Source organism: Hyposmocoma kahamanoa, unplaced genomic scaffold, assembly GCF_003589595.1.
Source record: "Hyposmocoma kahamanoa isolate Upper Pololo Valley unplaced genomic scaffold, ASM358959v1 66, whole genome shotgun sequence".
Taxonomy (NCBI): Eukaryota; Metazoa; Arthropoda; class Insecta; order Lepidoptera; family Cosmopterigidae; genus Hyposmocoma; species Hyposmocoma kahamanoa.
Window position 1 is genome coordinate 15,049,904 of NW_020653854.1, and position 128,332 is coordinate 15,178,235.

At 34.9% G+C, this 128,332-nt stretch overlaps 1 protein-coding gene across 1 annotated transcript; it reads left to right on the top strand.

The window, feature by feature from the left end:
* Positions 1-21,930: 21,930 nt before the first annotated feature.
* Positions 21,931-109,100, top strand: LOC113231841 (acid sphingomyelinase-like phosphodiesterase 3a). Its single transcript, XM_026466376.1, has 9 exons — positions 21,931-22,039; positions 74,528-74,596; positions 84,167-84,326; positions 85,186-85,388; positions 86,452-86,609; positions 100,768-100,942; positions 103,724-103,836; positions 107,459-107,643; positions 108,045-109,100. The coding sequence occupies exons 1-9, from the start codon at positions 21,970-21,972 to the stop codon at positions 108,277-108,279; spliced, it is 1,368 nt and encodes a 455-aa protein (XP_026322161.1). The 5' UTR covers positions 21,931-21,969; the 3' UTR covers positions 108,280-109,100.
* Positions 109,101-128,332: the final 19,232 nt, after the last annotated feature.

Below are 128,332 nucleotides of genomic sequence, written 5' to 3' on the forward strand. Positions count from 1 at the left end.
CAGATCGTCTGTCACGTCGAATGGACCATCATATACATTATCTAATTTTTCTCCTATCTGTTTTCTTATCAAAATTAAATCTCCTTTTTTATAAGTAATGGGATGACTGTTCTTATCATACACTAATTTTCTATTATTTTTATCATGTAACAAATTATTTCTTGCCTCTTCTTGAGCTTTTTGTAATCTACACTTCATTTCCTTAGGATAATCATTATAATTATATAGAGGGTCGACGCCTGTCTGTAAACCACTAGGTAACAAACATTGTTTTCCGAAAACTAACTCATAGGGCGTATATTTTGTCTCGTTGTGGACAGTAGTGTTGAAACAAAAGCACCAATAAGGTAACCAACTACTCTAGTTACTTTTATTTTGATGACATTGAATTTACAGGTAAGCACCTAAGTTCTTATGGGTATTTTCTAAAGCTCCTATGGTTTCGTGATGATACGAAATTGAGTGTAATTTATTTACATGTAATAATCTACATATTTCTACCGTAATAAATGACATGAACTCTGTACCTTTATTGCATCGCGTTGTTTCGACCTGGAACGTACTCCACTTCAAAGTCGTACCTTTTAAGTATAGTCTAAACTTAGTTAATCGACTGGATGGATCTTTTATGTCAAATAAATAAACTAATGGGCGATGATCTGTAAAAATTTTAATCTTTCTACCATATAAATACGGTCTAAAATGCTTAATTGCAAATACTATAGCTAATAATTCTAAGTCAATAACTGGATATCTAGTTTCAGCTGGTGTCAAACTACGGCTTGCGTATGCTACGATTTGTCCATTGCTATTCGATAATATAGCGCCTAATCCTAATTTTGACGCGTCTTTTTGTAATCTAAAAGTGTTATTTTCAGAAAAATCAGGATATTTTAAAACTGGTGTTTGCATTAAAATATTTCGCAACTTATCAAATGCATTTTGACACTCTAAATTCCATTTAAATTTTACATTCTTTTTGCTTAATTTGTTTAACGGAAGTGCAATTTTCGCAAATAGTGAAATAAAGCGTCTATAATAATTGGCAAATGTAACGAAACGTTTGACGTCGTCTGCATTTTTAGGTAGCGTGATCTTGAATTGATTTTCCTATGACAACCAAATCTTCTAAATAAACAAAAGCTTGATTATAATTTATTCCACTCATGGCTCATTAAGCTTGAAAACACACATGGTGAAGTTTTCAAACTCATCGGGCATCGTTGATAAAAATTGATACATTTTATCAGTAGTAAAAGCTGTGTATTTACTAGACTTTTCGTTCAAAGTTAACTAATAGTAACCTCGTGAGAGGTCTAATTTAAAAAAATAAATACTCCCCGATGAAGCATCTAATATGTCTGTAATGTTAGGTAACGGAAACTTGTTGTCTGATATTTTTTTATTAAACTGACGATAATCAACCACAAGCCTCCATTTCTTTTTATTAGATTTATCTACTTTCTTTAGAACAAACAGAACTGGACTTGACCATTCTGAACTACATTCCTCTATGATATCATTGTGTAACATATTTTTTATCTGGATATTAATTTCTGACTTAAGTGAATGCCGAATCCTATAAGGTTCCACATATACAGGACTAGCATTTTCTTTCAACGTAATAGAATATTCCATTATGTTCGTAGTTGTTAATTTATCACCTGGAAGTTGGAAAATATCTGAGTATTTAGCAAAACTTTGTTCAATATTGAGCTTGTCTCCATCTTGTAAATAGTTCAAATCTAGTAAATTTAATAAGGACTTAACACGCTCTACACTCATGTTTTCTCTATCAAAATTACAAACTCCAAAATTCTTGTGCAAATCTAAAATATCTAATTCAGAAAAATCTATCTCTAAATCTTGGTCAGTAGTGTTCAAAATTCTAACCGGGAGTTTTCCGTTTTGTGGTTTAGTAATTAAATCTGCAATAAACACTTCTTCTGGAATTTCTTTAGCCAATGTTACACAGTCGCTACTGTGTCTGGTAGGAAGAAATTTTATACACTCGCAAGGGGCTGCAATTTTATGCTTGAATAGACTTCAATTACGATTTATAGGTATACATACATCCATATTCTCACGGTTCAATTTCAGAGTGTTATTATGATTCAATACAATTCAATTCTTTATTGCATTTACCATAATGATACAAAGATGACAATGGCTTAAAGCTAAGGTAACAGCGCATAAATAACTGCTTTGTGTTTTGTTAAAAAGTTTTCTCCTAAAATTCCGACTACTGAACATGACATATTCTTAAAAACATAAAATTTCTGTTCATAAAATTTTCTTAAACATTGAATACACATTCACGGGTGGCTTTCTCGCTACACGGTCGGCCAGCGGTGCACCGTGCTTCGGATCCTGCTAGCCTCCTGAACCGAGTGCTCAGTGTGGCAGTACAAGCGGTTACAACTCTTCGTCAGACGCAATGCAACTGTTCAGACCCGACCTCCTAATGGCAACTCCAGAACACGAGTTGGAACACGGTAAAAACCATTTGGCGACTCGACTGCGTCGGGAGGGTGGTGACTAGACACGACTGAAGCCTACCACCAGTAGTTATTGCTCTTTAGCACACCCAGGGGTCACTTGTAGGGTCTCGAGGGTAAACCTACGGAAGCGAGCAACATCAACTCCCAAAGTATGGTGGCAGTACTTCCCTGGATAAACTATTTCATAGGGAGCTCTATTGCTACTAAAAATTAAATGCGTATTTAAAAAAGCAATAATTATTACAGTGTACACTATAATTAACTTGGAAGACATTGATACAAAGATCGTACAACATAAAGAAAAATTCCTCCGATCTTCCTAGACTCGAACCAGCGTCTGTTGCCACACCGGGGCTACCGCTCTTACCAACTGAGCTACAAATCGACTCAGCACATCTTACGAATTTCACCACGTGAAAGACATCTGAAGATATTATTAAAAAATCAAGTTTTTGGAGCAATTCGAAAAAATAAATTGTTGTCAAATCCCTGAAAGTGATTAACGTGGATCCGGTTCTTGTCAGAAAGGTGTTTGTAATCTGTGAATTATTTTTATTTCTAAAATAATAAAAAAGGCTTCGAGTAAGCGGCCTCACTTTTGACGGCCTACGTGGTCGAGTGCACACTGGTTTTCAGGGTGTCGCCATGTCTAAGGTCCCGGGTTCAGTCCCCGGCCGGGTCAATGTAAATGTAAATGAAACTAACTTTTCAATAATGTCTCGAGTCATGGTATTTGTGGTACCATCGTTGTTTCCGGTTTCCATAACACAAGTGCTTTAGTTACTTACTTTTTATCAAAGTAATGTGATGTATTCTAATATTTACTTCCATTGTTAGATATTTTTTTCACCTCATGCTGCTCGTATCGCAAGGTATTTGATACAATAATCTATTATAAGCTTGAACTTAGTAGTTTAAGGTGAAGTGAGATCCAAAATAGACATTTTGACGTATTTCGATCACACGGATTTTTAATTGATAATGAAAATAGAAAATACTGGCAGTGAACTATGGCACCCCAAATACGATTGTATAAACTTTGCTCGATAAAAAAAAATCACGAATATTTCAAAATTTTTAATTTTTTACTACGTTCATACATAATACGTATTGTCACGCCTGTCTTTGACTCTAAAGAATCGCCGTAACTTTATTAAAGAGGTATACCCTCTGGACAGGGAAACTAACCAGGCCCGAATAGTCTCTGGAAAGAGAGGTACCCCACGGCATCACTCATCCGGCTGTCGTAGCACCTACCTTGTGGGCATGATCTACCATGGCCAACATGGAAGTCTCTAAATAGGCTGCGGACCCAAGTCCGCCGAAGCAAGAAGAGTATGCACGGATGGGGTTATAGCTCGAAGAGTGCATTTTAGATAATGGCACATCTTTTGTCCTGCCGTGCGTATCCTTGCACTTGCATACGCGAGGACCTGTACAAAGCCACTGATAATGCTATCTCAGTCGCTAAGTACTGGTCCTCACAAATATAAACGTTAGAGTCGACACACCAAGAAGAAGAAGACGCTTGTATTCCATCGGGGTAGGCAGACTATTGACCTCCACCTACTATGCTCCCAACATATCTCCTTCGCTACTTCCACTCCCGTCAGTCTATGCATACATGCCTGTTTGTTCGTGGCACTTACAACCTGGCTTTTTTAAGAACATCCTCAATTTCATACGTTCATATACGGAAAACTCATTTCATTCGATTGTTACTAGAGGTAAGAATTAATATAATAGTTCCTATATATAGTTCCACTGCTGGACACAGGCCTCCTCGAACAATGAGAGGGCTTGGGTTGTAGTTCCACGCGGGCCTAATACGGATTGGTAAAAGCTAATGGTAAATTTCAAATTAAATTTCGCACATAAATTCCGAAAACCTCAGAGGTTCAAGCCTGGTTTCGAAACCACGATCCTCTGCATGAGAGGCGGTGTGTCAAACCATTATGCTACCACAGCTGCCGTTACAGATATGTCAATAAAACATTTTCTTCTGTGTTCCGTAATAAATACTTCAGGGGAACTATAAGCTATAAACTATAAGCTTTGTTTACAGTAAGTTTGCTTTATTTCTAAAAGGCAAATGTTTAAATACCGTGATATGAATTTCTCCGCGTCTACCTCACACGCTTCAATGCCTACGCAACCCCGACACCATTTCGCCTTAGAAGCTATTAGAAATTCGTGTGAACAATATTAAGAATTGTGTATTACATTAGCTGTTGGTATTCAACAAAAGTTAAACAGTATAATTTGGACATTTTGTCGAAGTCATTTGTGATTAACATTTTAACTGATTTCGAATTATTAAGAACAAGACAAATAACATTAAAATCTAAACAAAACGAAAAGGGTAAAGGAAAAGTTGTTTTAATTAAAATTGCACGAAGCAAGAATAACCATTTTATCTCCGAGATAAATTCTCTCTTTAATTATCATTCGATACTACGTTTTCCTCAATTTAATTTCAACACCCGTGAGATCCGAGGTTTGTTTTGAAAATTATATTGTTCGATAATTTAAATAAACTATATTCGCAAAAAGGACAATGCTAGCAAATTTAATAGATTCTTCTCTTTCGTGTTGCAATTTATCGCTTAAACACAGCCATTTTTTTGGTTTTATTTTATTAAGAAGATAATATAATTTAATGTTCTTATTTCACTTTATTAATCGTTTTTGTGTTTATTATGATACTGGATTTTGCTAGGAAATTGGTAAAACCGTTTCACCCACAGCACGCGTCAAATAAACTTACTTGTTATATTATGATTGGATGACAAACAAACTTAGAAAGTTTTATTTATTATGACAAGATTTTTTTTTAAACTAATATAGGTAAATATAGTATGTCAAGTTAAAGAAAAACTAAGATTATACAGTATAATAAATGCAATAATAATGAAGAGATTGTTGATGTAAATTGAACACCATGTACACTATTAAAGAGACCACACGTAGAGATCCAAAAACTGTAATGAAATAGATAATAAAAAGCATATTATTTGTTCCTCCACAAAACACAGAAATCACAATAATGACAGATAATAAAACAGTGCCCCTCAGATCTTTGCGATTTACAGGTCTGAGTGACACTGCAACGGTCAATGATAGGCGTGTCGCTTACCATCAGGCGCACGTCTTGTCCATCCCGTCACGTGATATCGTAAAAAGGTGATATTCAAAATAATCATTTTGTTAGTGTAAATAATAATAGATTCTGACTAAAGTCAGTCTGCACAAAAGCCCCTTCTGCCTATTCTGGAATATGCAGATGCATAATATCCTTTCTTGTCTGACGGACTATTCAACAAGCTGGAGTGGTTGCAGAATCTTTGCATTTGACCGTGTCTGACTTCCGGTCCAAACTTAAATGGTTAGCCATTCGTCGTCGTAGGGACTTCTGCGTTTTATTCCTGCTGTACTCTGTCCTCTTTAATCCCATCTCCCCTCTCTACGTAAAAGATTGTTTCGTGTATCACAGCACTACTCTCAATGGCACCTTGCGGTCTTCTTTTTCTTTAAACTGCCTTTAATTCGTTTTAATTCCTTCAGGGTGCTTCTAGCATCAAACTGTAGAATTGCCAGCCTGAGTTGATCAGACGCGATGAATCTGTTAAGTTTTAAACTTAATCAAGTCCATTACCTTATATACGAATTATTCTTTTCTCCTATTAGTGCTACGTTTTTAATATTATTTGTTTTTTCATATTCCTACCCCTCTTCTCTTTTTTCCGTGGTTATAATTTTTATAAGTATTGTATCTGATTATTTAATTTTTATTTATTTTTATTTTGAATTTTTTTTTATTGTTTTACTTATTTTCGTTAGTGTAAGTGAAATATGTGTATTAAATTAGTATTTATTTGCATTTGTTGTCTTTCAATTAATTATAATCTTTAAGTTTATCCTGTAACCCGGGGGGTCGCCTGGAAGTTGCCTTTTGTTTCTTGGTTATGTATTTGTTCTTGTGTGCAATAAAGATACGAATATGTATAGAAATAATATTAATATTAACTGGTAATATCTTAAGTTAGATCATGAGATTTCTAATACCATATATCGAAAGTATTATTGTAATTTGCCGTAGTAAAACATCTCTCACCTGACAATTAGTTACTAATATATTATCGAATATTAGAAAAATGTTATCACATACCAAGAAAAGTTTTCGGCAATCTAAAATACGGTGCATGATACGCTGAACCGTCCTGACTTAACAGTGGCTTCGTAGAACATTCCATATTTGCGATCGACACAGTTACGATATAACAAAGTTAGTAATACCCCGTTACGTTAGGGACAAAAGTTGGTATAGAAGTTTATTTTTTCTTCGTATTGATTTGTGTATTGCATATAATAGTAAGTTATTGATTGTTGTTCTTGCTGCAGGCCTACCGCTTAATTGAGTCGGTTCCTGAAGTAGCTGCGCGGTGCGGGTGGAGTGACAGCTTACGTAACAGTTCTGTCGCTCTGCACATGGAATAATTTTAACAAGATTTTTCTTACGATATTGAATAACAAGTTGATTGAAATAGTGCCAAATGTCTTGTCTATTTTATTTTAAATTTATTTATTTATTACACTTATCAATGAAATATTTTTTTTTTTATTATTGATTCACATAACAACAATTGGCTAATTTGGTAGGCACTTTCTTCAATCAATTTGCTATTGAATATCGTCAGAGAATCTTGTTGTAAATTATCTCGTATTTCACTGCGTTCAGGTTTGGAAGAGTAAGGGTGTTGGTAAAATTACAGACATATGGGACTTATCATCTTATGTCTCAGGGTGATGGGCGCAGTGGTAGTGCCCCTAAGATCTTTGCGATTTAAGCTTTGAGTGGCACTGCAACAGTTATGGATACCACTCCTCCTCACTCGTCCTGTCACTTGTATTATATAAAAAAGAAAATGCTTTTTGATCGTTGTTTACTTTTTTAAATACATTTGTGCTATCTGATTTTGTTGTTAAATCTCAACCTTTACATTCGGACATACACAAAACTATTTTTTTAGATAAATATGAGTTGAAGTAATTTTTTTTAAAAGAAATAAAGTAAAATTTGGGCAATTTCGGTTTTTGTTTTTGAGAACTGTGCCCAGCAGTATAAATGGATTAATTGCATGTGATGACAATTTCTAAAGACATTACAATAGCCACATCGCTCATCGTTACAATGTTATGTGTAGACAATCACTACATATTAAGGTAGTTGTGAAGGCCGGCAGAAAATTCTAGTAGTACTTTATTTATGCAAGGGTTTTTAGAAAATTGAAAATATTTTTGTGAAGTAATAAAAAATATCACCAAAATGTCGAATTTACGAAACACAAAAATGGCTCACTACTTACTAATTACATAGCGACACTACTTTCATATCAAATTCCATTTGATTTAGAGCAATCGTTTTCATACTAGATGTAAGTTTGTTTAAATGTGTAGCTACAAGATCCTGAATCTAAAAAGGGTTTTAGGCACTGCGAATATGTCACCCTGTATATAATGCAACACAAGTTAAATAATTATGGGTAAGTTCTTGAAATTATTACTCAAATTACTTATAAGTCGTAGTCAAGTTCTGATATCCATTTACGAAACTTTTAATCGAATTTCAGTAACAATGAGCTTGTGAGATATATGGGATTAAGGAACGAGGGAGGTAATAATAGGATGTAGAGAGTATGAGCTAAACAAAGGTGCTGCTATTAATCCGTATATTCACTAAGTAAAAATTTACACGCAATATCGTGATGAGCCACATGTTGGGTAACGTTGTACGATGTCGTGGAACGTTACCACTTGACACGCAACGAAAATGTGCAAAACAAATTCTTGAGCCAAAGCCGCGCGTTGTTAAGCAACATGTTGTACATTAGCAAACAGAACTAAGTAAAGCTGTTGTATGATAAAAGTGAGAAATATATGATAATCGCAAAACTTCATGTTTTTGAGTTTAAAAGGTTGATGGAGTCAGTATTATTATGATGAAGAAACAGCAGTGCTCAGGTTAGAACTTTTAATCAGAGTGAGAACATCATAAAACAAAAATATAAGACAAACATACAAAGCCTACAGCCAGTATTGGGCCGCAAATTCCGAACGGAGTTGGCGCATACAGAAGAACGTCGTTTGGAGCGTATATGCTCCGACACTGAACATACTGATAATGAGGTATGTGGGTAACAGCTTTAAGAGCCTTTGCACATGACGTATTTTATACGCACCGTAATCGCGCGTCATCTCGCGCATATACGCGCGACTGCTGCGCCTATACGCGCCTCAGCCGCTCTGTAGTGAATCGATTCAAACATCACGTTGCAAGCAAGAACTTAATATAGAATTTCATGGAGTTGCTACATTTCAAAAATTAACTGAAATTAACAAACAAAACAAAAATTAAAACTATGTCTTACCAAAATGTGCGGATACATACGCGCGTTTACAGCGCGTCTATGGCGTGTATACGAGCAGATGACGCGCGTTTATGACGCGTATACGCGCGTCGTCGGCGTGTATAAAATACGCCGTGTGCATAGGCTCTTACACTGTACATTTGAGCATCCTGTTCAGTGGAAGGGCGAAGCATTGTAGTAAGCGTGCACGCTGGTTCACTTATCGTATTTAAATCCGCTAAGGCGTTTTCGATAAAGCGTTTGAACATTGGAGCTTTTCCGCATTTCGACGAGTATATACAAGTGGTGTATTATTCAGTGTGTCAAGATTTGCCAGTGAAAGAGGTTGCGTGTTGTTAGAAATATGGAATGGGAAGATATCGAGGTACATTTAGAAGAAAACGCTTTTATAGATTTGACTTGTTTAATGAGAGACTTATTTAATGCATGATGATTTGAAACACAATACTATTTCAGAAGAATCACATTCACAAATTAGGCATTCAAGCAAATGTTTATTTAATTCATAATTTATTTGCACATAAAGTATAGCCAAAAATATTGAACCACATTAACTAATTATTTAATCCGTAAAAAGTATTTGATCTCAATATTTCACAACTATAGTACTGTCGTTACAAATTGACATTAAAAACAACTGGTGTTATCACCAATTGTCGGAAAAGGGATTTCCCACATTTGTAGATACATGTATAGATATAACTACAAGGAGCGACATAGAATTGTTAAAGCTCCCAAATATTACTTAATTTCTTTTGCGAACATGGATGGAATGGCAACAAGGTTGTCAGTTATCTAATGCATTTTTTAGATGACACAATTAAAATTACTTGAAAATCCAACTTCGACGTCTTATGTCAGTAGTTTGTCCTACGATGCAGTAAAACGATTTCTGGAAATCCGGAATTCGAAAAAATAATAAATTAATATTTGGTACTTTTAACAACTCTATGTCGCTCCTTGTAGCTATGTCTATATACGTATCTATATATGTGGAACACCTGTTTCCGACCATTGGTTATCAGAAATCTGAAGGATATAGTAGAAGTTGTTATTCTGTTTTCAAACAAAATAAAACAATTCGTGTATCGCCCTTGCGAAGATGCTTGTCCTTGAACGGCCATCTCTGAATGGTCAATACTCTAAACGCCCCGCTCTAGCGAAAACTAGTTGCGTGCATGCTGCACGTGACAGCCTACGCTCAATGCGAATCTGGAACGTCCCGTTGAAAGCCCCGCAGGTGAGAACTTGCGGTCTTACATACTTTAATAGGTATAATAAATAAAGTATCACATGGAACAATAAGTCCACATGTCATCATACGTCAAAAGCCTTTTATCGCATGATCGTCATGAAAATAATAGAAACTACAAACACAACAGGAACAAATTATGAAAGATAATATAGATCAAACATCTTGAACAAAGATAATATATTGAAATTAATGAATGCTTATTTCTGTAGTTGAAATGGAAAATAAAGTTGTCATATATTGAAGTAAGTTGAAAAATTGAAAGTACTTCCTTTTTAGGTACTTTATTTTAGCGATATGTTGAGGTCTAGTCTAGAATTTAACAAAGGTTTAGAGTTTTTTAGAAGAGTTTTTTACCCATACTTTGACAACTACAATTTTGAATAAATACCTCTAAAAAGTGTCATGGCAAGCAATCTATTTACGCAACCTTCTTTGGTTGAAATCTCATTTCATTTAGAATCGATCTTGAGAAAAATTCAACAATATGCGCACAAACGTTTGCTTCGCTTCAAAGAATTTGCTTTTGAAGAAGAGTCTAATTTCCTGCATAGAATGAGCGACTCGAATTGATCGAACAGGATGTATTGACCCCACGTTTTACATGAACAAGCTTATTAGAATTTGGTCGGCAAAGGACCGACGGTTTTCGAGAAATATGGTTTTCTATCCTGTCTTTCTAACGTTTCATCTTTTGGTTGGGCCGAATCGCTAAATTGTTTCTAGTGTATTGTCTATATGAATAAAGTCAGTTTCCATAAAAATATGTAACAATTGCGTGTCTGATGTACTTTTTAATAACATGTCATTTATATAACATGATTTTTACTAGTAATAGGTGTCTTATCACGTATACGAAAATCATTAACAACTAAAAAGTCTTAATCCACAATCAAAGGCTATTCCATTCGGTCGTTAAATCAAACTGGTAATTATAACATGAAAATCAAACAATTTATGCTACCAATATCCAAACGAATCGAGCATGAAGAACCAACCGAAAACTAATCGACACTATTAAATTTAATGGTGAACATTTTCATCAGCTGAAGTGTCGGTGTGGTAATAAAGTGTGTAACGTTTTGGCGAGATTTGCGGGCGACAAAGGCAGTGAAGGCAACGGAGCGGGGGAATTGGTATCGGTTGAAAAAAGTGAACGCATTACGGGGCAACATGAAATTTTTACGATTTGCTCCTGATCCGCTCCTGCTGCACATAGTTACACTGGGTATTTCAAAAAGGTTAAACTTTACTCACACTACTAATGCGGGCTTCACACAATCACAGATTTAGACTGTTCCGGCCAAATCCATTCGGCTAGATGCAGACGTGTGTACCACACAATCCCGCACTGGTTATCAATGAATGATGATTGATTTATTGTTTGACGGGCAGTGCCCTCACTCGTATGGTGAGCGCATAATAAACATGGTATCGCACCCTTGTTGTAATAAGGCCACATCTGCAAAATGACAACTTTTCAAGAGACAGGTTTAAAGACTCTACGAAATAACTTTTTAAGCTTAAATAGGAGTTAGGAAGAGTTATAAAAAAATAATAAAGCCACATGTGACGTATGATCACATGTAGCTTTATTGTTCCATGCGATACTTTATTTATTATACTTATTGAAGTATGTAAGATCACAAATTCACACCTGCTGTGCGTTCGCCGGGACGTGTTCGCATTGAGCGTGGGCCGTCACGTGCAGCGTGCACGCAACTAGTTTTCGCTAGAGTGTGGCGTTTAGTGTATTGACCAATTAGAGTCGGCCGCTCAAGGACAAGCATCTTCGCAGGATTACATATTGTTTTATTTTGTTTGAAAACAGAGTAACAACTTTTACTATATCCTTCAGACTTTTATTAAAACAACTGTTTTTTTTTTTAATGCCAGTTTGTAATGACAGTTATAATTAGTGAGATTTATACCACAGTAGGTTGCGTAAATAGATTTGTTGGTAGGTCAATGACTTGCCATGACACGTTTTAAAGGTATTTGAGATTGTAGTCGTCAAAATATGGTATGGTTAAAATGACTTTCTTAAAAACTTTCTACATATAACTAAAATACCTACAAAAGAAGTACTTTAACTTTGTCAACTTTCTTCAATATATGACCACTTTATTTTCCATTGCAATTACAGAAATAAGTATTCATACATTTCAATACATTATCTTTTTTTCAAGATAATGTAATTTTTCTAGTAAGCGAGAACCAAAACGAACATCAAGTAACATTTTACGTCGAAGTCTGAAAGAAACTCGTGTACTAAAGCTCCTGAAGTCACTAATTAAATGTTACGTTGGAACATTCAGAAGTGGCGCGGTGCCACTGAAATTTAATTGGCCAGGTCGCTTTGCTAACACGTAAATGAATGAGCATTAAATTGAAACTCTCAAGTTTTTGGTTTAAAACATATATTTTGATAATGAGTTACTAATTACAGTTTTCTGTGTACTCGTAATGCGTCTTTATATATATAATTTGTTATTAAAACTTCGTGGTCAAGAGTTTCCTTTTCCATTAATTAATGTAATAATTATAAATTTCTTTATGTAAAACCGACCCCAAATGTTTGCGGAATTACATCTATTTGGCAAGTTTTATTGAAATCGGTTAACGAAAAGTGGGTGAACTCCTACAAACCGGTTTCATCCCTTAATTTGCTGCCGTTAGAGATAGAAAATTTTCTTTAAATTTGAATGGTACTACTATTTAGGTATCTCCTTTCCCACAAAAAAAAAGAATCATCGAAATCGGTTCACAGGTCTCGGAGTGATCGGAGTGATCGCGTAACTTACACTCAAAAAAATATACATTCGAATAAGAACTGGAAGTCTGTTAAAAATATGCATTATATTCATTGACCTACCAAAATCATGTTAAAATAAGTTCAGTGATATATGTAAAGATTTATTGTAAATATGCCAAAAATTAATCAATACCATTATTACAATCTCTTGTTACGACGTGAACTAAACTGCAGTGTTTGTGATATAAGCAGCGGATACAGCTGAGATTGCAATACTATTGTCCAGGGTTTTCGCTGTGAGTCACGGAAATTTAATTTGCTAACGGAAACGGGTTTCGGATCTGACGCAGGAGCTTATAACAAACACTCGTGAAACTGGGACACGTGATGCATTTGTATAATAATTCCATCCAAGATCCAAGTCGCATGTATGTTGACTGATAGTATTAAAAAAAACAACATTTTGGGCTTTTACAGGCCCTATTCTAGCGAGATCATGGGACCTGCAAAGAACCTGAGCCATTCGTTTGTGTCGATTAGCTTTCGGCCATGCCGAAACTAAAAAAAACTTTAGGTTGGGGCCGTTCAGCTTTGACCATTGGTTTCTGTTGAAAAATATCCGCGAAATGAATAAGGCAAAATATTTTCATTTGAACTGCCTCCGTAGCCGAACTGTTACCATGCCGGACTGCCATGCAGAGGTCCCAGGTTCGATTCCCGGGCCGGGAGAAATATTTGTATGGCCAACATTTATTTCTCTCGTGAGTTTGGGTGTAATTTGTCTATGTGTGTGTCTATGGCATCCGCGACACAGGGTTTTCCTCGTGCGGGGCTATGTTGAGTGCGTGCGTTATTATTATTATTATTTCCATGTAGCAATCACAAAAACCCTAAAACTCGGTTTTTATAATAAATTATGTAGTATATTTTACGTATATACTCGTATGTAAGATATTTATCAAACAGCGGGCACTGAATATGTATAAAGTTTAGAGTTTTGTAAAATTAGTAGTCGTTAAACATGTATGTTGACGTACCCACATCCGTGTGAGATCGATCAAGGTTGCCAACTGATTATCAGCGCGGGGTATACTGTGCCTTGCATATGCTGAGGTGGTGACCTATTCCACGGGGTACGTGCAGAGTAGCATTCAACGATGAATGGTTGTTTGTGTCAAGCCTAATTTTTACTCCGTTTTTCTCTTTTTTCTTCATGCTATTACCTTTTCATTTATGTATTTTTGCCTTCGTCGAATAAATGATTTTCTTTTCTATTCTATTCTTATTTTATTGTAAGCATGTTGTACGAACTCGATAATAACCGAATAACTAAGAACTCGATATGTTGTACGAACTTTGATTGTAGTCACAGCAAACTAAAATACACACTGCAAATAGCACCGTGTTAGGGATATTTTGTGGAGCCCGCAGACATAGCGATTACGACCATTGTAAAGCCGTTTATCCTGACAATGGCCGTAGTTCACGGCTTCCGGTCAGCGATGGAAGATAAAGTACAAACGAATTAAACTAAATCTTTTTTCGTTCGTACTTAAACATTTTCTTCGGAAATATAAATGATGGCATCAAAATAATTAATACATTTTGTCGAAGGATGTTGATAATAATGGCATGTGACATAATCAATCGCTCGAAGTGTACCCCTGACTAGAACGCCTTGAGTGACAGCGGTTATATACAAGCTAGTAGACACCATAGACATACCATATATAATGACTCCCTGCCTTGCCGCTGCATTAATATACATACTAGTATACAGGTATGCGTACATGTACGTTTAACAGATCGTTCAATCTCATGTATTTTCACAGTTTTAAATAAAATAAATGACATTCTCTATCGGATTAACTAGAGCAAATCTCTATAATGACATTAATCCAAGACGCAATTCTATTTTCAAGCATCTACCGCGTCAAACCAAAACACTGTAATATCAGAAACAACAAATTGAGAAAAAGCTTCAAAAAGCATTTTTCGTTTTTATTTTTATTTTTGTGGTTAATAACATAAACTTACTTTGTACAATAGATATTAAAGAATTTTATCAAGCAGTTATAATTTTACGTTTTATTAGTTATAGTTTTCCCTTATTAACAGGCGAAATATTCTTGCTGTATAATGAAGTTACAAAACACAACAACACTTACCTTACAGTGTTTTGATTTGACACTTGACACAATACCGCCTGTGTTGTTAATTTGATTTACTCAAAATATAGAAAAGTAAAACCACAGGCATCGAGTAGTTCAACAAAACGCTCAGCAATTTGAATCTACTTCTCTCGTGTTTAAACTCCCTAGTCGAGAATTCTCGACACCGTTACACGGAGACACTTCTTGCCCTCTAATAATAAATGTTTTTGTATGCGGTAAAGAAACACCCGGGAACGGTAAATTTTTTTTTCTTGAAGGTTTTGCCAGCTGATTCCAACTGTTTTTGCTCTATGAGATAAATTTAACATTTTTTGTAATAACACGCACGTTAGTTGATCTTTATTTATTTATTTTTTAAATAAAGGACTGGTTTTTTAATAAAGGGAAAATAAGAGTCAATGAAATGAGAAAATACTCGAGTTTTATTGCTTCTTACTTCTGTTATAACTAAGAACTCGATATGTTGTACGAACTTTGAACTTTATGCACTGACGTCGTTATAAATACAGGTGAAAAGAAAATCGATTCGCAAGTCGTTAGTAACATTAAAATATAGACTGAGTTAATAAAAGCTGAGCTTTATGTGAATAAAAGAATATCAGTAACCGTCCATCAGTAGTATTAAAACAACTCGTTTGTTGCCGCCGGAAAATTGCTAAATCGGTGCCAAGCCCCGCAAACAAAAGCCACGGTGTGACATACGTAAAAAAAGGATAAAACGAGGGCAGTAGGGTGAGAAAGGCGCGCTCGAATGTTTCACCACACGGTTTGACGGATTTTATTTGACATGTGTTTTATTGTAATGAATTTTTAAATAAATTTCAATAAATTTGAAAATTTATTGAAATTGAATATTACAATCTTTTACTTCCATGATATTCAATAATTTTTTTGAAATTACTCTACTAATATTTTATAATGATAAATACTTGTATTGAACACTAAGAAAAACAGCAGCGCCTACGTTATACCTCGCCTGATGCTCTCCCAAGTGAGCTACGGAACGAACCAGCAGATCTTACAAATTTCTGTGCTTGTTGATTTTTGTATTTGGTTTTTAACGAATTTTTGCCGTGTTCCTATTTTGAAAGGTACGAGTTGCTGTTGAAATAACAGGCACATGGGACATGTCAACTTATGTCTCAGGGTAATGGGCGCAGTGGCAGTGTCCCTCGTGTTAGCGCATCGTGACATTATATTATTTTATTTTGTTAGAAAACTTACTTTGCGTCATTAAGAATTAGTTTCATCGAAATAAGAAATAAATCGATATCATCATCATCTATATTAACGGAACGGTGACAGGCGGCCGCCATTACGAAAAACATCTTTGACTGGAGCAGACGTGTTTTGTTTTGTTTGGATTTATAGTGAAAGATCTTATAATATAATTTATAACAGTCACTGGAGTCTTATTTCTATGTCTACTTGGAAAGTCTCCTACAGATCAGAAGTGGAAAAGTATAAATTGAGGATTAGGGAAGCAGTGATACAATGGCGTAAGTAATGACGAAGTGAATTAATGATACTGGTATGTAAGTACATTCGTTTTACATCGCACATGTATACGTACATGTATACTACATTATGAATTATATTAATTCATAATGTAATTTAAATCCTTTTACAGAGTAATACCAAAGTTTTTAATTATAATATTGTTGTAATACTCGTCAGCAGTCATCAAATAGCATTGTATTTATTTTACGTGTTAATGTATTGAGTGACAGTTAAGTCTATAAACATAAAAAATACTGCTGATCTTGATGGTTTTTCAGTCAGAGTAATTAGTGCTATAGTTGATTGTATTGCGCCTTATTTAGCCTGTGTCTTTATTAAACGTGTTGATGATGGTGTCTTTCCTGACCTCATGAAGCAAAGTAAAGTTATTCCACTTTTCAAATCTGGTAGTATTTCTGACCCCACCAATTTCAGGCCTATATCAATACTACCAACTCTCAGTAAAATATTTGAAAAAAATATTCTAAATCAGATGTGTGCACATTTTTATAGTAATAACTTAATGTCTCATAAACAATTTGGTTTCACTCGGGGTCGCTCTACAACCGATGCTGGTGTCGAGTTGATTAATCATATATTTGATGCATGGGAAGTCTCACATGATGCTATTGGTGTATTCTGTGACCTTTCCAAAGCTTTTGATTGTGTGCACCATGATACACTGGTCAGGAAACTTCGCCATTATGGTGTGGCGGGACGTGATCTCGACCTTCTTAAATCGTATTTGCGTGGTAGGGTACAGAGGGTCGATGTTAACGGCACGAGATCGTCAGGATCTGCAATTAGCATGGGTGTCCCTCAAGGTTCAATTCTAGGTCCATTTTTATTTTTAGTTTATATTAATGACTTACCTAGCCTTATGGAGGGTATAAAACATGAGATAGTATTGTTTGCTGATGATACTTCCTTATTATTTAAAGTTAAAAGGCACCAATGTTCCTACGACGATGTGAACAATGCTATATCTAAAGTAGTTGATTGGTTTGCTGTTAATAACCTACTTCTTAATGAGAAAAAAACAAATTGTGTGAAATTTACATTACCCAATGTTAGAGAGACGGTTACAAACATTGTAGTTAGAAACGAAAAATCTTGTGGATACAGTTGTATTTCTAGGTATAACGTTAGATGCTAAATTGCAATGGGGTCCCCATATAAGTAAGTTGTCAAAACGGCTTGGCTCTGCAGTGTACGCGATTAAAAAAATAAGGAAACTTTCAGACGTCGAAACCGCTAGATTGGTTTACTTCAGGTACTTTCACAGTCTAATGACATACGGCATTTTGCTTTGGGGTAATGCCGCCGATATCAATAGAATCTTTGTCCTGCAGAAACGTGCAGTTAGGGCAATTTACAATCTGGGCCCCAAAGTATCTTTGAAAGATAAGTTTAAGGAAATTAACATTCTTACACTAGCCTCACAGTACATTTATGAAAATGTAATTTATGTTAAAAGGAATAGTAATTTATTTATGAAAAATAGTGACAGACATAACATTAATACGAGGAATAGAAATAAACTAGCTTTTCTTGATAGTCGTCTTCACAAAGTCAAAAAATCATTTAAGGGGCAATGTATACGCTTTTATAACAAGATTCCGGTTGATATACAAAATTTGCCTTTCACGAGGTTTAAAACTATAGTGAAACAAAAACTTTATACTAAAGGTTATTATACAACTTCTGCGTACTTGGATGACAAAAATCCGTGGTAGTAACCCGTTTAGCTCATGGAGGTAGTCTCGATTTCTGATGTTTCAAATAAAAAAAAATTATTGTAAATGTTATTTACAAAGAGCAACCCCTAGAGTTTCTTGCTCATTTTTCTCAGGGGAATCTGCCTTACGAATGAGCGGTAGAGTTTAACCATTGTGACGATTTCAAGTGTAATAATGCTTACCTATGAAATAAAGATTATTTTGAATTTGAATTTGAATTTGAATTTGACAATACTCTGATGTTACTGGGTAGCGAGATAAAAATCTTTAGGACCATAAATAATGGGTTATTTTCTACACTTGTTAATTAGCTATGCGAACATAGCACGTAATATGTTATCAAACAGCTATTTGTACTCAATACAAATAGTATCGAGTACAAATAGATTATTTACAACGTATTATTTGTTTGTTAATTATTACTTCGACGAGATCGTATTACTTTTATTAAGTTCTGTTTGAGTTGTTCTTAATGCTTTGTACTTACAGACTTACAGATTCTAAAATAAACATTCAAATTGACGACTTCGGTGGCCCAACGACTCGCGCTGTGGGCGCTGGATGAAGAGGTCCCGAATTCGACTCCTGGTAGCACCATTGTGGGAGCACTGCCGTGCCGACTAGTAAATCAAGAAGCGACTGCTCCTGTGTTACGAGCAATTCTAGAAGAAGCATGAGGACATTCTCTCCACTTGTCGAATGACCGAGCTTATTCCGGAATGAGGACATTCCTAGAGCAGAATGGCCGTCTGTTAGCGTATCGTGAAATTATATTGTTTTATTTTGTTAGAAAAATTACTTTGCGTCATTAAGAATTAGTTTCATCGAAATAAGAAATAAATCGATATGATCATCATCGATATTAACGGAACGGTGACAGGCGGCCGCCATTACGAAAAGCATCTTTGACTAGAATAGACGTGTTTTGTTTTGTTTGGATTTATAGTGAAAGATCTTATAACATAATTTATAACAGTCACTGGAGTCTCATTTCTATGTCTATTTGAAAAGTCTCCTACACTCGGATCTTTGCGATTTAGAACTGTCAATGGCACTGCAACTGTTATGGACAGGCGTGTAGCTTACCATCAGCCGCAGGATATGCTCGTCCCGTCACTTGATATTTTTGAAAAGGCTCCATCGGTGAGAAATCTATGAAAGTTTTTTCTGTTATAGCTTAGGTTTTTACTAAAAAAAACCTTATATTATAACGATATTGTAATAACAACATATCTATAATTTCTAACTACCCACATTTTTATTAAATATCGGTCGCTTGTGTTGCTAAATATAATATTACTGGACTTTTGACCTTTCAAACTTTTCCCGATGAATTTTGTTCTTCGTCTACAATCAATTTGTTTTGACTGTACTTCGAGACACTGCAAAATAGGCGATCATATTAAATTTTTCTCTGACATCCTAATTATTAGAGATTTTAACAAATAGTTTCTGTCATTATAATAATAAAGTTTTATTCTAAAACTTATGGAAATTCACATATTTTGTTATTAATAATTTTCATACGAATTTCATAGAAAATGTGTATGCTAATCATGTTTATTACTATTTCCTATATTTATGGCCATGTAATTATTTATATAATATTATAACTATATAATACATATACATCGAATATATATCCGTTTGTGAAAGGTTGTGGAAGTCAAGTTCTCTCTCTCTCTCTCTGTTTTCATGAGAGAAACGCTATGTGCAGAGGTTTTGGATTAATCAAAACCTGGTTAAACGTCTCTGTGCCTTGCTATCGTAGAGATTGAATTGTGTTCCTTTAATAGTACTTGCCTTTGTATAAGACCGCACATCCATAACAGTATCACGCTACGTCGGTTAAATTGTATCAAAATGTAAGGGAGATCACCCACAGGACACAATTGCTCTTTATGTCAATGAATGCGCTAACGTCAATAATAAACATATCATGCCTTTTTACTGTGTTTTATTTGTAAACTGTGATTTTCTTGGTTTTATTTGGGAATGACATTTTATTTTTCTGGTAGTACTTAAATTAAATTCTGAAATCAAATTAAAACAGATTAAAAAATCGTAAGGCCTGCTGGTTCGTTCCGTTGCACAGTTGGCAGAGCGTCAACCACGGTATGCTAGCGGCACTGGTTCGAATCCAGCCGGATCGAAAGAATTTTTCTTAGTTAAACTAGTGGAGTAATTTTACAAAAAAAAAAGTTTAATATCATGATAGTAAAACCTTGTGATATTCAAATAAACTTAATATTCAAATTAAAACAGTTCGGCTGTTTGTTCATCTCGTAACAAAATCAAGTAATGGTGGAAGAGTTATAAATATTCTTCTTAGTATGTAATTAAATCTGTTGTAAACTACTTTCTCTACAGGCAACACGAAGTTAGCTTTACCAGATTAAGTTATGTTTGTAGGGAACCATCCACCTAAGTAAATTTTAACTCAAGTTGGAGAATTCGATTTGCCCAGGAATCTACATCTACTTCAGTAGACGTTACCTGTTAAGAAGTTCCTTAAATACTTACTTATTACTTGCTTCGTAAAACTTTTGGTAATTTCACGCGTTTATGTTGTGTTGTTTATGTTCTTCATATTTACACTTACTAATCTCATTAGAATTACAAAATCTGCTAACATTCGTCAAATAATAACATTTTTGTCAAAAAAAAGGACGAAATTCGTGGAATCTATTTGCCAAATTTTATTGAAATCGCTTAACGGAGAGCGTCTGAAATTCCAATAAACCAGTTTCATCACCTAATGGGCCACTCTTAGAGCTGGAATATTTTCTTCAAATTTGAATAGAACTAATTAGTAGCAGAATAGCTCTTAGTGTAAGAGTTCGTCCAGGGTAGTACTGCCACCTTACCTATTTCTGCCGCCAAGCAGTAATGTCAGCATTACTGTGTTCCGATTTTGTAGGGTAAGGGTGCTGGTGAAATTACACTACTTATGTCTCATGGTGAAGGGCGCGCGGCCTCAGATCTTTGCGATTTGAAACTCTGAGCGACACTGCAACTGTCATGGACAGGCGTTGTAGCTTACCATCAGGCGCAAGACTTGTTCATCCCGTCACTTTATTCTACAAGAAAAAAAAACAGAATTGCTACTGAGGTACCCCCTTTCCAACAGAAAGAATCATCTAAATAGGTTCATACATGCTGGAGTCGAATTGAGAACCGCCTCTTTTTTTGAAGTTGGTTAATAACAAACAAACTCAGATGACATGACTATGAATATGGATGATCCTCACCAAGATACATGAAAGGTCACTGAACCCGTATTTGTTTTTTTTTTATTTTAGGGTCGTATTCTAGAACCCTACTCAATGCTCAAGGCAGGACTTGAGTATGAATCAAAGCACTAGAAATCACACTCAAGTCCTTGCCATTAGGGTCGTATTTCCAGTGCTTGAAATCATACTCAAGTCTGCTCAAATCCTGACTTGAGCATTGAGTAGAGTTCTAGAATACGACCCTGAATATCCTTTCTAGCTAAACAACAAAAATAAATTAAAAAGATTTTGTTCTATTTATCGTCGATGTATAATAATAGCATTTTTCATTTCAGATACAAAGAGCTACGAGCAATGAAGATGCGAGTTACCTAGTACGACGGGAGGATGGGGACTACACACCTGACACTGACACTGCTCTGTGTCATCCTCTTCACTTGCACGCACGCCAAGATAGGTACGTTAACGCATCCTGCTATTCATTCGTTACGGTTTTATATTTTATATAATGTATACGGTGCTAACAAATTAGTATCTGTGGATAATAATTTTGGCGTAGTCTATTTACATTAGAAAGATCAATTTAAAATGCAAATAAAAACCTACATATCGATCGAAGGAATTTTTTCTAAGCGTTCGATCTTTGTATTAATAATTATAACAAACTAGTGGAGTAAATTCACAAAAAATAATTGAATCTCATGGTGGTGAAATATCCTGACATTCAACAAAACACTTAAAAACTACATAGTTTTTGATTTTCACATTGTACTTTCCTTTAAATAAAACGAATTTATAATTCTGTCTGACTTAATAATATCGACTTACAAGGACCATAGACTAATATTGTAATAATACTCACTAGTATTGCAGGAAATTAAAATCTTTTACAATAACGGTCACGAACACAGTATTAAATTAAAAGTAAAAAACACAATAGATACGACTTCGTTGGAGCAACGATTTTCACTGTGGATTAAATGTGGTTCAAATCCCGATAAGACTAATTTGAGAAATCAACTTTTCTAAATTGATTTTAGTCGGGGTGTTCCGGGAGGTCCGCGGAGTGAGTGAGTTCCCTTGCTCTGATATTCACAGTCCAATATTATTATTACAGTCAACAATAAGATTTGCAAACTGAAACACATACAAATTAATATGTAAACGAACTAACTAGCCTTTAGTAGCGGTAAAGCGAGTTCGTACAGGGAAGTACAGCCACTTTACCTTTTCTTATTTCTGCCTTCAAGCAATAATGTGAGCATTACTACGTTTCGGTAGAGGGTAGTAGACCATTGTAGCGTAAACATTAGCTCCGCACTATTTTAATCTAATAAATTGAAAGTCACAGAGTTTTGATCTAGTTATTCGGTGGTTATTGTGGATAAGTGGTAAATAACGTGTGATAGTGTCTGTGACAGGTTTTTCACGGTATAAACGGGAGTTTTGGACAGTGGGAAAAACATTGTGTGATAAAAGTGTAAACATTGACTAATCTGTGAAAATTGAGCTACAAACAGAAACTATTGACAGTGATTAATAACACAAAACTTATAAAAATAAACATTACTACCTAGGAGATCAGTGCATAATTTCAAATTATAACAAATAACAAACCGTTCTTGTTGTGAGGGCAAGAGTGACTCACTGTTCAACCTATTGTTCACTAATGACCGATACGTCAAGATTCACAAAACGCGCCCGTTTATTTTGAAGTGCCCAGAAATACCTCATAATACATATGAAGAGATAGATGGGTTGAAATGTATTATTTCAAAGCTACAAACTAAATTAGAGGCCGCAGATAACGATATACTTAACCTGTTATCGGAGAATTACAAATATAAAGAAAAATTAAGTAAGTATGAGGAAAAACTATGTGTTTTAAAACAGATTTGTAAACGCACACCTGCAAACGAATCTAATTCAGCATCTGGAAAAGGAAGGAAAGATATTAAAACAACAAGATTGGATTTTTCACTGCTAGAAGAATAAAAAAATCAAACAATTATTCTAATCACGAGAGAAAAGCGAAGAAAGGAAGCAAACAATTATCAGTCTAATGAGTCAAATAAACAATGCAGCAGCCATAAGAACAATATTCTGATCCTGTCATCTAATACCAGAAATAAACTATTACCAATTATAGATAATGAATTTGAAAACGATTACAATTATTGCCACCACGTCGCGCCTAATGTAGATGTATTTCATATGCTAGAAGGAATCGAAACCATAGCACATGACTTGACGGAAAAAGACTATTGCGTTGTTTTGATAGGGGAAGCAGATTTTATGGCGTACAATAACTATAAAGAATTGATTTTGTTTCTGAGAAGTAAACTACAAAAAATACAACATATTAATATAGTGATATGTTACCCTACTTATAGGTATGGGTGGCATACCTACCTCTTTAACAGCAGAGTAGAATGTTTTATTACACTGTTGGAAAAAGACGTTCGGACATAGTTCGGAATAGACACTTGAGATATGAGATTTTTATGGTTGGGGGATACATAAATAGAACAGGAATGAAAATTGTAATAAATAATCTAAGAAAACTCATTCGTGAAATAAATAACTACAAATCCAAAGACACAACAGAATTAATAAACATTGATGAAAAATACGAGACAATATCAGAACGTTACTATAGATAATATTAATAATACATATGGACGTTAAAACACGTTGAAACTAACTATACAGGAATTAAATGACAATGATAAAAAAATAAATGTTATTTGTTTTAGTGAAACTTTTATCAAATCAGGTCATGAGCAAAATTTAAAAATAAGAAATTTCAGATTGGGAGCTTTATATGGTAAACCAGAAGAGAGAAGAGGTAGGACATGCATTTTAATCAGGGACAACATTGCACATTCTAATCTGAAATTGGATGAAACATATGGTATATACAGAGACTTCGAATGTTGTGGTGTAGATCTAACTGACAACAATCTATACATATCGAGTTCTTAGGTTTTCGCGATTGTTACACATAGGAAATGAAACTATTTTTCCGGATTTAAATCGCGTATATTTGTTTTTTCAAACAAACCGACGTTTCGGGCCCTTTACAGGTCCCATGGTCACGGTTGACTGAGGTGGTACAGTCTTCAACCAGTTATGTCTAATATTAATGCAAACCACCCTATTTTTTCGCTATAGTTACAATAGTTATTAATTAAATACCTTATTTTTAATTTTACAACGAAAACATTCCAATTTACGCTACATTAAGTTTTACAAATAATTTTATTGAATAAATTTTTATTAAGTTTAATTTATTATTAATTATTAATAGAAATTAGAATAAACTAAAACATATTAATTAGTACTGCAGTCTTATGTCTGTTTGGGATTTTTCATTAGAGGAAATACTGGATCCCAAACTGGTGGTATGGAGAAACCATCTTCCCTGTTGAAATTTGGATATTTTTTAATTTCAATGGCCTCTCGCTGCATCCTGGGCAGATAACGGACTTCTTTTGCATGACGTTTCGTCAATATTGCGTTCATATAAACAGCGCAGACCGAATCTTACTCGAGATGAATATAATGCGCTGAAGACCTTCCGCGAAGATCCTGAAGTAGTCATCCTCCGTGCAGATAAAGGTAACGCGACTGTGGTCATGAATACGTCAGATTATAACAGCAAAATAACTGATTAATATCGGATGAAAGCACGTATAAAAAGGTGAAGAAAGACCCTACCACCAAGATATTAAAAACAACAACTAACTTAATATCTAAGCACTCCGATACGCTGAAACTTGATGTAAGTGCGTTTGTGCCCTGCGCCGTGAAACCACCAAAACTGTATGGGTTACCAAAAATACATAAGGCTGACACTCCACTCCGTCCCATAGTTAGCCAGATTGACACACCAACCTACAAACTGGCTCAACAAATGGCAAAGATACTGTCACCATTGAGAGGGAACACTTCCACACATGTGAAGGATTCATACCATTTCATCAGTGGAATCAAAGATCTACGGTTAACTGATGATGACACCATGGTCAGTTTTGATGTTCAGTCGCTGTTTACCAACCTACAAGTAAAAGACTGCATTGAAATTGTACGTAGGAAGCTAAGGGAACATAATATGTCCATTGAATATGCAGAATTATTAGAACACTGCCTAACATCAGGCTATCTATTGTGGAATAATGAATTCTACCTACAAATTGACGGTATAGCGATGGGCTCCCCGGTATCTCCCGTTGTTGCCGATATTTTCATGGAAGACTTCGAGGAGTGAGTTTTACCCATGGCCCCAGCTAGGCCGAAGATTTTCAAACGGTACGTTGATGATACTTTCATAATATTACCTAAAGATAGCATACCTTCTTTCTTGGACCATCTTAATTCTTTTAGTGCTAAGATCCAATTTACTATGGAACAAGAGAATTGTGGTACTTTAGCTTTCTTAGATGTTTTAATTAAAAGAAATCCTAATAACACCTTAGGCCATACTGTATTTCGAAAGAAAACCCATATAGATAGGTACCTCAATGGTAATTCCCATCACCATCCTAGCCAGTTAGCTACCGTGGGCAAATCTTTGTTTCAGAGAGCATATGGTGTCTGCGACAGTAATCATCTGGCGGGGGAACTTCAGCATATAAAGCAAGTCCTACATGCGAATAAGTTGAGGATTCCACGCCAATGCCGCAAACCCCGTGTGAAACCACCAACAGTCGAGCGAAGACCTGCCATCTTACCTTACGTGAGAGGTGTTACAGACAAGATCGGAAGAGTCCTCAGGCGCGCATCTATCAAGACCTATTTCAAGCCCCTGAGGAAGATTTCTCAGTTCCTGAGACCCGTGAAATGTAACATCCTCTTATAGGATGCAGGAGTTTACAAGCTTGACTGTGAGTGCGGTCTCTCTTATATTGGACAAACAAAGCGAAGTATTTGTACCCGCGTCAAAGAACATATGTATAGCTGATGTCAAAGACCGTCGCGTAAACAAGTCTGCAGTCTGCGAGCATGTCATGGATAAACCTACACATTCAATGAAGTTTGACAAAACCCAGGTCCTTGCAAAAGAAGTCCGTTATCTGCCCAGGATGCTGCGAGAGGCCATTGAAATTAAAAAACATCCTAATTTCAACAGGGAAGATGGTTTCTCCATACCACTAGTATGGGATCCAGTATTTCCTCTAATGAAAAATCCCAAACAGACATAAGACTGCAGTACTAATTAATATGTTTTAGTTTATTCTAATTTCTATTAATAATTAATAATAAATTAAACTTAATATAAATTCATTCAATAAAATAATTTGTAAAACTTAATGTAGCGTAAATTGGAATGTTTTCTTTGTGAAATTAAAAATAAGGTATTTAATTAATAACTATTGTAACTATAGTGAAAAAATAGGGTGGTTTGCATTAATATTAGACATAACTGGTTGAAGACTGTACCACCTCAGTCAACCGTGACCATGGGACCTGTAAAGGGCCCGAAACGTCGGTTTGTTTGAAAAAACAAATATACGCGATTTAAATCCGGAAAAATAGTTTCATTTCCAATCTATACATAATTTGTATTTATCGTACCAGCAGTCGGCAATCGAACATTGAAGTATTTTTTCCCAACTAGAGATGTTGTTAGCGGATTTGACCCGAAAAACTAAGAAGCGAATTGTAATGGCAGGTGATCTGAATATCGATACTATGACAGTTAATAAAAATTCTAAACGTCTCAAGGAACTTTGCCTAAATTTTAACATGTCGTTACACATAGTAATCCCAACACGAAAAAATAAAACTTGTATCGATCATATTATGAGCAACATTCCCAAAGCCTCAGCATGGGTTGAACACTTCGATATCTCAGATCATGATACTGGGCAATTTATTAAGTTCCCACTGCTTACAAAAACTATAAAAAAAAACCAGTGGTTTGAAGAAAAAAGAGACTTTAGTCAATGTAATTTAAATAAACTCTTAAACTGTATTTCAGCCCTATCACTCTCAAATGTATTAGAAAAGAAAACTCTAATGATGCCTTTGCTGAATTACATGAATACCTCGTATTATTTTATAAATTGTGTTTCCCAAAAATTATCGCTAAATTAACCTAAAAATCGAATAAGACAAGATGGATTACGAAAGGACTAAAGAAGGCATGTGTTGTAAAAAGAGTACTAGATTTTTGGTTCCATAAATCATCAAGACACCGAAAACAACATAGAAACACCTATAAATAATACAAAAAAATATTAAAACGTTGCATACTTGAGTCACAAAGAATTGGTAATAAAAAAACTTCTAAAACAATCGAAGAACAAATGTAGATCTTCTTGTAATATTATAAAGACCCAAACATCATATGACACTCCTGAACTTGGCATTGATGAAATAGATCAAAATGGACAAACGTTCTCACATCCCAAAGATATAGCAGAAGCTTTTAACGATTTCTTTATAAACTTACAAACGATACACCTCAATTTATAAATGAAACTGTGACTGATAACACTAGCTCTGCAAACATGTTTTTATACCCCACAGATTCTCTGGAAGTATATAATGTCATTAACTCATTGAAGAATACTTGCTCGGTGGGTTATGATGAATTACCAACAAACTTATTAAAGCAAACTGCTAAATATATCTCCACAGCACTGAGTCACATAATTACCTTGTCATTTAGCCAAAGTATATTTCCAGCAAGATTAAAATATTCTACAGTAAAACCATTATTTAAAAAAGGTAACAGAAGGAATATGACCAACTATAGACCAGTTACACTTGTCCCAATACTATCTAAAGTCGTGGAGAAGGTAATGCTTGAAAGGCTCAATAGTTTTCTCACTAAATATAATGTAATAACAGAGACACAAAATGGATTCTTAAAAAATAAATCTATAACTCTAGCCAATTTTAAATTACAAAAATCTGTGATGAAAAGTATCGACAAAAATATCCATGTAGCAGCCCTATTCTTTGTTATGAGTAAGGCTTTTGACTGTGTTCATCATAAACGACTACTAAATAAATTACATAGCTAAGGCGAACGATTTAGAAAACAGATTTCAATGTACAGAAATTACTAAACTCCAGAATAATCGAAAGATTAAATGCTGGTCAGAGTTTAAGAGAATTAACTCTGGAGTTCCTCAAGGGAGTATACTTGGCCCCATTCTATCTTTATTATTTATAAATGATTTACCAATTATAACATAGCATGAAATGATACTTTTCGCTGATGACATAACAATTTTAGTTAAAAATGATAAAATGTTAGATTTTGAAGAAGAAATAAATAGAGTAATAGAAAGGACGGCAATATGAGTGATGAGTGATAACAATCTAAAAATCAACGTAGAAAAAACCAAAGTTATGCAATTTATGTCGCAAAGAAGAAATCCACTGCAATTAAAAATAGAACATAGAGGTACAAGAATAGAAGAAGTTGAGTGTATGAAATTCTTAGGCCTTACACTGGATAGACTCTATCACTGGAAAGCTCACGTGGAGTCTATAAGCGCCAGATTAAATAGATTTGTATATGCACTACGGCGACTAACAGAGGTGGCAACAGTTGAAGTGGCATTGAGTGCTTACCATGGATATGTAGCTTCAATCCTACAATATAGTTAGCTGTTGTGGGGAAACTGTACCACTATAGACAATGTATTAGGGGTTAAAGTATGAAATTGCCGTTTTATTGCAATAGGTTCTTTGAATTTTCATAGAATCTTCATGGTTTGAGGTTTTCGAATGAAACTTTTTTCAAATGGTTTCTGTGATTTTTTTTTTAATTTGAAACATTTGAATATCGACTTTCAATTGTTTTTGTTATTCAATTTAGACAAGAAAGATGGATACTGCGAAAACTCGAGTGATTTTTGAATACGAGTTCCGACGCGGAACTAACGCGGCAGAAACAGCCCGCAATATCAATGCTGCGTTTGGAGAGGGGTCTACTAATGAACGCACCGTGCGATTTTGGTTTAAACGCTTTCGTGTTGGAAATTTCGACTTAAAGAACGAGCCACGAGGAAGACCGCCCACACAGGTGAATAACGATGAATTAAGAGAGATAGTGGAAGCCGATCCTAGTCAAACTACCCAGGAATTAGCGGCATGGTTTAACGTTACCTTACCCACAATATTGACTCACTTGCGTCAAATCAATAAAATAAAAAAATACGAAAAATGGGTGCCTCATGATTTGACTGATCTGCAGAAAGAAACGCGTGTTGAAACTTGTGTTGCCTTGTTGAACCGGTACAGAAATGAAGGAATATTGGATCGAATTGTAACATGTGATGAAAAGTGGATTCTTTATGATAACCGGAAAAGAAAAATGCAATGGCTGACCCCAGGTCAAATGCCACAACAGTGTCCTAAAGCAAAACTTACCAATAAAAAGGTAATGGTAACTGTTTGGTGGTCTCAGCATGGTGTTATTCACTATAGTTTTCTCCGATCTGGTCAAGCAATAACGGCAGATGTCTATTGTGCCGAACTCCGAACCATGTTGACAAATCTAGCAGTAAAACAGCCCCGACTCATGAATCGATCTTCACCATTATTGCTCCACGACAACGCGAGACCTCACACAGCACGAGAAACCATTTTGACCCTTCAGGAACTGCAGTTAGAAACCATTCGTCATCCTCCGTATTCACCAGACCTTGCTCCAACGGACTACCATTTTTTTCGTGATTTGGACAATTATCTACGTGACAAGAAGTTTTCTTCCCAGGAGGCAGTACAAAATGCTTTCACACAGTTTGCGCAGTCTAGATCGTCGGAGTTCTATCGCAAAGGCATTAATAACCTTCCCATTAGATGGCAGCAATGTATAGATAATAATGGCAACTATTTTGATTAAATAAATTTGTTAAAAATTTAAAAAATAAACAATTTAGATTTTCAGTACAAATCGGCAATTTCATACTTTAACCCCTATTATTTAAAATTCAAAAAAATGTATAAGGTCAATATGTAAAGCTAACTATAGAGAATCATGCAGACCTCTATTCAAAAAGTTGAATATCCTCCCACTCCCACGCATTTACATAAAGCAGATAGCTGACATTTGTAAAACAGTACCCTGACTTTTTTAAAACGTAGAAACAGTTAAACATAAGGAAACATCAACTTCGACATCAATTTGATAATACGTTGCGGGCACCATATTGCCGATTATCAAGCATTTAAAATAGCCCATACTTTATGGCCATAGAAATGTTTAACTCGCTACCTAGTGACCCAAGAGAATTGCCACTAAATGCATTTAGACGTGAAATAAATATAATGCTAGTTAAAGGTTGCTACTACTCCGTAATTGAGCTTCTGGAATGCAAAAATAACTCGCAAATCAAATAAACCGATTGACATCTGTACAACTGACATATATATCATCTATTCTGTACTATGCAATGTTGAATGTAATATAATAATAATAGTAAAATCTAATGATAATTTAATATTGACATCTTATTATATGATAATTATAACTTCAATATGATAATATAATAATAGATTTCAATGTAATACTCTGAACTAATTGACTTCAACAATTTGTAATAGTTTACTTAAGAATATTTGTCCGCCATTGTTGGTAGATTTTTTGTGATACTTAGTACTATTATTTCAACATTAAATTGTTACACCAAAAAATCACACAAATAAACAAATTTCGTCTCTTCTCGTCTCGTTCAAGAAATGCTATCATTCAATAAATTTTTAGTAAATTACTTCCCTTGACCAATACTTGCATCCACTTCATTTATAGCCTTTGAAAATTTGATCACGTTTCCGCATATCACAAAGAGTGAAAATGGCTCACGATTCGCCAGTAATACGATTTGAGAACGCTCTCCGCACTTTACTCTATCACTAATGATCCATTGACTTTCCTAAACCATTTTCAGTCTTAGTTTTACTTTCAAATTCCTATGTACCTATGCTTTTTTCGATTAGGTTTACATACTGATCTAATACAAAGTGTCAAATATTCGAGTCGTTAATCCAATTTTAGTGTACATTTTTGTGGTTACCTTTGACATTGTAATCTAGTGCTCGTTTTACGTAAATCTTCGGAATTACAGTCACGTCTAAATCTTCATGAATTTCGAATGTGGTCATGTGCGCAGAAAGCTTCGCACTGGCTGAATACCTTTCTTGTTTTGTATTATCAGCTGGCATAATATATTCAGGAATGATTCTTTTTTTATAAATCGCAAAAGAAATCAAAGAAACAACACTCTCTGAAAAATATAATACATTTTGGAAAAGCTTTCGGCTGTATTGGTAACGCCAAAGCTCCATCAACCATAGTGATTGCTGTTCTTTTCAATATTTCTGTCTAGGAAAAGGTAAAGGTTGAAAACCATACAACCAAGATTACATTTTTGAACTTAAAAACTTGCGTTGGTAGATTTTTCACTGATACTGGCGATGATCGTCATAAACTTAGAGCTTTAGGGATGCGTCGGCAGCCTTGGGGATGCGTCGGCAGCCTTGGGGATGCGACGGCAACCTCGGAGATGTGTCTCGGTGCCTCGGAAGTTCGAGTGCGACTATGCGGGTATGCAGGGTGAGGGAAGACATGCACGGCAAGACTTATTTGAAGAGAGACCATACACGAACACGATGTGTCGACGGAATGTTTCGGCGCACGCGTAGGCATGCTTAAGGATGTCGCTTCGCACTTAGATACCGTGGCATAATTGCCATCAGTGTGCTCTTGCGTGTATAGACATGCCGAAGAACCCCCTTCCGAGCCATCCCGTCAGTGGATGCCGGGCCTAACCATAATGTAGCAGACCACTACACGAGTTACCTGGTCTCATACTAGGGAATTCTTTGTACAATAAGTACCAGAGTAACGAAATTTAGATCAGGGCACTGACTAGAACTCATTTTTTTTATTCATACACATGATTCATAGTCTTAAATAATTTATTTGTGATAACACGGGTTGTAAAGATTTTAATATCGAAATAAATATATAGTTTCACTGTGTCCGGTCAAATATTAGGCTTACTGAAGACATACATATTGAAGGTATATTATACATTTACTCACATGGATTTCAAGACTAAACTAGGTGTAATGTGTTTTTTTAATAATATAGCAACATCTAGATCCTAATCAATTAAAATAAATAATAATATGTTGCAACACAATCCCTCATCTAGCGCCCACTGTGTTAATAGCTGGGCCATGTAAAATATTGTGCTAGAGTTACGTCAAACCAAATACCTACCGGTTGATCGATTTGGAACTGCGCTATCTTACAAATACTGAGTTAGTGACCCTTTTGTCACTTCAGCTGGCACCTCACAAAGTATACTTGTGTTTCAATTTTTTTGTTTGCGATTCTGTTTTATAAATGTTTTTCCTCCTACATTTTAATTTTTGTGATCGATAAATTTTTTTTGTGATAGTCAAATAAGTGTATTTTTGTTTCTTGTTTTTCTTTATAATACACACGAGCTTATAAAATAATACAATAGTTATGTACGTACATACTTATACTATGAACATAACCTGAAATCGCAAAACTAAATCACAATTTGTCGAAAAGAGGCGCAATAGACTGAATGTAGAAGGAGTCACGATTGACATAATTTTATGTGTTCGATCACGAACTGAGGATTATGACTATTAGATACTAATGCGCTAATATTTAGGTATTTCTTCGGAAACTGACTATGCCAAGGTTGTTTTGTTACTGTTTCTTTAATAATCTCGATTCCTTTCTATCCTGACATACTAAAAAATAACGAACATTAATATTAAATCTTCTGGAAAACATAAAGTTGCGCGTTTCCAAATCGCTGTCAGAAGAGCATAATGATTAAAAACTCATCAAGTCGATCATTTCTTTTTTTTATATTATCCGATGAAGCGTAAAAGATTGATCGAGGCCGTGACCTCAGAGGTTAAAGGCACACCCGCCCAATTATTTGTATAACCGGGACGGAAAATAAATGCAATTCCCCAGAACAAATTTTGTTATTGTATTTGTTTATTTACATATAATTTTGTTGTTCACACATTCACAATAAACCCCTTCAAAAGAAAATTCATTTACTGTGTACTTGTGAGAAACAAATGTAACTTAAAAATCTACAGTGTTTCTCAACTCGTATTGCATTCAACTTTGTAAGTACTTAGTAGGTAATTTCTCTGGCTATGTTAAGAAATTAGTAATTCGTATGTTGAACACGTATACTTATTCGAAAGTATATAAAGTGCAATTGAATTAAGAATATAAAATTATACACGAAATTGCATAACGGTAATTAGAAACTATTCTAGTTCTAAATTATTATTCGCCTTTCACAAACGAATCTGTTTCGTTGCTATGTTAGCGAGGGTTTTATTGTAATTAACACTGTATATAGTAAGTATAGTATAGAACAAACTCGTTTTTGTTATTTATTCTTCTATCGCTACAAGAGACAGTGAAAAATTTTGCTGCAGTGTTCTTATTGTTTTTTTTTTTGTTTTTAATGAAAGGATCTGTGAAACAATGGGCGAGATTGGCTTAGAGCCGGCCGTGCTGGATCGTGTGGCGCGGGTAAGGACAAACTTAATAAATTTCATAAACGAATGCTTAGTTCTATGTGCCGAGGTCCTTTTGATCTTTGGCGCGTTAAGGGTTATTCTACGTTAGAGAAACTGGAGCAATCGAAATGCTTTTACCAATAGATGGGTATATGTTATAAAAACATCCTGCTTTTACAGGGTAGTCATTTGCTTTCTTCTATGTATTGCTTTTGTGGTAATAAATTCAAATGATATATATAAATTTCGATTATGAAGAGAAGAAATATAATAAAATTTCGAATTCAAAAGAAGAATGTCGATTTTCAACCTTTTGCCTTTTACCACTTAACTAAGCGACATGGATATTTTATTTCATTTTAACCAGAACTGATATTATCATCAACTGGTTTCTCATCCGGTGCCCACTTGACGTTGAGTTTTGGAACAGCGTGTATTTATTTATTCAAATTAATCCTTCAGGTAATATGAGGGTCATGTTAGATTATATAGAAACAAAATCATCTTGTTTGATCTTTTATTTAGTGTTTCATTATTTTAATATTAATACTTTAACAAAAAATGACATAACATATCGATTGACACGCTTACTAGCAAACTTTAATATGAAAAAGGAAATACAAGAAATCACAAGACCGTGTAGTGGTACCTGCAACAATATAGCACACAACATGCGGATGTAAAAGCAAAGTAATTGAAGTTAGTGTTTCAAATCACTCTGGACAATCAGTGGAATGCCCAGTAAAAACAACGTGTACTCTGAAACATTGGTATTTAAAAAAATAGATTACAACAAGGAATATATGGATAAGTTTAAAGAGTGTGTACAACAAATAAATTGGTTACAGCTAGAAGGAATATCAAATCCAAAAACGGCATTCTCGGTATTCTTCAAACTGTTTATGTTGTTGTATTTTATGTTTTCCGATAGTTAAAATCACTTTATTATCACTTACAAAGAAACCTAACTGGATGTCACGCTGAATAAGAAGATGTAGCAGAAAGAAACGACAAATATTTTGGATACATAGATTATCACGTTACACAGAACATAAAGAGGAACTGAAAGGATACACAAAAAGGTTGAAACGTATTGTTCAGTTGACTAAAAAAGCTCAAAATATTTTTTTTATCGAAAGCTCAATAAACAAATCTAAGGCAACATGGCAAGTAATAAACGTCCTAACGCTGAAATACCTAAAATAAATGGTAACAGAATATTTTACAAAAATAAATATCTAACATATCCAATACAAATTGCCAATGCATTTAATAACTACTATATAGACCAAGCACAAGAAACAAATCTGAGGAATAATTCAGCTGCAAATATACACACCGAAATACCATACACAAGTAATTCCATGTTTATAAGGCCTACCATAGATAAGTGCATTTAACGAATAATAAACAATTTGAAAAACACACAGAGTACAGGATATGAAGAGATAAATACAATGGTACTTAAGTATGTATCTGAATTTATATCTCCAATAGTGACACATTTAATAAATTTGTCATTAGAACATGGAATATCGAAGAATTAAAAATATCATTCCTTTCAATGAAAAACCTTTATATGAAAAAGATGACAAAGAAGATATTAACAACTTCAGGCTGTTTCTCTCATTCTAGTTCTAGCTAAGATTTATGAGAAAGTTATATATGAAAACATGCTATCATACTTAGAACAAATATAATTTTAATCAATAATCAGAAGGGCTTTCGGAAGGGTCAATCAATTAATTTGGCTATTTACGAGTTACGGTCTACAGTTCTAAAAGCAATAGATAAAAGTAAACCTATCATAAGACAATACATGGATTTGACAAAGGCTTTTGATTTCGTTAATCATAAAATCTTATTAGAAAAACTGTATAGATATGGAATCAGAGGGAATGTACCCAAACTAGTAGAATCCTACTAGACTAATCGTAAACAAATGACGTGCATCTATAAAATATCGACTAAAATTAAAACTGACATATTATATTTTTCGATTAATAGAACAGTGTTGCATGGAGTACCCCAAGAAAGTGTATTAGGCCCTCCAGTGTTCCTGATGTATATCAATGACTTTCCTACAGCTACAAAATATCACATGCTAATGTTTGCGGAAGATAGTAATGTATTTTTGACATTGAGAAGCACAATAAACTTGACCAAAAAATAAACAATGTAATAATATCTATAATAAAATAGTTACAAGATAATAGACTACAAATTAATCCGAGTAAAACAGTGTATATGAATTTTAAACACAAAATTAATAAAATATATACTCAACATAACATAAGCTATATGAATACGAAACTGAAGGAAGAGGAAGTTACAAAATTTTTAGGAATATACATAGACAATAATATAACATTGGAATACATATGGAAATCTTGTGTATGAGAATAAATAGATTTGCATACGCTTTGTGGAGACTATCTAAAGTTACTAATGGGTTACCACGGATATGTAGCCTCAATCATAAGATACGGTATTATGTTCAGGGGCCAAACGAAGTACGGACGTGTTGATTGCACAAAAAAGGTGTATTCGGGCAATTTGTGGGTTGAGCCGTATGGACAGCTGTATACCGCACTTTCACAAACTAAGATTATTAACAGTTCCTTCAATATACATATTTGAAACAGTTATTTTTATTCAGAGAAATCCCACACTCTTCAGCAAGGTGGAAAGTACACGAAGACACAATAAATTGAAACTGGTTGCCTGTAGGACTACCCTCTTTCATAATAGTATTTGTGCGATGGCGCCTAAACTATATAATAAGCTGCCTAATTATGTACTTGAGCCTAACGACAATGGCAATTTTAAATACGATTATTTAATTTATTCACTAGGAGAGCATATTGTAAAGTCAGCGATTACTTAAATGACAAGAACATAGAATAGTAGTTAACTACCACAAAATAATCACCTTCATTCAATTAAGAATTTCAATTAAAATTAAGATTTGACATTTTGTAATTAAAATTTAGTACTATACTGTTAAATTAATTGAATTATGTAAATTGTATGCAATAAAATTGGTAATACGTACTGACACAACAATGTTAAATAAGACATTATAGACGTGCGTACACAATAAATGATTTGGATAATGTATGTACTCGCTTAAACAACACACAGTAGAAATGTTTGATGAATCAAGGAAATATGTCTAAAATCGAATATAATAATAATATCTTATATATTATTATTCACTCTCGCCTTTAAAAGGTTCAAGTTAAAGCGTTCGGGGAACAAGACTGCAGGCAGGATTCCACTCCCTAGCCGCTCGCCATACAAATGTGGAATAGGCATTATTTAGGTGTGCATGCTATATCTTCGACTTCATCGTCACTTTCCATCAGGTGAGATGGAGGTCAAATGCGCCTCACCCGATAGAAAGTGCACACCTGAATAATTCCCTCTCGCCTTGAAAAGGTCCAAGTCATAGCGTTCGGGGAACAAGTCTGTAATTTGTAAGTCATGAATATATATATATATATCATGGTAGATGCACTGCAAAAGCGGGGCAGCGCCATCAGCATTCTAAACCCTTTGTTACTTTTTTAAACAATAAAAAGTTCGTGGAATTTAGATCTATTTGTCAAACTTTATTCAAATCGGTTACCGGAAAGTGCGAGAAACTTGATTCATCCCCTAGGTTGCCACACTTAGAAGTGGAATATTTTCTTCAAATTTAAATGGTGGTCCCATTTAAATTTGAAGAAAATATCCTCCTGAGGCACCGTCTTTCCTATAAAAAAGAATTATGAAAATCAGTGTATAAATGTCGGACTGATAAGTGATAAACCAAAAAACATGCAGGCGAATTGAGAACCACCTCCTTTTTTTTGAAGTCGGTTAAAAAGAACCTAAGATTAGTACCAAACGCATATAGAAATTAGTAGAGAGTAATTAGGTAGAGCGGTTACCCTAGATTGGCACACAGATGTATGTTGGAGTCCTGTTAGATCGAGGCAATTTTCCTTTGTGTTCAATCTTTGTATTAATAATTATAAGAAATTATAAAGCCAAGTCCAGCTCACTGGTAAAAAAAACACAAACATAATTAGGTATTTATTAGTAATTTTAATTATAGACTGCTAAACCTTCAACGTAAAATACACGATTTATGGATAATTTAATTACAACAGCCAGGCAGCTCAACGGAATTATTGATTCCCGATCCGGCGGCACTCGTGATAATAGTCTGACTATTTAGTTGTGGATCCTATTTTAGCACCGCAAAAGCTGGAATTTAATTCCAGACTTCAGTATGTGTTGGATAAAATTGGATTCTTGTGATTCTTTGGTTTTTGATGTGATAGACGACTACATCAATTGCCTGAACTCAAACTAGGGAATGCTCGGCACTATGAGTACAGAGCAACGGAATTAACTCTGGGACACTTCCCATAAACATAAGACTGCAGTACTAATTAATATGTTTTAGTTTATTCTAATTTCTATTATTAATCAATAATAAATTGAACTTAATAAAAATTCATTCAATAAAATTATTTGTAAAACTTACTGTAGCGTAAACTGGAATGTTTTCTTTGTAAAATTAAAAACAAGGTATTTAATTAATAACTATTGTAACTATAGTGAAAAAATAGGGTGATTTGCATTAATATTACCCATAACTGGTTGAAGACTGTACCACCTCAGTCAACCGTGACTGTGGGGCCTGTAAAGGGCCCGAAACGTCGGTTTGTTTGAAAAAACAAATATACGCGATTTAAATCTGGAAAAATAGTTTCATTTCCTAAGATAACATTAGTTTTAGATGCCGAAGTTGTTTAATGATAAAATAATGATCGTAGTAATGAGATGTTAATGTAAACAATTCGTCGCTACGTTAAAAAGAAACTAGTATAAAAGTGATTCTTTCGATACAATTACGGTACGGTCTTTCCTGTCATCACCGGAATGGTGATAGGCAGTCACAAGTGTATTCTGCTGTCGTTCGTCGTGTTAGAAACCGTCAAGGTTACAAGATAGAAGCATTTTTAAATAGAATAGAAAATATTGTAAATAATAGCTTTACAATGCAATAAAATAAAATGAAAATGTCACTATTAATTTTCACAAAAGAAACATACTTATATATGCCTATGGTCCTCACATGTTCTTGAATTTAGTTTCGTTTGTGAAAATCTGATGTCTATACTAGGAATAACCTGTATTATAGAGCAGTCTCGCACCCTTACACCTATAAGCATACATAAGAAAGATAGGCATAAGACAGGAAGATACGTGTACTTGAACAATTACAAAATGCGTTATACCAAGGGATGTGTACGTAAGTCGATAATGTATAAAATATTATGTGTTTATATTGTCATAAGTGTATTCACAAATATAGTGTATAAAGTGCAATTTTATTCTAGAATCGTAATATTATTATAGGCTTAGACAACACATAGCGAATTTATTATATGATCATGACAATAAAAATGCTGTGTACCTGTTTTTTAAAAGCAGTTTTTATTGTTTGCAATTTTTACTGTTTTACTATTCCGTACACTCCATAAGACTGAATTTACATTTACGGAGAATGGAATGGAAGCGAATCTTTACAACGAATTTGTACATAGAATAAGGAACCTTATATCAATTGTGTGACGTACAAACTAGATACGATACGGTAGTTGCGGGAATTCTCGAGACTGCGCTGGAATTTTCCGGAATACGTGCGACCCTGTTATTTGGTTCATATCTAGTTTGTACGTTACATAATTGACATAAAGTTCATTATGCTGTCTACAAAACTTCGCTTCCATTCCGTTCCGCAGCAAGGTAAATTGAGCCTAAATCAGTAGTGGACATATTGCAAACGATGATGATGAACTCGTTGATGAATTGTGATTTTTCCAGATTTTTTACAAATTGAAGGCCCTAAAAACAAATTAAAAGCTCTATTAATACATGATGCGAGTAAATTATGTAAATGCATTGAAGTCCAGTTTTATTGATGCATTTCATCTGTGACCACAATAATAAAACCCAATTATCTGGCAGTTAACCTATGGCAATATTGCTACACTCGCGCAGAATTTATGTATTTAATGTACTTTGTATTATTGGTATAAAAGCGATTTCACGCTATGTTTTGTAGCAATAGGACTAGTTTACGAAACAGTACACTTGAGCAGTTTTAATGTTAGTCAATGAAATAAGTACAATACTACTTAGTAAAGTCCAATTCGGATACATTTGAGCGTTATGAAAATGCTAATATAATGATTGTTGAGGATCTTTTCATCTTGTATCCAACCTGTTAAGGTAAACTTTTAAATCTTTAAAAGAAATAAAAAATCAATAATTCACATAGAATGCCACTTCGAGTTCTTAGGTTTTCGCGATTGCTAAACATAGGAAATAAAACATTTTTTTTCAAACAAACTAAAACGTTTATAGTCCATAGTAAAAAAAATATGTAGTTTCATTTCCTAAAATGTCATCGTGTAACCATAACCGTAATTAACCTTAGGTAGATCCAAACAGATAAAATATTTTTTTGTTTATAGCAGAAGTGAGCGAAGTAATCATATCCAACTAATATTATAAATGCGAAAGTAGCTCTGTCTGCCTGTTTGTTACATTTTCACGCCTAAACCACTGAACTAATTTTGATGAATTTTGGTATAGAGATAGATGCGACCAAGGAAAAGGACATAGGCTACTTTTTGTCACAAGCATAAGTCTTAACGGGGATGAAATAGGGGATGAAACTTTGTGTGGAGAACCTATCATTTCTCAAATATGGGATCTGAAAATATTTAATTACGCCTTTTGTGGAAAATAAACAATGTGTCAGCGTTTTTGAGCAATTACTCATCAACGTAAAATAGGGGATGATTTGAATATTTGTTCTTAGTAGGCTACTCGAATAACTTATTGTACGCAGACGAAGTCGCGAGAATCAGCTAGTAATACATAAAACAGTTTAACAATGCAGTGGGCATCGTCCTTAAAACACGAATAAGTACTTACTCGGAATATGAACAATCGACCGCTATCCGTGAATTCGCCATGATATTTAAAACCCGTTTAATCTGATCCATCTTTCGTATTTTCGAACTTATTGCTGTGAAAAGTATATAAAAGAATTAATTGCAATAAAACTGATTTATTATTTCATCGCTGACTGAACGAATTGATAATGAAGTGTGAATAGGCCAATTATCAATCCACGAATGTTTGTTATTTAATTCCTGACTGAACCACTTACTTATTTAGAACACTTTATGTTACCAAGTTTTGTGTTTTTCGAAGAAAGTTTTTTCATATTTATAATAATTATCTTTGTAGTTTTTTAAATGTTACGTTATAATTTTATTTAAAAAATACATATACATTTGTTATACTTGAGTTTGTTATTTTATATAGGTATGTTTATTAATATGTATATATTGTATAAAATAAAATAAATACCTACACGTAGTATATAAGTGTGTTAAATTTGATAAAGAAAATAAAAGTAACTATGAAACAAGTTCATTGTATACTTTTAAATTTATATTTAAGTCTTATTTAAATTTAAATATGTTATTTACATTACTATGGTCATACGCGCGCTGGCAAAGGTTCTATTGTGCACCTCACTCGAACTTGTACTAAAAGCCATGATAGTCCATTAATTATCTCGTTCGCACCATTTCACCTCGCGTCTGTGAACTGAAAGAACTAAACATACTGGTAAACTAATATGATCGCATCGCGTCTGTGGCTCCGCAAACACGTCACATTCCGACTGTACTAAAAAGACAGGTGAACTAACAAGAACTAGTTCCTTTCGGTCAGTGTCAGGAATTCATTTCTAATAGTTCTTAGTTCATGAACTACTCAAGCCTATTTAATAGCAAATATCTAAATTGTTTGATGTAGCAAAATTGGTTTCATGTGCGATATGTAGCGCGCGAGGGACACGCTAACTGATTGTACTACGTTAATGCACATAATATTCGCGAGCCTTTCTGCATACAGGCGTATCCGCGGCATATTCGCTCGATCTGTACACACCCTTATATTGTGAACAAAATAAATTCAATTTATTAGCTCTGCAGTGTATAATAATTCATAAGCACCTATTGCGTCTATGTACATTTTTAGGTACCAAGTATTAATGAATTCATATTACATAATAAAACCTAGAAATAAATAGATTTTGTAGATGAGTTTTCATTTAGCTAGTTATAGAGATAGTACATCATACTCTGTATTCAGGGTTGTAACACGATATAAAAAAATTTAAACTTGTTTATGGTTATAATTATTAATACAAACATCGAACAATTGGATTCTTCGATTCGGCCGGTTTGCTAGAAGACGACGGTTCGAAGAAATTTTTCTAAGTGTTCGATCTTTGTATTAATAATTATAACAAACTAGTGGAGTAATTTCACAAAAACAAAAATTGAATATCATGGTGGTGAGACATCCTGACATTAAATGAAAAACGCTTTATTGTTTATGTTTTTTTTTTATAATACTAAGTGACGGGACGAATAAGTCGTGTGCCTGGTGGTAAGCGACACGTCTGCCCATCATAATTGCAGTGCCACTCAGAGCTTGAATCACAAAGATCTGAAGGGTACTGCCACTGCGGTCGACACCATGAGACATAAGTTGGCAAATCCCAGGTGCCCGTAATTTCTCCAGCAACCTTACCCTCCGAGACTGGAACACGGTAATGTTCACCTATTTCTGCCGCCAAGCAGTTAGCTTGGCGGCAGAAATAGGTAAGGTGGCAGTACTTCCCTGGACGAACTCTTTCACAGGGAACTCTACTACTACTGATTGTTATTTTCAGTAGCGAACTCAACAGACGTCCATTTAAAAACTATCTTACTTCCGTTTAAAAGCGAACGCCTAAAAAGCAATGAACTCGTGTAGTTTAGTAGTGTATACGGGGCCCATAAAGCCGAAGGTCGGGCCTTGACAACATATTTTCACGCAGCACTTCTATTATATACGAGCGAGCGAATACTGCTGCAAGACCGTTTTATCCAGAGCCCTCGTATATTATTTTGTATTTCTTTTGCATATAATACATTTTAGTTATTTTTTTGTTTTCACAATCTTGATACATATAATCTGTACTTAGGTGTCGTAAATCGCATATTTGAAAGTTCAAAATTTGCTCCATTAAACAGTATTTTCATTCGTAAGTGGTAGTATCCCAGCGGGAGATTTGTCGTAATCGGATCGAAAAGGCGATGGTTCGAATCCTTGTCTAGCGTCATATACTATAACTTGAATTTTTAAGTTACGTACATTAATGAATGTTTATAACGCACACACTCAGTAGCAGCTAGTGTTGTAACTTGCAAAAAAAACCAAATTTTTTTTCACATTTTGAAAAAAAAAAAAAATTAAAAAACACAGCGCCCTGGTTTTTTTAAAGAAATATATATATATATATATATATATATATATATATATATATATATATATGTATGTGTATATATATATGTGTTATACATATATAACATGTTATTAAATTTTAATATTATCAATTACCGTGATAATTGTAACAAAAATTTAATCTTCATTTGTGGTGTTACTAGTGTTACTACTGTTACCCCCCACACTTGTAATGTCATCAAAATTTCGTCTTCGTTTCCTTCATTCAAATCCTACCGTATAATTTTATATAAGCGACTTGCTAATAATTGTATGTAAATGTTGCTATATAAGGGATATGTGCGATATGGAAAAAATGTTGATATCGGATCTTAGATAAATAAATAAGTAGTGTTTTTATCAGTAATCATCAAAGTAGCGATGTAACAGCAATCGATAGATTTAAAAAAAGGTAAAATGTTAGAATTACCGCATTTTCCCCACATAGCGTCAATCCCACAAAATCGAGTTGAAATTCCTCGCTATTTGGGGAATTCGCCACAAATTGACAACACTATGAGTGTTGCCCATTTATTTTGAGCAATTTATCTATTAAGAATAATATTAACAACAAAAGAGGAAATGTAGTAAAAAAATTACAATTGTCATGTTGTCATATTTTTATTTTCATACTTTTAGAAAAATAACGTACTCCGGAAAACACTTTTCATGTTTTTTTTCACCTCAGAAAACAATTTTTGAACAACACTAGTAGCAGCAGAGCTCCTTGTGAAAGAGTTCGTCCAGGTTAGTATTGCCACCTTACCTATTTCTGCTGCCAAGCAGTAATGTGAGCATCGTTTTGAAGGGTAAGAGGTGACGTGACGGGCGCAGTGGTAGTGCCCCTCAGATCTTGGAAATTTAAAGCTATGACTGGCACTGTAACTGTTATGGACAGCGTGGCAGATAAGCATGGGAAACGTTTGGTCACGGACGCATTTAGTAGTAATAGATCTTGCCTCTCGTGGACGCCTACACCCTCTCTTTAGAGGAGACCCGTGCCCAACAGTGGGACATAACTTTAATTGGTTTGTTTGAAGTTATGGTGATGATGTTTGGTTAAATTGAATAGAAGTGTAAATTTATTGGATTGTCATAGGGTTGTTACACCGCATAGTATAATTACGAACGTAAAACAACATTCTCAACAAAAAAAATAAAAAAAAGGTACCGGGTTGGATTCCTTGGTCGGAAGAAATATTTGTATGGCCTACATTTTTTTATCTCGTGATTTTGGGTGTAATTTGTGGTTGTCTATCGGTGTGTCCATGGCACACGCGATACAGGGCTACCCTAATAGGAACGGGGCTATGAGTGTGTGCGTTGTTGTTGTTTTTATTAAAAAAACTGGCCTCAAAAGTTTGCTTATCCATTTTCGAGGTGCTTTATTTTCATTGGAGTTGCATGTATGTACTAAGTTTCACTGAAATTGGTTGACGAAAAGTGGGTGAAATTCAATAAACCGGATCCATCCCCTAATTTGCGACCTTTAGAGGTGGAATTGTTTCTTGAAATATGAATGTGACCACTACTAAGGTATCCTCTTTCCAACAAAAAAAGAATCATCGAAATCGGATCACAAAAGTAGCGTACAGAGGTTGGCAGGAGGTGAAAGCCCAATCAACCTGTCCGGGTTTTGTCCGGTTTTTTACCCAAACTTTTAAGGTTTTGTTTTAGGCTTTTAACGCATTTCTATCCAAAATCGTGGGCAGAAACGGAGAATATGAAATTTGGTATAATTCCATATTTACTCGTATTATAAATTTCGATGTAAAAAATATATTTTAAACGAAATAGAAGCAACTCCACGCAATAGGCAATACCCACCTTGCAATCCTGTGGATTCTCATTACTAAGGATGCACATTACGATTCGACTTTTATGAAGATCAATTCAAGTGCATATTATGATCTACGATTTTTTGTATCGATTTATTTCAATGCGATTTTCAAGCGAATCCAATGATTAGAAAGGCGAATCGAATCGAATCAGGAAGCTATAAAAATTTGAACAAAACTTGATTTACAACAAATATTTAATTAATTTATTGTAAATGATGTTGCACACGATTTTGGGCGTTAATAGGTTTTAACCCGGCCGTTAACAAAGCGTCAGGTTGAAACCCGGGCGCTAGCGCGTATCTGATCCCGTAACATACAAAAAAAGAAAAACATACGAATTGAGAACCTCCTTCGTTTACACAAAGTTTACTTGCAGAAATATAATATCAAAACATTTTAATTGGTTTTCCAAAGAGCCTAAATACAGAAATATCGATACCGCTTGGAGCGAGAAACTGCCAAGTTTCCTTCCTATTTGAAACATCACAGATCACAAAATAATGGTAACGATATATTCTGAATTCCTTTTTACTGTAGTCTGTCCGGCCACCACCCCCTTGATTTTTGTGCTATGAAATATTTATATAGCACCAGTGCAATACGCGGCTTTGCCCGCGTTTTATATTACGCCAAGGGTTGACCGATCGCTCGGTAAACATTACTTTGATCTTTGTAAGAAATAAAAAAGGCAATGTGTTTCGATCTGATTGAGCTACATTCTGATTCTACAGCTAGGTTTTTTCTGAAGCTATTTACACTTCAAATTTCTTGTCCATTCTTTTATCGTTTCTTTGAACAACTACTTCCCCGCAAATCAGACAACTGTTGCAAACGACTGCCTCAACTGATTTCATGGCCGAACGGTTACTCTCCCATGGCCTAAAAAATGTATTTTGATTTTTTCAATGGGAGAGACGTTATTCTCCGGCAATGGCACAGTTGACCGGGGTCTAGGACTCAGGTGCAAGAAACGGCGATCAGTGTGTGTGCCGTATCAGCAGGACCGTTTTCTGCATTTGTGCTGGAAGCGACACGCCATAGAAATCCCACTGCTTCAAGTTGGTAGCGAGGCTGACTGGATTTAGCTAGGCCGCAAACAAAATTATTGGGATTATTTCAGTGGAGGCCACATCCCACATGTCGGTGATCTCGTGAGATACTTCTACGTTCTACGATACGTTTCTCAGTTTCGGCTTTCACGAGACCCTCATCATGTGGGATGGTAACATTCACAATAAAAACTCTCGATGGCGATCGATCCAATTTCCTATATCAGGCATCTTCACAAAAATATTTCATGTCTGTGATTAATTATTATTATAAGGTTATTTTCAACTTTACAATGTTCGGAACTATTTTATCGAACTTTGTCGTAACTTTATTATTACGCAGAAGTAAGTCAAACTATTAGTTTGTTCGACGACAGGAGATCTACAATTTGTGTTGTTAGCGCATAGTTCAATAGGAGGGTATCAATTTATTGCGTCAACCAGTTTAATTTAAATGACAATGTAATATGTCTATTCATTAAAGAAAACACTGTGGAGTAATCTCTGTCGAGGAAATTTTTATTGGACGTAGTTGACACGATTTTTTGTTTTTATTGTTTTTAGTAATATTATTTGGTTTTATATTAAGGAATAGCTTTTAACCGCGACATCGACCGCATACAAATTTTACATTCATTATTATACTAAAGCACAAATGAAAAGTATTAGTTTGTAAGGAGTATGATGTTCTAAGGATTTTTTTAAATACTTTAATACCCTATTTACTTACGTCTTGTTTTGAAAAACCCTGAATAACTTATTTATTTATTTTATATTTAAAGTATCCAAACCAAGTTCAAAGTTTTTTTTTTTTTTTTTTTTTTTATACCTGACAGGCAAATGACTCCACTCCACCTGATGTTAAGTGGAAAGTGGTATCCAAACGCGAAGGAACCTAGTGCAGCGATGGAATCCTCACTGCACTAGCCGCCTCCACCCTGCCTGCCTACAATATGCCTCTTCACGCCTCGTTTGAAGGACCCCATATCATAAGAGGGAGGGAAGACATGTGCCGGAAGGGAGTTCCATTTGTCAACCGTGCGGCAGAGAAAGGAGCCACCGAACCTTTTAGTATGCGATGGAATGCGGCAGGTAGTGAAACGGTGACTACGAAGGCCAGCACGCGTGCTTCTGAGCAGGAACGGGGAAGGGGGGATGAGGTTGAACAGCTCCTCAGAGCACTCACCATGGTACATGCGGTAAAAGGCGCTAAGCGATGCAACATCTCTACGCAGTTGCAGAGGTTCAAGGCGTGATGAGACCTCTTCGTCGCCTATAATTCTAGTAGCACGACGCTGTAATTTATCCAAGGCATCGAGTAGGTACTTGGCGGAGCCGTCCCACAAGTGCGAACAATACTCAACGCAAGACCGGACCTGTGTTTTGTACAGCAGGCATAACTGGTCCGGCGTGAAAAAACGTCGCACCTTGTTCAGGACTCCGAGTTTCCGTGAGGCTGTTTTGATCACAGATTCGATGTAGCTCCTTGGATTCAAATCACAGCAGATTTCCATACCGAGCAAGGTGAAACTGCTCCGAGGTGAAAGTGCTGTGCTCATCAGAGAAGGCATGGGGATCCAGTAATCTTGTTGAGTTCAACGCCAAGAAAACACAGGTTTGCGCGTTAACAACAAAATTGTCGCCGTTCCTTCCCATGCAGATATGAGGTCCAATATCCTATTGAGCTCAACGACAAGATCAGATCGCTCTCTGTCAGTATCGGCGCGCCCAGCTGCGGGGAATCCATGATATCCCCCATGAACAGTGCTATCATCTGCATAACAATGAATATTCCCAAGTGGAAGCATATCATTGATATGCAGAAGGAAAAGCGTGGGAGATAGGACGGATCCCTGCGGTACGCCGGCGTTCACATTCACGAACCTCGAAATGCTGCCGTCAGAAACGACGCGAATTCTCCGCTCACGAAGGAAATCGGCAATCCAGCTGCATAACTGGGCTGGCAAACCGTACGCCGGGAGCTTGGAGAGAAGAGCTTTGTGCCAGACCCGATCGAACGCTTTGGCTATATCGAGGCTAACAGCCAACGATTCGCCACGTTTGTCTATAGCCTCACCCCAAATATGCGATAAGTACGCTAGAAGGTCACCCGTTGATCGTTTCGGACGAAACCCATACTGCCGATCATTAATTATGGAGTGATCTTCTAGGTATTGGGTCAGTTGTTTATTAAGGATCCGCTCTAAAACCTTGCATATTATGGAAGTAATGGCTATGGGACGGTAATTATGCGGGTCTGATCGGTCGCCTTTTTTGGGAACTGGTTGCACATTAGCCTCTCTCCAAGAGTCCGGCACACGACCTGAAGAGAGCGACAGACGATACAGTCGCGTTAGCACGGGAGTCAACTCAGCTGCGCAATTCCTAAGTACAATCGCTGGGATACCATCAGGACCACTAGCTTTCCGGACGTCGAGAGACTGCAGCTGCTTAGGCACATCGCATTGTCTGATACGAATATCAGACTATGTAGCCACAGTGAGGTAGAGTTGGTGGCTGTGCGTTACAGTCGTCGAGACAGGAGTTAGCCGCAAACAGATTTGCCAAGAGGTCGGCTTTATCTTGCGGCTTGTGGGCTAGATTGCCGTCAGAATATCTCAGCGGTGGCAGCGAGGGCTGGCAGAAGTTCGACGCAACGGCTCTGGCCAGACGCCAGTAGCTACGACTACCTGTGGGATGCGTCAAGAGTTCTTGGCCAACTCGTGCGACGCGCTGAGCATCCGCTCTGATGTACGCTCTTTTGCAAGACTTGATGGCATTATTGTAGGCTGTTTTAAGTGAGTTCGTATTGGGATCGTCTGAAGCTAGACCCCTAGTTAATTACATTACAAGCTAGTTAATTACATCGCGCCTTTATAAGTCATAACACAAACTTGAATACGAAATTTCAATATTTAGATACACTAACATATCCCATTTCAGGGATGTGTTTTGTGGATTGTTGAATTCTGAATTATAACATTGTGACTTTGATGTTCCATACAAAAGGAAAAACTAAAGTTAAAAAAAGCATTGTATTTTAAGAAAATATTATCCTAAGTGGAATAATGTAAAAAAGCAGATATAGTGAGGCTTCAATAAATTAATTTTACTCTTTCCAAAGAGCTTTGCTATAGTGTTTTGATGAATTCCAAACATGTATTTAACTTAATTATTGCAAACGTTTCTAAATAAAACAAAGATTTTTTCTCACGAATACAAAATCAGCCACCAAGACTTTATCACAAAGTTTACATTTGTGTTTACTGCTTAGTAAAAATCTGGATTTTTATAGAGCTAGGAGGAACGTACGACTCTACGTTTATGTGGGCACTTTCGTTCCGAGTTTAATTTTTGGGCACTTGTATTTTTCACGTCAGTACGTCGTAAAGCTTGAAGTATACGTAAGATTTCTTACTTTTGTTCAGATGTTGCAGAATTTTGCAGAACAGTTTTGAGAATAAAGAAATATTATAACATTTTCAAAGGCTTATTTACCTTAGTGTAAGTTGATCTGCAATTAAAATCAAAATCATTATTGCGACTTTTACTGCTGGCTTAAGCCATTATCTTTATTAATTATTCAATTTAATTAAAATTTATTATTAAATTAAAATTCTCATATTGGCTATTCATGTAAATTAATTCACAATTTTGTAATAAATATTATTTCTGCGAAGCTCTGCAAATTGTCCTAAAACTTAACTGTATAATAATATATTGGGTACTTTAAACTGGTGATAAACATAATCTGTGTTATTATTTTTTGGGGTTTCATCTTATGAAATATGTATATGTTGTGTCGATAAGATGAAGAGTATGTTATATTATTATAATAACGTAGTATTAAGTACGTGAGCATATTTTCTTCCTAGTTGTTTTCTTCATTACTGAAAGTCGTGTTTCCGAAAGGTTTTCGAAGTTTTATGGACGATTTTCTTCCATCTGGTTCTGTCTTCGGCCTCTCTCAGGGCAGTTGTTATGGGAGGCCAGTGAAAGCGGTCACTTGGTCGCTCCATCAGCTAGGTGATCGACCGCGGAATCTCTTTCCCTCCACCTTACCCACCACAACCAGTTAGTCAAAGTTGTTTGAATGTCAGCGAGCAATATGATCAAAATACTGTAGGATTTTCCGGTAGTATATTGTGGAAAGTCTATCTGCGATATTAAGCTGCTCAATTATGGATTGGTTTGTCCTTCTAGTGGTCCAAGGTGTACCGAGCATCCTTCCCCACCAAAACATCTCGAAAGCGTCTATTTTTTCCATTCTAATGCCTGGATCGTCCACGATTCTGAGCCTTATGGAAAAATCGTCACTTTCCATCAGGTGAAATGGAGGTCAAATGCACACTTACATTAGAATAAAAAAAACCGAGAAAACCAGTGTCCGGACTAGTTTCGATTTGGTAACGTTAGAGACTTTTCTGCTACACCAGATGCACGTTAGCTTGTTCAGATCAGCTTTGGCCATTTGAATCCGTCTTTTGATTTCTCGTTCATTTCTGCCCTGGTTGGTAAGTAAAGATACGAATCACTAACAAATTCAAGATCTGAGAGTTCTCCAGTCTTAGAGTCGTATTCCAAAACTCTACTCAATACTCAAGTCAGGACTTGAGTATTGCAGTGAGCACTGAAAATCATACTCAAGTCCTTGCCATTAGAGTCGTATTTCCAGTGCTTGAAATCATACTCAAGTCTGCTCAAATCCTATCTTGAGCATTGAGTAGAGTTCTCGAATACGACTCTTAGAGAGTTGTCCGGTTCTGTTGACGATCATGACTTTTGTCTTTAACTTGTTGATGGTGAGTCCATCCAGTCCACTCTCATATTCAACTCTGTGGGAAAGTTCAGCGGGTTCCTTTTCCGAAGACGCAACAGTGTAGTGTCATCTGCATATCTCAAGTTGCTTATCTTAACGCCACCAACAGAATCATTATTTTCATATTATGTAGACAGCAGTGGCTAGGCGTGAAAATTTTCCTTGGTAAAGTCGAAGCTTTAACTTTTTGAAAAAAAAAAAACACTTTAACAAAAATTTCTTTTCCCGTTAAAAACGGCGCTTGACGACATTTAAACAAAACACTTATTAGGATCCAAGACACTAGTTCATTTTACAGGATAACTTATACATAAAATAACAATAGCTATTAAAGTAATTTTACATTTTATGCTGCACGTCGCGATACGAAAGTAAGCTATTTTAATTATCTATGAATTACCATAACCGTCTACATACATTCGTTACGTAGTTTTATTAAAAAGAAACACCCAATTGAATATAGATTCATACGTAACACTATTTATCGTTAAGATTTACAAAATAGAAATTAACCATATTTTGAATGAATTTGCTATTATAATAATTTTGTTACATTATTTTAAAAGCGTTTTACATGCTCTGGCAACGATTCTGACATTAAAATAAATTAAACTATAACGTGTTGCAATAAGGCGTAAATTTAAGTGTACGCTATTCGACAATAACTCGAATTCTCAGACGCCATGTCTTTATATGTAATAAAGCGGATTTTTGCGAATGTGTGCGTCCATTTTGATGGGAGCGCGTACATTTCATTAATGAAATAGAACTCGCCGATCCGCCGGCTTACATCGCGCTGATTGGTTGAGATGCATCGGGACAAGTAATAATTTGTTTGTTAAATTAATTCAAAATATTCACTATTAAACGTGTAATGACATGTTTAATAGTGAATGAATGAATAGTGAATATTTAGAATTAATGTTTTTTAAATGGTGGGGTATGGACGCCTCACCACTGGTAGACAGCAAACAAGTATACGGCCCGCCTGATGGAAAGTGCTCACCGTCGCTCATGAACGCCTGCAACACCAGGGCTCTCACGAGCGCATTGCCAACCCTTTAGGATTTTTCAAATGCTTTTGAAAGGACTCCATGCTGTATTCCTGCGGTAAAACCCCGACAGGGAGTTCATTTCACAACCTATTGTACGTGAGAGGAAGCTCCTCTGAAACCGTGCAGTACGAGATCGACTCGGTTCCAGAGTGTGCGGATGGACTCCCTGCCGACAGCGAGCGGCGCGATGATAAAATGTTGCTGTTGGCATCACGTCAAACTCCTTCCTCCCATCCTTCTGAGGCTTTCCTCATTATGTATTACCATATATTTAAAAAGGATGGGAGACAGGATACATCCCTGGTGAACTCCTTTTTGTGGCTTGAAAGGACCTGAGATGATATCGTTAACTCTTACAATGGACACACTACCTTGGTACAGATTCGCGATCAAAAACCGTTTAAACCATTTATTTCCACACACATTAATTACATAACAAAACTAAGCTTAAAAGATTACTTATAAATGCAAAAATAAATTAAATTAATATATACATTAAATGATTTGTGTGTGGGGGACAGTCTCAGCATTTACTGAGCAGCAGAAGTCCTGACCCCGATCTTTGCAAACACATTTGTAACAGCGTTTGTTTCGCAAACTTAGTACTTGATAACATTATAAAGCTAAATCTGAATAATTAATAAATAATTCCTTTTAGTTAAATTTAATAAATAATCTCTATTAAAACATCATTTACTCCGCTCTAACGGCGTTTCTAATCATCTTCTGTATGAATTTACCTATCCATGTATATAGTATGTTATGTGCATCCTAATTCTAAACCAATCTATCACAGTAAAAAATTGTATGTCTTATTTAATTATCTAATTATTGAATTATCTATTGCCACAAAACAAGTCTAGTCCAGGAGTGACTCTTTCTGCTCGGTCAAAATTTTCTTGTTCATATGCTGTTTAACAGGGTATAAAGAAACTTTCTTACCTGTATGTAACGGGCGGTGGTAAGTTATTCTAAATTTTCGATGCAGCGTATTTAAAACAGCCCCTGAACTCCATTGCTCTGTGCTTAGAAACTACTAGAAGATTTGCTGTTCTCCTATGTGTATGCCTTTCTTGAACCTCCCTAATCCAGGTAAGTTTATCAAACAGATATTTCGGTTTATTTTTGTTGACGATGTTGTGCACTAAGCAGGTGAGATGTATCTGTCTTCTGGCAACCATTATGAAAATGTGTAATAAAAAAAAAAGATTTTTTTTTATGATTGAGATACGGAGTGACATGTGCTCGCCTAGGGATGGAATAACAAAAACTGAAAACAAAAACTATAAGGTGTTGAGTTACACCCATCTCGCGGAGTACATTCCATAGACAGTCCCATTTCACACAATCAAACACCTTCGCATAATCGATAAAGCACGAGGATCGGCACGTTGAACTCTCGGCTTTTTTAAATTATCTGCCTGATATTCACGATCTGCTCCCGTGTTCCTCATCCTCTAACAAACCGCTTGTTCACTGGGTATCTTCCATTAAAGGAAGGGTTGAAGTCGGCTATTGATCACGTGTAAGATCACGTAGCACAATATAACATACTCAATAAAACACTTAAACATTTGTAAGATAAACATCTTAAAAATATTCTTGAATACGCTTATAATACCTAAACATCTTTGAAAGTAACATGAAAGCTAGAATTGTTTCTTGTTTGCAACCTTCAAATTTGCGTCGGGTTTCCACGAAGAAGCCGGCTGCCTCAAAAAGTTTAACAAAAACTTTAATACCAGCACAGCTACAGCGTCAGGGCATAGGCAATGATATCAGTTTAACGTTAAAAACTTATAATTGTGTAATGTTTTTCTAAAAATATTTAATCGTTTAATATGCGAAGTACTCTGAAAGTAAAACCAAAAAATCTGAAACATATTGGATTAATTAAATTTTTATTGAATTGATATTCAATTATTTTTGTGAAATTACTCCACTAGTTTGTTATAATTATTAATACAAAGATCGAATTTTTTTTAAAGTTGGTATAGCGTCTGGCACGGTATGCAAGAAGACGTCGGCTCGAATCCGACCGGATCGAAGGAATTTTTTCTGAGTGTTCGATCTTTATATTAATAATTACAACATATTTGGATTGTAATGACATTATTTCATAATAGGTTATTATATAATATTTCCTACAAACAAGAAAACAGCGCCAGTTTAATTTACTGAGTCTTATTATGCAAAGGACAATGTTATAGAATAAGACAATAATAAGACAATGTTATAGAATCATCTTTGCGGTTAATAAAGTGGTTACACGACGAGCGGTAAAGCGATTATGTCAATTTGTTACAGATTTGTATAGAAATAATTGTCAAGTAACACATGTCGGGTACAAAAGGTTTTGGTAATAAGTACTTATGTATTCGAAATTGTGGTCCCTGAGATTTTAACTAAAGACGTCTCTGATCCAATACTGTACGTGGCTTGTTTTATGTTAAAAGGCCAAGTAAAAACTGTAATACCGGACGCTTGTCTTGCTTCTACGTAGGAACTTAATATTTTCATTTCACGCTACTTTAATATTTCTTTATTATAGGCTTAGTCGTCGTAGACAAAGTCGTATTTAATGAGAAATTGAATACATCGAGTCATTTTCCTATTATTAGCTTTCATTAATTACACTTACTTTTTATTTAACTGTTACGCGATTACTCCGACATTTTTTTTATTAAAAAGGGAATACCTCAGTAGTGGTCCTATTAAAATTTTAAGAAAATATTCTACATCTAAATGAAGCAAATTAGAGTATGAATAAGTTGTATTAAATTTCACCCACTTTCCGTTAAAGTTTTTAATGAAACTTGACACAAAGATGTCATGTCGATGAAAATATTCTGGTGACCTAGAGCTAATCTGATGACGAGTATGAAAATAGCAGACGCATGTTTTGACGAGACTCCTATATGCATTAAATTGTCGTTGAGAAGGCCGCGGCAATGAATACGGAGAAAGCGGATAAAGTTTTGAGGTCGCTTTTAAAAAAAAACTTTATTTGATCGTAACTAAAAGGACGAGGCGTAGTGAAGCCAATATTAATAAGCACATTAAAAACTATGATATACAATGCTCATTTATCTCAATAATGATAGTTATCTTAATATAATAGTTATATAATGATAGATAGTATCGAAGTACTTGATAGACAGTTTAAGAACTCTTACCATACAAAAGTTAGGTTCTCAATCATTTTTCCGCGATGTGTCTTCGGTTGTCCAAGGTCAGTACTAGGACAAACAAAAACATTTCCTATGTGTAATACAAACCTAAGAAACGACATTTAAATTTTTAACCGATTTCCATAAAGGAGGAGGTTATCAATTCGACTGCATGTTATTTCTTTATGTATGCTACGATAACTCCGGCACTTGTGAACCGATGTTGATGATTCTTTTTTTGTTGGAAACGGAACGGGAATGGTACCACTTCTGAGGTACCCACCTCAGAAGTGGTACCATTTAAATTTTAAGAAACATTCTAACTAGGGGTTGAATGACTTTTCAGTCCATTTTTTTAGTACTCTGTACTGAGATTATCATATTATCAGTTACATTTTCGTAGTTGTGACAAGTACCTGTCCTTATATAAATAAAAATTTGTTCTTACAAGACTAAAGGTAGGTTCTGAAGCGATAATCTTATTTCAAGATTACTCTATACGCGACGTATTTTATTTGAACTAGCTAAAGAAAGATCGCAATACTGGACACTCTTTTTGCGAACGCCTTATGTTTTCATTTCACGCCACGATGGACTGACGTATTCAGGATGTTTTGTCTTTCTTGACTTTCCTCAACGACATGAACGAATTTCGGGGGTTATTACACATTGACATATTGCGGCTGAGGTTCTTACTTACTGTCTATGTCCTCATGCAACATAACGTTGAATTGCGAGCTATTTATATGAGAATTACACGTTCGTGAGCTTATTTCTAGGTTCATAGTAATTGTAGTGTTGAAAATGTGTTAGTTCCTATAATATACATATAATTAGCATCGTTGTAAAAGAATTACGATCAAATAAATATATACTTTTGAAAGTTAATGAGATTTATTCCAACAACTTCAGAGCGTAGTTTCATTTACGTTTGAGGATATTTAAATGAGTCGCCGCCCGTTCTAGTTCCGTGCTCTCATTTCTCACATGCATGAGCTTATTGCACCTTTAACACACTCATGATATAGCATATTTTTATGATATCAAGAGGCGGGATGAACAAGTCTTGCGTCTAGCGGTAAGCAACGCGCTTGTCCATAACACTTGCAGTGCCGCTCAGAACTTTAAATCACAAAGTTCTGAGTTTGTTGGCGAGGTTACATTTAGAATCACAAAACCATAGTATACCTAGTACGAGTACATTTAATAAAACCAGTGTTTTTTTTTTTAATAATAACGCACACACTCAACATAGCCCCGTACTAGGGAAACCCTGTGTCGCGGGTGCCATGGACACACACATAGACAACCACAAATTACACCCAAACTCACGAGAGAAATAAATGTACGCCATACAAACATTTCTCCCGGCCCGGGAACCGAACCTGAGACCTCTGCGTGGCAGTCCGGCATGGTAACCGTTCGGCCACGGAGGCAGTTAAGAATTTACTAAATTTACATGCTTTCAAGAAGTATAAATTTTAATTGTTTCTTCAATGTTAATTTACTTAACAATTCTCTGCCTTTAAAAAAATCGAATTTATAATTGGCAAGAGATGTCTATTTGTTCATTTACCATAATAGTTATTTACTTTTGGACATACATATTTATTTTCACGAACTCCCCTGGTTTTATACTTGTTCATTACATTAATTTTAAATTCAGTTGTGTAATAGTTTTCAATCGCGACCAAATATTGAACTTCTGCTTTTACAGGAAGTATTTTGCAGTACGTAAATAGTTTATTGTGATCTCCCTTACAACTATAGTACTTGGTTACACGACTTAATAAATATTTTAAAAATCTTATTTCCAGGATTTTTACGTCACATAACTTGGTAAGTCCCATGTGCCTGTCATTTCACCAGCACTCTTACCCTTCAAAACTGAAACGCAGTAATGCTCATATTACTTGATTGGTTGGCGGTAGAAATAAGTAAGGTGGTGTACTTCCCTGGACGTACTCTTTCACAAGGAGCTCTACTGCTACGGAATTAATGATAGTCAGATGTACGTAAGTCCACTATAGTCCTAGGAAAACAATTTAGTATGTAAACAGAGTTTATTCTCAGCGTAGTCACGAAGAACACAATTCCCAGCAGCTCTAATCACACGTCCCTGCTTTGTCGGAAGCTTGATTGATGATGTTGCGTAATCCATGACGCGAAGCCAATGTACACAGTAGTTTGCGTTTTCTACCTATATGTACTGTTATTATTGCACTTCATATTTCCAGTCCCCTTAAAGTACATTAAAATGGTATTCTTTCAAAGTAAACAAAGAAATACGTACGGTTATAAGTCTATTATAGGCATCACAAAAGTAAAAGCTTATGTCATTGGATCCTACCATCATCAATCACGGTTATTCACACAAAAGACGCAGGAACATATTATGATTAGCTGACTAATTTATCTACCATCATTACCTTCCGTGTAACAATGAGCCTTGCACTAAAAACCTAACTTACGAGTGAGGTTGCGCTTTCGACTGCTAGACAAGAAGGTGCCAGGTTCGATTTCCAGTGGAACGAAACGACCCGATTTTCTACATTTCTTCTGATCCATTTAGAAATTCCTCTAGAGTTTCAGTACTAGGTATTCCACAAAATGTTGGCTAAAATATTCTTTAATAGCTGATGCCCGCGATTTCGTCTGCGTAGAATAAGTACTTCAAGTAGCCTTCTGTACTATACATTTTTTTATTTTGTTTATTTCTTACAAAAGGCATAAATATGAATTTTCAGATCCTTTACTTGAGAAATGATTGGTTCTACATCTACTGATACAAACTTTCGTCACCTATTTCAACCCCTTTAAGATTTATTTTTGTGACAGAAAGTAGCCTTATGTCCTTCTCTTAAGTCCTATCAGTCTCTATAGCCAAATTCATAAAATTTAGTTCAGTGGTTTAGGCGTGATAACGTAATAAACTGAAAGAGTTTAGATTAGTTTCAATTAAAGGTAATTTTAAGAAAAATCTGAGATCATAATATTATTAAAATTTTGGTATCGTTGGGTCTTTAAAGTCATGCCTTATTCAAGTTTCTCTTTTCTGATTTTTGTACGTAATTTAGTCAGAATTAACAATGAAATAAGTATCTAAGTAAATAGTACGAGCTGAAACAAAACTTTCATCGTTCATGACTGAATTCAGATTCAAAGAATTATATAAACACAATATTCTGGATAGGAACCAGAATATTGTGTTTATACCTCGTGTATTCGTAAGTTTTGAGACAAACTTTGACTTTAAAAAATAAAACTAAATAATACTGGCAGTTCAGGCAGCTGTTTAATTCTTTTTAAAATGTTGAATTTGGAATGTTTGTGTTCTATTTGTAGGCTTTGAAATAAATTTCTATTATTTTGTTCGTGATGGCGAGAACAAAAAAGTTTTGTGCGACTGTAATTTCGTTACATAATGGCGGAAAAAAATACCAATGAAGATTTTCCGCGACATAAAATGTTTTGCGGTAAGCCGCAACTTTGTATATTACACCATAAAACGTTACAAGGTGACTGATTTTCGGAAAAATCGCCAAATGTGTGGTCGCTAGCGGTCTGTAAGGACGATTGCGAACATCAAAATAATAACAAAACGATTTCACCGAAATGCATATCGCACCCAGAAGAAACAAAATTTGCAGAGTAACATTTCGCATAATGTTTCAGTACAATATTGAAATACGATATCAAGGGAAAGGCTTACAATTGTAGAAAAGTTATATTCTTAAATGATCGCCTTCGTAAATTACGACACCAACGTTGTCCCATGCTGCTTAGGAGACTGATGCGAAAAATATACGCTTCACCGATGAAAAAATTTTCACGGTCGAAGAAAGTTCTACCTACAAAATTAAATATTATGCAAAGATGTTCTAGCTTCAGCACAAAATGTTTCGCGTACGGGTTTCGTATGAAGGTGGCACTCCGCTCCATTTTTGCCAACAAGTCGTTAAGGTGAAACCAAAAAATTTTCAAACTGACATTTTAGAGACACGGTGAAACGCCTGTCTGTATTTTATTATTATTTTAATATGTTTGAGTCTCACTGTGGTTTTCTATTTAAAAAAGTCTGTATTTTATTTCACAACAAAGAATGGATTTTCCAGCAAGACTCAGCACCGGCCAATAAGGCTAAAACGACTCAAGCTCGCCAAATTTTTTCTTAAGGAAATTTACCGGGCTTTATCGCGGCGGAAGAATGGCCACCCTCCGGTCTTGATCTTAACCCACTTGACTTAATCTTTCTCTGTGGACTCAATTCGAACTCCCACCCAAACTTGATTCTCTAAACCGGGCCCTCATCAAAGCAGCGAACCGAATCTCACTAGAGAAGATTCTTGTCGCGACCCAAGATTGGCCAGAAAGTCTAAGAGCTTGTATTAGGCATAGAGTCGGTCATTTTGTACTCAAAAAAACTTTACGTTAAAACGTTACTACTGTAACTGCTTGTAGTTGTTGGTTAATGTCTACTTATAATTATCTGAAAATTTTAAAAATATAACTTAATCCTTTAAATTTTTATGTAACTTTTACTACGTCTTAAAACTTATGAATACACGAAGTATGATTAATTTACTATAATGGTTCTAATATATATAAAAAAACATTCCATGAATGCTTAAAAATAGGTTGTACTTGAAATTTATTGTAAAGAATTCATTAAAATCGACTTAATAATTTTGGCGGCTCTAAATACACGCAAAATAGACGATTGCATTCAACGGAAAAAAACAGGTGATAAATCGACAGATCATTAGATTTATACCATTCAAAGCCCTCGAAGGACTCGTAGTTACATTTTCATTGTCATCAAATACAACAATACAGTACAGTCAAGTATTGGAGTAACAATAGACTTTTTCCCTGTATTGTAAGGCCCCATTTACTACAAAGACGGGGGCGGTATTAAATTATCTTAATGATAAATTTTCGAGAGGAAGTACTTACCATTAGGGGAACTAACAAGGTATCTATTTATGTATATCACTGTCAAGTGGATTTTATTGAAAGTAAAGGGTTCTCTAATAATATATTATTGATTTTCGTCTTTGGATGCTTCTTAGTGTATATTTGTTAAGTAGTAATAGAACGGTTGCTTTTCAATTCGAAGAAAGAAAGAAGAAAAAGAAAGAAAGAAAGAAGAAAAAAGAGGTCGACGGTTCTCATTCCTGGGATGGCATGTATCTAGACTTTAATTTTTAAGTTACGTACATTTTTTTTATTTTTTTTTTTATTCAAATGTAAGTGTGCATTTGACCTCCATCTCACCTGATGGAAAGTGACGATGAGCTCGACGATGGAGCACGCACACCTAAATAATTCCTATTCACGCTCGCCTTGAAAAGGTCCAAGTTATAACGTTTAGGGAACAAGTCTGCAGGCAGTGAATTCCACTCCATAGCCGTTCGCCGTATAAATGTGGAAGCGTAACGCTTCGTGCGAATCTTTGGAATATCCACAACATAGAGGTGGAAGCCAAGCCTCCCAAGGAGCACACTTTATACGCCTTAAAACTGTTATATCTATAAACAGTCTTAATATGATATTGATTTAGATAATAGTTCTCTATAAATGGTTTTAGAAAAAAGAAATGGTTCTTATAGACTTATTTCACTCAATTCAAAATTTTAACACCTTCTTAATACCCAGCAACTTATATAAGTGTAATCTCTCTTAAAATTTACTCTTATAGTCCTTATTTTAAGTTCATCTGTAGAACAACTGATTATTTTTAGTAAAATTGTTCTATACAAATCCAGTAAAGTCTATTAATACTCTAAAAACTAGTATTCTTAAGTTTATTCTAGATATATTTAATTTATAGACATTCTGTAGTGTTTGTACTTATAAACAAACACGTTATAGCGCGTCTTCAGTAGATTTTATTTAAAAAAATACTACAATTAGGGTTTTTACTCTATTGGACGTTGTAAGAGTTCATGCAAAATGGATAAAGTAAAGAATATTAAAATATCTAGTGGAGGTGGGGAACCTTGGATATTAAGTCATTACATCACATCATATTCGATACAATCAGCGCTGCCAATGCTAATTGTTCAAAATCTCCAAAAATCAGGTTTAAAATCCTCAAATTTGGGGAGAGCAAAGTTCATGTTCCCCACAAATTTCTCGCATCTATAATTTATTAATAATTATGAGAAATACATCGCTTAAAAATATAATAAAGAATTATGAAACTCAAAATGTAATAATCTATTACGTTTGCTGTGAATGTAAACAGAATGTAAAAAGTAAACTAATTATAAAATTGGATGACCTTAAATCGTTTATTTATTTTAATAATAATAATAATAATAATAATAACGTACACACTCAACATAACCCCGGACTAGGGAAACCCTGTGTCGCGGGTGCCATGGACACACACGTAGACAACCACAAATTACACCCAAACTCACGAGAGAAACAAATGTAGGGCATACAAATATTTCTCCCGACCCGGGAATCAAACCTGGGACCTCTGCATGGCAGTCCGGCATGGTAACCGTTCGGCCACGGAGGCAGTTATATTAATTAAAATATTAATTAGATTCAACATTAATCTGTAATCAGTCTGACCAAAAAAATTTTTTTTTTGCCTTACAAAATTAAGTAAATTGATTATTTGTTGTGCATTTGGTGACACTAGTTAAAGTTAGAAATAATCAATGAGTTTCGACCTATATTTAATATTCAAAGTTGACGAGTGGTAAGTTGTGGTGTGGAAGTACTTACTGCTCGGCTTTGTTTATCAATAGCTGATTTTGTTTTGCTTCCTACCGGGGACCGCAATAAGCGGGATAAAGAATCGCGAACTCTACACGCACCGACTGGTAATTTTACAATTCAGAACCAAGTGCTCTAATAATAATTCTATTTAAGCTGCTTGTTAATAATACGGGCGATGTGCGATGTTGAAAAACACGTCGACATAGTCCATCACAGTGTTTCTAACAGTAACGATCAAACTAGCGACGCATCAGCAATTGATAGATTAAACAAAATGATAAAATGTTAGAATCCCCACATTTTCCTCACATAGCGCCAATCCCCACAAAATCCCCAATCTAGTTGAAACTCCCCACAATTTGGGGAATTCTCCACAAATTGGCAACACTGGATACAATAGTCGTAATTCGCGCTCGGGCCGGTCATGGCCGGCATTTGTTTGTTGAGAAATAAATAAACATTGTGAAGTAATTCCCTGTTGTGAAATGATAAAAACAATTGAAATGAGCGCGTAAACTACTGTACTTCAATGTTGTGTATGTGTATTGTGCCGTCTATCAATAGAATATAGTGAAATCATTGTGTGAAATGTGGTTGGCGTGAAGGAATAACCTCAATAATGAAAATTTTATTTCTTCCAACATAAGTTAGGTATGTCATTAAAATATTCCTTATATTTATATGATAGGGAATTTATCCACCTTTCTATATAACGTCATATATAACACATTCCATATAATTATACAGAATAACTTTTTTTGAATTTATTCAATTGTTTTTTTGACCTAGTGTTTCAAAACACTTGGTCAAAAAAACAAAAAAGTAAGTTTGTTATTGCAAAATGCATTCAATATTTATAAAGGTTTATAAAGGTTTTGTAATACTGTCAAAAGAAAAAATCGCTTAGAAACATCGCGTTTTGTAGACAATCATAAAAACTTCATAGGAGTGTAAGTTCTTCTACAAGGTCAAGTAAACTAAAGCAAGTAAAAATAATGTTTTTGTATTCTAAAGTTTTTCTATAGATAAAGCTATAGACAAAATGCTCCCAACTGTGTTTTAAAAAAAGCTTTAAATTCTTATCGCCATTTTTATTTTTAAAGAATGACTATGAAGTAACCGAGAAAAATTTCTCTTTTAAAAAAAAAATTTAAAAGTAAATCTAAGTTGAAATTACCTTGAAAAAGCCTAGAACTTCTAGGAAATGGTTTGTTTTGTGAGTTATTTTGTCTATATAAGCTTTCTATAAATATTTAAAACCGAAAATCGATAACTGTATTTTTATTAAGTTTATATTTTATACTTAAATATTTAAAATTTAGCGAGCGCATTACTTTTATGACAGGTTTTACATCACTTTTCACAATGTATTTAAAGTCGCACATCAATTTGCGCTTTCTCACCGATTAAACATTGCGCGAAAAAGTCAGAAATATTATATCTAATTTCGCCATGTTGCAATTTTGATAGTTCATATTTTGTAAGCCATTAAACTTGAAATCTATTAGTATCAAGAGAATTGCGTCTTATGTTTGTAACGCTTTTGGTTTTAAAATAGCATTACTAAGAAAACTATCATAGACTATAAACTATCTAAAAACTGTCTACGAGACTAAATAAAAACTGTCTACATTCTACAAATGGTCTTGTAGCATTCTAGAAGGGTTACTTGAGAAAAAAGATAAGAATCACTCTTAACACTACCTACAGATAGTTTCTCAAAGCCTCTTGTGATCTACTAATAAAGTTGTGCCCACTTTTACTTTAAATTATCTAGAAACCTTCTTCGAGATATCTTGAGGAAATTTGAACTCTTAAAATATTCAATCGAATTAAATTCTATTAGAATATATTTAGTATATATTTAGATATGGGTGTGCTGCTTGGGCTACGCCTAGTCCTCCGATGATGGAAAGGGGAAGGCGGAATTAAATCGTGTAATTCCAGTAGCATGTAAATTTGTGCATGTTTCGTACTAACACCTCTCGCTGACGATGCAGGAAAGCGTCATTATAAAACTTACACTTTTCACGAGCCTTGGAAAACGTGAAATTCCCAACCCGCATATGTACGAGTATATCGGCTCTAAGGAGAAGAGGGGACCCGTACTCAAAAGTGAGATGTAAAATGGGTTGATGGGTGGTCGAACGGTTACCATGTTGGACTGCCACCTAGAGGTCCTGGGTTCGATTGCCGGGCCGAGAGAGGCCTGCATTTGTTTCTCTCGGGAGCTTTGTGTAATTTGTGGATGTCTATATGTGTGCATAGCGCCCGCGATATAGCGTTTTCCCTAGTGCGGGGCTATGAGTGTGTGCATTAAAAAAATATTACCTAATAACTTTTTTATTAAAAAAAATCGACTTCAAAAGTTTGTGGAATTACATCTACTTGTCATGTTTTATTGAAATCTATTACCGGAAAGTGTGCGAAACGGGATTCATCCCCTATTTTGCAACGATAGGGGTGCAATATTTTCTTTAAATTTAAATGGGACCAATACTGAGGTCTTTTTTTAAGTCAAAGTCAAAGATTATTTATTCCATAGGTAAAATAAATTTACACTTGAAATCGTCACATTTAAGCTACTGCTCGTTCACTACGCTGACCTCTCTATGGAATACACTTTAAATCAAATTTGTGTGGATTCTGGAGCCATGTCGTCTTGCCATACATCTTTATCTAACACGTAGTCTTCAATTTTGTAATATGATTTTTCGATAAAAATATTTTTAATGTAGTTTTTAAACTTAGGAAATGATAAACTTACTATATGCTACGGAATCTTATTGTAAAAACGTATACAGTTCCCCATAAAAGAGTTGTTTACCTTGGTTAAACGAAATCGTGGTACCCTGAGTTTGGATTTAGCTCTAAGGTATTATGGATATTATGGATATCTTCTTTCTTATTGAAATTAGGTCTATTTTTACGGGCATATAAAATATTTGAGTAAATGTACTGTGTGGCATCACAGTCATGATACCAGTATCCTTATACTTTTCTCTGAGAGAAACCCGACAGCCTAGACGGTACACAGAACGAATCGCTCGTTTTTGCAATACAAATATGGTGAATATCTTCCACCTTCCAATAAGATAAAAAAATTTGCATTTCAAAAAAAACCAATAAAACATCGGTTTTACGAACTTCTAACTTGTTTACAACGCCATTGGATGTTTTTAATCAATAAAGAAAGATTCGAATTGAATAATTTGGAAAAAAATATCGTAAAAGATTAATAACTTACTGTTCAATACCATATTAGGTGGCGCTATTGGATATTAAAGGTCGATAAAAATGAAAGAAATTAAATTGCTACACCCCGAACCCAGTGGAGGTTAAATCGTGCAAAATAGCAGCAGCAGCTCCTTGTCAGAGTTCGTTCAGGGAAGTGTTGCCACCTCACTTATTTCCGCCTCACCGCTTTACCCCACACGAGAATCCCGTAGGACATTATACTATGGAAGTTACTAAAGTAAACTAGTCTAGCAGTACTACCATCGGTAAGCTCACGTATTCTGCGGACTGCGTATTCAGCGGAGCTTAACCTGAAATGATGAAAGTCATGATGATGAAAGTCATCAAAAAAAGAATCATGAAAATCGGTTCACAAATACTGGAGTAATCGCGTAACATACACACAAAAACCCGGCTACGTGATTAGGGGGTCTACCGTAACCTTTTCAAAAACAATCTTATTTCAATGTAAGCTTAAAGTAAGCTTATTGTAATATTACTCATAGTCGTAATATGACGAAACCATCAACCAAGTTAATATATTATTTATTGCAAAAGTGATTGAAAGAACGAATGATTTCCCAATATTGTCTATTCCTTACATAGGAAAGAGATAACGCTATGCAAAGTATATAATGCCGTCTCTTTCTTTTTTGATGTTCCGAATCGTCTTATCGCAGTATAATATTTAAGTACTTAATTTACACTCAGAGAATTTTGACTGCTAAGAAAAGAACAGTATGTAATAATAAAATCTATTACAATTACGTTGTTTTCAATAATTATTGCGCATTTTCATGAAGAAAAATAAACAAAACAAGCTGAGTCTTGATAGTCACGTTGTGAGTTCGGAACTATAGTCTAGTGTCAACTGTTAGTTTCGCCAAGGAGCATATAGATGGCGCTGTTATAATTTTACGAAATAAACATCGCGTATTTTTATTTAACGAAAAATTATTTACTATATGCTATTAAATAAAAAATAAACAAAATATTGAAGAAGATATATGTAAATAAATAAGTTCCACTTAACTTTTTATCATTACAAATCAATATTAAGACAATAAAACTGAAAATAATATTGTTACCATTATGCAATGGTAACAATATTATTTTCAGTTTTAGTGTAGCTGTTTTAAGATTGCTAAATTTGACATAAGAGCACTGTTACTTTAATGTTAAAGTCGCGTCATCGTACGAACTGAGTGAATGAATAATGACAAAGCTGCCAATAAAACATCATAGTTTTAACATTACAATAAGCTTACTTGAAGCGCGTTATGGTACGAAAAGTCAACGTAAGGTTACAGTAATATGAGGTTGTGGTGGGCCCCGGGGACCTGTAAAGGGCCCGAAACGTCGGTTTCTTTGAAAAACAAATATACGCGATTTAAATCCGGAAAAATAGTTTCATTTCCTAAATATTGTGTTCTTCTTATGTGTGAAAAAGCTTTTCATTCAATTGGATCCCTAAACCTTCACAAGTGTTTAAAGGTACAATATCTAGACATGAAAGTTCACTTACTACATGGTTAAAAAAGATTACTTAGAAAAGTACAAAATTTTTTTATGAAGACAAATTTATTAAATCCAACAAAACGGTCCTCTCCCTATAGACGCTAGAGAATAATTACTTGATAATAGTAAAAAAACGTCTCAAAAGTGCATTTTAGTTATAAGACTAATATTTAATCCAAGAGCAAATTAATTTACTTCAAGTCACAAAGCTACTCTAGATTCAACAAAATATTTATTAGTTATTAGAAATGTCGGATTTTAAGTTGAAAAAAAAGAATGACAAATTGAGTGGTACTTAATTATTTGACTGAAGATTTATGTAGGAAATGAAACTATTTTTCCGGATTTAAATCGCGTATATTTGTTTTTTCAAACAAACCGACGTTTCGGGCCCTTTACAGGTCCCATGGTCACGGTTGACTGAGGTGGTACAGTCTTCAACCAGCTATGTCTAATATTAATGCAAACCACCCTATTTTTTCACTATAGTTACAATAGTTATTAATTAAATACCTTATTTTTAATTTTACAAAGAAAACATTCCAATTTACGCTACATTAAGTTTTACAAATTATTTTATTGAATGAATTTTTATTAGGTTCAATTTATTATTGATTAATAATAGAAATTAGAATAAACTAAAGAACTGCAGACTTGTTTACGCGACTTGTGTTGCAGTCTGCGAGCATGTCATGGATAAACCTACACATTCAATGAAGTTTGACAAACCCCAGGTCCTTGCAAAAGAAGTCCGTTATCTACCCAGGATGCTGCGAGAGGCCATTGAAATTAAAAAACATCCTAATTTCAACAGGGAAGATGGTTTCTCCGTACCACCAGTTTGGGATCCAGTATTTCCTCTAATGAAAAATCCCAAACAGACATAAGACTGCAGTACTAATTAATATGTTTTAGTTTATTCTAATTTCTATTAATAATTAATAATAAATTAAACTTAATAAAAATTCATTCAATAAAATAATTTGTAAAACTTAATGTAGCGTAAATTGGAATGTTTTCTTTGTAAAATTAAAAATAAGGTATTTAATTAATAACTATTGTAACTATAGTGAAAAAATAGGGTGGTTTGCATTAATATTAGACATAACTGGTTGAAGACTGTACCACCTCAGTCAACCGTGACCATGGGACCTGTAAAGGGCCCGAAACGTCGGTTTGTTTGAAAAAACAAATATACGCGATTTAAATCCGGAAAAATAGTTTCATTTCCTATGTGTAACAATCGCGAAAACCTAAGAACTCGATATGAAGATTTATGTTTTTAACCGACTTCAAAAAAGGAGGAGGTTCTCAATTCGACTGTATGTTTTTTTTGTATGTATGTTACGCGATAACTCCGGTATTTGTGAACCGATTTTCATGATTCTTTTTTTGTTGGAAAGGGGGTACTTCCATAGTGGTCCCATTTCATTTTGAAGAAAATCATCCACCTCTAAGGGTGGCTGTTCACGCATGACGATTCATTTTTATAATTAGCGCCTAAATTTTACTAAGGAGCAATTATTTTAATGGTTGATTTTGCTATTTCTCCAATTCAAGGCGTTTTTCTCTCCATATACTTTGAGTAGTGAGAACTGATTTTTATTATCTCCAGGGTCAAGTCCTGTATAGTGGCGAATTTAAGGATATTTCAATAAAACTTAGCAAATAGACTTAGGGTCGTATTCTAGAACTCTACTCAATGCTCAAGTCCTGACTTGAGCTTTCAAGTGCTTTAAACCATACTCAAATCCTGATTTGAGTATGGTTTAAAGCACTTGAAATCATACTCAAAACCCTGCCATTAGAGACGTATTTCCAGTGCAATCATGACTTGAGCATTGAGTAGAGTTTTAGAATACAACCCTTAATTCCACGTACTTTTGAGGTAGGTTTTTTAGTACTCTGTACTGAGATTATCTAATATCAAAAAGCGTAAATTTACAGGGTTATGGACCCAACAGCATGTCTTAATAGCGCGAAAGCACGTTTAGTGCCAAACTTTAAAGTAGCAAAAATAGGATGGAATTTTCTCAAATACTTGAGTAACGTTCAGTGCCATATAAACGCTACAGTGGCAGAAAGCACTAATAATGTAAATTATATGAGATGACTTTATACTATTGAAGTTAACAAAACGATAGCGCGTTTCAGAGTACAACTAATGCCATCTAGCAGTGGCGCGATGGAACTAATTACATGTTAAAGTTGTGCTTTGCTAAAACCAAATTTCTTAAATTATGACTACAAATAACACACTAACAAATTAGAGATACTACGTATTGTTTCTTTTGATAAATGACTGTTTATGATTTTTATGATTACAACCACAAGTAATCGTTACCGCTTGCGCCTTCGGCGACATGTCAACACAACATTGACTATGAAAACGCAACGAAATGTTGCTTTAAAAATATACTCTAGAATTTAGAATATTAATCTGAATAGCAAACTTACTTCTTTTTTTGTTTAAGAATATATTTTCGCAAAATCCACCAAAGAAATTTTGAATTAGTTTAAGATTATTTAAATTTGATGTAAGAAGTAAAAATTTCTTGATGTAAGTAAAGTCCGATTAATTGATTAGAAATGAAATAAAATCTTGAAGTGAAGGTATTTGTCTAAAAGTTAGAATAAAGTTAAGAGGAAAATTGTGTTAGAAAAAGATAAGCAGTATTTTTGTAATGACAATATTTTATTACTTTTAATATATATTTTTCAGAATTAGCAAATATTTTGAGAAATTACTCTTTCGTATTAGTAGAATTCCTTTTTTTCTGTGTACACGACGTACTTTTGTAATGGTCTTCAAACTTGGAAACAGTCTGTCAGTTTATCACGTGATAGAAATTGATCATCTATCATCATCAGTATAGACATTTAATATACTAAGAAAGTATCCTTATTTTCACAAATTATTTATCGGTAGGTGATTGAGCTGGCTCTCCGAAAAGTAAGGCCGCCGCATCGACCAAGATATTGCCCTACAAAAGTTTTACTCCACTTTCTCTAGTAACATCATTAAATTAGAAGGTCACCTTTCCCTGTCTAGTTTAAAAAAAAAAAACTGTAATTAAATTTCCTCCTCGTTCCAATTTTGAACCCAAGGAAAGCAAAGAGAATTCTTCAGCGTTGCGTGTTTGACCGCATAATAACCCCTGTTGATTGATGAATACATCCCTTCGTGTCGGAACAATGAAGTTTCCCACACACTCGCCTGCCGCGGCGGAGCGCTTATTACGCCTTGTTTAACTTCTATCCCAAGTTATATTCGATGGTATATTAATGATGGGAAGAGATAGCGTTGAAGCCAAAATTACGGACGAGTTACGTCAAAACAGGAATAAATTTAATGAGTACGACCCTGTTATCATATAACGTGGCTTATCAGGGCTTAACCTACGTGAAATGGAATAAGGGTCTTAACGTTCCTTTCTGCGTATTACACGCTCAAGGATCATCGCTTAGAAGTTGCTTTCAAATCTCAATTGTGAAATATTAGAAAAGAATAGAATATTTATTTCAGATCATATGATTCATAGTAGTTAGTAATACAGTAATTTTTTCTGAAGTGTCAAGGTTAGTAACACAAGTAAACCTAATAGTAAACAGAGAAAATGCCACGGCTATATAACTACTCTACGTACATGTAATTGCACCCAATTGCTTAGGTAAGGGCAGTCCTGTTCTCAACAATGGCCAGGAACACACACGCAGGCTTGGAAATCATCGTGTGCGTCCCCGCGAATTTGCCGTACAGTATACAGTGTCATGGCTGTCCCATTAGCATCCTGAAAGCGTTGTTGTATTGTATGTTGTGAATGAATAAAGTAACTTCAATAAAAGAATTGATACTTTATTCATTCCTGTAATGTAACGGCTATTACCGTAACATCAAACATCAGAAGATGTTAGTACGGAGTACCCCTTTCCGTTACATGGACCTCAAAAAACGAACTCCGGGCTTTACAGTGCTATTTCCAAGTGTTTTCTTTGTAGTTGCCGCTTACTACTTCTCCATAGAGAAGTATAAAAACGTACTGACAAAATTTCAATGATTTACACGAACACATTTGTTTGTGTTACGTTAAGATAGTACAGTGGACAGCGACGTTATATGTTTTACTAATATTCAATACGATACAACGGCAATCCTATTACTGACATAGCTGTATTTTCTTTTATACAATAATGTTGATGGGATCATGAAGGCGTTAAATTGACTACTTACCATAGAATAAAGCACAGTTTATTTATTTATTTAATGTTCGTCGGTTTCAGATAGGTCCATAGTTCTTATATTTAACGTACAAAATGCCTTGTAATCATTTTGTAAGAATTCACCTCAAAGTGAATTCGAGTAGGGACGAATCATATCTACGAAGGATTTTTGTCCCATCCCTTTCTTTACTTCGATATTGATGAACGGTACAGAAACGCTGACAAACAAAGTTCTTCATACTTTTTAGTGGATTACGTTCCGGGATTAATGGCGGTGTATTAAAATTTCCAAAATAATGAAAATTTATCGAGTTCTTAGGTTTTCGCGATTGTTATACATAGGAATGAAACTATTTTTCCCGGTTGACCGTGACCATGGGACCTGTAAAGGGCCCGAAACGTCGGTTTGTTTGAAAAAACAAATATACGCGATTTAAATCCGGAAAAATAGTTTCATTCCAATGAAAATTTACTTGCTACCCTTTACGCACAAATACAATTTACTAATAATATGCTAACAACAGAGTTAAGGTTTAAGGCTATTAACACAATACTTTCAGTTTTTTTTTACGATGACAGGTAATGGTATGAATAAGTCGTGCGCCTGAGAGTAAGCGACACGCTTTTTCGTAGCAGTTGCACTGGCACTTAGAGCTTTAAATCGCAAAGATCTAAGGGGCATGTAACAGCACCCGTCACCCTGAGACATAAGTTGACAAGTCCTATGTGCCTGTAATTTTACCAGCACCCTTACTCTTCAAAACCGAAGCGCAGTAATGCTCATATTACTGCTTGGCAGCAGAAATAGGTAAGGTGGCAGTACTTCCTTAAACGAACTCTTTCAAAAGGAGCTCACTTCTACTAAAAAGTTCTTCTTTGCTTATACAGGGTGGAAATTTCAATATCAGCCACTACTTGCTCTTTGCGGAAAGGACTATTAAGATATTAGTTTCCTGTTTCCAGTTACATAAATATAATAAATAACGCATACAATCATTGCCCCGCACTAAGGAGACCTTGTATCACGGGTGTTTTGGACGCGGACACACACAACAAGACAACACAGACATATATAGTATATATATATATTATGTCTATGTATATATAAACAAGATGGATGGCATGATTTTTTTAAATTGCCTCATTGCTTGCTAACTATACCTATTTTTGAATCTGTGAATTCCGATCGAAGTACCTTTAAATTTCAATTTTCTAGAACCGTTTTCCTGTAACTGTAATGGTTAAGGTAGCTGGCCTTGCTGACCCATCTCAACTTTCCACCGTGTACAAATAGTGCTAGGTCAACTGCACATGCTACGCAGATTTAATAGAATATGTTTTTTAAATTTAATAAATAAACAAGTAGTGACGTGTTATTGCTTTATTATTATTTTTTTGTTTAAACGATTGTATTCAGGCTCATTAGAAATACTGAAATGGACTATGTATACAAAATTATTTAAAAAAATATACAATTCGCATAATAGTCAGTAGTAGTCAGTCACACTTAAATAATTTGTTGAACACATTTAATAACACAAGAAACACAAACTCCCAAATGTAAATATAAATGCACACGCCCATACAAACACACGCATACATACACCCTCATAGTGTCATAACACATTGACTTTTCTTATACAATTTTTCTTTTTCTTTTGTATTTTTAAAGTAAGGTTTGAAATACAACATTCAACTTGTTACTTTAGGTACATAGTCGTAACGTCTACGGTAGTTATTATCGAAATAATAGTTATTAAATAATTTTTGTATTTGTTCTAAATAGAAACTTTTATTTATTATTAAACTAACCTAGAAAAATAGTCTTTATTTCATAGTAATAGGTTCTTTATTTGGCTCTAAACCCCCGAACACGTTGTAGGCTGTACATAAGTAATGCGAGGGTCGTGTAATAAATTAAGACAATTTAATCCGCCGGAACAAATCTCCTGCCCAATTTATTTTAAGTCGACTTCGGCTCGGATTTGCCAACTTTTCTCGGGGGCAAACACGGATATGATAAAGTTGATAACATTTTTTTCCCTACTTTAAAATGTAAATATTTTTTGCTCAAAGTTTTCTTAAGTATCCAGAAAGTTCTTACACTTGTTTTGATAGACATCTTATTTCAGCAGAATCTTATTTTTTCTTCCTTTTTGTTGTATCACAAACAACTTGACAAATTAGTTTAGGCACCAGATTTATTTATTTCTTAATATGCATCAGGTCCGTCACTGACGTCGACTGTCCTAGCATACAAAGTAGCATATCCATGTTTCGAATTCTTCTCGTGTTCATCACACGAGTGTACGCTGTCATTAATCAGACGTTTTTGCCTTCTCTAACCAATCCTTAGTCGAGGCAGATAAATTCCCGTGAATTACTACACGAATTTCTCCGAGAATTCCCAAAAGACGCCGAAAAACATGTGTATTTACAGTGAAAAATTTGCTCTCGACGATTCGCATCCGTCAACTGTTATTTTTTCCCGTTTCGATTCTGCAAAAAACACCAACTACTCGAGGTGAAGTTGCCAAAGCAGATTCAGATGAAAAATACACAAAAAAACCGTTGGATTGCTTCTTATGATCTCGCGGGGTCTCTACTGGTTTTATCGTTCCAGAAATATATCCCATATCGTGTAATTCCTGAATCCACGTACTCGCCTTATATTATTTACGTCTTTTGAATACAGATAACGTAAGATTGTCTCATGTAAAAGTTTCATCATTATAGGCTAATCTTTTTTTGATCAAATGTTCTGGTAAATCTTTTTTTTATATAATAATATCAGGTGATTCTTAGCGTGGCACGAATTTTCATTCATAAATTTAAAATTTCAGGGTCTGAACTGTAAGCAGATATTTCCGTTCGGACACAAAGTGACAGACAGCTCTTTGTTCATCTAAGCGTCTTTAATTTTGTTTTCAGCGTCCTCATTTTCCTTTTACAGATGGTTCTCAATGTAGAATCACTTTCAAAGTTTTGGTCAAGTTTAGCTATTATATTTGGGCAAAATTTTTGTGTTCAAGTTAAGATTGCTTTGCTTGTTACGATTCTGGTACGTATATATACAGTTATAAAAATAGTTAGCTATGAATTCGGTTTCAATATTTTATTATGGTTTTCCTGGTATTAATATTGGTATTCCTGGGAAATTTTGAACGTGTTAAAAATGTTTGGGTATAATACAATACTGCCAACATGAGTGAGAATATGATGGCGAATAAAATGTTTATATTAGTGGTGACAATTATGTTCCGCAGGCTCACTGAATGAATAACAATGCTAATATAATAAATTTAAATATTAATCTCCATTGTTTCAGGCTACTTCTGGCATATAACAGACTTCCACTACGATCCTCTCTACACGTCACAGGGCGACACTAGAAGACGTAGGTACAAAATGTTAATTTATATTATCAATTTTATTAACAAGTCAAATCCATTTCAAGTAGATACTTGAAAAAAGCAGACGGAATTAGTACAGAGGGTGTTTGTTATTCATAGGAACTTAAAGCGGTTGCCTGGAAGACATTTATATCACGTCAGTGAACTAAATATTTGATACATGCAATCTTTGTGTGTTAAAACAGGTTTAACAAAAAATGGATGTGAAATAGTTTCGAAATTTCAATTTAATCATCTGAAAGGTCAATAATTTTCTATTTTGGAAAGTTTGAACCATGTTGGCCCCGCCTTTCTTCGCCCACTCTGTCTTTCACAGCAAAAGCACTCAGATCTTAGTCAATTAAACCGTAAGCTGCACTAAACCTCAATTTGTCCACAAGCAATTTGGAATTAATAGCTGTGATTAAATTGTTTATGATTAAAACATTATGAGCTACTAAAAATCAAAACTGAAGTAGAAAGCAACAAAGACAAACACTGTTATAGTTCCTCTATTTACTATCTACTTCCGATATTTTTGTTGTAATTTATTAACACATACGATTTCATTCAGCTTTAATAAGCAAACAACTTATTGCAATTAAGTTACAGGTACAATAAATTATGCTAAGGCCAATTAGAGATTTTCCAGACTTATATTTTAGCCGTAATTAATGGAATACATAAATACGTTATGGTATGATAAACAGTAATAGGAATAAGTGGTGCATGTTCATCTGAAACAAGAGCAAGTAGTTTTAAGAGAGGAACACAATTTTCAGTCTGTTATCCTACCTTATCAGCATCATAATATTCAGCCCACATCAACCCATTGTTGGGTGTAGGCACAGAACAATAAATACAGTGAAAGTGGTTACTTAGCGTCTGACGCGTGCCAACTATAGGTATCGAAAGACCCATCTGAGCTCAGTCCGCCATTTTCGCTTTGCATGGTATGGTTGTGACATTCTTTCGTGCAAATCCTAGAAAAATGCCAAAACAGCACATATTTTGAAGTGCAAAAATGATAACCGCACCAAAAATATTACCGGTGGTGGTATTTCATATCATCAGAAAGTCTTATTTTAATAATTTTCAAATTTTCGTTACAAGAAACGAAAGTAATGATGCACGGTTTGCTAGAAGACGTTGGTTCGAATCCGGCTGGATCGAAGGAATTTTTTCTAAGTGTTAGATCTTTGTATTAATAATTAAGATAAAATTATAAACATTTTTGATTAAGATTCTTATTTTTAATTCTAAAAATGTAAACGTTTCCCCACATGTATATTCAACGCGATCAGCGAATGATATCAATATGATCACACTAAGTGAGTATGTCCTCGATTAGGATTGATAAGCGAACCAAACAGCCCGTTGTTCTCTGACAGTACAACCTGCGAACGTACCTATCGCGGGTTGTACTGTCAGAGAACATCGGGCTTGCGTCAGAGCCGTGGCCAGCGGCGCGGGGCCACCGCACCCTCGTCACTCCAACGTGTACGCGCGGGCACCAGAAGATCCACCTTAGATTTTATAATATCATTATCCACCTTATGATGGAACGCGGAAATGAAATGAGCCAGAAGAAGCATCTATTGCCTATGAGATAAAGTAATCTAACTCCACCACTAATCTTGACATGTGTACATTTTTATATACGGAAACTACTCATTGATTGAACGAGTTTGACACGGGCCACATCTCAAGATCTGAAGTGATAAACTAGAAAAATTATGCCCTGAATATTTTGTCTATTGCTAATTACAACACTCAGTGAGGAAACGAGCTATGTAAGTGCTGTTATATTAGAGTGCTTTCGCTAAACGTACGAGTAAAGTCAATGAAGATCTTAAAACGCTCTTTCTGCAATGACAAGATCTTTTAATTCACGTCATTTGTAAAGTACGCTGAGTGGAGCTGGAGCTGAAGTCTTTTCAAATATGATTGGATTGGTGGAAGGAAAATCTTTTTAATCCTGTGAAATACGTTCCGACATCCAATACAAAGCTCGATGAAATTCAACCGGAGAATTTGAACACTTGTCGAAACCTTTGTTAAAGGTACGTTCTCCTTTGAACGGAATGGACAGATGCTATTTATAAATTTTAATTGAAGCTTACTTCACACCGTATCTTCAAAAAAGTTTCTTTCTTTTTGCTTTTCCAAAAAACCAAACCACTTTCGATAAAAAAATTACAATTTTGTACGCATTTTTCTGTTTCGCAACACGCAAGAAACAATTTAAATAATCAATTGTGTATGTGTTTATGTCGATATTTCCGTGAGGTAACAAAAATTGTTCATTGCTTTTAAAGCGGTTGCTTTAGCATTAGTTTTCTCAAGCGCTTCATTTCTTTGACTCTCTGGGTAGCATTGGCTTTCACCCAGATTACTTCACATTATCCACAGACCTTGTGGAGTAACGAAATTGTGACACGTATAACAACGTCGTTGGTAGCCTTGGACGCAATAGATGATTATAATCGATTAGTAAATTAACTGATTATTGTGTAATTACTATATTATTTTTATTTAATACATGTGATAATTGTGGTTATCAATAACTGATAGGAAGAATTAGGTACCTTTAACTTATGTTTAAATTTTAAACAATAAACTTAATTGTCACATACTTCGCGAAACGTTTTTGTTGTGCACTCTATCTTCTACCGCTTATCTTCACGACATTCAATGTGCAAAATTTATTACAATCCGTACAGATAATAATTTTTTAATCCTATCTGTCAATGTTTCAAAACTTTTTTCATCATAACATCGTTTCGGATCGTATATTTTTTGTTAGTAATCAGCAGCAAAGTTGAAAAAAGAAACTATTGATCTAATTAATTCAATTAAGTAATCAAATGGAATCTTGTTCCTCAATTGGCTATCACTAAACCATCTATGGTCGTATAGAGACCGGTTTCTTTACATTTTTTCTTTCTTTTTTGACACTGTCTATATTAATACAAATATTTATACATAATATAGATACGTTTAGTAAATAATATTTTTATAAAAGAATAATTAACATAAATAATAAAAAATTTCAAGGTTGTAGTAAATGGAATAGGGTTACAATTAGTTTAATATTTTTATGTTTTTGTTATTTGCTATGGCTTACAGGGTCCATAGTGATCTAAATTTATGCTGTTACCTTGTATACAACATTAAGGTACCTAATGAGACAGGCGCATTAAGCAGATAAGACATTTTTCATGTTCTAATATTATCTTAGATGATTTTGAAGATTATGTTATGTACTATGAAATGTACTGTGTACTGTTTGTATACGTAATAGAAAGATTTGAAATTATGCTAATATTGTACATCAGAGACATGTTACTTTTAGTCATCGAACTTTCTTCACCTTTTTTACTTTATCTCTTGAATAAAGAATTACAATATCCTTTACGTTAATGGATGCTTAGAAAAGGTTAAGCTTGAATTTTTCTGTTTGTTGGAATTACAGTCTATTAGATGTTACATCTGATTAGGACGCGGGGAACTGATCCTAATAACACAGAACGAACAATTTACTGATTTGGTTTATAAGGTTTCATTTTACATGAAGTTCAACAAAAGTGGTCGCAACTACAGTGGAAAATAAATATTTTTTACTTATAATTACGAAACATAAATTATGTCAGATAAAAATACAAAGACGGGTAATAAGGAAGAAGATTCTGAAATTATAATTATGTATGTATCTTGCTAACATAATTACTTTCACACATAAACTCTGTTAATATAATTTTAGAAAACACACAAAGCTGTAATTTTGATATTTGTCGAAATTGGATTTTCTTTCTTTTTTTTTTTGAGATTTTTTAAGGTTACCCGAACATGTAGCAAGATTGACTAGAGGAGGTTACGTCGCCAAGAGCCTACCTCTTAATAATGTTGATGATGAGTTGCCCTATGTCTTTGCTCGTCACAGTTTTTTAATTTAGTACTTGTAAATTACGGCTTTAACTGTGGTCACTTAATAAATAAATCAAATCAAATATGAAAACAATTTAGGACATGCATCCATCTTACTTTACTTTTATAATGATTATTATTATTGTCAGCTATTATACTTTTTGTGAACTAAATACATAATGTGATTTGTTCGTTAAACGATTTACTCGATGTAATATAGAAATATTATTTTAAATCAATTGTACTCGATTCAACATATCGATTAAAAACTACTGTGGTAGGACTCTTCTTGATTGGAATTTGTACTGATCAGTAAGATTAATACGAAATAAAAAGAGTTAAGACTTGATTAGTGTTTCCTTGATAGGAATAATCTCAGAGGTCCTAGCAGTGATATATTTAGTTAACAGTCAGAATGCCAAGGTAGCCAACGCCAGTTACTGGATATAAGGTCCTACAATTTCAGTTATTTTTGTTGATTTAGATTTTGTGAGATTTCAAAGTGTGACAATAAACGTTATTAACTATTATTTTACAATGATTTATCTTCAGAGTGTTTAGTGATTCATAGTAATTTCGAGTATTAAGTGATTTATTTGACATTTCAATTATAATTTCATAATTAACGTAATTCTTTGCTTATTTTATATTTGAATCAATTTGATACTGTATTTTGTGTGAATATATCGTAGCAACTATTGTATAAATCTTTAGAAATCACATGTAGAAAGGTTAATGTTCGAAATTATATTTATATTTTCGTTTTGCATTTTTAAACGATGTACCCATCGTCATTCGCGCCGTAAACGCCGTAATTGTGGAGGCAGTGATAGGAATGATGACTCAACGTAAACGCAATAAAAAGAAGAACATTAGTATAGTGCATAACGAGATAAGCGAAACTCCTCAGTTTTCGACTTGCGAATGGACAACTGAGATTGTGGAACACACTCTGGTCGCACAATTGCCTTTGGCGAATAATAAGAATTTAAGTCAGTCATCACTATGTAGGAAAGAGGTTCCTCTGTTCGTGGTCGTAGGAAACAGGCCGGAAACTCCGCAAATGAACTCTTGTATCTCCCACAATGAAACTCAATTAGATACAAGTACCTCAAACACAAACGAAACTTTAGTGCCAAGCGCTAACAATCCCCTGATGTCTGCAAATTTTCGGGGACATAATATTTTTCCTGTGCCATTTAGTATTGTACCTGAACTTGATCCAAGTGATAACAAACTATCGAAAACTGAATCAATAAAGTAAACGAATGCGCACAAATATATTCGTGGAACGATCGTCAGATTTGTCATTATTCTTTGCCGAATTTGAGTGGACTAGCAAAGAAATGGTATCAGGGGCTGCCATATGTCCTTTTTACGTGGTCAGAATGGGAACAAAAATTGTAAATGACTTTTCCATCTAATGAAAATTACGGAGATCTTCTCACGTCAATCAAAACAAAAGATTGTGGTCGAAAGTTTAACGTAACTACTCGCGAAGAACAGGTCGGGTCCAACGACAATAGTAATTCGAATACGAAGGCAGTGCTTTATGTCAAAGATCAAAATAATGTAAATTGCAAATATTATTAGCAGATTAAGATTAAAGGCATGGTTAGGGAGGCATATATAGACTTGGGAAGTCGCCGTGCGTTGATGCGTGAAAGTGATGCGAAACAAGTTCTTGGAAATTGGGATGTTTGCGCACTACCCGTCCTTAGGGGGTCTTCTTAATCTTGCACTGGCATATATGGACGACCTTTTAGTCGCTTGGCCTAGAATTGAAGAAGGTCTTCAAAAACTTGAGAAGATACTTCAATTGATACGTTCAGCTAACCTCACATTAAACTTCAAAAAGTGCAGCTTCTTTCAAAAGCACATCAATTATCTTAGATATGAGATCAGCGCCGAAGGAGTTAGACCAGATTTAGGGAAAATCAAGGCAGTAGAAGAGATTCCGTTACCTAAGAACGTACACGAGGTTCATGCAAGAATATGATTTTACGGTGGAACATCGTGATGGTGCAAAAATAGGTCTTGTGGATGCTCTATCTCGTAATCCAGTTCAAACAACTTCTGACGACTTAAGAGATTTAGTAGAAATTTTTAAAGTTGATGATGATGCTTGGTTATAAACGATTCCAGAACAGGGCTCTGAATTGAGAAGAATCGTAGCCATCTTAGATGATCCAGACACAAAAGATATTGTTGAGATCCACGAAAATTATACGGTAAAGAATGGAAGATTGTACAGAAGAATTCACAAGAATGGAATCGTTAATTTGAATTGGGTAGTGCCAAAGTTCGTCAGATGGTTCGCATGAACCATGATGATGCAGGGCACCTAGAATTCGATAAAACTTACGAAAAGATTAGTCAAGTTTACTGGTTCAAGAAAATGCGACGTTTTATTAAAAAAATACTGTCAGTCCTGTTTAAATTACGCTTACGGTACACTGCCTTCCGGGCCCAAGGAAGGTTTTCTCCATCCTATACCGAAGGTTGAAAAACCTTTCGACATTCTTCATGCTGATCAATGTGGGCCGTTTCCGTTGAGCAAGAAGAAGACTTGTCACATACTGTGCATAATAGATGCGTTTACTAAATTTATTTATATCAGACCTGTAAAAAATGTAAAAACCAGTACAACAATTCAAGTTTTTATAGATTATTTTGCAATCTTTGGCGTATCACGACACAGATCGAGGAACTAGTTTTACTAGTAAGAAGTTCTCTAATTTCATAGCTGAAAGAGAAATTAAGCATTGAACGCAGTGGCCACACCAAGGGCCAATGGCCAAGTAGAGCGCTTTAATCGCTCCATTGTGATGCATTGACCACTGCGAATCATAATAAGCCGGAAAATGTATGGGACGTTGCTGTTCCTTAGATTCAGTGGTCGATTAATAATACTATTAATAAAACAACCGGACATACGCCAGCTGAGATGTTGTTTGGCCTCAGGACTATCGGAAGTTCCGATGGAGTCATGAACCCAGTTATTGCTGATTGGCAAGATCTTCAAGACCCTGGTGAAGTACGTTCTCATGTGGGATATAGGATTGCAGAAAGTCAGTTTTAAGAAAAGGAACGTTTTGATAAGAACCGTAAAATCCCAAAGCAATATGATGTCGGAGACTTAGTTCGCGTTGAAAAGGATATTAGAACAGAACAGGGACATAGTAGAAAATTGTTACCAAAGTGCAGTGCACCCTACAGAATTTCTAAAGTTCTTGGCAATGACCGTTACGAAATTGAAGATACCGCTATAACCAAGCAAGATGGTAGTAAGATATATAGAAACGTATACTCTATCGACAAAATTCATCCCTGGTTTAGGCAATGAAAATACTTACATTATATTGTTATGAACTGTAAGTTTACAATTTGTACATTAATACTTACTTACACATAATTTACAACATGAAATGTTAAAACTATTGGATCTACTTACCTACCTAAGGTATTTAATAGTCTCATAATTATTATTACTTCACGATTTCTCGATTGAAGTGTTGTTAATTAATGAGAAAGAAAATAATGTTATCTAGAGAACAGTGATCTAATGAATGAAAAAAAAAGTGACAGAATAACAACATACATGCCTTGAGTAATATACTTACAAGTGTTATTTTATAATAATAACGCAAGATGTAAGATGAGCATGTGAGAAATATAATGATTAAACGAATGAAAAGTTAATATTGTTTATATAAAAGTGAGCCGTCACAAGTAGAGACTCGTGAACGAAGTAGTTTGATGTAAGTAAGTAATTTAGTTATAAGAGTGAGTCGTCACAAGGAGAGACTTGTGAACGGTACAGATGTAATTAATTAATTAATTTAAATATAAAAGTGAGTCGTCACAAGTAAAGAGTTGTGAACGGTGTAGATGTAAGTTAGTGATTTAGTTATACGAGTGAGTCGTCACAAGTAGAGATTTGTGAACGATGTAGATGTGAGAAAATTATTTAGTTATAAGAGTGAGTTATTACAAGTAGATAATTGTGAACGTAAGTAAAGTAGGCGTAAGTGTGATTGTCTCATTTTCATATAATTCAGTAAATATTACATAGGCATTGATTTTTTTTTCTATTTATTCGTTTTGTTTATATACTTATACTCAATTGAATCGCGAGGTCGCGTTCTTAGTCAGGATTAGCCGAGTGTTAGCTATACTTATGGTGAACTAAATACATAATGTAATTTGGTCGTTGAACGATTTGCTCGATGTAATATAGAAATATTATTATAAATCAATTACACTCGATTCAGTACATCGATTAAAAACTACTTCTTTGTATTCTCTGTGGTAGGACACATCTTGATTCGAATTTGTACTGGTCAGTAAGATTAATACGAAATAAAAAGAGTTAAGACTTGATTAGTGTTTCCTTGATAGAAATAATCTCCTAGAGATTCTAGGAGTGATATATGTCGTTAACATTATGTTTTGTATAAATTAATATTCATTCGAGTCTAGTGCTCATGAAAAAGAACTCTGCATGCAATGAGACTCAGGAAGCTGTTGTTATTGCCACAGAATGACATTCTCAAATAGTGAAATAAGTCAGCGGCATAAATACGTTGTGGTGAAATAGGTCCTCTTTAGTCGTAATCTGACACTGACGATGATCGGCATAATTTTTATATTATTCTTATAAAACTCACATTGGTACAAGCCTAGTGGCCGCCATAAAGGAAATAATAAATTTTGTGTAGTATAACCGTAAATATATTACGCATAATTTAACATTATTTATTACGAATAACCGCATAGAAATAAACTTTCACGTGCTGCTGCATTACAGTCACTTGTATTTGGCATCCCATTTAGATAGATATTCTTGGAGTTAGGAGCTCCTCGTATCATTAGTCTACCTGTCTGCCTGTCTGTCTTTTAAACGTCCTCTACCATTAGTTAGACGCTTGAAATATGTTTGTAACACCCTTTCTACTCATAGATATTCGTATTGTGAGTGAAAAAGTACAATATTATAGCCCGAAATGATCATATTTTATTGATTTAACCTTTGACTTCATGGAGATCATGAGAAGCATTTTGTGTTCAAGTCTGTTTTACCCGACTGTGTCAGAAGGAGGGTTATGTTTTTCGAGTGTATGTATGTTATGTCTATTTCTTTTTACGCTGTACAGCCTAAATGGCTGTACAGCCTGGATTGATGGATTTTGACATATGAGGTGTAGTTAGATTCGTCTTGATTGTGGGAATGTCATATTGGCTATAATAAAAAAGTAATGAAAGTAGTGGTTAGGGGTATAATTTATTTGTTATGTTATTATATAAATATATATAGATAAAAAAAGATATATCAAATTAATGTATCACGAAATTGTAGGTCTTAAAAGTTCTACAAAATAGTCCAAGAAGCAACTATCTCTTAAGCAAAACGAAGTTTTTATCGTTCAAAATTTAATATTATAACATTACGTTCCTTAAAAAGATATTTCAAAGTGATTTTCAGTTGTTTTTTATGCAGCCCAGTTTTATATATAACTTTTTTCTGTCCAGCTAAATATTTTTGCAGTCGGGTTTTTGTTTTTTTAATAAATTGCTTGACTTGTTTAATGTTAAAAAGGTTTATAGTGCCACTATTAGTTTGGTAAAAGCTCTCCCGTTTGACGCAGAATGTCGAAAAGCAGACGAACGAGGCAGCTCCGGCCACCACAGAGCTCTGGGGCAGTTCGGGGACTACTCCTGCGACGGGTCATTGGCCCTCATCGAGTCGGCTGCTCGATATATGCGTACGCGGCATCCCGAAAACGTCGAGTTCGTGTTATGGACAGGGTATGTTGGCTTTGTTATTGTCTTATATTTGCTCCTATAAAATATTTAAAAAGTTATTAATGCAGATATATCGACTTCTTAGGTTTTCGCGATTGTTACGCATTGGCAATGATACTACTTATTTCGATCTAAATCACATATATGGAGTACCTACTCATATATGTAGAGTTCGTTCAGGGAAGTACTGTCACCTTACCTATTTCAACCGCTAAGCAGTAATGTGCGCGTTATTGCGTTTCAGTTTTGAACGGTAAGGGTACTGGTGAAATTACTGGCACATAAGGCTTTTCAACTAACGTTTCATGGTAACGGACGCAGTGGCAGTTTTCCATAGATTTTTGCGATTTAAAGCTTTGAGCTGCATTGAAACTGTTACAGGCGTGTCGCTTACCATCAGGCTAAAAACTTGTATATAGTTTTTAAAACAAAACCATGTGTCGGGCACTTTACAAGCCCCACAGTCACGGCTGACTGATGAGACTACGGGATCATGAGAGTTTCATTTCCAATTGAAAGTACACAATGTTCTACAATCTTAAAAAAATCCATACAGAATTGTTTTAGCTATGTCGCCAATTTACACTTTGGGTGGAAAAACGTGTGAATTTTTAAAAGCCATACAAAATATACAACCCTTTCTATATCGAGTTCTTAGGTTTTCGCGATTGTTACACATAGGAAATGAAACTATTTTTCAGTCAATCGTGGCCAAGGAATCTGTAAAAGGCTCGAAACATTGGTTTATTTGACAAAACAAATATATGCTATTTAAATCAGGAAAAATAGTTTCATTTCCTGTAACCCTTTCTATGATTTTGTATTGATTCCGGCGAGTAATTAAAATTCTGTGTTTCTGTAGTGACATCCTGTCATCCCGTTTTCCGGGAAACGAGGATGACAAGTACCAAGCTATAAGCAACATGACGGATCTCCTTCGAGGAACGTTCACGTCACATTTTGTATTCCCGGTGCTGGGACATTCCGACCCGTCGCCGTCGGAACAATTAACAAATTTGTGGATGAAATGGTTGCCGCTAGAGGCACTGCAAACATTTCAAAATGGTAAGATAATTTTTATTAAGTGTACACTCGTCTTTGCTTGGCGAATAAACTATTTCCTTCCACCAGGAAAAAAGTCTATCGTTTTTTACTGCTTACATCATCTGTTCTATGTACAGTCATTGGCCTAAGATACTTAAACACCGAGCCGACCTTTTGGTTCTGAGAGCCTTCTTATGCATTCAACAGAAAAGTGTTAAGAAATGCTTTTTGTTTGAAATGTGTACTTATGTAATGTACGAGTGACTAAAGATCAGATTGGCTTAAAAAGTTTCTTAAAACATCAATGATGCAATAATAAAGTTATATCGAAATAAATTTCACGGCTCACAGGTTAAGAGTTAAGTTTGATTGTCACCTATCTTCACACTGGTTTACACAGAACCAAATAGTCGGTTGGGGGATCAGGTATCTTCGGGCGTTGACTGTACCTTCATTCGCTTACAATATGAAATAGTGGTATTATTATATTTCGTTTTTATTTGTTGTAATTACACCAAAACACATTTCGTCATTGGGACATGCCCATTGTCTATTGTCATTGCGAAAACGTCTTAAAGACAATGATGTAGCCAGAATAATTGTAACTGACTTTTAAATAATATTCGTCTGGTGTAATAAAAATCCAATAAATTTGCTTGACATTGTAAGATTGCTGATATTTCTTCCTTCTTTATTCGTAATTGACACAATGTCTCTAACTGACGACTGAGTAATAAAGATGTCCTATCCTATTACCAACACGGACAAAGTCATCGTTACGATTAAGCTTTAGTAAGTGTAAAGCGCGAATTTCGTGAAAATGTTTTATTTATCTTTCGTTCTGGCACCTTTATTATATAACCATCTTTATTATATCCATAAAAAGAACACTCATCATGTATATAAATTTGTCTCAGCGCAAGTGCGGCTGCTTTCTGAGTCTGTATTTATAATATTTATTTTTTACACTTCTATAGATTCCGAGTAAAGATACCAAACAAACGCGAGAATATTTGTTTTAAAATTACCGTAAAACTCTCTGCGCATCTTAATTAGAAATTACAGTTCTCAATATTGTACACAGGTGGTTACTACACAATAGAACAGACGCAAAGCAAGCTACGGATAGTGGCGCTTAACACCAACCTATTCGGGGCCCGGGAGTCGCAAAACGTAAACACTGACAAGCAGTGGCAGTGGCTGGACGAGGTGCTCCAGAAGGCCACCAGTAACAAGGAGATGGTAAGACGATAAGCTATAGATTTTATAATGCTCCATTTTCCAATTAGGTTACACTAACAATCAGCTCTATATATAATACAAAATTTAATCATTACCATGGAGATTAATACAGTTTAATTTAGACTTGGTAGTTAGTTACTGTTGCTACCTGTCATGGTGGCATTCACAAGGCTGTTTATATTTGCGAATTTGATATATTTGGCAAACAATCAACATGTGTAGATAGCATGTGTGACAAAGTATTCGCCTTGTCTGCCTATTCGACAAATACAGCAAAACCAAACTCGCGTTACCTCGCGCTGGCTGGTTTCTGCACGCATATTAAAGGAGCCAAATAGGCAAATACGCAAGGGAACCATCCACACTATTGTCATATTCATATTTTAACTCCTTGTTTGGCTCCATTTGTAGGTGGTCATATGTATCAGTGTTTACATGTTTGTCTGTACGCCAAATATTTTTCCAAGTACGTATATATATCAAACACTTAATAGCGAATACAAGTACAAGTTGCCATTTGAAGTGCTGCCATTAAGGTGCTTTTAAGGTGAAATTGATCATTAACACATTCTGTTATAGGTATAAACATTACATAATATTTGCTTTTTAAAATTAATGTATAACATTTTGTAACAATATTTCATGCCGAATATCTTGTGTGCACAGAAAAAAATATGATTGAAATAAACAAGATATTCTATATTATTTGATTTTAAAGTCGGGAATTTTTTTTGGAACCTTCGGACGTTTTGCAATGTCGTGGTCTCGAAGAGATCCCATGTCATGGACATTGTAACACGTCCGAAACGTCGAGATAAACAAAATATATTTTATACACGATTAAGGCAATATTATAAAATCAAATAATGTGTGAAAATCGTAAAAGTTATTGTTGACAGCAAATGGGATTTTGTACCTTACGATAATGAACCTATCGTTCACAATGATTGCAGTACGATATTTATTGATTGTTTGATATTTTGTAATTGATTATATCTTGGTAGACTCTCTGGATTAAAGTAAATTTTTTCAGTGTGAATTTCAAAAAAAGGGTTAATGAAATTTAACGGTAAATAAGCTATGTTATAGTGTGGTTTATCCTTTAGTACAGAAATGTCCAATTTACTTAGGTTATCCAAAGACAGTATCTAATACAGGTTCAACTGAATCGTCCTTCGCTGTAATAATTACTACCCATCGCTATCCTTTGAATTACTGCCCGCGAACATTGAATTTCGGCATGAGAAAGGGATCAATTAATTCGCAATGGCTTACAAGGACCTAAATAGCATGTATGCTGCTGTATATAGAATAATGGGCGTCGTCTGGTGACAGCTTAATGCAATGTATTTTCGAGAAAATTGAAATATTGTAAGATTTGATGAATTCTATACATATTTTATACTGTCGCCTGGATGACAGACAGTGCATAGCACATTAACTGACTGTTCTGTGAGCGCACTCTATGTATACGGAGCTTCATCTATCTTAAATATTATCTAATTAAATTCAATGACATACATAGAGAAGGCATGCGATAGAAAGAAATGTAGTAGATAGGTAGAAAGATAAATAGAGTAATACTTTCTGTAAAAGCTAAAGTTCAATATGTGGCTGCTATTGAAAACTATTACAGAACTGAATTTAAAATTAACGTAAGGAACAATACTAGGCGAGCCCGTGAAAATAAATATGTATGTCCAAAAGTAAAGAACTATTAAGGTTAAAGAACAAACAGACATGTTTTGCCAGTTGTATTTAACAAATTAGATTTTTTGACAGGCAAAAAATTGTTTTGCAAATTCACTTCGACGAAAAAATTAAAATTTGATACTTCCTGAAAGCATGTAAATTTAGTTAAAGTCTGCACTGGATTTGATAAATGTACGTGTGCTCCTACTAGGTATACTATAGTTTTGTGATTTTGAGTGCAACCTCGCCAACAAACAGCTTTCACAGCTTGACGAGAAATTGTAATATGTTTTTTGGTATGCCTTTTGTATGAAATAAAATAAATAACATTATATAGATTCCTATATTACTTACGTAACTTTAATGTGTGCAAAATTGCAGCTGGTTTGTTCATCAAGTATGTTGTTTAGATTTACTCAGGTAATCTCAGAACTTGATGTAGAGATGTTAAAATTTATTTTATAAATTTGTTGCCGTCTAGACCTAGACCTGGGTGACCCAACAGTTTACACTATGGTAGCTGGATGAGAATTTATATAGGACCTATTTAGGATATGAAATCCGGTCTGGGTGTTTTAGGTAGTACATCGGAGCGAATTCCGTTGCACTGGTACTTCCTACCACAAGGAATGCCCTAGTCTGGTCTGAGATCAGGTGATTGGAGTGATCGTCTGGCACATTAAAGAAAATAGGTCATATCTTTCGATCTGACAGGTAATTTGCATTCATAAATAAATGTTTCCGTCCTTCACTCGTTACATAGTTGACCACTAAAGCCCGGGCATGACCCCGCATGGCGTTTTCCATTATTTCATAAAGTAAATCTTTTGTATAAGCAGAGTTATTTCACATCACGTGACTGATGCTATCAGCAGTTACATCTGGCAGGATACTTTGCGGGTAATTGTTGAAGTGTGAAATTGAACTAGTCGGTATAATAGAGGTAATTTCTCGTTATATGTTACAAAGGACTAATGCTCGGACAAGCTATATTTGCCGTATTGTTTGTTATTGCTGCTCAAATTTGTCCCGTAAAGTATACAGGTATCATAATAATGGCTTCTGATAAAAAATGTAACCATCAGTGACAAACTTTTCTTTTCCTGTCATTTGGATACTACAAGCGGTAGATAAAATGAAAAAAGGTTCGCAAACTTACACTTACTTTACGGTTCGTACAAACTTAATATCAATATTCCATACATAATTTTCGTAGGCTACGTTTACTCGTGGTACGGCGGAACGTTGCGGGATGTCCGGTGCCGGTGCCGGCTTAATAAATTACAGATTAGAACCTCGTTATTCTAATCGAATACGGAATTCCACTCAAAGTAATATTTAAAGACTCTCCACTAGCCTGAGGTATTGCTTGAATGTTTAATGTGGCTCCTACAAGCCTTTTGTATAAAATGGAAATCAAACCTTTCCATTCCTTTCTATATTTACTTTTTCCAAGTTCATTAAAGATTGATAGAGAATATGTTTTCCATTGTTTTAATGAGTGGGCATCAGTCTATAACAGACTACGTTATAATTTGCAAAGGTAAGGTGGCTTTATTAGTGCCTACTTTGAAAATTGGTCCATGGGCCGTACTAAGTGTCTGTCAGACAGTAAATAAATAAAAAATGTTCACTAGTTTTGGGATCTTCGAATAGAAATATTAGTGTACTATAGCAAAAATGTTAATATGCGTTGTTCAAAACTTGTATAGATCGATTGACTTACTTGCAATGTGGCGATAAAAAGAACTAGCTCTCTCACGTTAAAATACGTCCGAAACCCCACTGAAATACCTGTCGACCTGCCAAGCATTGGCATATGGTAGCGATGGTATAGTCGGCATAAAAATAAGCCAGATTTATTTTCTATCATGTTTTTATTATCACGATATTAATATTTTTTGTTAAAATACCTATTCCACTAGTTAACCACGGTCTGGCAAACAGGTACTCGTTCGAAACCAGCCGTATCGAAGGAACTTTCTTTTGTTTGTTCAACCTATATATGTGTATACAACCTATGTATATCAATAATAATAAGCCAGGTTGTTATTTGAATAGTAAAATTATTTCAGTAACGTGTCGAGTGAGATTTTTATTGTACACATGGGAAATTAAACTGGTTCTATTATGTTATTAAATTAAGGCACTACACTGCAAACATTTCTATCTGTGTGTATCATGATCTGCCTATCGCAGTCCACTGTTGAACATAGGCTTTTCCCGATGAGCGCCTCGCCAATCAAGAATTCGTTTCCCCCAATTGTATGTATGTGTGTATTGCAAAGATTATCTAAGTTTTCAATGTAAAACCACACACCACAACAACACAATGTGTCATATAAAGCATACCTGTATAAGTATTTACGTAGTTCCTTTTAAATAATTTTCACGACACACATGTTCGTTACTCGTACAACTTTAGGGTTTATTGTCAATCAACGTCAACCTAGTCTCGATTGTAGCTTTAGCTGAATAAGATTCTTTTGCGTACGCTATAGGGCACACATGGTATTATTTCAATTTGTATTATTTCCCTTTTGTTTTTGTTTATTCCTTCTTTTTGTGCAGTGGAATTGCAATCAATCGATTCTGTTTTATTATTCTATTGTTAGTTATTATATTGTCAGTGGCAACGATACTTAGTGGGCGAGGGCGGAGTGATGTTAGGCGAAGTTGGGGGTGAGTGCGTGGTTCATATATATTTTAGTTGGGTTGTACAGTCATTATAAGTAGCAGTGTACACACGCGCTGCGACTCGTATTACAAACTTGAAATTGGTCACCTTTAAAGTATAGGCTCATACCAATGAAATCGATATCCCTTATAAAGTCAGTAAAGTACAAATTTAGTAATTCCTGAATCAATCTCTCTCTAATTACAAGTAACAATAATAATTACGTACTACACAATTATTACGTAATACACCACTTGTTAGGTTGAAAAAAGGAAGGTATCAAAGCCACGAAAGTAAAATTTGGGGATACGATTGAGAACACCCACAACAGAATCCCTTATTCGCCTTAGGACAGATTCGCTTTACGACAGATTAGCTTTATGACAGATTCGCTTTATGACAGATTCGCTTTAAGGCAAAAGTACAGACAACTCGACAATAATTAATTAAACCATTCGATTCCCGATCGGGTCAACTGTACATACCGCTACTATTAGCAGTAGAGCTCCTTGTAAAAGAGTTCGTTTCGTCTGCCAAGCGATAATGTGAGCATTGCTGCGTTCCGGTTTTAAAACGGTAAGCGCCCAGTTACACGACGCGAATGTTTTCGCAGTAAAGCTCTGAGTGGCATCGCTACCGCTATGGACAGGCGTATCGCGTATCACCATAAAAAAACTGAAGATTCGTTTCTCAAGTCAGTCCTACCGTGAATCGAACCCGGGGCCTCCTCATCTAACGACAACAGTGCTAACCGGGTCACCGAGTTCACCAAATGAGAATTTACTAGTAAAATCGTACATCAAAGAGATTCGATATACGAAATTAGATAACGATCGACTATGAATGGTTATCAAATGAATAGATATGCATTATTTGTTCTCTTACAATAGGTATTGCTAACAAAGGTATTGTCTTATATCGTAGTAGGTACTATATTGACCTGATTTATGAAGCAAAATGGATGAGGCAGGTTGGTAGTAATAATAATAACATAATAACGCACACACTCAACATAGCCCCGCACTAGGGAAACCCTGTGTCGCGGATACCATGGACACACACATAGACAACCACAAATTACACCCAAACTCACGAGAGAAATAAATGTAGGCCATACAAATATTTCTCCCGGCCCGGGAATCGAACCTGGGGCCTCTGCGTGGCAGTCCGGCATGGTAACCGTTCGGCCACGGAGGCAGTTAAATAGTTACTAGAACGTATGGAAGCGAGGTGTCGTTGCCTTAATTTCCTAGTTTACTTACAAAAACAGTATTTTACAAAGCCGTGGTTGCGTAATAATTTGATCTACCGCCTCTCAAGAGTCTGTGAAATTTACCATGACCTTTTCGGTGAAGAAAAACATCGCCATGAAACCTGCACGTCGCGAAGGTTCACAACCCTCGGAAAACGTGTGAAGTCCCCAACCTGCATTTGACCAATATGGCGGAGTATGGATTAAAGCTCTCGCCTGAGAGGAGACCCGTGCCCAGCAGTGGGACGTATAAATAGGTTGATGATGCACGGTTTACTATCACTTCAAGTGAAATTTTATTTGCTTAAAACATAGTAAACGTAGTTGTATATTACAACATATATTTTAACTGACTAGACATGTGCTTTTTGTACTTACGACTCACGTCCTGCGTGGTCGAGTAGCTTGCGTACCGGTTTTCACGGTGTCGCCATCTCTGAGGTCCTGGGATCGATTTCCGGCTGGGTCAATGTAGAAACTAACTTTTCTATATTGTCTCGGTTTGGGCGCTTGTGGTACAGTCGATGTTTTCAATGTCTATAACTCAAATGCTTTAATTACTTACTTTGAGATTTAGAGCGAACGTATATGATGTCCAATATTTATTATTATATTTTATTATTTACTTTAAATTATTGAATTATAATGATATCATTGAACATGCATAGGGAATAATTAGTTAATTACTTAATATATTGGTAAAATAGTTGTCAATGTCACACAAAATTAAATATTATACATCAGTGACGAGTGAAAATTTTCCTTGGTAAAGCCGAAGCTTTAAGTTTTTGAAAAAAAAATACTTTAACAAAAATTTTTTTCTCGTTAAAAAGGGGTATTGGTGACATTTAAACACAACACTTATTAGCACACAAGAGACCAGTTCACTTCATTTCACAGGTTAACTTAGCGGAATATTTTAGACAAGCCGGTGGGAGTCGAGTAATATGGACACCTCACCACTGTTATACATAATAATATCAAGTTTGATTATATATAGTTATCGAGTTCTTAGGTTTTCGCGATTGTTACACATAGGAAATGAAACTATTTTTCCGAATTTAAATCGCGTATATGTGTTTTTTCAAACAAACCGACTTGCCGGAACCGGTTTGCATTAATTTTAGACATAACTGGTTGAAGACTGTACCACCTCAGTCAACCGTGACCATGGGACCTGTAAAGGGCCCGAAGCGTCGGTTTGTTTGAAAAAACAAATATACGCGATTTAAATCCGGGAAAATAGTTTCATTTCCTATATATATAGTTAATTTTATGTCAACATTTATCTAAGAAATCAGTCATTTTTTAATAACTTTTGTCTTTAAACCATACATTAAGTCTATTTTCAGACTATATTTGGTAACGTTTTAATGTCCTTAGGTACAGCATCACTTATAGAGTATCACTTGCTTAGTGCTGAAGGCAGCAGTGCAGAGGATTCGGATTTAACCTGTAAGTTCAATCCTCAAATCGTGATTGGTCAGTGAGCCAGTTGCCTTAAGTATGATGTTGGCAACTGTCTGGAGCAGTGACTCGCTGACAACAACGAGTAATTCAAATCTTCGTTAGTCACCGGGTTGCCAGGGCGTTATTTTGTGTTTTTATAACTTCTATTTAAATATATCATTCCAATACATACCTAATATTATAATTGTTCGCTCGTTAACATCGGTCCTTCATATACGAGGGCGATTTGATAAATACGTGAATAAAAGGTGAAACGAAATTATTTTTCGGATTTTTTTTTAAATTTAGAACTCCTTACTAAGCAATTGACCGTCAGTTTTAAAAAATTATCGCTAAAATACAAAAAAAAAATTGAAATAATGATGGTAGATGAAAATGAAGACAGAAGATTTTGAAGTTGTTGAAAGCGGACTTTCGAGTATTTCGTTTCTCATCAACTTGTCGAATTATTATACGAACTTTTACCACAACTCCCGTATTTAACAGATTTGGCCCCATTAGACTTCTTTTATCTGATTTTCACCGATTTGCATCAAATGATGAAGTAGTAGCTGAAACAGTGACTTATTTCTTATTTTGATTAATACTTACTTATATATCACTAATTAATCCCATTGTATATGGCATATTATTTCATCAATAAGTATATAAAGAATTCAGGTTAAACGGTTCGAGATCAACATGTATTTCACGGGTCTGCTCTATGCGACATACTCAAGGTATACCGGTTGCGTGAGTATTCCGGCCCATCTCTCGAGTTACGTGATTACTGGGGGATTACTTAACCCCATTACGTGGCCTGTCCAGACCTATTTCAGCGTCACAATTTCGTTTATACAATTTCATATATATTAACAATACACAATTCACATTAAACGCATCAGCCTATAATAGGATTCCTGTGGAATAAACCTATTAAAATCAGTGTCATGGTCACTCACTAGAGGGCGCGTTTCAAAGTTTAAGAGATATTTGAGATCACTGTTTTAATGATATTAACAGATACTTCTCGCCATCGAGTATACGAGTATAACCACAAATAGAGACGAAGTAGGGGCCATCCATCCCTGGCAACTTATTAGGTAAATGGGCCTTATATCACTTTTAAATATCAACTCTCGTTTGCGCTGAAATCATAAATTAGAAAACTGAAATAGTACAGCGCCAAAAAAGATTATCTGTGTATACGTCTCCGTACTTCTAAAAATATTCTGTATTTATTGTAATAAAGATAATATCTCTAATAATGGGGGGCTGTTCCATTCGGTGGTGTGGGAAAAACAGCAACACATCTAATTACAAAACAAACAAAATTACTATTCATCGATAATTAAATATTAAATATGTAATTTTGCAATTTTCGTCCATTACAGCAAAGCTCAAGTTAAGAAGTGAAACAATTGACGATAACCGTCAACTGTTTCAAATTCGGGTTGGTCAATCGGAGCACAGTTGACACAGTAATGATTTGGTAGAACAGTTTTTAAACAAGCTAAATGACATTTCGTCTTTATTTCTGGTTATATACTCAATGCTTCTCGTGCTCACTGCTGATGTTTATGCTGGAGTTTCTGTTAGGTATACATAGGCACGAAACAAATGAATTGTAATATTGATTTTATTGAATATCACGATTTACGCTTTACTAATTGGCATACAGACGCAGGCTCGAGTTCTATCAGATCGAAGGAACTTTTCTTTGTGTTCAATTTGTATTAATAATTACATCAAATGAACTTATTTATTTAAAAATATACAATGCAAGTCATAAGTACAACTCAATAAATAAAATTACAATGTGAACAATGAGACAGAAAGAAAATAAAACTATCAAATAATCAATAATGTTAAGTACACTCTACGATCACGTCAAGTAGCTATTCAAAAATATGACAAAATTACATATTGGTTTTGATAACTTGTCGGTGAGCACATCGGCACACCCCGGATACTCCATACAACGGTCGAAAATTATTTACCTACTACTACTACATACAGCAAGGCGCTAGCTGCACACTCGCAAATGTGTGCGTGAAGTGGCAGGGTTACTCATCACTTTCTTGTAATATTACGTTACGTGATCAGAGCGGCAACATAGCGAAAATGCTAACGCGAATCTATTATCTATGATTCTATTAATAGAATTCAGAATCCTAATAATTACACATGTCTATTTATGTCGATATAATATCATATTTTTCATAAATTCACTAACTAGAGTAATATTGAAGATTAAAAAAAATCATACATTAAAAGCACTTAAAATGTTATATTTTGGGCACCTTTAAATAAGGTAACCAAGGTATTTGAAATTGCGTGTCCAAGTTGATCATCATTAATTAGGTATATTCGCTATTTGCGTAATATTTATCGGCAAAATGAATTGAAAATTCGAGAACCCTTGTCTACTAGTTCACGAAGTCATGGCGTCTCATTATATTGATATAATAAATCTGTATTTTTTATACATACACATAGTACTCTGCAGTAAATAAATGAAGCAAACAATAACTGAATCAGACATAAGTTTTTTTTACTTACTTCGTTTCATCTTTCGGAAAATGATGATAAACAGTCGTACACAGCACAATTCACCACCATTATAAATAGTAACGTAAAATGATGTTTTATATTAACGTACAAGTTTCATAATGAATAAATGAAAATTTTATTCAAATATCAAAGCCGTCTTCGCACGAAAGCGGCTCGCTGGCAGCCTTGTTGTCGTTCAGTCAACGTGACCGGCAATGTGCGGGGCGTGGTGCGGTATTTAAAGCTAAAGAGGGGCGGAGAGTGTCCGTTCTCTTTACTTTTTGTTCTCTGACATCGGCATCATGGACCACGTCCAAGAGACTATTGAGCAAGGCAAAGGTTTGAGGTGTGGGGGAGTTGCGGGCGTGGTTCGTGCGAACACCGTCTGGGGATGCAAATAGTTGAAGTCGGAGCCAAACACATAATCGCGTATAATTTTGAGGCACAAACAAACGAATAGATTGAAGTACTACTATATCACTTATACAATCTTATTGCAATGTATGAATAGATTTCTTTTTCGCCTAAACTCTAATGTCTCACACCCTACCATAACTAAAACATATTTGTATGAGTACAGTAGAGGGTAGTACCCGTACTCTCTCTTATTGAGATACCTACAGAACTGCCTCTGATTCTTCTCCAGCAAAAGTTCTTTTTTTTTTGTCTTTTTCAATTGTCAATTACCATCATCATTGCATAGAAACTAGCGTCACAATTTATACGATATCGTCCCAGATAAAGCGTATCGGTCTAATAAAATGCAAAACATAGCTGTTACCATGAGCTGAAATAAACCATTGACAACTTTATTTTACAGTTTAGCAATATAGTTGCAATGAATATAATACGCTATGTTGTACACAATGATATGAATTTCCGTGTTAGCTATATGAATAATTGCAATAGGCCGCAATAACTTACGGTTACAAATGGTAACAACTGCGATATGATGACACAGACTACAATTGTCAAGAGATTTGCGTACTTATAATGAACTACGTCATGAGATTATTAATGTTCCATTAAGTATATAAAAATAGACATGACGATAGGCAAAAATAAACTAAAACGAAAGACTAAAATAAACAATGATTACTTGATTGGTATTAAGTTTTATTTATTAAAATATAGAGACTGTATACTTGTAATCAAATCTTGTCTGTATATTAACAAACAGTGTATTATAACCTTCCAATGATCTACAATGAAGAGACATAATGGCAGTACAATTGGTACCCAATACATGGAAAGCGTAAAACCTGGAAGACCACATAAAAGATGGTGTGATGACATCGTAAGAGTAGCTGGCAAAGTATAAAGTAGAGCCGCTAGAGACCGAGAAAAGTATAAGGAGCTGGAGGATGCTTTTACCGCTGAAAAAGCGGTCCTTATATAGAACAGCAGCAAAATACACGGTATATAATAAATACCTACAAATAATATTTTAGCTATCTATCTCCATACTTGTAAGGAAAATACTAATACATAGTTAAAATAAAAATAAATAGAAATTGTATAAGAAGGAGGCTAATATTTAAGTTTTTACTGTTGTTTAAGGTCAGAAATAAAGCTATTAATATTATTATTATAACTTCCACCTGAATATTATGTTGCCATAAATTATACAGTTTTTTACAGAAAAGAAAAATTTTCAAAAATCCTCAATAAAAATAAACATGTAAACTATAACTGCAAACTGACAAACTGACAAACTGTTGTCAATTTGTTGCAATCGAACCTAGCCCATAATAACACAATAAACTTAATAAGTTGTTTGGTCATGCATCGTGCGTCCAACATTTGTTATTCCCTTAGCTCAATCTTTTTGTTCCTTCAACGCCCTCGTATTTCGCCCACTTTTTCTTACGATTTTATTAGCATTTTTAATATCTCTCTTCAAAATTATATTCAAATCTATCAACACATTTTAATGTGATTGAGTGACAAATATTCATCCAATTGTTCACATTACATTTAAACGTGTGATCAACTGATAGTTACTTAGTCTGTGATGCTCTACAGAAGTAATGTGATTTGATACGGACAGGGAAGCGGTAAATACAATGGAACGTTGGAGGGAAAGCCGCACGGACGAGAATTAGTTGTATGTTTATATTGTGTTACGACTGCCTTTTGTTATTATTTAAGTGCATTGTTGGCGGAAATTATGAACTACGGCTTGGGTTTAAGGGGAAAAAATAATGCCAAGCATTTGTCAAGATTCTCATTCCGGTTCAGTAAACATTGGTGTCCTTTTTTGTGTTATTATTTTTTTGTTACCTAGTTCATGGGGAATTATTTTTTCTCGTAGGCGTTGCTTGCGTCTCGTAGACATTGGTGCAACTACGCCGTAACAAGTTACTTTCAGTTGTAGTCTTAACATATTATGCAACGTGACGTTTAACACAAGTAACGAATTGTGTACCTCTTTAGTTTCTCTTTAGAAATAATATTTTATGCAATCGTTGCATAATGAGGGTTCTTAAAGTCGAGAACCGTGTTTAGGCTACGAGGCTTTGGGCCTAAGTAATAGGTACGAAATTTAAAAGAACTAATTATATAATGATTGCATACAATCCTTTTTTCACAAGTAAATAAAAATACGAATTAGAACCAACATTTAATGCATGTATTGTTAACAATCCATGACAACAAACGCATTTAAAAAAAAAATATCCCATTTATTAGGGTAGGCAAAGGTTCCACCATATAGCCTCTTCATATATTTAGACAAACCAAACAAACAAACGCTTCAGAACAAGAAACCAAAGAGATAGAATAGAACTGGCCAAGTACTGCATATATTTTAACCAATAACTGCCTTCGTGGCAGAACGGCTACCATACCTACCATACGGTACCATACGGCGACTGCTATGCAGAGGTCCCGGGTTCGATTCCCGGGCCAGGAGAAATATTTGCATGGCCTACATTAATTTCTCTCGTGAGTTTGGGTGTAATTGACTATGTGTGTGTCCATGCACCCGCGACACAGGGTTTCCCTAGTGCGGGGCTAAGTCGAGTGTGTGCGTTATATTATTAATATATTTTTATAAAGATTTATGGCCCGGTTGCAAGACATTTAGGCCAATTTAATGCAGGAGGCAGAGCATTTGAGTAGCGTCCTAATTGATATTTTAATTACCAAAAATGCGACTTTCTTTTTTCGAAACTAATTATGGTTCTGTGAACAGCACTTTAAATTTTTCTGCTCGTTGGCGTGTATCATAGACAACAGAATTTGATTCAAACTAAAAAGAGCGCCTTTATGATATATTATGGTTTATGAAATTATAATTGACACATTAAAGTACAGGAGTAGAAAAAGTATTTTTTATTTATTTCTGGTGCTAAGATGTTTTTTAAAACAAACAGCTGACATAAACGATAGCATTTTTTAAAAGCAAACGTTTTCACCTATTTTTATCATTTGCACTAACGCAAAGTATGTAAAATGAGAACGCTAGGACATTCGAGCTGGTGACAAAATGAAAGATAATGGCGGCAATCTGTAAGTTTATTGTTGAATTAAGTAAAATTGAGGACATATAGGTAAAACTCAAAGAATGTTAAAGAAATAGTAATTAAGAACGTAAAAAAATAATGTTTAATGTTACCTAGTAGTTTTATTCATGTTCAGAATAAGTTATAAGGTCTCCCCATTGAATGTCAAACGTACTCTGATTAATAAACTATGTAATATTGATGCGAGGTCTCGAGAAAGTAAAGTGTTATAGATGGTATATAATAATGGTCCGCTTCAAGCGCGATTTCAAGAATTTATCAGAAACAAATATTGTTCATATAATATGTCATAATATGAAAAATGTTCTTGCGTAGTTCTAGCGTATATTTATTCCAATCTGAGAGTAGTGTTTTCCGGCTAAAATAGGTTATATTGTGTCACGTGAGAGTTAGGAATTCAATTTGTTTTTGCCCTGTGGCGCAAAGCCAGGGGATTTAAATTCAATTTAAATATTTATTTTCCTATTGTTCCGCAAACGACTTTCATTGTTTATCAATTCATTGGCTAACAATATTCAACATTATAGAAAGTTGAACAATCCCATTGTTTCCCATCAAAGAATGGAACGCTTACCTTACAGGCTTTTTTGAGATTTTGGTAGCTAAAAGCTATTTTAAAGTAAAATATCGAGAAGTCTATTAGATTATATTAATGAGATTCCTACTTTTTTAACAAGTATTTACTACTTCATTTTTGGTATAGTTACGTACATTAATGTTTGTTATTGACTGTTATCAGAAAATAAATTATTTATTATTTTCATTTGATATTTCCTACGAAAAACTAATTTGCGTTTTGGTCACATGTTAAGGCACGTGACACTGCCTCTGATTAAAATCAAAACTAAAACATACATACATACGTACATGACATGCCTGTCTTACAAATCTGGACATGTCCCTGTCATTTAGTTAAATTATTATTATTTTATTGTATATAATATGTCATGATACTCTGGCTTTTCAGGATGCAAATACTAATTAATTAGTTACTTGTTTTGTCCCCAGGTGTACATAGTAGGGCACGCGGCTCCAGGGTCGGACTCCAGAGTCGCGTACGATGCGTACTCTGCTGATGCAAACGCGCGATACCTAAATATGATACGGAAGTACGCAAGGATCATCGCAGGGCAGTTCTTCGGACATTTGCACGCTGACACTTTTCGCGTGTTCTATGACCATGGTAAATACACATGTCAGAGTATGGGTGCTATTCCACAGGTGAGGCGAGACGAAAATTGAAATCTCGCCGGCCTACAAAAATTGCCGTTAATAGCTATCGCGAGCTCGTGGTAGATATTAATCGCGAGCTCGCGCTGTGATTATGTATAGTGAAGAGTGCTGTACAGTTCGTTTAGCTATAAACACGTAGCTGAAGTAACATGTCCCGTAAATTATTATTATCATTAATAAATAAATAATAACGCACACACTCAACATAGTCCCGCACTAGGGAAACCCTGTGTCGCGGGTGCCAAGGACACACATATAGACAAACACAAATTACATGCAAAGTTACGAGAGAAATAAATGTAGGCTATACAAATATTTCTCCCGGCCCGGGAATCGAACCTGGGACCTCTGCGTGGCAGTCCGGCATGGTATCATTCATAAAAGAAAAATCAGATGAAGCCATCTTTTAAAAAAATCTGTAATCGTGCGTACCCCACAATTTTGAATAATATATAAAAATCCATCGCGAGCTCGTGAAGAGAAATCGTATTTCGGTTTCAGAGTTAATACATACTCTATACAGGCAGCAATACGATTCAATATTATACATCAACACATTTGTCAATTCTCGCCTTACACATCCTCGTCAGACCATTTCCATCGATGATGCGGTAGGAGGGAACTGAAATTTTGCCATACAAATTTCAATCCTCGTTCGCCTCGTCTCGTCTCGCGTCGGCGGTGGAAAGACCGTAAGGGAGTCGTTGAGGGAAACAACCTTATCGTTGTTTAAGTCAATAAGAAATGTTACAATTCTTTGTTGTCAATTCGCTCAGCCGGCGGTGAAATAATAACGTAATAATAAAGTTGATTGCAATTAATTCGTTTATCCACTCTATTTTGACCTTAAACGCGAAACACACAGAGTGCTGTTACCGACCCGTACCCTTCGGGACCGTAGCGGGTCTAATTCCGTGTATTTAGGCCGTTTATTGGTGGTCATACTAGCTTGTCATATAGATATTATATGAACGACAACACACCGAGCGCGGACTCGGGACGGGCGCACGGAATTAGACCTGTCTCGTTCTCGACCTCACCCGCGCCCAGCCCGCACCCGCTCTCTGTGTGTTTCACGCTTAAGTTCACCATAAAAATATTAGATTCCAGTCAGTCAATAATCGGAAACTAAATTACTTTATTATTTACTTAATCATGTACAAAACATATTTTATTTACCTCGACGTTTCGGACGTATTGCAACATCCATGGTCTCGAAGAAAGTCCAATGAGTCCCTGAAAATCGTGACAGTTCAAATCACTAAATTACTTTTTCGCTAAATTAAAGTTATTAATTTGTAAAAGTTGTAAATTATAATAAGCAGCTACGTTTGATGGAACTTTTTTATTACAAGGTACCTGTGAGAATGTATATAACGATGAGACTTGTAATATAACGTTAATGCCATAAATACATTCTATATTTGAAATGCAGTGTGTTGAAATTGTTTTGCTGCTTACGATCAAGTCGTGCGTTTAATTGTATTAATAGTATAGTTTGTATCCATTTTAAACGAAATATAAACAAAGCGTTCTGGTTGAATTTCTAAAATAATCACTTAATATATCGAATAAGTAACACTCACGTATATTTCGAAGATTTTGACTTGATATTTCATCACTTTTTCCAACAATATTCATTTGAATAACATCTTAAAATCGTATTTTTAAAAAATTTTTACGGTAGTCAAAAACGGATGTTATATTTTAATTAAAGATGTGTGAATGGTCTATGGCTGCATAGTGCAGTACGGAAAAAAACGCTCAGTTCATTCAATTAAACTTTTACAAAAATCGTTTTTGTAATCGTTAAGTGTGTTATGTATCCAGATTTGCATAACACACATACCTAAAACGTCAGTTCAATGCACTTGCATTCGCGCACCCCGGAACGCGCGCCCCGTGCATTGCAACGTGACCGATACAAAACTCGTCATTTTAATTATAATTATGAGACACTTTTCGGCCCAACGTTCCTAACATCGGACGTAGACTAAATTCCTTTAGTTAAGCTCTTTTTCGTATAAGTACTTTTAGACATAACGTACCTAACTTCGGACGTTCTCAAAATTATTTAGTTTAAGAAATACCTTTGTGGAAATGTAATATAGTTATTCATCATATTTTCTCGTCTTTACTTCATCTCCATTGCGGCCACCCTATATAATTAGTGTAAGGATTTAAAGGAGGATTTTAAATTAAGATTTCGGAAATTTTAAATATGCTTTTATAGGTTATGTAATGAAAACTGCTACTATGACTCAATTAAACAAATCGATTCATTCAAATATATAAATAATTAATGATTTATAGCTGGCAATAAAATTGGCCATCACTAAACCGTATATGGTCGGGTCAGTAAATTGATTGTTTACTTTTTGTTTAAAATGTGAAACGAAGTATAGTAGAGTTATATTTAATTCGCACCCGTGGTGTAATAAGGCCACATCCGCATAATTACAACTTTTCAGGAGAGTTTTGAAGATTCTAAGAAATTAGTCGTTTACTTTATCATTGCTTAAATAGGAGAGTTATTAAATTTGTAATAACTAAACATTAAGCTTTTTATTAAATAAAAAATTAAATTTCTAATAGTAATTTCTTTTATAATAATATATTCTCTATTATTTTTAGGTCCTTATAAAACTTTTGACGTATGATCACAATGTGGCATTGTTATAACCAAGGGTAGGAATTGTTGTTATAATAAATGTTCATGATTTTTGTGAAGATCGGCCAGTATCATGGGCGCTACTGGCGCCGTCAGTGAGTCCGCATCGCGACCCGGCTGGCTCATCCAATCCTGGCCTAAGGCTTTATAAGTTCGACATCAATACCGGGAAGGTGAGTGCAATAACCTCCTATTCCTTGTGTTGCTATTTATAAAAATTCCTAATTTATTACTCGACATAGGTTTAATGTTCAGTACAATAAACCAGACAAGTTTGACAATGGTGACTTCAGGAATCACAGAAAGAGCTATTTCATACATTTGGATCGAGTAGATATGAAGATGTTCCTTTAAGCTAATAAATTAGGACGTTTTAAACAAGATTAAATCTAAGCAGTGTTTGAGACAATACATGTGACGGTATTTATGTTAGGTGTTAAATTATGAAACTGATAATATAAATTTCTTGCCACTTTGAAATGAAATAGTTTTTTAGTGTAATACATATATGTATAGATTACAAAGTTTTTCAAATAAAATCTTAAGCTAAAATTTTGTTTTCCATTTAATGTTGCATTATTCATTCGTTTTCGCTGTGAAACGAATGAAATATTAAAGACGTGCATGGACTGGCAATTAAAAAACACAGTGCGCTCGTCAGTTGTATAATTGACGAACGCACTATGTGTTATTTATTTGCTTGTTGCCACAGTGCAATTTTTCTCCTCGCAAATAAGCCACGTGTCCGAACTACAATGGGCAACGCGTGTTGAAGCTTGCACCCAACTTGCAAATTTGTCTTTATCATCATGAATCATTTTTGATGAAACATTTTTTTTTTATATAATATCAAGTGACGGGACGAACAAATCGTGCGATTGATAGTAGCTACACGCCTGTCTATAACAGTAGTAGTGCTACTTAGAACTTTAAATTGCAAAGATCTGAGAGACACTGCCGCTGCGCCTGTCAACCTGAGACATAGGTTGACAAGTCCCATGTGCCTGTAATTTCACCAACACAAGGGTGTTGGTGAAATTACAGCAGCAGATTTACTCATAACCCTTCGCGTGCGCGTTCGATGAGTCTTCTTGTAACTAAAATAGACAATTCCCATGTCCCTGTAAATTCGTCAGCACCCTTACCCTTCAAAAACAGAACGCAGTAATGTGAGCATTACTGTACGAGCAGTACATTACATATGTCGTAACTTAACCTAAATATGTTGCTGATCGCGCGCATTGTCACGCTTACATTTTATGTACAATTACGTGTAATTTTAGTACAATAAAGACCTTCGGACAGTACAGTGCCTTACATATTTTGCATCAACCTACCTCAACCGAACGGTGTACTCAGGGAAACATACAATTCCCATCAACATACATTCTTACGATCATTTTACATTACATACGTTGGGCACGAGCCCCAACATTTGGTCCTTCGAGCATCCTCACCATTGGTGAAGTGTGATTGTGCGTCGTATTCTACGGTAGCAAACCGGTCTCCTGGCCTCCCACAAGCGGGTTTTGAAGAGTAAGGACTCTTCAAAACCGAAACACAGTAATGCTCCTATTACTGTTGGCGGCAAAAATAGGTAAGGTAGCAGAACTTCCCTGGACGAACTCTTTCTCAAGGCTCTGCTGCTGTATATATTATATGGATTCATTAAGATAGTCATAAATGATCAACACAGTGTTTGAAAAAGAAACTAGTCCACAGAATATCACTGGTTTGGTGACCACGTCGCGGAGATTACACCGTAGAGTTCTTAGTTTTCATACAACCATGACATCTGATCGTTATTGTGAAGAAATGCGAAAAATGATGGCAAAATCTGCAGAGAATATACTGCTGAATTCTGTAGAACAAACCAAGTCCATCTTATATGAGCTTAAGCACACTCTATACTTACCGGATACGGCCTCCGTCAACATGAAAAACTATTTAGTTCCCGGAAAGCAACATAAAATTGGAACTAAAGAATGTAAATTCCCAATCTAATAAATAAATGATCTTCCATCAAAATGGCACAGGTGTATTGATCGCGTGGGCGAATATAATGATTAAATAAATGTTCTTTTCTGAAATATCACATCTTTGGAATTCTCCCACGTAGAAGATTAATTTCTCACCTGTTATAGAAATAGTCACAACAAAAATGTTACCAAGTGGAATACTTATTGATTATTGCTCATTTTTCTTGGAAAAGACATAAAGGACCCTTGACACAAATGCCATAATGTCTTATCAAGTCTGAACTTGAGGGTTATAATAGGGAGTATATTTATCGCATTGTGTTTGGATTCTTCTTTTTTATCTAAGCAATGTCAAGTCAAAGAGTTATAGGTAACATGCGCGTGTTTGAATGTATTCATGTCATTTTTGTATTGAGTAAATTACATATTGCAAATGAAGAAAAATGGTACCGTTTATCTTCATTTTCAGTACAGTAAGGGATTGTACCTAAAAATTAATTAATTAATTTAGTAATAGTAGAGCTCCATGTGAAAGATTTCTGCCGCCAAGCAGTAATGTCAGTGTTACTGTGTTCCGGTTTTGAAGGGTAACGGTGCTGGTGAAGTTACAGGCACATGGGACTTATCAACTTATGTCTCAGGGTGACGGGCGCAGTGGTAGTGCCCCTCAGATCTTTGCGATTTAAAGCTCTGAGTGGCACTGCAACTGTTATGGACAGGCGTGTCGCTTACCATCAGGCGCACGACTTGTTCGTATCGTGTAAATATAGTAGAATATGTCAGTATTTTTCGAATAAACCTGTATATTAATAAATATAATGGTAAAGGCGAATGCTGATGAAACTGGGCATTTCATATTTTATATTCATTCGAATAATAACGCTTAATACGTGAAGATTATAAGAAATCTAACATATTTCCTACATTCATGGTGCTTCAAAATGTATGGGAAAGATGAAATATTAGGTGTGCAATGATTGATATAACAGCAAATTATCCATTTTCACTGGGTATGATTTAGGCGCTACGTCTGCAACTTCCGTGGTATTCGCGTTTCTTGTATCGTTATGGTAGCAGTTCTACTAGGAAAGTATTATCAGATGTACAAGATTAATTCTTTATGTTTGTGTTATCACTATTTTTTGGTATATAACCATATTTTACTATTAGTTCCCTTTATTAAAAGGGTGATGCGGCGCGTTTGCTTCGCGAACACGATGCACAAGCGATGAATGTTGTGTTCGCAAGCCTCCTCTCCTAATCGCTGCGCTCGTTTTCGGATAAACTTCGGAGTCTGATTATAATTATTTATAAAACATTACACTCAATAAATATTATGTCTGAAATATTTTTAAATAAAATACAAATTACACTATTAGGTATTGAAAGTTGTTATGTCAATTGTTTATTATACTAAATGACATTTATCATACTAATGATAATAATATAAAATATAATAATAAATATAAAATATAATATAAAATAAATGATATATAAATAATGCTTCATGTCTTAACACCATTAAATAATTATTTCCTTGACCTATAATGTGTCACCTATAGAGTGAACCGCACCTTGAAAAAATGCATGCATAAAATTTGACTGTTTATGCAATTAACGAATTTTTTAGCTGACGTATGTGGAAACTATGCTAATACATATAATTTAACGGCGCATTGACTAGTCTTATCTCTCGATTATAGTTTGTATATGTTTGATTAGTTAATATCCAATATAGAATCAAATTTAGTTTGTATTAAGCTCGCTCGCAGGAATATTCTCCTAATAGCGACAGATTGTTAAAATTGTATTGCAGGTCTTGGACTACACTCAGTATTACTTAGATCTGGCGGCGTCAAATCGTGCGGCGATCCCTGAATGGCAACCAGAATACAACTTGACCCAGTATTACAGCCTTCACGACGTGTCAGCGTATTCACTGCATAATCTTGCCGAGAAACTGCGCTTCGGCATACCGCTGGAAGCTGCAATGTTCCACAAGTAAGTTTGTAAAGGCTATTAGAAGTTGTAAATTGAAATTTGCAGTTTCATAATTCGGAACATGTTTATTGATAAATGCTCCACTTTGTTCCAAATTGCGCCATTAATTTCATTACTTGAGCGTAATAAATAGGGTATTTGGTTCTCAGATTTATTGCAGTAAAACATATTCGAATTAATTATCTTTGGGAATAAGATTATAACCTTAATATCATCATAAAATACTACGTATTTGTTATTATTATTATTATATATTATACAAAGATTGAACAAACACAAAATTCCTTCAATAACTGGACTCGAACCAACGACTGTTACCATAACGTAGCAAATTTCTCAATGTGCTTTTTTATTTATTATTTTGCCGTATACATACTTGTGTTAATAAATCCTTTGTATAGGTACTTACGAGCGTACAACGTCAAACGTGACGCTCCAGATTCATGCGACGGAGCGTGTGCAAATCAACACTTCTGCGCGATTACATGCTTAGAACACCTCGCGTATCGCCAATGTGTTGAAGCCGCCGCTAGCGCGCTAGCAGCCGCTGGCAACTCCTCTCCGCTTATCGCTCCGCCTATTAGTGTGACAATCGCCTTATCTCCTATTATCGCCAAACTCGTAAAGTTTGTTTAACCAATTAGTTACGTGTTCTTGGAATTTGTTATCATGTGAAAGGAAAGTGAGGTGCTTACTTCGTGTATCTCATATGTTTTACTTGTTTCTCAGTGGATCTACGAGTGTTGACTAGTAACAGACAAACATCTGCTCTGTTTTTCTAAAATCTGGTAAATCGTAGGTGCAAAGTTTGTAATATTGATGTGGTTTCTTACTTCATAAGTGTATACACTTGTAAGAACTTAGGTTGTAATTACCTAATTAATTTTAAAGCGAACATTGACAATTAAATCATTTGTAATTTTTAGCTTAATAAAATAAACTAGAGGCTATAAGTTGTAGTGGCGTTTTTTTTTTACTCCGTTTTTACTACTATTTATCCACGTACGCTTCACCGTTCGACATATGTCACCGCTGTGCTGTTCTGAAATGAGTAAGTGGCGACCGACGCCTATGGACATTTACGAATATTGAAATACCCGCAACGTGGTAAACACATTGCGAGAGGCGATACATAAGGTCATAAAAATTGCCAGTTACCTATACAGGATGTTAAATTAATTGCGTCACACCCGAAAGGAGGTGGTTCCATACCATTAATACCAGCAATATTCACTATGGGGAACCCCTCAGAAAAAGCGTAAATTATTATCTGTTTGATGTCAAAGGTTCAAATGTCAGTCGACGAAAATATATTATGAAAGTAAACAAAAATTTTTCGTACTTATGTATTAGGTGGAATGATCCCCTTCCCAATAATTAACGTTAACACCCTGTGTCCTTTTAAAAACCTCTTTTGTTATAGACAAAACTCAAATATTGTAGATTATAATTTTGTACACCAGTAGGTTAATAACGAATTAAAATACATTAACGGCTTAGTTTATAAACTGTAAATAAAATATTTAATATTTAATGGCTTTGAAGTGTAAATGTTAAAATTGTATAAAATAGGTTCTAAGTAATTAAATCTCTCACTACTAGTTACATTAAGCTAATTAGACATAAATTAGACTTTGTTTAGATTTATTTAGATTTTACTAATTATTTAGATAAAACTTTTTCAAAGCAAGTGTCATCCCTTATATAATTAGCTCTTTTTCAGTTATGATAATTACAGTGGCATATCCCTACGGCGCGAAGGTGTGTTACAATTTCCTGGCACTTTATGAAATATATTGTAAACAAGATAAATGCTATGATAGAGCTATTGTGATTATAAAAATATATTAGTTTGTGACTGTTACATGTAATTTGATGTTAAAATAATTATTGAAGTATATTTGTTTAAAAAGCGACTCTAAAAGAAAAAAAATGTTATAATATTTATAAAGTCTGTCTTTTGTGAAAATGGAGAAAAATGACAGTTAATTGCGCAAAAGTGTTGCCTGCTTGCGAGCAGCTAATGAGTCGATAAATATTCTATCGATTATCGACTGAATATTGGTCACGCTTATGGAATAAATAGCTGAACTTCTTCTTGTTTCATTTGAATCATGCACGACCCATTATTCATCCAATTATTGAGCCCAGGTTCATTTGAATTGTCAATTTTTATAAGTTCAAAGTCAAAGTCAAAGTCAAAGTCAAAGATTATTTATTCCATAGGTAAAATACATTTACACTTGAAAACGTCACATTTAAGCTACTGCTCGTTCACTACGCTGACCTCCCTGAGAAGAACGAGCAAGAAACTCTAGGGATTGCTCTTTTCAAATAAACTTAAATGCTATGGAATACACTTTGAATCAAATTTGTGTGGATTCTGGAGCCATGTCGTCTTTCCATACATCTTTATCTAACACGTAGTCTTCAATTTTGTAATATGATTTTTCGATCAAAATATTTTTAATGTAGTTTTTAAACTTAGGAAATGATAAACTTAATATATGCTCCGGAATCTTATTGTAAAAACGTATACAGTTCCCCATAAAAGAGTTGTTTACCTTGGTTAAACGAAATCGTGGTACCATGAGTTTGGACTTAGCTCTAAGGTTAATATTATGGATATCTTCTTTCTTATTGAAATTATGTATATTTTTACGGGCATATAAAATATTTGAGTAAATGTACTGTGATGCCACAGTCATGATACCAGTCTCCTTAAACTTTTCTCTGAGAGATACCCGAGAGCCTAGACGGTACACAGAACGAATCGCTCGTTTTTGCAATACAAATATGGTTTGAATATCTGCCGCTTTACCCCACATGAGAATCCCGTAGGACATTATACTATGGAAGTAACTAAAGTAAACTAGTCTAGCAGTACTAACATCGGTAAGCTCACGTATTCTGCGGACTGCGTATGCAGCGGAGCTTAATCTGCTGGCCAGGGACGATATATGTGGAAACCACTGAAGTTTACTATCTAAGGTCACTCCCAAGAAGACTGCTTTATTAACAAGGTCTAACTTTTCTCCGTTTATTTCTATGCTTGGACTAGTCGATTTTACGTTAGGTAATTCAAATTTAACACATTTTGTCTTCTTGGCATTAAGCAATAAATTGTTAGCCTTAAACCAATAAACTACCTTAGAGAGGGTATCATTAATACGGTCATAGTTATTGTCATGTCTGTCTGTTTTAAAAATCAAGGATGTGTCATCAGCAAACAACACTATTTCGCAATGGTCCTTAACAAAGAATGGCAGATCATTAATATAAATCAGAAATAAGAAAGGTCCAAGTATTGAGCCCTGCGGAACACCCATTTTTACTGGAGAACCCAAAGAAGTCACTCCATTTATGTCTACTTTCTGAATTCTACCGTTGAGATATGACGAGACAAGTTTCGACGCCTTGCCATTTACACCGTAATGTTCCAGCTTCCTAATAAGAGTATTATGATCAACGCAATCAAATGCCTTTGAGAGGTCACAGAAAACACCAATAGCGTTCTGGGACCTTTCCCAAGCATCAAAGATGTGTTTTAGTAACGCTACCCCCGCATCGCTAGTCGATCTACCACTAGTAAACCCGTATTGTTCACTATGAAAAATATGATTCCTACCGAAATAGGACAGTAATTGAGTTAGCATAACCTTTTCGAATATTTTACTTAAAGCTGGTAAAATTGAAATGGGCCTATAGTTGCTAGGATCAACTTTCCTACCGCTTTTGAATAAAGGAATAACCTTGCTGTATTTCATTAAATTGGGAAAAACACCTTCGTCAACGCACCTATTGAAAGCTACAGCTAACTGTGGGGAAATGAGATTAATAACTGAGTCTATAACTTTAGTTGATATGCCCCAGAGATCTTCAGTTTTTTTAACATGTATTGACTTAAAAGCTTTTATGATGTCTTGTGGATTAACATGACGAAAATTAAATAAACTGCCACAAACGTTAACATTTTCCTTTAGGAGATCAATAGCAAATGAAGGGGAGGAATTTAATGATTTTGTAGTGTTCACAGCAATTTCCGAAAAGAACGATTCAAAAGCTTGGGCTACTTTATCTTTAGATTTTATAAGTTTGCTGTCTAATTCTAAAACTATATCTCTATCCTGTGGTTTAACCCTGCCTGACTCTTTATTTATTATGCTCCAAGTAGTTTTAGATTTATTTATCGATTGTCTAATTTTGTCGCTGTGAAACTTAACCTTAGCAGCTACACAAACTTTTTTAAATATTTTCGAATAAATTCTAACATATTCTATGAAATTTGAATTATTATTATAAGTTTTCATAGCATATAGCTCATACAAACGAGACCTACTCTTATGAATACCTACTGTTCACACATGCATACACTGTATTTAGGACTACGTTTATGAAAAATATAAAGTGGAGATATATTTTAAAGATTTTCATTTTAATTCAACACAGATTATCATAACCACCTGTCCTTTTTATAATGTATGTGAAAAAAATGGATCTCGATACTATTAGGCCAGTTGGTTAAAATAAGAATAAAGGCAATACGCAATCAGTAATCATTAGAGCGTCGTAACATTCACAACTCAGTAATTTTTGACAAAAATTTATCCTCTTCCACAATCTATCGATAAAGCTATCGATAACAACAACATAACTATTTAAAACTGTATGAAAACTGGCAACCTTTCAAATGTCATTTTACTCCCTCTTCAAAAAAGATAGGCCGTAATTCCAGGAATATTCGGCGATATTTCGAAGTTTGCAATTTAAAAATACCGCTCTGCACGGAATACCGATGCATACATTCGCATGGGTCATCACTCCCGTCATTCATTACAGAATTGAAGCGGTTACTCGGTGTTTAAAAAAAACATCAAATAGTAAACGTGTTTATTGTTGTTTGTAGTAGTTGAAAAAGAGTGCCACAAATTCTTAATTGTCTGATATTTGATTTCTATTTCATAATCGTACTAAATAATCAAGACGTCAATCCGCGATGCTGGTATATATAAATATCAATATGTAAGTAGCTACTGAATTTAACAAAGGTCATTTTAATTAGACGAGAATACTGTGGTCAACACCTTAAATTTTACAAATTGTGTTTACAACCCGTAGGTACAACAAAAATTTTAATGTAACAATCACAGACATAAATATATCTAATTAGACGCCGCAAGCACCGCGCTCTATATTAGCGAAAACCAAGCGAGCCATGTTTTTGTACCTCTGATGACGTCGCAAGCGCTATTTAGTGATGGGAAACCTCCTTCGGTACTAAAGCGATTGATTAAATCGAAGACGTGGACGCGACACGTGTTTAGAATAATAATTTTTCAAGTATTTGTTGATTATAAGAACCCGTAAAATATTAATACAGTAAAATAATAACAGAATGATATTATTAAGTCCTTTATTCCTTTTGAAAAAAATTGCTCCAGAAAATTAAAAAATACTACAGAATATTTTTATAACATTTTCCAAGGACTTAAGAATTATCATCCCTTTGTTTCCTAAATCGATCAGAATTGAGAAATGTGTTGCATCAAGCGAACATCGCTTAACCGTAAAATTTGACCCAAAACATGACGAAGCGGCCTTACCACAAAATTGAATGCATTATACGAAAGTATCGCTGGTTGGATATTCATGGCCCACAGAAGATGGACCACAAGTGTATCGTACCAAGTAAAAGCCGCGATGTATTAGGAATCACGCGACACACACTCGTTTGCATTTTGTTTTCTGGAAATTCATTCAAAATGAAAATAATTTATTTTAAAATAAACTATGCATAATATTTTGACTATAAAATTAAGTAACTGTGTAAGGAAACGTCTCTGTCTATTCATCGTGTCACAGCTATGGTATTTTTATAGTTTCTAATGGCACAATTAGGCATTTTTCGCGCTTTCGATTGATGTTTAACTACGATGACGGCAGGCGCGTTCTGAAGCGTAGCAGCGACAACTAAGCATTTATAGCTTACATTGGGCACGCGAAGGAGGTACACTTGCAGCGTCTATTAAGATATATGTCCGTGGTAACAACCCTACGCTCCGAGTGAAGTGTAGGCATTTACGCTCCGAACAGGCGGATATTGCTCTAGTCGTTCTTATTGTATTATGGCATTACTATCATTCAACTAATAATTGTTTATTACACCACGTTTGGGAATTGACATTTTTTTGTCTCAATTGATTTACCAGGAGCAGGAGCAGGAGCTGAAAACATTTTATGCAATTGAAAAGAATAAATTTTGTACCATTATTTTTTTTCTATATTTACCACGTGCATTATACAGTACTTAATTGTTGTTTGCTTGGAAACAAAAAGCTTCATTAATTTATAGCATGTAAATATAATTACCTAAAGTTGTTTGATTTGATAAAACTACCGCGTTAACAGGTTTCGCTTAATAAAAATAACCTTCTACTATCTTAACATCTCATTAAAGTACCTATGGAGTAAATTATGTAAGGCCGAATTCACATTTGCATGATTTCAGCGTATTACATCTACGACGGGTGTCTACAAATGTAGCTAACATTCTGCGAACGTAGAACGTAGGACGAACGTAGAATGTTACCTTGTTTTGATGCGAAAAGCTACGCGATCACGTAATACGCGTGTCGTGTCTAACATGCGATCATGATACGCGAAGATGATACATATACATTACGGGTATATGGTATGCCAAAATGATACAAGGTGTGAATGCGGCATATAATTTTGTAAATAGTTTAAGCGATTTGTAAAAATGTGTAAATGTGGAACAATTTGTCTAAGCTACATTAAGGATAATCGCATGCTATTTTTTGTGGTAAGTCGAAATTTTGTTAGTATTTATTGAGTCGGGATCAAAATTGTTTAGAAGAAAGTCGATTTGAGTTTAAAAATGTTTGTCTGAGTACGTTATTTAGGATAAAAAATTAAAAAAGCTTTTCTTAATTTTTTAGGTTAGGCTATAACGTAAATGATACTCAATCAAAAGTATGATGAACTACCGTGATCTGCTTAGTTGTAGACAAGTAAATATTATTAGTAAGTATTTTTGTGTATAATATTTGTAATTTAAACTTAGGTATATTTAACCACATCGCTTGTTTTGCGTTATTTATTCATTGTTGTTAAATTAAATTCGTAATTCTTCTTATTTGAGAGTTAGGCTCTTGTCGGTGGTGTAATTAGTGATTTGTAATAAGCATTTCTTTGTATTTTTAATAATGTTACCGTAATTTGACTGGATGTTAAATCATTTAATAAAGAAATTGTCTTTAAGTAATATTTTCATTATCGTGTTACGAGCCTCTGACGGTAAATTCTTGTTTTCATCTTAAAGATTGTGAGAAAACATTAAGTGCAAATGCGGTGCTGAGTAAATAGCACTGCTACATCTTTTGCATTTTAATAAGGATTATTGCTCTTTTGATCACTAACATGCTTGTTAGGCAATTGTTTAATATTTAAAATATTTCTACACAGAGAGACCAACATCTTAGTGAATAAAATCCTACATGTAAAACTAACTGTGAAAAATTTACTACGAACATAAACTTGTCAAAAATGTTACATTAAAAAACGAATTACACAACTTTGATAAAAATCCATACCATGACTCCATATTCGTAGCGGATCCAATTTGATGCCTTCGGTTTATACTAAGTGTCAGGAACGTGACGTTCTACTATCTGTGAGGCTTTGTCGATGCGAATCAGTTCAGAATAATGCATGGGACAATAACGCGTCCTGTTCAATCAATACCATTTATAATAAAGATGTGAGAAATAGTCATGAAATCCGATATTTGATTTTGTTTGGATCTGAAAACCAATCTTCAAAGAATTTTCTGTTTTAACAATGCCATAAAATGTTTTATGAGATGACAGCTATATTTTTAGAAACCTATACAAACTGTCCATTCCTGTAATCACATGTCATTCGTTATACCCAACTTACAGATTCCAGAATGAAAAATCAGCACCTAGTAGGTTTAAGCCTTTTGTAACTTTTTAAGTACAGCCAATAAGTAGGTACATAAAAAGTTACAAAAATAAAACATAACAATTATTACCATAATATGTCGAGGTTTTTATCGCGTAACTTCTTGTTGACTACAGGTATTAACTGCAAAGAAATTGATAAGTTAGTACATATACTGGGATCTGTGAAAAGCAACTGGAAATTTCTTTCAATTTTCAGTCACTCGAGTCAATCGTAACTTTTCTAATACTGGCATAACAAATTACGTACCAACGAAATCGAATTCATTTACTGTTATAAAACAAAAGAAAGAACTTTTCAAATTATTATACCGAAAGAAACCACTTTATCAGAATGGTTAACCTCTTTCACAACTTTTCCTCTTACAATATTTGCAAAGCAATTTTTCACCCACATCAATTTCCCATCGGGTGATATTGTTAAGTTATTCCCCCTTGACATTAAGCCGCGTTATTTCCGCCAAGACGGTTGATAAATTTTATGACATACGTCGCCGTCGCTGCTATACTTAAGAGGTATCGCGTTCGTCAAATAAACAAGTAGTAAAGTCGTTGTTATACAAAAGTGAGAGAATTGTTCTAAATCAATGCAAAACATCGTCAACATTCATATGAAGTGGTGCACTACATATTAGAGTGGCCTATGCTCGCGATGATTAAAGATAAAAGGACATATATTATACATATATCTACTCTATGCAAAAACGATATGAGTGGTACGGGATAGTTCAAAGTGTAAAGTTTATTGAGTTCAGGTATTGTACCTATAGAGATTATATCGTCACCTCATTTTAGACTTAAGGTGCACCTAAGGCTAAAAACGAACGTTGACTTTGACTCAGCAAACATGGCGAGCTAAGCTAGATTTCCGTATTTACAAAACGTACTTTACCTAAGTTTAAGCAGGAAATTACAAACTAAGCTTAAAGTTTAACTTAATTTCTTGCTTAAACTTAGACAAAGTTTAAGCAAGAATTTGAATGGTGAATCTTTGCTTAGTCGTAGTAAAAGTTTTGTAAATCTCAGCTTTAGTGTATCTAAGCTTCCAGTGTGCTTAGGCATGAGCTCTAAGACAAAAGTAATCTCTATTGCAAAATGTTAAATTTTTATCGAAAATTATAGTCGTCGCGCATACTTATGTAAAAAAGAAAATTTCTCCAGCCCTCTAGAATTTTGTGTAATTCTGAGATATCTTCGTAGATCTCTGCCGCTCTCCAAGCAGCAACTAAGATTTTTATCGAGGGTGTTTTTCCCCGAAAATGTCTCGTGATTGGCATACTAGCGACCGTATTACTATTATTCTATTAAATTTTCGATGACATTTTGGGTGTGCGTAGTTTGAAAATAAATTGCCTTCAACTATGTTTGTAACCACAATTAAAACAAAATTATTATAAAAATATATTGGCTGCATAATGTCTGGTATTCGCTTACATATAAGAAAATCTTTGATATTTTTCTATTTTCACTAACATTATAAACGTCAAGAACATTACAAAAAACAACAGCGAAATGAAGAACGAGTGGGCTGGTGCTCTGCCTCTTTGTTCTGTTACCGATTAGGTGTGAACACAATAAAAAGTAATTTCATTTAATGAATAATGGCACTTCCTAGGGAAACCTTTGGCTACGGTAGAGAGTCTCATGTTTTGAGTAGTGCCTTAGTTGATAGAGAAAAGTTTCTCAACGAGTTGAGTTTTGTCTATTCCCCTTACGTTAACCCTACTGGTCAAAATTGCTGTAATAACGTAAGTGACGGTCTTATTATTTTTTAATCAGAAAGTGTTACACGACTAAAAATTACAAGGGCATCCAGTTCAATTTAAACAATGTTCAAAGAGAAACATTGACATTTTCCATACTTGGACAAACGATTATTGATACTAATACTTTCTCAAAACATTGTAATCACAACGGAAATCCCGCCTATCGACAAAAGGAAAAAACAAAAAAATCATCGTTCTTAAAGGCAAAGCGTTCTATTGGGCGTTCCTCGAATTACATTACTCCCCGCGATAGCTACAACGCTATCTCGTCATGCAAATTTATGCAAAGCACAAAAGTCGATACTCGGTCTCTGGATATAACACGACTAGCATCTTGTACGTGTATTAAGTTTCAAGACAATGCTGTAAGCAGTTTTGATATAAGATGTTAAGCGAAAAGCCGAGGTCAAACACAATACTATAGCGAATATGGCACTATGTCGGTTTTATTTACAGAATTTTTCTAATGAGGTACCAAATATACACTTCAAAAATGTTTTCAACTGTAAAAAGCATGTTTATGCAGCCAAAGTGCCTATGTTAGTTCACGGATTCCATGAAGAATAAGTTAAATATTGAGTTATCTCTAGTTCCTACTATTTAAAAAAAGTGAGAAAAAGGATGGCGTTACACACACACTAGATAAATGTAAGACTCGTGGTTGTCACTAATTACAGGTTTCTTACCACAGTATGATATCTTAAGTTAGTTATGAGTTCTTGAGTTAGCAGCAGAGTTTTTACCCAAAGGTTTTAACCCATTTCTGCCCAAAATCGCTGGCATCCAAAACCGACGAAAACTTTCGATGTAAAATATCTTTTTTAGACGAAAAAGAGGCAATTCCACAATACAATACCCACCTTGCAATCATGTGGATTCTCACTAACGGCTGTCTTTTTTGAAGACGGAGTAAAATTTGTTGCGCAAAAGTGTAGTACGATTGCGAGCAACTAGTGATTGTAGTCGATAAAATCTATTCTATTGACTGTCGACTGAATATTGCTCACGCTTGTGGAATAAATAGCGAATTTGTTTCATTTCAGTCATTCTCAACCCTTATTCATCTAATTACTGTTACACAAGTTCACTTGAATTGTCAATTTTTGTAAGTTCATGCACTGTATTTGGAATTATGTTTATGAAAAATACAAACAGAAGATATGTTTTAAAGCTTTTCATTTTAATTCAATGTATATAATCTACAATCAAATTTTAAAATTAATATATATTAATATACATATAAAAGTAATGTATAATTAAATCAGGCTATTCTTGTTAAAATATATATGAATAAAAAATATCTCGGTACTAATAATAAAGAAGACAATAACGCAATCGATACCAACTACATAACTGTATAAAATTTTGTGATAACTGGCAACCCTACAAATGTCATTTTACTTACCGTCTTCAAAAAAGACAGACTATACTACGAATCGATTTTTATGTAATTCAATTCAAGTGCAGGTTAGGTCCTAACCTAACGATTTTTTGTACCGATTTATTTCAATGCGAGTTCCTAGTGAATCGATTTAATAGAAGGGTAAATCGAATTTTGTAGATCAGAAAGTAATAAATATTTTGTAATAATATCATTAAAATTGAACAATACTCAATTTACAACAAAAATACTCGCATTTAGTTGTAAATGGTTAATGCCCTCTATTTTGGGCATTAACTGGTATCAATAAAAAGAAATCATGCCGTGTGGCAAGAAACCTGTAATTGGTGATAATCATTTAGTAGGTATATTAATTGAATTGCACGTTTTGAACTCACATTAACAGCACAAATCTTAAAAGCAGTGGAGGAAAGTTCAACACGAACTAAACTGAGCATTAGAGCTAAATCGATTCCGATTATTCAAACAAGAAACACGGAACAATAGATTTGTTTGCTTTGTTAAACAGGCAAATATTGGTTCCAGGAACTAGCGCGTGATTCGAGCTTTGAGCGGGCTGAAGCTCCACATTAATGATTATTGATTAGTGTACGTATTATTAGAGCCATATATTATTATTTATTATTTGTTATGATTTCGATGGCTTACTTTTTAAATCATTGTATTAACCATTATACTGAGCCGAATAAATTTATTCAACTCACAAAAGAATGAAGAATAAAAGCTTTTCCTCAACAAGCCACTTTGAAATAATTTTGAATTTATTACGGAATCTATTTTTTAGAATTACGATGCTACAAACGCAGGCGACAAATTTATTGCACCTCTTTATTCGCTGTAAAGTCTTTATGTTATATGAGTATCTTCACAAAAAGGAGATTATTTTTAATTTGATTGCATATAAACGTCTAAGGAAAGCCACGGACTGACATACAATGTTGTGCGATAAAGAGAAGAGCGAGGGGTTGCGATAAGTTTCCTCACTGGACCGTGAAATAATGAAATTAATGTTACCAAAAAACTCATTTCCAATTTTCTATTTAAAAATTCTTCCACGTTACCATGATAAATAGTCCAACCATCCATAACGTGGGCAAAAGGAGTGTTTTGCAGTTTTAAACAAAAATTATGTCTCTTTTTTAAAAGTGAGCAAAAAATTCTTTAGACGCGGTTGTCGTTTGAAATCAAGATTGATGGATCACCGTGTTATTTCTGCGAGAGCCATGCGACGAATTCCTATTCGGTTATTTTTTCAAGAAAAATCGGCCAACTACAAGCAATACTGTCTGTGGTTATGGATGTTTAATTTTGAAAAAGATAGGTGTAGTTTTTATAACTTACTAAAACTAATCAAGGAAACACAACACAAATATATATAATGTGGAATAGCGATTCACGCGAGAGAGCGAGAGAGAGCGCGGTACTTTCGTTTGATGTACCTACAACGACGGTGAAATAGCATCGTTCAGTAACTCATCGCGTCCCAAACCGCGATATTTCATCGTACGAAAAAGTTTATTATAGCGTTTTTGGTTGAATCCAATTGGATTGGACACGTACAGGCTTGAAAACACAGGCTTTAACTTTTCACCAGGCACATGTCTATTTATACGTAACGAACCGTTCTTGTATGTTGTAGAAATCAAATATATTTTGTGTTTGTGGTTGTACATGGTTTCAAACATTGCCTTGTGTTACGCTACAACGTGGATCTTTTCTCGTGTTTGTAGCTTGTTACCTAATGAATTGGCCAAACTTTGAAATAAGCTGCGAGCCATTTGTAGTACTACTAGCTTTTTCTACAGTTTTGAAAATCACAACTTCGCTTCTTATCATTTATCTATAAATTTCTTAAAATTTGAGATGGTATTAGCGAACCTGACGCAATACCCGGTGTCGGTGGTCATTCACCAAAAACATAATGTTTACATATGAAAATTATTAATACTTTACGTTTATCACAAACTAATATATCTGCAAAGTTCGGTTGCGTATATTGGCCTTTATTGTTTTCTTATTTCTTGCTTTCTAATCACAAATTGAATTTTAAACGCCAAAGCCAGTTTGCTTATACCTCAAGTATCTAGCAGTACCGACTTTCAAGAGTAATTAGGTGGGGAGAAGAGTAATTTGGTGACAGAGTGATCATATTGTTGCATTGATCTTGCTCTGCTATAAGGTCACTCAACCGCTAACTCATAGAGAGCTCGAGCCCTTAACCAAGTTTTATTGTTTTACTAGACCAAACGTTGGCTGCCCATTATTGATATAATACTTCAAAGCCCCTTCTGTATCTTTGTAATATAATAACAGTTATTAATTTTAAGTTTCGATAATCTATGAAATTAATTTGCCAGATTACCTACATTTAGACAACGAAATCGGGTAAACCAAAAACGACGAAACGTTAGTCGTTGCCACGTCAGACTTTGAATTCTAACATTTTTGTTTGATCCATGTTAGATTTAAAGGCAATCGCAAAATTAAAAAAAGACGAAAACGAATAAAGCCAACATTTTAAATTAACACAGTTTATTATAAATTTACTTTATTTCATTTCAATGCGGGCAGAACCTTTGAAGTGAGATTTCATACTTCAACCCCTAATAGGCTCAAGTTTGATGAGAGAAATACTTTGAATTCAAAACCTAAAAATCGATAGTAGAATAGCTAACTTTTCGGTTACTTTTCTAAATTTGGCTTAAGTTGAGGAACCACTGGAAAAAGTAATTTTAGACTAATCGAGTTTCCATGTGTGATCGCATTTGAGCTGACTTGGTACTTTAGTTTGAAAGCCCCTTTTTAGGCGTTTTAATCACTCATCAAATCCGATATTATTCACTTGCAGAGGGGATAAGGCTGAACGGTGGCTATTGTGTGTATCGTGAGCACAAACCTCGCTAAACTGTTTCGATAAAAGGAAAAAACTTTATTGAGCTCAAAAGCGTCTCTTATGTTCTTGGGCATATAGCAAACCCACCAAACTTTATATGTACTACCTCACCGGAACCTCGTAGGGTGAATGATAACGACGATTAGTACGATAATAGTGCATAACTTTTTATGCTTAAATAAGAGAGTTATAAAATATCCATTCATAACTTAAATTTAAACAATTTTAAATGTTTTTTTAATAAAATGTAAGTGCGGATTTGACCTCACCTGATGAGAAGTGACGATGAGGTCGAAGATGAAGCATGCACACCTAAATAATGCCTATTTACTCTCGTCTTGAAAAGGCCCAAATTATAACGTTCAGGGAACAAGTCTGCAGGCAAGGAATTCCACTCTATCGCCGTTCGCCATATAAATTTGGAAGCGTAACGCTTCGTGCGAATCTTTGGAATATCCACAACATAGGGGTGGAACCCAAGCCTACGCCTTGTCCCGCGGTGATTGAAAGGAGAAAGCAGAATAAAATCGTATAATTCCATCGCACTCTCCGTGATATATCAGATATATCACGTAAAATACCGATAAGCAGAGGCAACTTTAAAGGCGATGTTCAAGGGCCTCGCCTCCATTAATTTCAAGTCACCTATAAACCTCTTGGCGTGGTTGTCAATTGAATCCAAGGTGGCCAGTGAGCCATCCCAAAGGTGGCAACCACAAATATAGAAAAGAAGGGGAGATATGTAATGACGCTATGTAAGATCGGGTACCGATGTCGCCCCTTTTTAGCTTGTGTGCAATTGATACTTTACGCTCTATTATCTACTACCATAACTTAAAGATTTTGGTTGGGTAGGGCTTAAAACGTGAAAACGACGTAACACAATTTTAAAATCTAACAAAATTAAACTTACAGTCACTTGAGTAAGAGTCATATTACACTATTTCAGTATTTTTTTCATCCTGGTTCAGCCATTCACCATCAGGTGGCGCTTTAGTAAAAATGCTACTAGTGTATAATAGCTAACTATTACACGTTAGGTGGCGCTAAGACTCATCTATCGTTACACTACGAACTCAAGGAGCGGTTTTCACCAGCGTCTGCCGCGGGACCGCATCTGTAGAGTGTAATAGTTAAGTACGTAAAATTAGTAATACATTTCACGGCGCGTTTTACGCTTATAGTGGTGACGGTTGCTCGCGGTTGCCGCGGCGGAGTACTACTTGAACCGCGCAGGACGCGATCACTTGCGTGCTTGGCGGCCGTCGTCGCCCGCTCAATTTGGCGGTCGGTTCACGCGCTCTGTGGTGCAGGCGCACGCGGGGCGAGTTCTCTATTAACCGCGCGACTTGTGATTAACTCCCACTAACTTCGCGGTCCGTTCCGCAATCGCAACGGTTTCGTGCCCGCAACCGCGGCGGCTATGTGCCTGCACAAACTTGCAGGGTCGTGAGTATTGAAATAACATCGCTGTCTAGCAGCATCGGCGGGCGCGGATGGAAACTGCTCCGTGAATTGTTAATCTTATTAACCCTAAACTGACGCTACTCAACAACGGATGTGGTCCTACCTAATCTATAGTTAGAAACCATGTGACTGTTTTTAATATTACATAAATACTTCGTTTTCCATACTATACCTGCATTGGTACTGTTGTATTATTAAATAAATATATTAATATAAATTATTATCATTTTCTAATGGCGGTCACTAGGCTTGGGCCAGTGTCAGTTTTAGAAGAATAATATAAAAAATATGGCGATCGTCGCCAGTGTCAGTTTTCCATTATACGTTACCACGGGTTGGTGAAGCTGTCATTGTCAAGCGTAAACTCGGACCATCAACGAATTTAATAAATGAAATTATGTTGTTTGTTATGAAGGTTTTATGTAATTTTCTATAATTGTTTCTAATTTATTTTGCATGCACAAGTAAAATAAAGCTGATTTTATTTTATTTAAACAAAATCAGAAATAGTAATAAGAAAAACAAATCTTTCGATTTTCCTGCAGCTTCAATACAACCTTCTCTTATTTTGATCTTATTAGAAAAACTTAAAAATTAAAAATACTCTAAGATTAATATACGAGTATAATGGAATTTAAATATCTAAATTATCTAAAACAATAATACACATACATTTTTCGTTAAGCAACAGCAACATACAAATTGACATGAAATTGAAACGGTTGTCCGAAATATGAGTTGTGTTAAAGTTACTCGAAATAAAATGTTTAGTAATAATAATAATAATAAAATAAAGGAAATCAATTTAACGTGAATGCTTTTCGCTTCGATATTTTAGAAACTTTAATTACAAAAATCATAGTAAGAAATTCAAACATTTTAGTAAAAATTTATTGTCGATAAACATCAGTCATCGTAAATGAACATCACTATATTTGAGTCTAGACATTTCCATGGAGACAAAAAGAAGACATTGAATAATAATAGAAATAGTAACTAAAACTGCAAATGGCCGGTGGAATGCTATCTCAGTGGTTTTAAAATTTTTGTTTTCATTCAAATTTTTACAAGGTGTATCGCTGCAACTTGGCATTTTCACGTTTTACGAGAGATCTTGTATGTACAACGATCGCCATGTCACTGTGGCGATATTTCTAGGCATGTCCTCGCGATATGATCATTTTGTTCATATCGAGGCGACACGAACCACGCCCCCATACCAAATCTTCCCTTTTTTTCTATATCTATGTTGGCAACTGTACCGGACTTGTGCCTCGTACAGCTGAAACAACTATTCCGGTGTAAAGTAATGCCTCACCTTGGAAAGGATGCCCAGTTTCCTTGTCCAGCGATTCAATGTTTCTACCGAAGTTCAAATTGGACGACAGGTCCATTCCAAGTAGCTGGAGACAGTCGGAGTGGATAGCCCAAGCAGCACACCCATACCTAAATATATACTATAAGATATCTAATAGAATTTAATTCGATTGAATATTTTAAGAGTTCAAATTCCCCCAAGATATCTCGAAGAAGGTTTCTAGATAATTTAAAGTAAAAGCGGGCACAACTTTATTAGTAGATCACAAGAGTGCTTTGAGAAACTATCTGTAGGTAGTGTTAAGAGTGATTCTTATCTTTTTTCTCAAGTAACCCTTCTAGAATGCTACAAGACCATTTGTAGAACGTAGACAGTTTTTATTTAGTCTTGTAGATAGTTTTTAGATAATTGATAGTCTATGATAGTTTCAGATTCAGATTCAGATTCATTTATTTCTCAAATATAACATTACAGTATAAATTGCACTACATGTCAAAGTATAAGAAATTATATTGAGATCGTCAGACAAAAAGGAAAATTATAAGAAAAGCACACAATAATTAGAAAATTAACAATTCATTATATAATATTGTTGTCATTAAATTACATATCAGATATCATTCTCCATCAAGGATCGTCATAAGTTGATAATTATACAAGAGCGTGTTAATGCGGTAAAAATTAGAATAAAAATATAAAAATAGAAAATACTGAATTCGTTACAATTTAAAGTCCATAAATTCTTTTACAGAGTATATAGGATTTTTCAAGAAAAAGTCTTTCAGCCGGCGCCTAAATGTTTCGTCAGACGGTTCAAGTCTGAGAGTAGCGGGTAAACGCTCATAGTAAGTAGGTCCGATGACACGCGGATTTTTCTCTGCAAGTGCCATGCGTCGAGGGACTGTTCTCAAATGACCGGTACGGCGAAGTCGGATGCCAGAAACATTTACAGTACCAAATGAAGACAGATTATTTCTAACGTACATTATAATTTCATATAAGTAGAGTGAGTAGTGCGTCATTATGCGTTGCGCTACAAAGAGATTTCTGCAGGAATGTCTGTGTTTTACCCCAACCAATACGCGTACGGCACGTTTTTGCATTAGCATGACTCTATTGGCATCCGTGGAGTTACCCCATATGAGTGAACCGTACGACATCAGCGAGTGGAAATATGCAAAATAGACCTGTCTTAATGCAGAATCAGAAATGAGCAATTTCAGTTTACGCAACGCAAAGACTGCACCACTCAGTCTATCACACAGTCTGTCAACATGGCACTTCCAGTTAAGGTTCGAGTCCAGAGTGACGCCAAGGAACCTACTCTCATTGCATATCGGCATCGGATTGCTTGCTACACACTGAGGAACTGTGAGACCTCGACCCGAGAAAACCATGATGTTGGATTTAGTGATATTCAGCAGCAACCCATTCGATGAAAACCACCTCTGGAGCTGCTCACACCTTTCGTCGATTCTCTGTCCCAGCTGTTCGTAGGTGCGCGCGCTAACTATAACTGTTGTGTCATCCGCAAACAGTACGGAGAGGCCGGCTGTGATGGCAGTGGGAAGGTCATTTACATATAATAGAAATAGCGTGTTTCCTAAGGCAGACCCTTGAGGAATTCCTAAGTTCACACTACCAGCAACGGACTCCAGTCTTTTACCGTTCGAGGATAATTTTACCACTTGCTTCCGATCCGATAAGAACGAGGTGAGAAGTTTGTGGCTCTTACCCTGTATTCCATAATGATATAACTTATCCAACAACAGTTCATGATTAATTACATCAAAGGCCTTGGAGAAGTCACAAAATATGCCCGCCATTTTATACTTCTCATCCAGACCGGAAACTAAGCAGTCAAATATTTTATGTGCCGCGGTAATTGTAGACATCTTCTGCCGATATGCAAATTGATTATCTGTCAGCAATTCATTGTCCTCAAGGTGGCCCATTATGTGGGAAGATAGGATAGATTCCAGAATCTTAGATATAGTAGGAACAATTGTTATTGGTCTGGTTATTGGTCTGTAATTGTTCACATCACACTTGTCACCCTTCCCCTTGAAGACAGGACACACCCTGGTATTCTTAAGCACATCCGGGTACACACCGGTGTCAAGGATTATATTAAATAAGACTACTAAAATGTCTGAGATAAATGGCCATATGTATAACAATATATTTAGTCATATGTCATATTTGTCAACAGTTGAACGGGTCTTTAACATCGACTGTACCACTTTATCTATAAGGCCCCGTGTGATGGTCGGTGGAGAGAAAGTTGGCACATCTGTATTGTGCAGATGTTTGCAGTTTTCTTAGTAATGCTATTTTAAAACCAAAAAACTAAAGCGTTACAAACATAGGACGCAATTCTCTTAATACTAATAGAGTTCAAGTTTAATGGCTTACAAAATATAAAGTATCAAAATTGCAACATGGCGAAATTGGATATAATATTTCTGACTTTTTCGCGCAATATTTAACGGGTTAGAAAGCGCAAATTTACGTGCGACTTTAAATACATTGTGAAAAGTGATGTAAAACCTGTCATAAAAGTAATGCGCTCGCTAAATTTTAAATATGTATGTATAAAATATAAACTTAATAAAAATACAGTTACCGATTTTCGGTTTTAAATATTTATAGAAAGCTTAAATATACAAAATAACTCACAAAACAAACCATTTTGAAGAAGTTCTAGGCTTCTTCAAGCTAATTTCAACTTAGATTTACTTTTTAAAAAGAAAATAATTTTTTCTCGGCTACTTCATAGTCATTCTTTAAAAATAAAAATGGCGATAGGAATTTAAAGCTTTTTTCAAAACACAGTTGGGAGCGTTTTGTCTATAGCTTTATTTATATAAAAACTTTAGAATACGAAAAGATTATTTTTACTTGCTTTAGTGTTGACCTTGTAGAAGAATATTCCTTCTATGGGGTTTTTATGATTGTCTACAAAACGCGATGTTTCTAATCGATTTTTTCTTTTGACAGTGTTACAAAACCTTTATAAAATTATACGAAAAAGTGAGCGTTATGCAATAAAAAACTTTTCAAAACACTAGGACAAAAAAACAATTGAAAAAATCCAATTTGTCGCAAAATAACGTTATTCTGTATAATTATATGGAATGTGTTATAATATGACTAGAAAGGTGGATAAATTTCCTGAGCGCGAATTACGACTATTGCATCCAACGTTGCCAATTTGTAGGGAATTTCCCAAATTGTGGGGACTTTCAACTAGATTGGAGATTTTGTGGGGATTGGCGCTATGTGAGGAAAATGTGGGGATTCTAACATTTTATCATTTTGTTTAATCTGTCAATTGCTGATGCATCGGTAGTTTGATCGTTACTGTTAGAAACACTGTGATGGACTATATCGACGTGTTATTCAACATCGCACATCCCTCGTATTATTAACAATCAGATTAAATAGAATTATTATTAGAGCACTCGGCTCTGAATTGTAAAATTACCAGTCGGAGCGTGTTGAATTCGCGATTCTTTATCCCGCTTAGGACGGTCTCCGGTATGAAGCAAAACGAAATCAGCTATTGATAAACAAAGCCGGGCAGTTGGTACTTCCACACCACAAGTTACCACTCGTCAACTTTAAATATTAAATATATGTAGGTCGAAACTCATTGATTATTTCTAACGTTAACATAGTATCACCAAATGCACAACAAATAATCAATTTACTTAATTTTGTAAGGCAAAGAAAAATGATTTTTTGTTCAGACTGATTACAGATTAATGTTGAATCTAATTAATATTATAATTAATATAACTGCCTCCGTGGCCGAACGGTTACCATGCCAGACTGCCA

What these genes read in the sequence shown, in the direction of transcription:
- LOC113231841 (XM_026466376.1), top strand. Translation starts at nt 21,970, where the DNA reads ATGGGGACTACACACCTGACACTGACACTGCTCTGTGTCATCCTCTTC. An exon ending in TTGCACGCACGCCAAGATAG is followed by an intron (nt 22,040 to 74,527) that starts GTACGTTAACGC and finishes CCATTGTTTCAG; the next exon opens with GCTACTTCTGGCATATAACA. An exon ending in ACTGCAAACATTTCAAAATG is followed by an intron (nt 85,389 to 86,451) that starts GTAAGATAATTT and finishes TATTGTACACAG; the next exon opens with GTGGTTACTACACAATAGAA.